General features: G+C 34.2%; 9 protein-coding genes and 2 pseudogenes across 21 annotated transcripts; 5 read left to right on the top strand and 6 right to left on the bottom strand.

Moving 5' to 3' along the window:
• Positions 1-743, top strand: part of LOC110634021 (uncharacterized) — a 2,242-nt pseudogene extending 1,499 nt beyond the window's left edge.
• Positions 387-4,042, bottom strand: LOC110634019 (uncharacterized). 10 transcript variants are annotated; one of them, XM_058132580.1, is made up of 10 exons: positions 3,787-4,040; positions 3,436-3,461; positions 3,172-3,256; positions 2,884-3,093; positions 2,611-2,733; positions 2,472-2,529; positions 2,246-2,319; positions 1,706-1,794; positions 1,550-1,626; positions 387-522 (listed from the first exon to the last, which is right to left on the bottom strand). In XM_058132580.1, exons 1-9 carry the CDS (start codon positions 3,856-3,858, stop codon positions 1,557-1,559), a joined length of 807 nt encoding a protein of 268 aa, XP_057988563.1. In that variant the 5' UTR covers positions 3,859-4,040; the 3' UTR covers positions 387-522; positions 1,550-1,556. The 10 variants fall into 10 exon arrangements, with proteins under 10 accessions (XP_057988563.1, XP_057988564.1, XP_021638589.1 ...); XM_021782897.2 differs by lacking the exon at positions 387-522 and adding an exon at positions 786-1,297; XM_021782898.2 differs by lacking the exon at positions 387-522 and adding an exon at positions 786-1,287.
• A 41,295-nt stretch (positions 4,043-45,337) lies between these two features.
• On the top strand, positions 45,338-65,405 carry LOC110634022 (uncharacterized). Of its 2 annotated transcripts, none has more exons than XM_058132577.1 (20): positions 45,338-45,614; positions 45,994-46,080; positions 46,194-46,262; positions 46,357-46,489; positions 46,584-46,630; positions 46,778-46,864; positions 47,652-47,713; positions 48,852-48,894; positions 49,003-49,083; positions 49,960-50,076; positions 50,751-50,856; positions 61,804-61,867; positions 62,286-62,328; positions 62,658-62,921; positions 63,004-63,165; positions 63,357-63,503; positions 64,013-64,165; positions 64,444-64,530; positions 64,869-64,937; positions 65,051-65,405. In XM_058132577.1, the coding sequence occupies exons 1-20, from the start codon at positions 45,483-45,485 to the stop codon at positions 65,135-65,137; spliced, it is 2,040 nt and encodes a 679-aa protein (XP_057988560.1). In that variant the 5' UTR covers positions 45,338-45,482; the 3' UTR covers positions 65,138-65,405. The 2 variants fall into 2 exon arrangements, with proteins under 2 accessions (XP_057988560.1, XP_057988561.1); XM_058132578.1 differs by having other exon boundaries at positions 45,547-45,614; positions 45,994-46,075.
• A 2,641-nt stretch (positions 65,406-68,046) lies between these two features.
• On the top strand, positions 68,047-70,012 carry LOC110634042 (adenine/guanine permease AZG2). The gene has a single exon (XM_021782923.2). It carries the CDS (start codon positions 68,209-68,211, stop codon positions 69,823-69,825), a length of 1,617 nt encoding a protein of 538 aa, XP_021638615.1. The 5' UTR covers positions 68,047-68,208; the 3' UTR covers positions 69,826-70,012.
• Positions 70,013-72,851: 2,839 nt separating this feature from the next.
• On the top strand, positions 72,852-75,106 carry LOC110634006 (E3 ubiquitin-protein ligase AIRP2). Of its 2 annotated transcripts, none has more exons than XM_021782870.2 (5): positions 72,852-73,221; positions 73,818-73,980; positions 74,099-74,165; positions 74,391-74,625; positions 74,714-75,106. In XM_021782870.2, the coding sequence occupies exons 1-5, from the start codon at positions 73,133-73,135 to the stop codon at positions 74,922-74,924; spliced, it is 765 nt and encodes a 254-aa protein (XP_021638562.1). In that variant the 5' UTR covers positions 72,852-73,132; the 3' UTR covers positions 74,925-75,106. The 2 variants fall into 2 exon arrangements, with proteins under 2 accessions (XP_021638562.1, XP_021638563.1); XM_021782871.2 differs by having other exon boundaries at positions 72,855-73,221; positions 74,397-74,625.
• A 1,797-nt stretch (positions 75,107-76,903) lies between these two features.
• LOC110634005 (GDSL esterase/lipase At3g48460) lies at positions 76,904-78,411 on the bottom strand. Its single transcript, XM_021782869.2, has 2 exons — positions 77,636-78,411; positions 76,904-77,553 (listed from the first exon to the last, which is right to left on the bottom strand). Exons 1-2 carry the CDS (start codon positions 78,284-78,286, stop codon positions 77,047-77,049), a joined length of 1,158 nt encoding a protein of 385 aa, XP_021638561.1. The 5' UTR covers positions 78,287-78,411; the 3' UTR covers positions 76,904-77,046.
• Positions 78,412-79,476: 1,065 nt separating this feature from the next.
• LOC110634030 (GDSL esterase/lipase At3g48460-like) lies at positions 79,477-80,749 on the bottom strand (annotated as a pseudogene).
• Positions 80,750-82,557: 1,808 nt separating this feature from the next.
• Positions 82,558-116,491, bottom strand: LOC110634026 (callose synthase 10). 2 transcript variants are annotated; one of them, XM_021782904.2, is made up of 51 exons: positions 116,022-116,491; positions 115,239-115,336; positions 114,892-115,058; positions 114,174-114,297; positions 113,273-113,368; positions 112,921-113,046; positions 111,819-111,908; positions 110,630-110,727; positions 110,398-110,515; positions 108,457-108,585; positions 105,729-105,805; positions 105,574-105,643; positions 104,532-104,624; positions 104,329-104,431; positions 104,095-104,218; positions 103,814-104,000; positions 103,639-103,691; positions 102,766-102,826; positions 102,553-102,634; positions 101,594-101,643; positions 101,251-101,337; positions 101,000-101,085; positions 99,771-99,798; positions 98,881-98,978; positions 98,703-98,784; positions 98,448-98,608; positions 98,203-98,323; positions 96,513-96,613; positions 96,329-96,419; positions 96,076-96,236; positions 95,838-95,947; positions 95,074-95,208; positions 94,857-94,925; positions 94,363-94,534; positions 92,441-92,558; positions 91,715-91,834; positions 90,376-90,494; positions 90,203-90,286; positions 89,674-89,786; positions 88,714-88,766; positions 88,455-88,631; positions 88,306-88,353; positions 86,070-86,228; positions 85,701-85,814; positions 85,465-85,553; positions 85,125-85,283; positions 84,858-84,960; positions 84,335-84,454; positions 83,913-83,963; positions 83,622-83,825; positions 82,558-83,024 (listed from the first exon to the last, which is right to left on the bottom strand). In XM_021782904.2, the coding sequence occupies exons 1-51, from the start codon at positions 116,227-116,229 to the stop codon at positions 82,788-82,790; spliced, it is 5,724 nt and encodes a 1,907-aa protein (XP_021638596.2). In that variant the 5' UTR covers positions 116,230-116,491; the 3' UTR covers positions 82,558-82,787. The 2 variants fall into 2 exon arrangements, with proteins under 2 accessions (XP_021638596.2, XP_021638598.2); XM_021782906.2 differs by having other exon boundaries at positions 94,363-94,495.
• Positions 116,492-118,692: 2,201 nt separating this feature from the next.
• On the top strand, positions 118,693-120,868 carry LOC110634039 (protein NOI4). Its single transcript, XM_021782921.2, has 3 exons — positions 118,693-118,995; positions 119,840-120,031; positions 120,524-120,868. The coding sequence occupies exons 1-3, from the start codon at positions 118,987-118,989 to the stop codon at positions 120,545-120,547; spliced, it is 225 nt and encodes a 74-aa protein (XP_021638613.1). The 5' UTR covers positions 118,693-118,986; the 3' UTR covers positions 120,548-120,868.
• Positions 120,869-121,759: 891 nt separating this feature from the next.
• LOC110634027 (zinc finger CCCH domain-containing protein 43) lies at positions 121,760-126,571 on the bottom strand. Its single transcript, XM_021782907.2, has 6 exons — positions 125,954-126,571; positions 125,376-125,441; positions 124,565-124,705; positions 124,176-124,448; positions 122,525-122,791; positions 121,760-122,136 (listed from the first exon to the last, which is right to left on the bottom strand). Exons 1-6 carry the CDS (start codon positions 126,482-126,484, stop codon positions 121,978-121,980), a joined length of 1,437 nt encoding a protein of 478 aa, XP_021638599.1. The 5' UTR covers positions 126,485-126,571; the 3' UTR covers positions 121,760-121,977.
• A 1,063-nt stretch (positions 126,572-127,634) lies between these two features.
• Positions 127,635-136,832, bottom strand: LOC110634048 (lysine-specific demethylase REF6). The gene is made up of 7 exons (XM_058132576.1): positions 135,664-136,832; positions 135,051-135,129; positions 134,591-134,658; positions 134,320-134,470; positions 133,107-133,783; positions 131,411-132,157; positions 127,635-130,627 (listed from the first exon to the last, which is right to left on the bottom strand). Exons 1-7 carry the CDS (start codon positions 136,523-136,525, stop codon positions 127,863-127,865), a joined length of 5,349 nt encoding a protein of 1,782 aa, XP_057988559.1. The 5' UTR covers positions 136,526-136,832; the 3' UTR covers positions 127,635-127,862.
• Between the last annotated feature and the right edge of the window lie 7,347 nt (positions 136,833-144,179).

The following is a 144,179-nucleotide window of genomic DNA, read 5'->3' as shown; positions in this document are numbered from 1 at the left end:
TTGCATTTGGGGCCATAGCTCCCTAGAACTGCAATCCTCCTGGAACCCGGGAGTCATTAAAAGCGTGGATCTGGCGGATGATCTTAGCTGCTGAAAAGCATCTCTGAACATGATTTGCTCCATTATTTATTCCAACAAGGTGACCTTATCTTAGCAAGTAAGAAAAGCAGTTTGGTTTATGAACAGAGTCAGAACGAAGTGCGTTGCATTGAACTTCAGGGCACACTACGGCCTAAGCAATGGGAGTTGGACAAGATGCAACACCATGGTCGATAGAAGCAAACTTTGATGAAGTTTGCTGGAGAATGAAGAATTAGACCACCAAGTTTATTGACAAACTGGTTATTTGTGCTAAAGACGCAATCGAGTAAAAATGGAAAATTTTGGTTTGAGGGAATCGGCTGGATGCCTGGGCCTGAGAGTTGATGCATCTGTAGAATTGAATTGCCCAGGAGAATTGAATCAATAGCAATAAGTCCTGTTTGTTAAGAGGCTCATAAACAGAACGTCTCAAAATAATACCTGGAGCGGGGGATTCAATTAGTCAAGATTCAAAAGCTGAAAGCATTTAAATGCATGATATGCATGAAACTAACCAAGTTTTGAGAGAGCAAGTTAAGTTCGGCTTTAGATCACGCTACTTTGTTCTAAGTTGATTTGTGAAATGTTTTTGTATTATAACATTTAAGAACAATAGATCCACCCAAGGTATTAAACAGAGAGCTTACCATAATATATACATATACTGCTGAGTTGAAAATTAACAATCGATGCATGCATCAAGATAATTGCAAAAAATGTGAAATTTCACCAGTTAGTACATGAATTTGGAATGACATTGTATGGGCATACATGTTTTGAAAAATGAATCACAATCAAGCATACATCTGAAAAATGTTTAAACAATAACCACTAAAATTGTTACAAAAATGGATTCGAGCATGTTAAGATTTCCATATCAAAAGGATTAAGGACGTAAAGAGGATGTGGATGCCATCCCACAGGTAAGAACATTATGCCAATTCAAGCTTGGTAACAAATCATCTCTTGGTCAACTTGGCTAAGGATGATCTGTCAACCTGTAACCTTCAACTGAGTCCTCTTTACATTTACAAGACGTGATAGTCCGGAGGAGGAGGACATGTAAGAATGCCTGTAAGAAGCCTTAACTAGCTCAATTTCCATTACGTGCCTCGCACAAATCTACTTCACTTGGTAGAGGCATTAGTCAATAAAAACATGAAATGCATGCTATACTCTCTTATTTCAATGGATGCAAGTAAAAGCCTGCATTAATCTAAAACATATACATCAGCAAAGATTGAAATAACAAGTTTCCTAGAAAGTAGAAGACTGCAGTGCGTTTGAACCACTATGACAAAATTTATTAACCAATACTCACTGCTCTGACCAAAACTTCATAATCTAAACATTTAAGTCCAAGTTCAAGTCCATAACTTGAGTCCAGTTCAAGTTCAAGTCCATAAATATATTTTCAACCTGGAGATTTGATCAGGGAGTTTTTCAATCAGAAGACATAAAAATTTACCAGTTAACTATGATGGCTTTGTCTTTTGTCCGACTCGAGTGATTCGTCTCAGATTTTGTGTTCCCTGCCTCATTTCTCTGCATAAGGACAAAAATTTTTTATGAAAATAATTCTAAACCTCTGTTAATTTGGAATTTTCAAAAACTAGAAATGTACCTTTGATACAAATAAACAATAAGATAAAAAAGAGGCAGCAGCATCAAAGTCAGTATTGACAAAGCAAGGTAGATAACACTTGTTTGCTTCTGTATGAAAAAAAAAAGAAGAGAAAGAAAAATGTGAGACAGAGCATCTAAATCAAGAATAATATAAGCAACAGACTATACGATTATTTTAATGGTCTAGTAGATCAAATAAAGAAAGCAAAAGATGGAGAATTGTAAATTTTCAAGCATTCAAAGAAATTTACATATTATTGTTAAGTGAGTTCCCTTAACCTAGTAACACTCTTGGAGTTCTTTGGACTACTCAAAAGAAACAATCAATGATAAAAGTCATGAAAATTTTAGAATATTTCTATATTTTTTTCCTTTTCTTTTAAGAACTTTGTGGCTGGCAAATCAAGTACAACCTAATATGGGCATGAAAATTATGCAAACTGGATGCTAGGAATTCTGATAATCACAGAATTAGTGTTGAGGCTCGGCTGCAAATTTGACCTCTCATGCAACCGCTGTACACAGAGTAAAATCTTACCTTGCGACCTTTAGGAAAATGCTTTTTTTTCCCTGAACAAGTGTGAGCATCACAGAATTGGTGCAAAAACAATTCTACAAGTAAGAACATAAGCAATAGAAATTAGTGAATACAACAAATGCTTTTTAAACTAATGATTTAGCTAGTATAATAGCATCAGGCTGCCACAAAAAACTAAAGAAGAAAAAAAAGTAGTTTATCTTGCTGATTTACAAAACAAAAGTACCATGCAGGTGGCTTGCTGAACGACCTTGATTAAGAGGAAAACAGGTATCTGCAAGACTCTGCACAGGGTAGTATAAATGTTAATGCAAGACATTGGAGTCAACAGCACATGAAGATGAAGTATGGCAGTCAGTAACAACCTCACAAAGATGGCGATTTTTCGCAACAGCTGCAGGATTGCATTTTGTCTTTGGTGATTTGGAATTCATCACAAAATCACAATGCAATGCACCACATAAATCAGCCAAGCACTTGCCCTCGCTCTGAAATCATTAAAAATTTTTGCCATGTGACTATTAACTCAAAGTCTCATATCAGTTTCCTCCCCCCCCCCCCCCCCCCCCCCAAAAAAAAAAAAAAAAAAGTTTATGCATTAACGTGCACACACCCAAAGGGGACCAGAATCCACATACAACATTCAGAAGATTGTAGTGCCTGCTGTCAAAATGCTGATCAATATATTTTTCAGCGCGGAAGCTCTTCTTACAATATCCACACTTCCATTCATTTATGTCCACGTGAATTTTATGCTGCTCTTGATCCCTGAAGAGATCATTGTCAGGATGAAGTCTACATTTACTAGAAATCTGGTAATTTTCCCGTTCAACAAATGGCATCAAATACTGTACAAATACACAAAAACAATATTGTCACAGTTTGTCCACAAATAATTTTCTTGACAAATAGCAATTTCTATTTACCTCCTCTACAATGTTCCATGCAGCCCTACTTCTTTCTCTAGAACAATGTACTTCATGTGCGTGCTGTTTTTCTTGCTTAACAGTTCTAAACAAAATTATGAGAAACATTAAAAGGGTAACCTTCAAAACAAAATTAAATAACACCAGTTACCAAATACAAAAAAAAAAAAAAAAAAAAAAAAAAGACATCAATTTCGATTATGAGCCATCAAATCTAATTTAAGTAAATATTTGCTGATTTGAACTTTGCAGTGGAATCCTAACCTTTCAGCTGCATCTTCTCCAATTTCCTGGAACAAATCAATAAATCCTAACATAAGCCAATTCCTTCTTGATGCTATAATCAATAAAAAAATTTAAAAAAAAAAAAAAAAACTGAGCTCGTAGAGAATCAAATATAATTAGCTTAAAAATGAAGCAATTTATGAGCCAAAAGGATGTAGCTAGAAACCCTAACTTATAAATGAATAATAAATATGCCTTTCGAAAGATGAAATCGCTTTTATCAAGAAACCCAATATCACATTTCAATTAACTGATGTTGATTTTGGATCAAAATCTTATAGAAACGCAAGGAGAAATTGTGAACGTATGAACAGTTAGTGATTTTAATACCTTGGATAGCGTTTGTTGTAGGAAAAATGAAATCAAGAGAAGAATTAGAGTTGTTGCCGTGGTTTTCTCCATCTGTTTCTCGAGTTAGGAGAATCAGCGAATTCTGCAAATATTTTCCAGGAAAATGCTTCAGCCTGTTTGGCTAGTAGTGGATTCGTATTCTAGTTGATGATAGACATTTTTCCCATTCGAACAAAGGATGTCAGGAAGGTTATAGCCACAATGAGGGATTTGCAAGGGTTAGGTTTTTGCATGTATTAAATAGTATAGGTTTAAATAGTAATCGTTTGTATTATACTTAATTAAATATAAAATATATATTTAATAATAATGTTCATAATATTAATATATTTATTTAAAATAAAATTTAAATAATTATTAAATTATTAAATTTTTAAAATATAAATTATTTGTAACATCCCTAATTTTTAAATAATTATTTTATATATATATATATATATTTTTTTTTTTTTTTATTCTAACCCTAGTATTGTGGACTTCGTGTATGTATTTTCATTTCGTAAAAATTTGATCGTCGCCTGATCTGCAATTTCAGGCCGAGCAGATAAGCTGCTAGAACCATTTTAAAACCAAGTCAAGATTATAGACTATTCCACTGTTTTTAGACGTTCTGGACGCGTTCCAGTTGTCAGATTTGACATAGGTAAACTTAAACTTTACATTACTCAATTTTTGCCTTGTACTGGATCATAATAAAATTTATAAAATATTCGTGAATGATAAGAAAATTACGATTCCTATTGCATTAGACTTATAATATTGTTAAGGACTACAGGGCAAGTTTATAGAATTTTTAAAGTTAGTTTGGATAGTTTTTTAAAAATATTAGTTTTGAAGTCTTATAATTGAGTTATCTGATATTGTGATTATTGCTTAGTTTGGAGGGGCCCTATAATGATGATAAGATATGGGTTGAGTTTAGAAGTGTTATTTGAACCATTTTGCAGGTTGGGTAGGTCATAGGTATAAGAGAGACTCTACCGGATTTTCAGCACAACTTATGGTGTCTTTGGTATTTTCTAAACTTGTATAGAGTCAAATATATTAAACAATTACAATGAAATTGTCAGGTGAGCCGGGACAGCCTTCCTCCTCCGCCCAGCCATCGCAATGATCTCTGTTCAAGTTTGTGAGTAAAATATTAATTTTAATTATAATTTCGATGTTATTACATGTTCAAGTATGCCCATACATCACTTATAAATATGTATCTATGTAGTTAAAACCTAAGTACGTTTTTTATTGCATTAATAATTGTTGAAATGTCATGGATGTTGTTTGTGGTAATTTGGAGCAATGTGTGTGCGTGGCGTGCATATGGTATGGTATTGGGTAAACACGGCTTGAGAGACACTCGCTGGGACCCCGCATTTTGTTTATTAAGCGAAAGTCCGGCTTGAGAGATACTCGCTGGCAGAGGTTGGATTAAGAGGGCTGTATAAGGGATCAGCTCCCATATATGTATTGCTTGACAGTGTTGGGTGTGTGAGCCCTCCAAATTGCCTTTTTGCTGTTATGATATGAAAATTATGACGATGTTGCATTTCACTCTATATGGTGTATTAGCTTTAGATAGTTATAGAGATTATGATTAAAATTGATATTTTACTCTCTGAGTTGAACGCTCACTCCTGTTCATCTATTTTCTAGGTTATAGGAGGATTATTTATTGTGGCTAACCTGCTCTTCTTCTTCGCAGGTCCATTAATAGTATTTAATGTATTTTGTACAATTGAGTTAAATTTTAGACTCCGCATATGTTAAAAGCACTTATTTTTATTTTAGGCCTGTATTATAAAAGTTATGTTGGACCTGTAAAATTATTAACTGTATGCATGATGGGATTAGATGAGGGAGCTGAGCTCCTATTTGAGTTATGACATTTTGATTATGTGGAGGGTGAGCTGAGCTCCCCAATTTACCATATATTGTGTTTACAGGTCGGGCAAGTCAAAAACTCCCCGTTGAATGGTCAATTTTATGGTCGGACTCTGTGTGGTTGAATTCTTGAAATTAGGCCCAAATGGGCCTTAGAGTTAGATTGAGGAATAGTTAGGCTTACTACAGGCCTCGGGGCTTTAGGCTGGCCCAGGTCCTAATGCAGGTCCGGCCCATAGGTTGGGTCATGACAAAAGTGGTATCAGAGCTTAGGCTTTAGATTCATGGGAAAGTGTGCACCTAGAGTTGTCACATGCGGAATATAGGATTCTATTTCGTCTTTTTTCTGTAATTATTCGTTTCTATATTCTGCGTTATTCCTCGGTTAATATAAGAGTACTTCAGTTTAGCACCTCAGTTTTGTGAAGTACATAGAAGTGTGAAATAGAGTTAGCAGACATGTTAAGGTCTACCATGGAAATACGTTCTCCAAGAAACACTATATTTCTATCAGTATGGGTCTAAGTGTTGTGCCTATCTGGTGCTAGGCACGAGTACATAAAGGTGAGTTTTGATAGTATAATTGCACGAGATAAGGGTGAGGATACCAATGCTGGCAGTCGTCAGTGGATGACCCAGTCAGAGTAAGTTTATGATAATAGTAGATTTAAGAGAGATAAGAGATTAGGAGACCTAGTCTGTCAGGAAGTATCGTAGTAATTATGCAATATTCTCGATGTTTGCTCTGTAAGCTGTAGATTACAGTACCGACATGAGATTATTGTGTAGAGCTGCATGCATCCCTGTGGTGCTCCATAATAAGGGTGTTTGCAGATGGCCTCTGTTTTGGTACAATTTTGCCAGAACAGAGTTCTATATCTGCAGAGGAGTTGGGAACTCCTGGTTAGAGATCTAGAGCTAAAATATCGAAAGGTCACAGTTGGGTGGTAACTAGAGTCAGTAACTCGATTACCCTAGCATGAGCTCGAGTTACATCAAGAGTTGCCATCAGACCAGAGGTTGCGGATTAGTTGCAAAGTAAAGGTGATATCTATAGAGTGAGACCATCTAGTCTTCGGTATGGAATTTTGGATGGTTTTTGCAGTAAGACAAACGTCTTGCTTAGAGCTTAGTGAGAATAGTATACCTTGTGTGTATCTCCAGGTATAAAGTACAATCCTACTACCTAGGGAAGGTCGAAACTATGAATTAATGATTTACAGAGCTATGATATGATAAAAGAGTCATTAATTTGACATGGTTTTGGCAAGGTGGTAAATGTAGTACCTTTGTTGCAGTAAGTTAGGGTATAGTCCTATCTTTTCAGAAGGGATCAAAGGTTATTACTAACAATGATGACTTATGGAGTAGTGTCCCAGATGGGATTGTAGCGTGAAATAGAGAGTTGTTAGCTCAGGTGTTCTGGAGAGGTACAAGTTCCATGTAGGAATTATAAGATGTACGATCAAGATGTATGTAAGCCCTTAAATTGAATGACGGGTTTAGATACCTAGTATTTTTAAGTTTCAGCTAATTAAATGGATATAAAAAATTAGAGTTGCTACAGATCCCCTCCCTAAGGTAGTAGGGGGTAGTATATAGTCTAAAAGGGTAAGAATAGAAATTACGCAGGAGAAGTATGACTGTTATTCCCTAAGTTCATCCTTAGCTTCTTAATGCTTAAGACTAAAGTATACTCCAAATAAAGTAAAAGAAAAATGATAAAAGTTAGCATCGATAAATCATAGAATATGTATATATAGATGGAGTGCAGTTCAAATGCAGTAGGAGAGATAGTCTGAATGCCAGTGGAAGTCTAGCTAGGGTAGTTAGAGGATCAATTCTGAGTAACATTGAGGTATAGATGATGTGGTAGGGATAGTGGAAAGGTATAAGTTTCTGATATGACAATCAAGTTCAAAAAGAAAATAGAGCTAAAGGATGGAAGAGTGAAAGTTCGGATTTGGGTAAGATAAAAAGAGTTAGCTAAAGAACAAACTGGAAAAACATATTAGGATAAGATTAAGAAGAATAGAGCCAAAATACCGAGGAGGTGAATGTGGTTCTAGAAAGGGTAAACGAAATAAACAAAAAAAAAAATAATAAGGATGGAGAGCATAGAAAAGGATGGCATTAGGAAGAACATTGTTAAGTTATGGAACCCAGAAGTACAGGACTTAGAGCAGGTCATAATTGATGTAGTGTTAGGAGCCTGAGCCTAGAGCTTAGAGTTACAGGATCTGGATTAGACCTTATTTGTTTTCTACCCCAAAGGTAGGATAATGGGGCAATGACATAAGAACCATTTTGGTTGTTAACAGTATAATGGAAATTAGGTGAGGTGTGCGACCAAAGTAAGTTGTAACTATTGAGCGTGCTGTGGTAACTTGAATTGTATTGTCAGATAAAGAAGCAAGATCAGTAAGTTGGATAAAAGTCAGCATAAGGGATATAAATATGCAAGATGAGGGATAATGTCACAGAGGCTTGATATTAAAATTTAGAGTGGTGAGACTTAGAGTCAAAAATTAGAGTTAGACGTATATTTTCAGTGTGATCGATAGAATAATTATGTAAAAAAAAAGAGTAATAATAAATAAATAAATAATAGTATGATAATATGTAGCAGAACGCTAATAACGGTCAGAATAGGACAAGATAAGTATAGGTGTACTTATAAGATATTGAGAAGTATATGGATTAGAGTAGTGATTGTTGGTAAGATTGGAGTAGATCTGAAAGAATCTATGAGTGCTTTTATCTTCTAGAATATAACTAAGTATAAGGAGCACTGGACAAATAATTATAAGTATGGAAGATAAATTGAGAGTAAAAAGAAAATAGTAAATTCTAAGATGATATGTCAGGCAGGACAACAGTATAACAAATGGTAGATACAACTGATATCTTGTAATAACGCACAATAATTACAAAAAAATAATGAAACTAAAAAGGAAGACTAAGGGATATGATCTAAATCTTGTTTATCAAACAATGGTATACCATAAATGGTGGGAGAACATTTCTCCTTCTTTTCAAATTGGGTTGTATTTCTATTCTACGAGATTATGTTAAGAAGAGAGGTCGTGTCAAAGTGACCCAATTAATTGAAAATTTGATGGGCGTTAGTACATATCCAATCTTTTGAGGCGAAAATGACGATAATGGTGTACCTAATGTTAAGTATGAAAAATGATCAGAGAGGTGACAGGAGTTAAAATGAGCTAGTTATTAGGGCTTAAACCCTTTTGAACTATAAGTTGGAGGAAGTGCTATTTTCTAATGAGTTACAGCGAATGAAATTGTTGCTAATGGGAAAAGTTGAGGCTGAAGTTTGGAAAGCTATGGGCAGTATATGTGATTATATTAAGAAGAATGAACACGTGAAGTATCTTGTTCAGAATAAAGGCATGGCACATATTTCTCACAGCCGTGTTAGTTCAAATGAAACTTATAATTTATGGGGCTCCTATCCATCCAGGATGAGCAATTTCCTATTAAGGCTGGAAGGGAATGATAATGTTCTGATAGGTAAGTTGGGAAAGGGGATACAAAAAGAATTTTCTATGGTTAATTACAAGTGTTACGTAATATGAAGAATGTGCTGGTAGGAGTCAAACGTAAAGTTAGAATTCTCAAAGTAATGGAACTAGTAATCAAGATAAGACTAAGAAAAAAAAAAGTTAAAGTTGATGATGGGATAGACATCCTTAAAGGAAAATTTGTAAGGGTGAGATAGGACTAAGATTAAGGAATAAGTACAGCATGTTGAAAAGATATCAATGATAGCAGAAATAGGAAAAGAAAGTGGATAAGATCCAAAGGACAGGAAGAAAGCTCGGTGGTGCTAGTTATAATGATGAGGATAAGAAGAAATAGGTATGCTAGGAACACACTAAGAGATGTTTAAAACAAGTTAGTATGAGATGATAGATTAAATGAGTAGTAGAGCCTCGATCTAAGTGCCAATGTATCAGAAGTAGGCCACATACTAAGAAGCTTTAGAAAGAAGTCTAGATATTTCCATTCTAGAGAAGGAGTGGGAAACGATAAAGTTGCATTAACTGGGTTGTCGAGGAATACAAATACATTTATCCTATAAGAGAAGAGACCCAGTTCACTTTCCAATATTGATAAGTGGTGTAGGGTACGCTTAACACTTGGATGGAGCTCTACATAACTAGTTACATAAGATGGACAGGAGCTGGTCTAAGGACCTTAGTATTGACACAAAAGAGATTGAAAATTTGAAGTATCATGGGAGTGAGAAGATTTATAGGTATTGACCATTGAGGTCATAGGACAAGTAAAGGTTTCTAACGAGAAGTATACGATAGGTGCTACAGGAAAGAATTTCATAGGATACTATGGGGTAAGGAACATAAGTCATGTTTTTGGGGAACAGAATTATTGAAACAAAGGAATGAGGGATGAAGTCACTAAGAGACCCGTTAGGGCGTAATAAAAATGAGGTAAGCGCCAAAGTTGATTAAAGTTATCAGATATCAAGTGGAGAGTAGTGGAGTTATAATGAGTACTAGAGATGACTAAAAAAAAAGGGGTAAACGAGTAGTCAGATGTGATGGTTTAGACTCAGAAGGAGGATGGTAACTGGCATACTATGACAGGGGCAGATAGACATAAAAATTTTTAACCATCCATACAGATCCAAGGCGGAAAGATGTAAAATTTGCAATGGTTGACCATGTTATTGAAGGTTTATCCTATGAAAAGGGTTATGAGATTTGGAAAGAAAAGACAAATTGGCACTCCGTTATCTCGGACCTTTTAAGATTATGGACAGAGTGGGAGCAATTGCCTATCAGTTAGAGTTGCCACCAAACCTTTCTCATGTCCACCCAGTATTCCACATTTTCATGCTTAGAAAGTATGTTCCCGATCCTTCTCATGTGCTGCGACCAGAGATAGTGGAGTTAAATGAGAATTTGATATTTGAGGAGCAACTAGTAGCCATAGTAGACTATCAGATGAGACAACTTTGGTCAAGGCAAATCCCTATGGTTAGTCCTGTGGAGGAGTTAATCTATGGAGGAATGCACTTGGAAGTTAGAGCTGGATATGCGCAGCAAGTACTCATAAGTTTGATATGCAACTATGTGTCATTGTTCTGCCTTGTATAAAATTCAAGGATGAATTTTCTATAAGGAGGGAAGAATATAACATCTCTAATTTTCAAATTATTATTATTATTATTATTATTATTATTATTATTATTATTATTATTATTATTATTATTATTATTATTATTATTATTATTATTTATTTATTCTAACCCTGGTATTGTGGACTTCGCGTATGTACTTTCATTTCGTGGAAATTCGATCGTCGCCCGGATCTGTAATTTCGGGCCGAGCAGATGAGTTGCTGGAAACATTTCAGAACCGGGTCAAGATTATAGACTACCCCACCATTTTCAAACGTTCTGGACTCGTTCCAGCTGTCAAATTTGGCATAGGTAAACTTGAACTCTATATTACTCAATTTTTGCCTTGTACTGGGTTAGAATAAAATTTATAAAATATTCGTGAATGATAAGAAAATTACGATTCCTATTGCAATAGCTTTATAATATTGTTAAGGATCGCGGGACAGGTTTATAGAATTTTTAAAGTTAGTTTGGATAGTTTTTGAAAAATATTAGTTTTGAAGTCTTATAATTGAGTTGTCTGATATTGTGATTATTGCTTGGTTTAGAGGGCCCAGGAGGGGCCATATAATGATGATGAGATATGGGTTGAGTTTAGAAGTGTTATTTGAATCATTTTATAGGTTGGGTAGGACATAGGTATAGGGGAGACTCCACCAGATTTTCAGCACAACTTAGGGTATCTTTGGTCTTTTCTAAACTTATATTGAGTCAAATTTATTAAATAATTGCAATGAAATTGTCAGGTGAGTCGGGACAGCCTTCCTCCTCCACCCAGCCACCGTAGTGACCTAGGTTCAAGTTTATGAGTAAAATATTAATTTTAATTGTAATTTCGATATTATTATATGTTCAAGCATACACATGCATCACTTATAAATATGTATCTATGTAGTTAAACACTAGGCACGTTTTATATTGCATTCATAATTGTTGAAGTGCCATGGATATTGTTTGTGGTAATTTGGAGCAGTGTGTGTGCGTGGCGTGCATGTGGTATGGTATTGGATATGGACAGGACGGGTAGACACGGCTTGAGAGACACTCGCTGGGACCCGATTCTTCGGGGTAGACACGGCTTGAGAGACACTCGCTGGAACCTCGCATTTGGTTTATTAAGCAAAAGTCCTGCTTAAGAGACACTCGCTAGCAGAGGTTGGATTAAGAGGGCTGTATAGGGGATCAACTTCCATATATGTATTGCTTAACAGTGTTGGGTGTGTGAGTACTCCAAATTGCCTTTTTGCTGTTATGATATGAAAATTATGACGATGTTGCATTTCACTCCACAGGGTGCATTAGTTTATATAGTTATAGAGATTATGATTAAAATTGGTATTTTACTCTCTAAGTTGAACACTCATTCCTGTTCATCTATTTTTCCAGGCTATGGGAGAATTATTTATTGTGGCTAACCTGCTCTTCTTCTTCGTAGGTCCATTAATAGTATTTAATATATTTTATACAATTGAGTTAAATTTTAAACTCCGCATGTGTTAGAAACACTTATTTTTATTTTGGGCCTGTATTATAAAAGTTATGTTGGACTAACAAAATTATTAGCTGTATGCATGATGGGATTGGATGAGTAAGCTGAGCTCCTATTTGAGTTATGACATTTTGATTATGTGGAGGGTAAGCTAAGTTCCCCAATTTATTATATATTGTGTTTAGAGGTCGGCCGAGTCAAAAACTCCCCGTTGAATGGTCCATTTTATGGTCGGACTCTGTCCGGTTGAATTCTTGAAATTGGGCCCAAATGGGCCTTAGTGTTGGATTGAGAAATAGTTAGGCTTATTACGGGCCTTGGGGGCTTTAGGCTGGCCTAGGTCCTAGTGCCGGTCCGACCCATAGGTTGGGTCGTGACATTATTAATACAAAATTAATTTTTATGTGTATTATTAATTAAAATTTATAAAATTAAATGAATTCATATATTTTCAAATAATAATAATTAAGTTTTAGACGAGTCTTAGTTCAAAATAAATTTAATTAAGTTTGAGATATGTTTAAATTTTAAGAATATTAATTGAGTTCGATTTCAATTATAGTGTTTTTTATAGATACTTTATCAATTACCAATCTCTAACTAGAAATGGCAATGCTCTATTGAATTGAATTGAGTTTGTCTGATATATAATCTAAGTTTGAGATTAATTTGAGTTTAATAAATAATATTCATATTAGGTTTAAATTTTACGTATTAGAGATTTATTATCCGAATATGTTTATATAAATAATTAATTAGTTATATATTTTATATAACAATATTTTTATAATTTTTATATATTTATTTTAAATAAATAATATTTAAATAATTTATATAATTATTAAAATTTAAATAGTAAATTATATATATTATTAATTAAAATATATAAAAACTAAACAAAATTTCAATTGTTATTCAAATCATAATACTCTGAATTGTGATGAATTCTTATAGTTTATAACAAATTTTAATCAAATTTTGAATGAATTTGAATATTAAACTTAACTCAATTCAACTAAGTCTTTATCCCAAGAATTTGGGGTTAGTTATGTGGATTCTTTTTCTCCATTCTAAACGATCTTAGATTAAATCCTCGGAAATGTGTAATGCTTCTGGGTCATGTTGTACTACTCTCCTCCAAGTCAGTTTAGGTCTACCCCTTCTTTTCTTTCTATCCTCTAACCTAATGTGCTCTACTTGTCTAACTGGAGCCTCCGTATGTCTACGCTTCACATGACCAAACCACCTCAATCTCTCTTCTCTCAACTGATCCTCAATTGGCACCACTCCTACCTTTTCTCTAATACTCTCATTACGGACTTTATCTAGTCTAGTATGACCACTCATCCACCTTAACATTCTCATCTTTGTAACTCTTATCTTAGACACATATGACTCCTTCAGTGCTCAACACTCACTACCATATAACATGGCCGATCGTATGGTTGTATGGTTAAATTTTCCTTTCAACTTATTAGGAATCTTGCGATCACATAAAACTCTTGTGGTACTTATCCACTTCAACCATTTGGCTTTAATCCAATGACTAGCATCCTCCTCACATCCCCCATCTACTTAAAGGATTGAGCTAAGATATTTAAAGTAATTACTTTGGGGCAGTACCACTCCATCCAAATGAACTCCTTCCCTATCACCAGTTCGGCCTTCACTGAACTTGCAATGCATGTATTCTGTCTTCGTTCTACTTAACTTAAAACCCTTTGACTCTATAGTACTTCTCCAAAACTCTAGCTTTCTATTGACTCCTTCTCGCGTCTTATCTATCAGAACTATATCATCTGCAAACATCATGCATCAAGGGATACTCTCTTGTATATATTTCGTCAATTCATATAAAACTAATGTAAAAAATTAAGAGCTTACAGCTAAACCTTGGTGTAATCCAATTGAGATAGGAAAATCTCTTATGTCCCCTCCCATTGTGTGAACAATAGTAGTTGCTCCTTCATACATATCTTTCAACACTTGTATGTACTTAATAGATACCCTCTTTTGTTCTAACACTCTCAATAAGACATCTCTTAGTATACTATCATAAGCCTTCTCCAAATAGATAAAAATCATGTGTAGATCTTTCTTCACATCTCTATATTTCTCCATCAAGCTTCTAATGAGAAAGATCGCTTCCATATTTGAATGACTGGGTATGAAGCTAAATTGATTGGGAGAGATAGAAGTGTCATGACATAATCGATGTTCCACAACTCTCTCCCACAACTTCATAGTATGGCTCATGAGTTTAATTCCCTTATAGTTTGAGCAACTTTGTATGTCTCCCTTATTTTTAAAAATAGGTACGAAAATACTCCTCCTCCATTCATCAGGTATTTTCTTTAAGTTTAGAATCTTATTAAATAATTTAGTTAATCATGCTACTCCCATATCTCCCAAACACTTTCACACTTCAATTGGTATTCTATCGGGTCCATTTTACTCACTTTCATTCTCTTAAGTGCTTCCTTTACTTCTAAAGATCTAATCCTTCTAGTATAATTTACATTCTTTTCTATTACTCTGCAGTCTATATTCACGCTATTACCACTTTGACTATTGTTAAGAGATCATCAAAATAATTTCTCCATCTCTTTTTAATGTTCTCATCTTACACCAACACTTTTCCTTCTTTATCCTTAATGCAAATAACTTGATTGAGATCTTAACATTTCTTTTCTCGCCTCCTTGCTAATCTATAAATATCTTTCTCCCCTTCTTTAGTTCTAAGTTTCTCATATAACTTTTCAAAGGTCTACGCTATTGCTTGACTAACTGCCTTTTTTGCCTCTTTCTTTGCTATCTTATACTGTTCATATGCCTCATTATTATCACACTTGGGTAATTTCTTATACCATTCTCTTTTTCTCTTCACTGCCTTTTATACTTCCTCATTCCACCACCATCTCCCTTTTAAGGGTAGTCTATGTCCTCTAGACTCTCCAAGTACTTTTCTAGCTACTTCTCTAATCTTTGATGTCATCTGTACTCACATATCATTTGTCACACTTTACCCCTCTGTAAGGCATAACATGATCCCATAGTATACCTAATGAATTACCGAACTTCACCTACCGATAACCCATTAAATACACACAAGGAATTTTAAAATAATTTTTTTACTTTTTGAAGGTGGTGAGCATTTATAGCAGATATTAAAAACATTTAATTGAAGTTTAAAAGTTAGATAATTTTTTACCATTTTTATTTTTCTACAAATTTTGTAAAAATTTCCGTAGAGTGCCGGCTGTAATTGAGAAAAACCATAATTTTTAACTTGTAAAAAGTACTTCCAAAATGAATTTCAATCACAATCCCCAATCTCTAATATATCAACACAACTCAAATATTCACAATTCACAATATTTCAAAACAATTAAATTAACTCATCACATTTGCATTTAAAATATTTACCTTACATCCACAAATTTAATTTACAACATAAAATTCAAAAATAATACTATTACAATTTACGGTACAATTGCTCAATACCAATTACAAAACATACATACAGTCATATACATTAAAATAAATATGTACAAAAGGATAAAATTCAATACCCAACAAAATCCAAAATATATAACTGAGGTCCTTAGCAGCTTACTCGGTTGGTTTACCAATCTCTCTACCAGCGATAGCAACGAAAAGCTATCACTGAGTATAATTACTCAGTGGTGCACAACATATCAAAAATACTAATTTATGCATATATTAAATCACAATTATTCTAAATACAATACTGAAATTATTTAACAGATACAAAACATAATTTGCAACTTTAGTCAAAAAAATTTTCACTTCAGAAGTCACAAAATAATTTTTATAAAAATACACAGTCATATCATGCCATCAATATATTTTTCATCTCAATAGCCAAAGGCTTATGAGGAATACCAAGGCTAGCTAACTCAAACTATAGGTACCCATTCAAATTTCTTCCTCTACTGGCACACACTTCAACACTTCAGCCAGAGAGAGAATTCAAAACTATTTCCTCCCACTAGTCATGCTAGTGAGGCATTCAAATATATGGTCATGACACTGTGGTTTCAAAACTATCTTAATAATTTTCTAAACATTACTTTGCAATTCAAACACATACAAATTATTTTTCCAACAGTTTAGATCAAAAGCATATTGTTCCTTTCAATAATAATTTCAATACAAATAAGTCACAATTTAATATCACAATTTATTCAAAATAATTTGCAGAAGAAAATTTATAAAAATTTCTATATTGTGCACAAACCTCGTGTGAGTCGCCTTTAGGCCTTGACTCGATGTTTCCTTTCCTTTCTCCATATTCTTCTCAACTGAAACACACAATTTACAGTATTTCAGTATCACAACTTATAATAAATCTAATAAATAAATTCATGTCTACTTAATTCTAATCTTAATATGCTTAAAATCATATTCTTAAAAATTTGCATTTCGGGGTTACTATTCATGGCACTATTCAAGTCAAAATGTTAACTTTCTCATGCTTAATAGGTATATAAATTCCAATTACACCCACATACTACATTTTGAGTGTCAAATTTATTGGTATTGGTTGCCATTTCAATTTTTAGGTCTCCTAATGACAATTTCAAATTTTCAGTTTTTATGCCTTGTCTTGCACTGTTCTATTGGTCTGGTTACTATGAAAATTTAGCTAAGTATCCTTCGTCAAAGTTGTTCCTTATTGTCTTATCTTTAATTCTCTTTTTGAATCACTCTATTTGGAATTTTGTAGGCCAAAATATGATCATTTGAATAAGGCTGGCTAGATTGACGTTACTTAGAATTTCTGGGCACCTAATTGGTTATGGCAGTTTTGGACCACTAACTTTGGGTGACAATTTCACTTGGTTATGGGCAGAATTTGGGTTGGTGTTCTTTATAAAAATTGTAGTGCTATGTCATACCTTTCCAATTCCACAAAAATTAGGTCATTTGGACATGTCTAGCCCAAGTTATGGCTAAATGAACAAACACTGTTTATTTAGTCATTTTGGTACAGTGCCAGTGCACAGTATCTGGGTTTGACCTAATTGTTCACTATCTAAATGTCATTTTCTGGGCATGGTTTCTAAATGAAAAAATGTGTCATTATGTGTCTATTTTCATTCTCAATTGGTATCACACCAATTGGGTTGGTAAAATTTTAGTTTTTGTCTCTTAAAGGGACCTAGGTCAAACTACCAGATTGGGACCCCTAACCAATCCAAATTGCTTTTCAATTCTACCAATTCCAACATATCACAAATGGTCCCAATTGACCATTTCTAACTTCAATTAAGGTCATATACATCAATTGACTGTTTCCTCCAATTTTTTTTTTCCAATTTCAACACTCAAGAGCCCTAAATTTTTGAAATCAATCAATTTACTTTAAATTCAATGTATAATTCGCTTAATCCACCTCGAGTAAGCTTAATTTTATGTCCAATTTAACTTAAGCATACTAAACCCTAATCCTATAGAGTTGATCGAAATTTGCACTTCTTCAAATCCTCTATAATTACTTTCAATTCTTACTTATTTGATTACATCTACACTAGTTTTACAAGGCATACATACACAATAAGGTGTAATAGTTACTAACCTTTCTTTGATTTTCACCTCTTCAATTTCCTCTCTTTTCCTTTCTTTTCTTTCTCAATCTCGTTGCCTAGTGTAGATTGGAAGCTTTTTAGGGTTTAGAGTTGGAATTTATGGGACAAAACCAAGTTATTGAAGCTTAAAAAGCTTGTTAATGGAGGAAATTATGGAGAGAGAGGGAAGCTTGGGTTTGGCCGGTTGGATAGGGAAGAGTGCCACACCCTACTTCTCCGTAAGATGTAACATGATCCCGTAGTACACCTAATGAATTACCGTACTTCGCCTACCGGTAACCCATTAAATATACTACAAGGGATTTTAAATCAATTTTCGTGAAATTTAAATCATCGATTAAAATCTGGTGTTATAAAAAATTTTCAAAATTTCGGCAGAGTGCCGGCTGTATTTTGAGAAAATGGTTCTTCAAAACCTGCAAAGAAACACACTCCCAATATGTTTTCTCAAATACAACTCTAATAACTTCATTTCAACTCACAATTCAAATCTCAATAATCAAATCAATTCATTTTCAAACCAATCTCATCACAAAAGAAACATTTCATTGATTACAATACTCAAAATTTATATTACAAAACTATTTAGGTAAATAAAATCTCAAATTTATATTTACAATAATTTACATTTAATTACATACCAAAATATTTTACAAGAGTTTTTATACAACTGCTCAAATAATTTACACACATATTATTACATGCATACATCAAAACCTGTGTACATGGGTAAACCTGGAGCTGATCTGAATGTCTCTTCAAAGAAGCTTACTCAATTGCTCTATGCTCTTTTCACCTGCGACAGCATACAAAGCTATCGCTGAGTGGTGAACTCAGTGGTGCACAACTATAATTTAAAACACAATACAATATACTTTAACAAAATTACAACAAATAATTTGGAAATCTGAATACTCATCAAATTCCAAAACTCAAAATATTCATTGCCAATAATATAAATCATTTGTATAAAATAACTTTGATCACAAAATTCAATTTATCAAATCATAACTAACCATTTAAGGTAATTCCAACAAAATCAATTATACATAAATCATAATTGAAATCACAATTTTTTATCTCAAAAACCATTCTTTATCTCAAAAGCCATTCTTTATCTCAAAAATCATTCTTTATCTCACTAACTATGCAAGACTAATCCGAAAGGGCCATCTTCAGGGTGATTCTAACTCCCTATGGTCGGGGAGGTCGAATCAGATTCTAACTCTCTATGATCGGGGAGGTCGAATCATCATGCACAGTACACATCACAATAATGAATCTTCCGAAAGGGCCATAACATAAAAATTAGATCTAACCTCTAATAAGAGGAGAATTTAAGCCTGTACACGTACCATGGAGAGACGGGTAATAACCTAGTCAAGCATCTCTAGTGAGATATAAAACAATATCACAATCCTTTTAGTGAGCATAAATCACAATACAATTCGATTCAAAGTCAATTCCAATATCCAATAATTTTTATGCTCATCACAATTCAAATCATACATTTGTATTTTTCCATGCAAATTTCCCATCACAATTCAAAACATGTTCTATCACAATTTTCCAAAAACATAATTTATTCAATTCACAACAATACTTAATACTTGTGGAAATACCATTTCACAAAGTTAAATTCATACATACTATAACAATTTCAATAATCATTGAATTAAATCCAATGCTTGTTAAACATAATACATAAGAAAAATATATCATTTAAACATATGAAATATTCAGAACAAAATCAGTTAAAAACTAGTTGTGCACAAACCTCTAATAACTGTCTCTTGGCCCTGATTCAGTGTTTCCTTCCCTTTCCCTGAGTCTTTACTAACTGAGAAATACAATTTGAAGTGTTTCAGTACTCATTTAAACCGTTTCTAACAATAAGGCTTAATACTTAATTTATTTAATTCTATTATTTCCTTTAGTCAATCTAAAATGTTGACCCTTGATGCACTCTAGGTGAATTAGGTTTTAATGTTACCAAAATGTCACATTTTATGGCCTTTTAGTGTTGGTACATGTTACCCAATTCATTTTCATGTAGAGTGCATTTTATTGCAATTTGTCAGATTTCGGTATACTAATTTGACCTAACCGGATGACCTAGTTTCCTTGATTTTCGAGTTTCGGTCCAAACTACAAACTTGTAGGTAGATCAAGTTATGATCAATCTACCAATGCTGGACAGAGTGTACCAAAATGGTAACTTTAGGTTATTTTTTAAGTCACTTTTGGTTTGGCCAGTTTTTGGACCTGAAGTTGTGCAAGCTATTTGGTTTAGTTCTGGCCATTTCTGGGCTTTGGTGTCTTCATAAGAATTGTAGATATATGTCTCAACTATTCATGGTAAAAATTTCAAGTCAGTTGGACCTATTTTGAGCGAGTTATGGCCAAGAAACTAACTACTACCCAAATGGTCAATTTTCAAGCTTTTAATTCACTAATCCGGATTTGGTCATTTTTCAAGTCACCTTCCAAGCAGAATTTTGGTAAGCTTCCTTCATGAAAGTTGGCACATTTTGTGCCTAGTTTCACCTCCAATCGGTCTCATACTAATTGGAGTCATACACTTAAGGTTTCTAGCCAAAACATATACTGCCCTATACACACTCTTCATCACATACCAAAGGACACATTCAACACTTACCAAGTTATTTCCTTCATGCCATTTCTATTTTGTACCATAATGTAAACACATTTAGCAACTCATTTTTTATCATTTTGGCAGCTTATAACCACACTCAATATGCACATTATAGTCCAGAATTTTCTAAGTCCAATTACAAACAATTTAACCACATAACATAGCTCATTTACATGTCCATACTCAAACCTTTATACACATATACAGGCTGCCATAACAAGCACCATAATTCAACAATATAATTCTATAAACCAAACCATGAAACAACATATTTTGGTCTACACTTCAAGTTTGTCGAATTGTACATTTCCTTCCATTAGTTTCCAAGCTTCCAAAATCAAGTGTACTATCACATACATCTAGTATACATTATCCAATTTATTCCGACACACATAAATACTTACATCAACACTTTAATCTACCATTTACATGCAAGGATAAACTACTCTCATTAAAGTTCCATGGCTGCCAAAAATGTACCTCTCCCTTAACTAATCAAACTTCAAAAATCCTTCCACAATTCAACTACCATAAAATCCATGCAAGGTTTAATGAAACAAGCATCAAAAATACATACTTACTACTTTTGAAATTCTTCAAAACCTCACCAAAACTTGATTTTCTTGCTGCCTATCTGCTACCCAAGTTGTGTAGAATAATTTTAGTGAAGGAAGTATTGAAGGATCATGGCTTGATCATGAGAAATGGAAGCTCAAAGGTGGAACGGCCATGGAGGAATTCCTTTCTTGGTTTCGGCTGGTTTTTGGGAGATTGAAGAAGATAAGTTTCTGTCCAAAATGTGTTGATTACATGTCCACTTAAGTGGAGTTAGTGGACCACTAAGTGAAGATTTAATGTTTGTTTATTCTTAAATTTCCAAATTCCACATTTATCCTCCTAACTTTTGCTTTTTAGATTATGTACCACTATTTTAGTTTTTCTTGACATTTTCCAAGTGTAATATCATTTATTTTTAATGAACATTTAGGTCAAAAGACAACTCGGGGTGTCAAATGACCACAATGCCCCTGTTTGGGTTGCATTCCCGATTTTTCGGTAACACCGAGTTTTGTTATTTTCTCAATTTCTCGTCTTTCTTTGTACTAATTAATTAATTTTTCTTTGATATTTCTAATGACATTTATACTTCAATAGATGTTCATTTAAGTCTTAAAAATATTTTCTAGGGTTCCCCACGATCCAGGGCTAGTCAACGATCCACGCCGCAACTTCCCAATGCGGTCACCCATCACTAGGGTTCTCGGCTCATTTAACTTGGTTACATTTCATTGCTATTATTTTTATTTTATTTTTCTTGCATTTTCTTTTCTTGTATTTCATTATTTTATGTCTCCTCATCAATATTTAAGTGTAGTTCTAGGCATTCTAGCTGTCCGGACAGACACTGGTCATCGGAACAGTAGAACGCACTACCGAACATAGGGGTGTTACAAAGAGAGAATGAGTGTTTTTCTTTTTAATTTTGTTGTATTTTTATGTTTAATTTAGTTTATTTGACTTGGTCAAAAATTAAAGAAATCAAAAATTTATTTTGACATCATATGTGATGTCATCAAGGTGATGCAATAATTCACTTTTCATTTCTTTTTCTATTTCCTTTAATTTCCCAATCTTCTTTAATTTAATTTTCCATTCTGAAATTTTCATTTCTCTGATTTTATTGGACAATTAGGTCAGAAGTCACCTCTATGGGTGAATTGACCAAATTGCCCCTTGTCGGTTTGACCCGATTTGTAAATAATTCGATATTCCTTTCGGAGTCCTGACCTAATTATTGGACCTACTTATCAACTCTTTTTTATGATTTTCTCTTTTCCACTAGGTTCGCAATAGTCCTTAAGACCGTGGCGTCACAATTTCCGGTTCAAAAGTAGGGTTCGGACTGACCTCGCAGTCACTTCCTGGTAAGGTCACCCATCGCTGTGACCCTCGGCTCATTTAACCTTTTAGGCTCTGTTTTTCTTATTTATACTTAACTATCTGCCACTCACTATTTATTTTCATTCAGGGTTTTTCTAAGTGTCTTAAATATGGTTCTAATCCCTTTAATTGTCCGGCCCGACACCGGTCACCGAAACAATAAAATATACCAAGCTATGCATATAGGGGTGTAACAATTCTCCCCCCCTTAAAATAAATTTCGTCTTGAAATTTTACTTGATATTAGTCTCTGAACAGCTGTGGGTGCTGTCTCCTCATATTCTCTTCACGCTCCCAAATAACCTCCAGGCCTGAATGATGGTTTCACAGCACTTTAATTAACGATATCTGCTTGTTCCATTGCTGCTTCACCTCATATGCCAGAATTTCTATGGATTCTTCCTCGTATGCGAGGTTTGGATTTACCTCAATCTCTTCTACTGGTAGTACATGAGATGTGTTAGATCTATACCTCATCAACATGGACACATTGAAAACATTATGTATCTTCTCTAACTCTGGAGGTAGTGCCAAACGATATGCCAAAGGACCCACTCTTTCAAGAACCTCATATGGTCTGATAAAACAAGGACTTAGTTTGCCCTTTCTGCCAAATCTCATAATTTTCTTCCAAGGGAAAACCTTGAGGAATACTTTCTCACCCACTGCATACTCAATGTCTCGCATCTTCAGATCAATATAGGACTTCCGACGATCTGATGCAGCCTTGAGTTGATCTCTGATCAATCTGATTTTCTCCTCTGTTTGCTGAACAATTTCTGACCCAATCATCTTTATTTTGCCTACTTCATCCCAGCATAGGGGAGTTATGCACTTTCTTCCATACAAAGCTTCATATGGAGGTATCCCAATGCTTGATTGGTAGCTATTGTTGTAAGCAAACTCAATTAGAGGCAAGTGTGTGTCCCAACTACCCTCAAACTCAATCACACAAGTGAAGGAGCGGAAGCATGAAAAACATAAGTTTAGATCATTGAATTCAAAAATTTTTTTATCTAGGGTCACATGCATCATGCAAGATTCATTTTTATTTATTTGATTTCAATGATAAACAGCATATTAAAACTCTTTTTAATATATTTTTGGATCTACATTTGCCATTTAAGATTTTAGAATTAACAGATTAATTCATTAGAACCCTAGATTAGATCAAGAACAAGTGCACTAACCTTTTTGATGCACTGTAGTGTGTTTGGCACCTTTGGAATGTGCCTAGGATACCAGATGTTGTCCCTCTAGCTTGTTCACACTAAGATCACCAATGACAGCCCCTTGAACAGCTTCTAAAGCTTTTCTAATTAATTAGAAAATCAGGTTTTGCCTTTTGAGATATTACAGATGTAAATAGGACACTAAATCAATTTATAATATTTTTAATTCAAGAGATTGTTGGCAAATCTCTTTGAATTGATGAGAGATGAAGAAGAAGAGAAGGGAGAGGTCTCCAATGTGGAGGCACAAAAAGAAAACTAGCAGCTTGTGTTTTTATTGTTTCATCCTTACACTTATATAGCTAGGTCACCACTTAAAAGCCTTGCCACATGTCACATTCTGAATGGCTCTAGGTTTAATTGACCCAATCACATTGTGTCAAGTGTCAAACCTATATTTAATCTTAACTTTGATCATCTTACATGATTAAAAGACATATGGCAAGCTTATGTGTAATGCCATATGTCACCATCTCATGGTGCCACATGTCACTCTATGAAATGACCAAAATACCTCTGTGTCTTAATTTTGAGTTCTCAACCCAAAATAATTATTTCTCTTCTTCTAATCAATTTATATCAAATATAAATTAATTAATTAATCTCTATTAATTAATTTCTCATAATTAAATTCATATTTAAACACTTTAAATATAAATTTAACTTACACTATACATCCAATAACCTAGATTTGGTTTCAAGCCATGATAAGGACTTTGCAATCTAATTGTAAACCAAACCTATTTAATTAATCAATTAAACTCTTTAATTAATTAATTAAATCATATTTAATTTGATGATTACTTGTGTTTGTTTGTGACTTACTAGGCTCATCACTAATTAGCAATGAGACATGATATCAACTCTTAATATCATCATAACTCTTTCTTACCATAAATGATTTCTCTAAATCATTTTATGTAGCTCATGGACTATGGTTAACACCTAACATAGCATGCCATAGCCACCCAACCAGTAATAAAGCTTATCTTAAATGAACCTATAATCATATGTTACCATGCACTAGAATCTCTCTGTTACAAAATCCCAATTCGAGTTGGAGTCATAGTTTATGTCAAACCCCATTTGCTATGAATATTATGTTCTCTTTTAATTCCAATTCTTGATTAAAAGATTTTCTCATCAGAAACTCCTTTCTGATTAAATTTATCTGTCTTGGCCAGGAACTTGAAACATCAAGAACAATTAAATGAACATAGGATTTTATCCCTATTTACTTAAGGTAACAGATTCCATCTTGATCAACACCTACCTCCATATATAACTAGTAGGAGCCAACAGATGCCTATATATCCATACACAGTACAAGTATGAAAGTAGTATCAAACTCAAACCACCTATATACAAGATAACTGTACTATCTCAGGTATAAAGATTATATGCACTAATATGATTTATGACAATGCATTGATAAGAGTAAACTCTATGTGCTTGTCATAAATGTCACTGGTTCAACCTACTTATCATGTATAAGTGTCTATCATGTTTGTTATATGGCATGAGACTCACCATTCCATCTTATTTACATCTCATATAAATAACTTGGGAATAAACATGATTACAATCTTTCTGGATAAGTCATGTCCTTATTGTGAAGTATCCTCGATTGTAAACCTATTTATGATACTTTGTGCTAGAAATACTGTCACTCATATTCTTAACAACTTAAGAATAAAATTTCTAATAAAATATCAATGGACCTTTTCTATTACACATAAATATATTATGTAAACGGAAAAGTGAAAATGCCTTTTATTAATAAAACATGTACAAGATACATACTAAATGATATGCTCTAGGGCATACTACTAACAATCTCCCACTAGCACTAGAGCCATTCATTACAATACCTTAGACTCATCTTCTCAAGATGTCGATCTAATTGTGCTTGTGACAAAGGCTTAGTGAATGGATCAGCTGGATTTTAAGCTGATGCTATTTTCTGCATAGCTACATTGCCTTGCCTAATTATTTCTCTGATAATGTGGTAGCGCCTTTCTATGTGTTTGGATTTCTGGTGAGACCGGAGTTCCATATATCTAAACAGCTTCTTTTGCAGCATCTGATGCAACAATATACTCGGCCTTTGTAGTGGAATCTATAGTCGTACTCTGTTTGGAACTTGTCCAACTGACTGTACCTCCATTACAAATGAACACATACGCATAAGTAGACTTTCTATCATCGATATCTAATTGAAAATCAGAATTAGTATAACCATCCAATTGCAAGTCAACACCTCCATAAATCAAGAATAAATCCTTAGTTCTTCTCAAGTACTCAAGGATGTTCTTGATAGCTATCCAGTGTTCCAAACCTGGATTGGATTGAAACCTACTAGTCAAACTAACAGCATATGCAATATTCGGCCTAGTACATAATATTGCATACATCAAACTTCCAATAGCCGAAGCATATGGAATCCTGGCCATTTTATCTCTTTCTTCAGGTGTCTTTGGAGACATCTTCTTTAGAAAGGTGGATACCATGTCTCACTGGTAACAATCCTCTCTTGGAATCAAGCACGTTAAACCTTTTTAACACCTTTTCCAAGTATAGACTTTGACATAAACCAATTATTCTTTTCGCTCTATCTCTATAGATGCGAATCCCAAGAATATAGATTGTCTCTCCTAAGTCCTTCATAGAGAATGTATTTAACAACCATACCTTTACAGTTGTCAACATACCTATGTCATTACCCATCAATAAAATATCATCCACATATAAGACAAAGAAAGTGATAGCACTATCACTAACCTTCTTATATACACATGGCTCATCCTTATTTTTGCTAAAACCAAATGACTTAATGGCTTCATCAAAACGGATGTTCTAACTCCTTGAAGTTTGTTTTAACCCATAAATGGATCGCTTTAGCTTGCGCACTCTGGAACCATCTAACCCCTAGGTTGTTCCATGAAAATATTTTCTTCATTGAGAAAAGTTGTTTTGACATCCATTTCCCAAATCTCATAATCATAGTATGTAGCTATTGCTAATATAATCCTAATTGATTTAAGCATGGCAATAGGCGAGGAAGTCTCCTCATAGTCGATTCCTTGCCTTTGGCAAAACCTTACATTACTAGCCTTGCTTTATAGGTCTCTATCTTTTCATCAAAACTAATTTTCTTCTTGAAAATCCATTTGTTCCCTATAGGTACAACACCTTCAGGTGGGTCAACAAGATCCCAAACTTGATTCTTATACATGAAATCAATCTCGGATTTCATAGCATCAATCTAATTTTGAAGAGTCTATATTTGATATAGCTTCTTCATTGGTAAGTGGATCATCTTTATGATCTACTTCTTCATGAAGGAAATCATATCTCACTGGTGGGTGAGATACCCTGGTTGTTCTACGAGGAACAACTGTAGATATTTTATCAATAGGTGTAGGTTGACTAGATGGATCTATATCCATCTGATCTGTTGGTTGGTCAGAATTCTCCAATTCCAACTCTCTTTGCCTTCCTTTGCCTCCTTCTTGAATAAATTGTTGTTCAATAAATGTGGCATCTCTACTTATCACAACCTTTTGTGATGTACATAAATAAAAATAATATCCAAAACTATCTTTTGGATATCTAACAAATCGATCCTTTTCTGATCTGGTTTCAATTTATCAGTGTTCAGCTTTTCCTAGACAACCCCAAATCTTAACATGCTTAAGACTTGGTTTTCTTCCATGCCATATCTCATAAGGTGTGGAAGATACTGATTTTGATGGAATTCTATTCAGAATATACAAAGCTAATTTTAATGCAAATCCCTAAAAGAATATTGGCATATCAGTATAGCTTATCATACTACGTACCATATCTAATAGGGTACGATTTCTTCTTTCAGATACACCATTCATTTGTGGTGTTCCTGGAGGAGTCAGCTGGAAACAATGCCATACTCTCTCAAGTATTCATCAAATTCAGTACTCAAGTATTCACCTCCACGATTTGATCGAAGAGCTCTAATACTTTTTTCCTGTTTGATTTTCTACTTCAGATTTAAATTCTTTGAACATTTCAAAGGATTCATGTTTGTATTTCATCAAATACAAATACCCAAACCTTGATTTGTCATCAGTAAAGGTAATAAAATAATGAAAACCGCCTCTATCCATTTCTTTAAATGGACCACATACATCACTATGTATTATTTCCAAAATATTTTCAGCTCTTAGTCCTTGTCCAACAAAGGGTGATCCAGTCATTTTGCCCTGAAGACAGGATTCACAAGTTGGAATAGGCTAAGAGCCCAATGAAGATAAAATCCCCATTTTCTCAAATTTTGCAATCCTATCTTCTACAACATGACCTAATCTTAAGTACCAAATATATTTTAAACTTGAGTTGATTTTCATCATGGCTTTGCATTCTTTTTAGATTGCTATACTCTGGGCAGTTCCCTTTCAGTGCCCATCCTGCTGGCAGTGGAAACACTTTCATTTGCCTCCATCAGCTTTAGTTTTCCCTTTCTGTTTAGTTTTTTTTTAGAAGGACCAGGAATCTGAGGTTTCTTTTTCTTATTGCCCTTCTTTTTCTTGGACTTTCTAGCAGAAGAAGATGCAGTCAAAGCTACCTCTTTTCCTTTATTGCCCGGCATATTCTTTTGGGCAATAATTAGCATGTTGAGTAAACCAGCCAAGGTGCATTCCTGTTTAGTCATATGAAAATTTGTCACAAAATTCCCAAAAGACTTAGGAAGGGACTGAAGGATCAAATCCGTCTGCAGTTGGAAATCCATGTTAAAGTCAAGATGTTCTAGCTGCTCAATCAGCCGAATCATTTTGTGGACATGATCCCCAACATTCTGTCCCTCAGACATTCTCATGCGGAACAACTGTCTAGATATCTCATACCTAGCATTCCTGTTGTGCTGACCATACAACTCTTGTAGGTGAAGGAGGATCTCACTCGCACTTTGTATGTTCTCATGCTGCTTTTGTAACTCATTACTCATAGAAGCAAGCATGTAACACTTGACTCTCATATCATGCTCCTTCCACTTGTCCAAAGTTTAATATTCCTCTTGAGTGGCCTCTGGAGTTAAGGGACCAGGAACATTTGAGTCTAGAACATATCCTATATGTTCAAGGTTCAGGACAAGTTTCAAATTTCTTAGCAAATCAGATAGATTAGGTCCTATCAACCTATTGCGATCAAGTATGCTTGCAAGAATATTAGATGGTGGTGGTTGTTCTGTGCTTATTATTATCAGAAAATTAACTGCAGAAAATAATCAGATTAATTAGTAAATGTATTATGTAATTAATAAAAATGATTATGGTCTTTTAATCAAATTGGTCCTCCCACTAACTTAGCAAATCCTACACTTCCAAAGTAGAAAATGGAAATCCTAGTTGGATAGATTTCTAGTGGGTGATTGAATTCTTATAATCCTATTGATCATCCTCAGGCACATCCATTATTGGAATTACAATAAACTATAAGTGAGCAACTCCTTACCCATCACATCTCATATGAGGTTCAATCCTTTACCTAGCCCCTAATGCTCAAAATCTCAGGCACATCCATTATTGACTTATCTTACATTAGTTAAGTTGATCCCATTGAGCCAGTAAACATGCAAATAATTTCATTGTCCTCAGGCACATCCATTATTGGCCACCAAACCATTTACATATTTACAATATCTCATGCTTAATAATTATTCTTAAGAAAATCTCTTAAATTAATTGCATCATATGCAAGTATTTAAAATTTCTTAAAATAATTGCCTCAATAGAGGGCCCATGTTATAATTATTTTAATTATACCATATCCAACTTAATCATTTGTTTTGAAGATTTTGTTGTCGTCCTAATTACTATTATGGTCTCACTTTGCACATTATCCAATAAGCATGCATATATCATATACTTGCATACATTCCCATACATCTCATGCATTCATGGATAATAAATAAATATGATATGATCATGGACTTTCTAAGGGATTCAATTCTGAGCCACTAAGAATTGAATCAGGGCATTCCTAGGTGCATTTCATTCATTCATATTACAAGAGTTGCTGAAGGAGTACATAATCAACACTTGATCTTGAATTTCTCCCACTGGTCTCACCAATGCTCTTGACCTCCTTGATCTTCTTGTAATCCAATTACATAGTAATTCTTGGCATACCAAGTCGAATTTACAAGAACTAAATAAATGAAATTACAACCCAAAAATATTACAACCTTTATAATACATGCCCAAAATAAATTAAAATAAATTAATTAATTTACAACCCAAAGAAAAAATAAAAGAAATAAATTTAATCACATTGGTCTTTTATAGTCCATGATCATCCATTATGTATATCATTATTTAACAATTAAATAAAATATACATACTTAAATTAAATTGAATATCTCATATTCAACTTAAAAATCCAGATGTGAATATGATTCAAACAAATTTAAAAATTCAGATTTGAATCTTATTCAAAACAAATTTAAAAATTTGAATCTCATTCAACCAAATTAAAAAAATTAGATTTGAATCTCATTCAAATAAATTTAAAAATTCATATTTGAATCTCATTCAAAAAAATTTAAAAATTTCATATTTGAATAACATTCAAACAAATTTAAAAATTCAGATTTAAATCACATTCAAACAATTTTAAAAATTCAGATTTGAATCACATTCAAATAATTTTAAAAATTAAGATTTGAATCATAATTTAATTGTGTGATTATATTTCTAATTAAACAATTTAATTAGACATAAAATAGACCTTAGATCATACAACAATAGCACATTTAAAATACATCAAAACTTGCGCACCACAATGGTGCCAAAACCATGTGCACCATGGTGGAACCAAGCATGTCGCCATCTTTTGCTTTGCAACCAGCAATGAATCAACCATCTCATGATCAAATCACACAATTAAATCATATAATCAACAATCTAAATGACAAATATAGTGGCTCTGATACCAATTGAAGGAGCGAAAGCATGCAAAATATAAGTTTAGATCATTGAATTCAAAAATTTTTCATCTAGGGTCACATGCATCACGCAAGATTCATTTTTATCTATTTGATTTCAATGATAAACAGCATATTAAAACTCTTTTTAATATGTTTTTGGATCTACATTTGTCATTTAAGATTTTAGAATTAACAAATTAATTCATTAGAACCCTAGATTAGATCAAGAACAAGTGCACTAACCTTTTTGATGCACTGCAGTGTGTTTAACACTTTTGGGATGCGCTTAGGACACCAGATGTTATCCCTCTAGCTTGTCCACACCAAGATCACCAATGGCAACCCCTTGAACAACTTCTAAAGCTTTTCCAATTAATTAGAAAATTAGGTTTTGCCTTTTGAGATATTACAGATGTAAACAGGACACTAGAAACAATTTATAGTATTTTTAATTCAAGAGATTATTGGCAAATCTCTTTGAATTGATGAGATATGAAGAAGAAGAGAAAGGAGAGGTCTCCAATGTGGCGGCACAAAAAGAAAACTAGCAGCTTGTGTTTTTGTTGTTTCATCCTTATACTTATATAGCTAGGTCACCACTTAAAACTCTTGCCACATGTCACATTCTGATTGGCTCTAGGTTTAATTGACCCAATCACATTGTGCCAAGTGTCAAACTTATATTTAATCTTAACTTTGATCATCTTTCATGATTAAAAGACATATGGCAAGCTTAAGTGTAATGCCATGTGTCACCATCTCATGGTGCCACATGTCACCCTGTGAAATGACCAAAATATTCCTGTGTCTTAATTTTGAGTTCTTAACCCAAAATAATTATTTCTCTTCTTATAATCAATTTATATCAAATATAAATTAATTAATTAATCTCTATTAATTAATTTCTCATAATTAAATTCATATTTAAACACTTTAAATATAAATTTAACTTACACTATATATCCAATAACCTAGATTTGGTTTCAAGCCATGCTAGGAACTTTGCAATCTAATTGCAAACCAAACCTATTTAATTAATTAATTAAACTCTTTAATTAATTAATTAATTAAATCATATTTAATTTGGTGATTACTTGTGTATGTGTGTGACTTACTAGACTCATCACTAATTGGCAATGAAACATGATATCAACTCTTAATATCATCAAAACTCTTTCTTACCATAAATGATTTCTCTACATCATTTTATGCAACTCATAGACTATGGTTAACACCTAGCATAGCATGCCATAGCCACCTAATCAGTAATAAGGTTTACCTTAAATGAACCTATAATCATATGTTACCATGCACTAGAATCTCTCTATTACAAAATTCCAATTCGAGTTGGAGTCATAATTTATGTCAAACCCCATTTGCTATGAATATTATGTTCTCTTTTAATTCTAGTTCTTGATTAAAAGATTTTCTCATCAGAAACTCTTTTCTGATTAAATCTATCTGTCCTGGCCAGGAACTTGAAATATCAAGAACAATTAAATGAATATAGGATTTTATCCCTATTTACTTAGGGTAACATATCCCATCTTGATCAACACCTACCTCCATATATAACTAGTAGGAGCCAACAGATGGCTATATACCCATACACAGTACAAGTATGAAAGCAGTATCAAACTCAAACCACCTATATACAAGATAACTGTGCTATCTCAGGTTTAAAGATTATATGCATTGATATGATTTATGACAATGCATTGACAAGAATAAACTCTATATGCTTGTCATAAATGTCACTGGTTCGACCTACTTATCATGTATAAGTGCCTATCATGTTTGTTATATGGCATGAGACTCACCATTTCATCTTATTTACATCTCATATAAATAACTTGGGAACAAACATGATTACAATCTTTCTGGATAAGTTATGTCCTTATTGTGAAGTATCTTCGATTGTGAACCTATTTTTGATACTTTGTACTAGAAATACTATTACTCATATTCTTAAGAACTTAAGAATAGAATTTCTAACAAAATATCAATGGACCTTTTCTATTACACATAAATATATTATGTAAATGGAAAAGTGAAAATGCCTTTTTATTAATAAAACATGTACAAGATACATACTAAATGATATACTCTAGGGCATATTACTAACAACAAGCCCTGAGCATATCCTCAAATATCTGTATTACCTTCTTAGACTGGCCATCTGTCTGTGGGTGGAATGTCGTACTGAAGTTTAATCTAGTTCCTAGGGCTCTCTGAAGACTACCCCAGAATCTAGAAGTGAACCGAGGATCTCTATCTGACACAATCGATACTGGCACTCCATGCAATCTCACTATCTCATCAATGTACAGTTTAGCCAATCTCTCTAGACTGTAGTCTATCCGAACTGGCAGTAGACCATCATCTCTCACAGAGAATTTGATTTTCTTACCCAGCCGGACTTCTTCCAGTAGTTTCTGATATCTTTCATCATTCTAAGCAGTCATTCTGATCTAATCAATGAACACTGGCTGTACATGCTATGCAACTACTGTCTGCTCCTCATCATTAATCTCTAAGCTGGCATGCAATGCTCTCAACTCATGTATCATAGACAAAGGAGAAACTCTCGGACTTACCATAGTCTTGCAACTTAAGGCGTCAGCCACCACATTTGCTTTCCCTGGCTGATAGTCTATCAGACAATCATAGTCTTTAATCAGTTCTAACCATCTCCTCTATCTCAAATTCAACTCTTTCTGGGTACCCAGATACTTTAAACTCTTATGATCTGTGTAGATGTAACACTTCGTCCAATATAAGTAGTGTCTCCAAATCTTAAGAGCGAATACAATAGCTGCTAGCTCCAAGTCATGTGTCAGGTAGTTCCTCTCATGCGGTTTCAGCTGGCGTGATGCATAACCAATGAAATTCTGATCTTGCATTAGTACACAGCCTAACCCATTGTGAGAAGCATCACTTTAAACTGTGTATTATTTACCCGAGGTAGGTAAAGTCAGGACTGGAGCTTCTATCAAACATCTCTTTAACTCATCAAAACTCTGTTGGCATTTATCCGTCCACTGAACTTTTATATCTTTACGAGGTAGTTTTGTCAATCGAGAAGCCAACATAGAGAAACCCTTCACAAATCGGTAGTATCCAGCTAAACCCAAAAAACTGCAAATTTCTGTGACATTCCTGGGTGGCTTCCAATTAAGGATAGCTTCATCTTGCTAGGATCTACCTTAATGCCTTCTGCTGATACTATATGCCCCAAAAAGGATATTTCCTTCAGCCAAAATTCACACTTGGACAATTTAGCGTATAGCTGTTTCTTCCTTAAGGTCTGCAGTACAATCCGCAGATGTCTATCATGCTCCTCTGCACTCCTCGAGTAGACCAATATATCATCAATAAATACCACCACAAACTGATCGAGGTATGGTCTGAAGATAGTGTTCATCAGATCCATAAATGCAGCTGGAGCATTAGTTAACTCGAATGGCATGACCAGGAACTCATAATGGCCATATCGAGTTCTAAAGGCAGTTTTTAGGATACTCTGCTCTTGTACTTTCAGCTGATAATAACCTGATCTCAGGTCAATTTTGGAGAACACAGCTACACCCTTCAACTGATTAAACAAGTCATCAATGCGGGGCAATGGATATCTATTCTTTTTTGTTACTTTATTTATCTGCCGATAGTCAATACATAAGCAGAGAGTGCCATCTTTCTTCTTAACAAACAACACTAGCGCTCCCCAAGGTGACACACTAGGGTGAATAAAGCCCTTATCAAGCAACTCTTATAACTGTACTTTTAACTCTTTCAATTTTGCTGGTGCCATTCTGTATGGTGTTATGGAGATTGGGTCCACACCAGGCATTACATCAATCTCAAACTGCATCTCTCTTTCCAGAGGTAATCCTGACAACTCATCAGGGAACACATCCGAAAAGTCACATACTATAGGAATGTCCCTCAATGCTGGGCTCCCCACTTGGGTGTCTATCACATGTGCCAAGTATGCTTCACAACCTTTTTTGATCATTTTTCTGGCTAGTGCAGCCGAAATAATGTTTGATGGCAATAGCTACCTCTCCCCATGTATCACCACATTACCGTAATGAGGGAGACTAAAAATGACTGTCTTCAGTCTACAGTTAATCATGGCATGATGCCTGGCTAACCAATCTATGCCTAAGATGATATCATAATCTCTGAAGGGCATTTCAATCAAATCTGATAGAAAAATATGTCCTTGGATCATCAAAGGACAATCTCTATACATTCCGTTTGTAACACCCTAAATTTTTAAATTTATTATTTTGTGAGTAATATTAATATTTTATTTTATTTAAATTTTAGGAAATTATTTGAAATTTTTCGGGTTTTGGAAATCGGGTTCGATTTTTCGAAAATATAAAACTTTGATGATTTTTAAAAATTAATTTAAAGACCACGTGGCAAAACTAAAAATATATTTAGAGTCTACGAATTTTTTTGAGTTTTCTAGAATTTTTTTTAGAATTTTTGGATATCGTTTTCGATCCTAAGACAGAGTAAAAATTCAATTTCAGGTACCCTGAATTGAACCGGCCAAATCAAACCGGACCAGATCGGACCGACCGAATCGGGCCAGCTCCTTCTTCTTCTTCTTTTTCTTCCCGCGCGCGTTTTCCTCTCTTCCTCTCTCTCTCGTTTTCTCTCTCCTCTCACCTCCCCTCGCCGGCCAGTGGCCACCCCAGCCTCTCCACCTTGCCGGCGCACCGCCCTGACTCCTCCCCACAGCCGGTCGGCCTTCCAAGTGGCCGGAAATGACGCGCGAAGCTCCTTTTCCGCGTGCGCGCCATTTCGGCTTCCCGGCTGAAATCCGGCCACCGATTGGGCCAAGTCTTGTGTCAAACACCATCTACACCTCAAGAGCTTTCCATAGACATCAAGAACACCAAAATTCATTGAGCAGTTTGTCCAATTTTTGTCCGAAAAGTTTTAGCCCATTTTGATTTTTGGGCTAAATTTCTCGAAAACCGTGAACCCCACGAGAAAACCGCGAGTATTAGAGTACTCCACTCGTCGAAAGCTTCGCGGCAGTATAAATTTTAAAATTTTTAGACACCATTTTTCGGTGGGTCCCACGAAGCTTCGCAGTATTTTTTCGAGCATTAAATGAGCTTAGAAAATTCCGTAAAAATTTTATACTAACCCCCATGTTGTGGGCTTCGTGTAGGTACCTTCAATTCGCGAAAATTCGATAGTTGTCTGGGTCTGTGAATTTCTGGCCAGACAGACCGGCTACCGAAAAAGTCTTGGAATTGGATCAAGATTTTAGTTACCCCACCATTGTCAGATGTTCTGAGTGCGTTTCCGAAGTCAGAATCGGCATAGATAAACCTGAACCTTGCTTTTTCATAATTTTCTAGTGCTTAAATGGGATTAAAAATCCATAAAATATTCGTGGTAGCTCAGAAAATTATGATTCTTTTTGCATTAGCCTAGTAATATTGCTAAGGACCGCGGGACAAAGTTTTAGAATTTTTAGAGTTTATTGGATAGTTTTTGCAAAAAGAGTCAATTATAAGAACTAAACTGTAATTTTACATATTGTGATTGATGACTGTTTGGATGGGCCCAGGAGGGGCTGTGTGATATGATTGAGTTATGAGTATATGGTTTGTGGATATAGAAGTGCGTTTTAAGCCCTTTTGCAGGTTAGGTAGGTTCTAAGTATAGGGGAGACTCTGCCAGATTTTTGGCATGACTTAGGATGTATTTGGTATTTTCTTAGTTTGTATTGAGTCAATTGTATTAAATAATTATAATAAAATTGTCAGGTGAGCCAGGAGAGCCTTCTTCCTTCGCCCAGCTGCCACAGTGACTGCTGTCAAATCTGTGAGTAAAATATTAATTTTAATTGTAATTTCGATATTATTATATATTCAAGTATGCCTATACATCACTTATGTGTATGTATTTATGTAGTTAAACTCTAGGAACCTTTTATGTTGCATTCACAACTGTTAAAGTGCCATGGATGTTGTTGTGGTAATTTGGAGCAATGTGTGTGAGTTGGCGTGCGTGTGGTGTGGTGTTGGCTATGGACAGAACGGGTAGACACGGCTTGAGATCTTCATTGGGACTCGGTCCTTCGGGGTAGACACGGCTTGAGTTCTTCGCTGGGACCCCGATTTGGTTTATTAAGTGGAAGTTCGAGCTTGAGTTCTTCGCTAGCACAATTTGGATTAAGAGAACTGTATAGGGGATCAGCTCCCATATATGTATTGTTTGAGATTATCGAGTGTGTGAGTACTCCAAATTACCTTTTTGCTGTTATGATGTGAAAATATTACCGATGTTGCATTTCACTCTACAGGGTGCATTAGCTTTAGATAGTTATAGAGATTATGGTTAAAATTGATATTTTACTCTCTGAGTCGAACGCTCACTCCTGTTCATTATTTTTCAGGCTACAGAAGGATTTTTATTGTAGTTAACCTGCTTTTCTCCTTTGCAGGTTGTTTATTAATGTTTGTGAAATTCTATTAGCTCTTAGAATTTCCGTACGTGTTAGAAATATTTATTTGTTTTGGGGACTGTAATATAATTGTCATGTTGGGCCTGTAAACTTATTATTATATGCATGTTTGTTGGACTAGATGAGGGAGCTGAGCTTCCATTTATTTTTATGACATTTGAGTATGTTGAGGGTGAGTTGAGCTCCCCAATTGATTATATATTGTGTTTACAGGTCGGGTGAGTCAAAAACTCTCCGTTGAAAGGTCTACTTTATGGCCGGACTCTGTCCGGTTGAATTCTTGAAATTGGGCCCAAATGGGCCTTGGAGTTGGGTTAAGGAATAGTTAGGCTTACTACGGGCCTCGGGGGCTTTAGGCTGGCCTAGTTCCTAGTGCCGGTCCGGCCTATAGGTTGGGTCGTGACACTATTGACCCTAACCTCTTGTCTTAACGGACTAGTTACTAGCACTTCAAAACCCATTTTAACACACGGAACAGCAAGGGAACTAACGATGCTAGCAGTGACATATGAATGAGTAGAGCTCGGATCAAATAGTACAAATACATCTTGATCAGAGATAGAGAATGTACCAGCCACAATGTCAAAAGTTTTAGCTTCTTTTTGCTGTCTCATAGTGTAGACTCTAGCTGAAGCACTACCTTGTTACACTGGTTTCTTTGTACCACTGTTGCTGAAGTCGCCCAGCCTCTGCCTCTACCTCTGCTAACTGATTGTGAACCTCTAGTAGTAGAACTTTGAATAGACCCTTCTGCAGTAGTAGGAGGTGGCCCAAATATACGGGCACTGGTACAATCTTTAGCTAGATACCCCATACCCCTGCAGTTAAAACAGGCTCCTGTAGCCCAGTAACATATCCCACCATGGGTCTTGCCACATGTCTCACAAGGGCAGGGAGGGTGAGAACTCCTTGTTGTCTGTCAATCAAACTAAGGGGGTCTCTGCCCGAAAAAATATACCCCTACCAGATCTTCCACCTCTGCTTGATCCCCCAAAATTTTTTTTTTCTAGTATTGCCACTGCAACTTTGATCTACTGACTTTCCACTTTTCTCTTTTTTTGATTTCTCTGTCTTCTCTGTTTTCTCTTTCACTGGTGTCGCTTCTGACTCAATTCTTTCTAACTCAAGTGTTTGAGAAATAAGTTCAGAGAAGTTATTATGTCCGGATCCAACCACTTGCAACCTCAAACTAGGCTTCAAACCAGTTTCAAACCTCTTACATCTTCCTCTGCTGGTAGAAAGTAGACTCTCTGCATAGTGGCTTAGGCGGGAGAACTCCCTTTCATATTCTGCCGCTGATCTACTTCCTTGTTTTAGGCTTAAAAATTCCTGCAACTTTTAGTCCACATAAGCATCTGGGACATATTTTTGTCTAAACTCTCTGAGGAAGTCGTCCCAGGTCAGCACTGGAGGTTCCAACAAGCTATGGGGGATGATTTTCCACCAATCATACGCATCCCCTTACAACAGTGACACTGAATACTCAATTTTCAATTCATCCGTGCAGTGCAGTTTCTTGAACACTCTGTCCATTCTCTCCAACCACTGCCCTGCCTCTAAAGGGTCCACTGTACCCTTAAACTCTGTAGCCCCATACTTAAGTAGCTTGTCATACTGCCTGGCTGGAGGCAGAGGTTGCACCACAGGTGTCTGAAGTGGGACTTGAGTAGGCATGCTTCCAGCCATTTATTAAAACATCGCAGCCATTTGCTGGGCAAATTGTGCAGGAAACTGTGGCATTGGTGGGGCTGGTGCCACTAATCTACTCACATTTTGAAGAGCTGGGGCTTCCCCTTGTACCTCAACCTCTACTGATTGTTCTACCAAGCGGTCCCCTTCTTCCATTTTAATTCAAGGGTATTATATCTCCAGAACAAATAACACAAGGAGATTTCCCTCCATTAGTTCATATTTATAATATAATGCACTGTATGTATCAAATAAGGACATTGAGCAGTTGTACTTATCAACGAAGCTATACAAATTCACAAGTCAAAACATACTATAAAAATTTACTCTGATACCATTAAAACATGTCACACCTTACCCCTCTGTAAGGCATAACATGATCCCGTAGTATACCTAATGAATTATCGAACTTCACCTACTAATAACCCATTAAATACATTACAAGGGATTTTAAAATAATTTTCTTACTTTTTGAAGGTGGTGAGCATTTCTAGCAGGTATTAAAAATGTTTAATTGAAGTTTAAAAGTTAGGTAAAATTTTTGACTATTTTTATTTTTCAGCAAATTTTGCAAAAATTTGTGCAGAATGCCAGCTGTAATTGAGAAAAATCATAATTTTTAACTTGTAAAAAGCACTTCCAAAATGAATTTTAATCACAATCCTCAACCTCCAATATATCAACACAACTCAAATTTTCACAATTCATAATATTTCAAAACAATTGAATCAACTCATCACATTTGCATTTAAAATATTTACCTTACATTCGCAAATTTAATTTTCAACATAAAATTCAAAAATAATACTATTATAATTTACTGTATAACTGCTCAAGACTAAGTAGAAAACATACATACAGTCATATACATTAAAATAAATATGTACAAAAGGGTAAAATTCAATACCCGACAAAATCTAAAATATAGAACTGAGGTCCTTAGCAGCTTACTCGGCTGCTTTACCAATCTCTCTACCTGCGAGAGTAACAAAAAGCTATTGCTGAGTACAATTACTCAGTGGTGCACTACATAACAAAAATACTAATTTATGCATATATTAAATCACAATTATTCTAAATACAATACTGAAATTATTTAACAGATACAAAACACAATTTGCAATTTTAGTCAAAAAAATTTTCACTTTAGAAGTCACAAAATAATTTTTATAAAAACACACAGTCATATCATGCCATCAATATATTTTTCATCTCAATAGCCAAAGGCTTATGAGGAATACCAATACTAGCTAGTTCAAACTATGGGTACCCATTCAAATTTCTCACTTTAGAAGTCACAAAATAATTTTTATAAAAACACACAGTCATATCATGCCATCAATATATTTTTCATCTCAATAGCCAAAGGCTTATGAGGAATACCAATGCTTTACCATACTTCAACACTTCAGCCAGAGACGGAATTCAAAACTATTTTCTCCCACTAGTCATGCTAGTGAGGCATTCAAATATATGATTATGACACTGTGGTTTCAAAACTATCTTAACAATTTTCTAAACATTACTTTGCAATTCAAACACACATAATTTATTTTTCCAACAGTTTAGATCAAAAGCATATTGTTCCTTTTAATAATAATTTCAATACAAATAATTCACAATTTAATATCATAATTCATTCAAAACAATTTGCAGAAGAAAATTTACAGAAATTTCTATGTTATGCACAAACCTCGTGCGAGTCGCCTCTAGGCCTTGACTCGAAGTTTCCTTTCTTTTCTCCGTAATCTTCTCAACTGAAACACATAATTTACAGTGTTTCAGTATCATAACTTATAATAAATCCAATAAATAAATTCATGTCTAATTAATTCTAATCTTAATATGCTTAAAATCATGTTCTTAAAAATTTGCATTTCGAGGTTACTATTCATGATACTATTGAAGTCAAAATGTTGACTTTCTCATGCTTAATAGGTATGTGAATTTGCAGTGTTTCCTTTCTCCGTATTTTTCTCAACTGAAACATACAATTTGCAGTGTTTCAGTATTATAACTTATAATAAATCCAATAAATAAATTTATGTCTAATTAATTCTAATCTTAATATGCTTAAAATCATATTCTTAAAAATTTGCATTTCGGAGTTACTATTCATGATACTATTCAAGTCAAAATGTTGACTTTCTCATGCTTAATAGGTATGTGAATTCCAATTACACCCACATACCACATTTTAAGTGTCAAATTTGTCGGTCTTGATTGCCATTTCAATTTTTAGGTCTCCTAGTAATAATTTCAAATTTTCAGTTTTTGTGTCCTGTATTGCACTATTCTATTGGTCTGGTTACCGTGAGAATTTGGCTAAGTGTACTCCATCAAAGTTGTTCCTTATTGTCTTATCTTTAATTCTCTTTTTGAATCACTCCATTTGGAGTTTTGTAGGCCAAGATATGGCCATTTGAATAAGGCTGGCTGGATTGGTATTACCCAGAATTTCGGAGCACCTAATTGGTTCTGGCAGTTTTAGACCACTAATTTTGGGTGACAATTTCACTTTGTTATGGGCAGAATTTGAGTTGGTGTTCTTCATAAAAGTTGTAGTGCTATATTATACCTTTCCAATGACACAAAAATCAGGTCATTTGGACATGTCTAGCCCAAGTTATGGCCAAATGAACAAATACTGTTTATTTGGTCATTTTGGTACAGTGGCAGTGCACAATATCCGGATTTGACCTAATTGTTCACTATCTAAATGTCATTTTATGGGCATGGTTTCTAAATGAAAAATATGTCATTATGTGTCTATTTTGATTCCCAATTGGTCTCACACCAATTGGGTTGGTAAAATTTCAATTTTGGTCCCTCAAATGGACCTAGGTCAAACTACCAGATTGGGACGGGACCCCTAACCAATCTGAATTGCTTTTCAATTCTACCAATTCCAACATATCACAAATGGTCCCAATTGACCATTTCTAACCTCAATTAAGGTCATATACATCAAATGACTATTTCTTCCAATTTTTTTTTTTCCAATTTCAACACTCAAGAACCCTAAATTTTTGAAATCAATCAATTTACTTTAAATTCAATGTACAATTCGCTTAATCCACCTCGATAAGCTTAATTTCATGTCCAATTTAACTTAAGCATACTAAACCCTAATCCTATAGAGTTGATTGAAACTTGCACTTCTTCAAATCCTCTATAATTACTTTCAATTCTTACTTATTTGATTACATCTATACTAGTTTACAAGGCATACATAAACAATAAGGTGTAATAGTTACTAACCTTTTTTTGATTTTCACCTCTTCAATTTCCTCTCTTTTTTTCCTTTCTTTTCTTTCTCAATCTCGTTGCCTAGTGTAGATTGGAAGCTTTTTAGGGTTTAGGGTTGGAATTTATGGGACAAATCCAAGTTATTCAAGCTTAAAAAGATTGTTAATTGAGGAAAGTATGGAGAGAGAGGGAAGCTTGGGTTTGGCCGGCTGGATAAGGAAGAGAGAATGAGTGTTTTTCTTTTTAATTTTGTTGCATTTTTATGTTTAATTTAGTTTATTTGACTTGGTCAAAAATTAAAGAAATCAAATATTTATTTTGACATCATATGTGATGTCATCAAGGTGATGCAATAATTCACTTTTCATTTCTTTTTCTATTTCCTTTTATTTCCCAATCTTCTTTTATTTAATTTTCCATTCTGAAATTTTCATTTCTCTGATTTTATTGGACAGTTAGGTCAGGAGTCACCTCTAGGGGTGAATTGACCAAATTGCCCCTCGTCGGTTTGACCCGGTTTGTAAATAATTCCATATTCCTTCCGAAGTTATGACCTAATTATTTAACTTAATTATCAACTCTTTTCCACTAGGTTCGCAATAGTCCTTAGGACCGCGGCGTCACAATTTCCGGTTCAAAAGTAGGGTTAGGACTAACCTCGCAGTCACTTCCCGGTAAGGTTACCCATCGCTGTGACCCTCGGCTTATTTAACCTTTTATGCTATGTTTTTCTTATTTATACTTAAATATCTGGCAATCACTATTTATTTTTATTCAGGGTTTGTCTAAGTGTCTTAAATGTGGTTCTAATCCCCTTAATTATCCGGACCGACACCGGTCACTGGAATAGTAAAATATACCAGGCTATGCATATAGGGTGTTACATCATTGGCCTCCACATCTAGCTTCCATGCTTCGGACTCGAGAAGCTCATTTTTGAACTTCACTTGCTTTACTCCTTTCAACTCCCACCACTTTGTTTGAGCTACACTATTTCTTCTAACCTTACTTGAATTGTTCCTAAACTTGACATCCAAGACCACTAACCGATGTTAACTTGTTAAAGCGTCTCCTGGAATGACCTTGCAATCCTTGCATAGAGCTCTATTTGTCTTCCTGGTTAAGAGGAAGTCAATTTGGCTTCTATGTTGCGTACTTTTAAAAGTCACTAAATGTGACTCTCTAGTATTTGGTTGTATGCCATAGCAAAATCCAAGATGCTTTTTCCCTCCTCATTTCGGCTGCCAAAACCAAAACCTCCATGAAATTCTCATAACCTTGCCTATCACTTCCTACATGTCCATTCAAATCTCCACCGATGAAAACATTCTTTTCATTCGGTATGCTTTGCATTAGATCATCCATATCTTCCCAAAACCTTTATTTACTCTCACTATCTAATCATATTTTTGGGGCATAAGCACTAACTATATTTATTGTTTCTCCTTCTAGTACTAACTTTACTAGTATAATTCTATCTTCTACTCTTTTCACAGCTATTACAATATCTTTCAATATCCTGTCTATGATTATACCCACTCTGTTCTTGTTCCTCTCCTTTCCGGTAAATCACAGTTTGTACCCTGAATTACCCACTTCCTTGCTTTTTTCTCCTACCCATTTAGTCTCCTGAATGCAAGCAATATTCACCCTACTTCTTTCCAAGGTATCCACAAGCTCTATTAATTTTCCTGTAAGTGATCCAGCATTCCAAGTACTAACCCTGATTCTCCTCCTATCATGTTTCTTCATAATTGATTTCCTTCTATGATATCTTCTATTGTTCTCTATGCCTATCTTGTGTTCGGTTCTACTATCTGTTATATTATCTGTCCTATGAACTAACTTCTTTACTCACACTCGTCCATGATGTCGGAACCCTTGCTCATTTAACACCACACCTGAGCGCTAGCATGGCGCGTCACTTTTGGTGAATGCTCTACACTCTTGCATATTTCTCACTACACCCGGGCTCTGATGTAGCACGTCGTAAGTAGAGGACGTCCCAATGTTTATATCATTTGAATCCATATCATGAGGTGTGATGAAATTTTTACACTGGTTATAACCTACTGCAACTCTCCTCCTTTATTCGGGCTTGGGACCGACTAAGTATAAATTACTTAGGTGGAGTTTGAATTTGAATATTAAAGATATTAATTAAATTGAGTTTGAGTATGATGATTTTTTAAACATTTTACTCATTGTCATTCTATTACGACAATCCAAATTACTTAAAAATATTTTAGCAAAAATATTTAAAATCTGAATTTCTTTAAACTCTCCTTTACCATTAGACATTTTACCCAATAATCAATTATTTACACTTTTCATCATGGAAAATGTTGCAATCGTTATCTAACGTTAGCTTAACAATTGCTACCAAAGATAACCAACTCTAAACAACCAGTTGGATATAAATTAAAGAAGCCTTACCTCTATAAGGCATTTCATTGGAGGATTTGAAGATGGTAAGACTTGCAAGGAAAGCTGTGCATTGATGATTGTGCAAGATCTCAATGTTTTGGTAGGCTGGCTTTGGAAGATGTCTTTCAATGCTTTCCTTGTCTTGTTTTTGATTTTGTTGGTTCTCCACCCCAATTCATTTCTTGTCGTGTTTTATAATGGATTCTTGGTTTTTTGTTGCATTGCTGCACCACATCTCCTGCCCAGTATTTTCCTAAAAACTTACTTGTGATTACATGCGGGTTTTTGTACTCATTGTTTGTGGTAGTAAGCGTTTTTAAATACTTATTAAATTTACCTTTTCTAATTAAGGCTTTGTTTGTTTCGAAAAAATAATTTATATATAAAAATTATTTTATAAAATTTTATAAAATAATTTTTATATATAAATTATTTTTTCGAAACAAACAAAGCCTCAATTAAAAAAGGTAAATTTATATATATATATATTAATAAAAATAGAGAAAATTATTTTTATTTTTTTTATAAAAATTATATATATATATATTTATAAATATCATTTTTTTATTAAAAGTTAATACTAATTGTAAATAAAAAAAAAGAAATATGAACTTGCGAAAAAAAAAATAAAGGCCACTTGGGTTGGACTTGGAGCTGGCCGGCCCTAGTCTGGAAACCAAGAAAACAAAGCAAGGGAAGGATTAGCGTTTCATGAAACGACATCGTTGCAGTAGAAATACAATCGTATAAAAATGCCTCCGCCCAGTGGGGGTTCGATTTCTTCGTTCTGCCGCACCACGGTGACACAGTGCACCTGAAGGTAGGCTTGACTGCTTGAGCTGAGTTTAGAGAGAGAGAGAGAGAAGAGAGAAATGGGAAAGAAAACAAAGAAACCGGGAAAAGGCAAAGAGAAAACAGAGAGGAAAACGGCGAAAGCTGAGGAGAAGAGAACTCGAAGAGAGACGAAGAAACTCTCTCCTGAAGATGACATTGACGCCATTTTGGTAACTAATTAATTCCTTCTTTTTTTTTTCACTGCTTAATTTTTCCATTTAATTGAGTGTTTTATATGCGATGAAATGATTTTCATCACCTAGTTTAGTTTCTATAGCTAAATATTGGATTATCTAGTTTAGTGAAGAATTTCCCATCTTCCATGTGTATCAAGATTAAATCATTATGGATTATCAGCTTGTTGACATTTTTAAGTGAAAATAGTGTTTATGAGTTTCTAAGTGATGTAATTATCAAATTGAGCTTTTTTCGTGTGAAATTAATGGCCCTTTTCAAGTGATAATTGAAGCAATTTTAGTTAGCAAAGCAAAAGTTAAGTGCTTTATTTATTTATTATTATTTTTTTTTTTTCATATTTTGCTTCCACAGTTGAGCATTCAAAAGGAGGAAGCCAAGAAGAAGGAAGTCCATGTAGATGAAAATGTCCCTGCACCATCCCCACGATCCAATTGTACAGTAATGACCTTCTCTAATTGTGGCAATTTAGTAGAGCAGTTAGTCTTTGAAACGTGCTTTTACTCATGTAGGATGAAAGGCTTCTTAAATGATAATGTTTATTGATTGTGTAGCTAAACGTTAATCCATTGAAAGACACTGAGTTAATCCTTTATGGAGGTGAATTCTACAATGGTAACAAGGTTTGTTCTCAGGAACTTCTACTGTTCTTGTATGACTTTTTTTCTTCCTTGTCACTTTCATGTGATCAAATTATGCTAATGTGGATCAATGCAGACATTTGTATATGGTGACCTTTACCGTTATGATGTGGAAAAGCAAGAATGGAAGAGGATTTCAAGCCCCAATAGCCCTCCTCCTCGCAGTGCTCATCAGGCAGTTGCCTGGAAGAATTATCTTTATATATTTGGTAGATTAATAAAGCCTTTTATTCAATATCTAAAAACGAGCTAGTCCATAATATTTTTTTGCACTGTATTTTAACTTCATTTGTCTCTTAATAGGTGGTGAATTCACATCTCCAAATCAGGAGCGCTTCCATCACTACAAGGTCAAACCTGCGTTATCAATCTTCTTCTGCAAATACTTTTAAGGAAGAAATAATTTTTTCTACATCAGGGTTTTAAATAGCTTACCATATTTTTGCAACATTTAGACTTAAAATGGGATTTTTTTTTCCTCTTTTTTCACATTGCAGGACTTATGGGTCTTGGACCTGAAAACGAATCAATGGGAACAATTAAACTTGAAAGGATGTCCTAGTCCACGTTCAGGTCATCGAATGGTTAGTTGATGTCTTTTTTAAATTGATATTCTCATTACTTTTGTAGAATTGATGTCACCTTCGTGCATCTCCTCTTTCTTTCTTTCTTCTTTTTATTGAGCATTTAAAGTACTCCGTGGGTTTTTAACTTACATGTCTGCATGTTTAGTAGTGGAGGGGTAGGCTTGTTGGAATAGTTTGTAAGTTGAAATATTTACCCATGAAAAGGCTAATGGTTCTAGCATTGCATTGCTTTATGGTAATGCTTATTGAGCAAGAAATTAATGGAAGCGGATCTTATAAAGGAAAAAAAAATGCAAACACAGTGTTCAATGGGAAAAAAGAGACAAAATCAACAGAGGTTGAGATACCTTTACATACTGTTGATCCTGGGATCTGTCACATTGTGCCTATTTCTGGATTGAATTAATAACATCTGCTAAAGAAAGCCACACTGTGTTCTCTAACCACTTAGTAGGCAGGTCATTTAGGAGAAAAAGGAAAGGGAATTTAGAACCAATAGCATTGTTGGATAGTAAATACAATATTACTTTTAAGTAACGCTAGCAGTACCAATCAAACAAATTAACCAGTTATGATCTTAGATGATGTAATAGTTATCTATGCCAAAGATCATAAAATGGTTAAATATATGTGTTAGAAATCCCAAGATGTTGCTACATCTATATTGTTATTCAGTTTATTTTAATGGATTGCCAATTGCTGTTTGCTCATGTTCATTGTCATGTTTAGTTTAGTCTACAACTCATGTAAGCTTTTTTTCCTGGCTTTTGGGGTTCTTTTGCAGGTTTTATACAAGCACAAAATTATTCTTTTCGGTGGTTTCTATGACACTCTTAGAGAAGTGAGGTTGTTGATGGGTCTTCATACAAAATTGCATAAGAATTTATAACCAATAAATCATTAGCTCATGTTATTTATTTTATCTATCCATTTGAATTAACATGTAACTTGTCCAAAACCATTTTGAGGAATTCAATTGCAAGTTTATTGTGGTGCACCTCTGTTCTTCGAGACTTATTCAGCCTCCTATTTGTTCTTCTAGGTTTCAACAAGTGCATAGACTTTCTGGCCCGTGTGTTTGTTTTGTCTCTTTGCAATTAGTGATTATTGAAGCATGTTTCTTATAAGTGAAATAAGTGTATTTGAGATTAACTGTAGAAAGAATGGACAACCCTCAATCTACAAGCTTTAGATATAGTTATTTTAAAGGGTATGATAAGTTACCAAGTGAGTTTTATATTACAATACTGGTTTAGCTGGTGCTGGAGAGAAATAAGCTGGTATCAGTTCAAGATAGGGTTCTAATAAATAATTTTGAAATGCTGAAGTGAAAATTTTCTTCTTTTTTCTTTCACTGCAACCTTTGAGGTTTCATCTTTTTGTGAAGAGACTAATTCTTACTTTCTTATTTAGATAGCTAAGTCATGAGTATCTGTGGATTTTTTAATTTGTAAATAAAATTTTCCTTTTGAAAGCCCACTGTTTGGAACTGTAATTTGTATTTTATCATAATAGAAGATTCAATAATGGGAACAGGATATATGCTTCCTAATTGATAACTTGGAAAAACAAGTTGGTTACTTTCAACTTTCAGATCTCAACAAGTAAAATATTCCCTACTTGCATAAAATTGATTATAGCATGGTTTATCTTATTGATTAGAGCACTGAATTTTAATTATGAAAATTCCAACTTTTTGCGGCCTCATAGCAATTTTGACTTAAGACTAGGATTCTAAAGGCATTTCAATCAGGATTTAAAACCTCTTTGCGCTATCAGTTTTAATTCTCATAGTTTGATAGTTGTTTTCAATGTGATTTGCCAATTATTTTTTATGACAACTCTTCAACTTTATCTTCCTTGCTTGAGTTTGTTGGGCATTTAAAATGCAGTGAAGTTTTTTTTTTTTTCTTTTTGAAATCTTTCCAATGATAAGCCATAATTTGAAGATTGATGGAACTTTTTTTTTTTTGGGCTTGTGCAGATATTATAATGATTTATATATCTTTGACCTAGATCAGTTCAAGGTGAATACATTTGGCTTATAATTTTTTGGTTAACTATTGTGCTGTTGTCTTTAAGATTTTGTCCAATGTCCATTGTTATTTCTTACAGTAATTTTATGTTCATGGTAGTGGCAAGAAATAAAGCCAAAGCTCGGAGCAATGTGGCCAAGTGCACGGAGTGGTTTTCAATTTTTTGTTTATCAAGATGAAGTAAGTTCAAATGCTGATGGTGTTGTTTTCTTTGTTCAGTAATCTTCTAGATTCTGCTCAAGGTGTGCTGTAATATTTAGGGAATCTAACCAACAATTAGATTGTCGAATTTTATTTGAGCTGCGGGTGAACTTATCATATTGAGCTTTTTGGACATTTCACATTTTGTGGTGCCCTTTTTTATGTTTGGGTGATTATAAAGTTAATTATCAGTTGTAAAAGCTCTGTCATGATGATTTATTACATTGGTCTCGTTTTTTCCATGATTCATAGATCTTGGAGAGGGAACTTGATTCCAGTTTTTGGTGACTTGGGTTTTTACTGGTGATTTATGTGATTTAAAAGCTGTTAGAAAAATGTAAATGTGAGTATTTGGGCTTTATTTGCACATACATGCTCTTTTATTGCCTCAGTAGTGACAGTTTATCAATAGATGCCAAGATGGTTGTTGATCCCAATTTTGCATGCATAAGGATTCACCTCCTAGTTGTACAAGATATATGCATTCCTTCAACCTTCATCTGCACTGAATGATGTAATAGCCATCACACTCTTCATGCTTTTTACATTGTTTATTAATATCAAACATGAATTAAAAGATCAAAACTCAGTTGATTAGGGCTAATTTTATTATCCTTATGTTGATTTTGACTGTTGATGTGTGCAAATAAATAAAGATGAAGTAATTTGTAATAACTTCTGCTCATAATTTCTCTTAGTTTTTACTGAACAGATATTATAATAACTTCTGCCCATGACTGCTTTTTCTTCAGACATCCTTCAATGTTGCATCATAGTTATTTACCCCTCCTCCTCCTTAATATACATATCCGCTTGTTTTGATGGTGATATTATTCTTGGTATTTAACATTCTAGATTTTTTTATATGGTGGCTATTCAAAAGAGGTTGCATCTGATAAGAATAGCTCTGAGAGAGGAATTGTTCACTCAGACATGTGGTCCCTTGATCCTAGGACTTGGGAATGGAATAAGGTTTGTTTGTCTTCCTTTTCAATTGAAACTTATTTTTCTTATGAAAATTCTGCCATTTAATGTCGCTGCACTGGTGGTGAGTTGATCATGTTGTCTTATTCATACTATCATTGTTTAAGGTGGTCTAAATTCTAAAGTTGCATTGTCATGGAATTAGAGCATTTCTTTTGATAAGTATAATGAGATACCTTCTAAAGATTTAAGATTCTTAGGGCCTGTTTGGCATTGCTATTGAAATTGCTGTTGAGAAAATCACTTTTTTAAATATACTAGTTAGAGAGTTTTAAAAAATAATTTAAAATTAAATTTGATAAGTTTTAATCATAAGAATAATAAAATATCAAAACAGTTTTTTTCAAACTGTTTTTTTTCAACAACATCTAAAGTGGTGTTTTTGTTCAGAAAAACAATTTGAACTCTCCAAACTCAATGCCAAACAGGCACTTATACACCTATATGTTCTAGTTTTATTTTTTATTTTTACTCGGTTGTTTGTAAATTAATTATTAGTTTTTGTCAAACAAATTTTTTGCTGCTTTATTATTTCATGCAAGAGAACATCACTTTCTTCCATGGGCCCCCCACTTTTTTGTTTCTCTTATTTTTTTCCTTTCTTTTCCAATTGCATGTGGTCAATGAGTTTTGCAGCACTAATATTTTTTTCCTTGTGATAGGTAAAGAAAAGTGGGATGCCTCCTGGGCCTCGTGCTGGGTTCTCGATGTGTGTTCATAAGAAGCGTGCTTTGTTATTTGGGGGAGTTGTGGACATGGAAAGGGAAGGTTTGTTTATTCTTTCTTTTTCCTTTTGTGTGTGTACATATGCATGCTGCTTCTTTTTATTAGAGTTTGTTTAACCATTATATCAAGTTTATTTGGATGTGCTTTTTGAGTGTCTCATATCCTTCAGGATTTTGTCATGGCTAACATGTACCTGTGCATGTTTGAATTCATGTACACTTGTGCAACTTGTGTAAAATTAGAAGTAAAAACAAAATGAAACAAATGTAACATATGCCAGTATTATGTTTCTTTCAAGGGAAATAAGGCCCATTATATTGAGTCCTTTGCATAGGTATAGAATATCATGTCATAGGCAAAGTAGTTGAGTTTTTGTGCCTGCACCTCTGTGTCAAGATCAGAAGAATAAGCATTTCAGAATTTTGGTCATATTGATGACTTTCACCTTCTATTTGTTGGGCCTGATGAAGGTTAGCTTTTAGAATGCATTATAAAGATTTATTATAACCATAAAGTTTTGTTGGTACTCCAAATTGATTGAGTTGATTATTTCTCTAATCATGTGATCCTAGGCCAGAAAGTTTCTATAATTTTTTGGGTTGAAATTAATTGATATTTGAAAGCATTACAAGGCCTGTCGACACCATATTTTGGCCGATCCCGGAAATCAATAGACTTTGAAATCGATCCCCAACACCAAGTCTCCATGTCGCTCAATTCATTACCGATCTCTCTTCAAAGAGATCAAACCAATGTCAAGTCTCCATATCGTTTGACCTCAGTTCTGATCTCTCAAACCAATTATCAAGTCTCCTTGCCAGTCAATCATATTTCCGATCTCTCATCAAAGGAAATCAAACCAGCATTAGGTCTTCGTGCCATCCAGTCTTATTTCCGATCTCCCTTTTATAAATATTGTGGATAATCGTTTAATAAAGTTAAGGTTTCAGTCCGGCTTAATGGTGCTTCCAATCTTAAGTGTTCAAATCAGGTTTCCAATTTTAATAATCTTAAGTTCCTTTCGATGTTTGTTCTCGGCTTAGGCCGATCTCATGCTTACAATGTTTTTCCGACCTCTCATACATAGATTGATAATCGCTTTCAAGTTTGATGTTCTAACATGTTCAAACAATCAGACGCTTGTACAACTTAGATACTTTCTGATCTCATCAAGTCATTGAACAAAAGAGAGAGTTTCATTTCATTTCAAAGTAAAAAAATACAAGTCATTCGGTTGGAGGATCACCCCCAGCCTGTTCTACATTTCGCTTACCCTCTCTATCTCCCTCAGCTTCCTCCTCGCTCTCCTCTTCATCTTGAGGAGCCAGGTCCACCATCCAGGAGAAGTCCTCCTCAGGATAATGCCTCCTGAGCTTGGCCAAAAGGTCGCCGTGGGCGTTCACGTAAGCACCGGCCTCCCTCGTCACTGCCTCTTCTTCTTTCGCTCTAAGTTCTTCAGTGAGGCGAGCGACGTCAGCGCCCGAGCTTCTTCGAGTTCATGAGCCTGCTCGGCCAATTTATCCTCATAGGATTTCATCCGACCCTCGATTTCAGCTATATAATCCTGGGCGGATGAAAGTTGAGCTCGGGCGGAAGCTGCATTCTGGACCGCCTTCAGGATCTCCTGCCTCAGAAGATGAGCCTTTTCCCTAATTATATGTTGGTTTACCAAGCTTTCCACGCTCAAGCTCATCGTCTGGGGCAGAAGATCGTCGATGCTGCCTTTGGTCAGCCTGTGCCGATCCTCCTGGAGGCATATGGAAGCTTCCAGAACCTTTGCCAAACCCGGATTCTCCCGAACAGATCGGTTCTTCTCCAGAGAGTGAATGAGGACCTGGGCGCCGCGGGAAAGGGTCCTCGTAGTAGGTTGGGAAGTTCCCCCTTCCGCAATTGCGGGAACTGGTGGAGGCGGTGGCTCTTCCTATCGAGGAGGAGACTGAGCTATTTCTATTTCAGGGACCGGCTGTTCGAGGGTCGGGACGAGCCTCCCGGCACCTCTCTTGGGTCATGCCTTGGCGTCTACGAGGCCTCGGCGCGCTTCATTTCCCGCACTTTCTTGGAGACCTCCCTCTTACGCTTTCGGCTTTCTTTGGAAGCCTCGCTGCCCGCCATACCTGCACAAAGAAAAGTCAGTGAGTTCGCTAAGGCCCAGAGATCAGAGATATAGAAAGTACCAGGGCCGAGGTCAGAGAGTTGAAGCCCGTATTCTTCGCCGGTAACCAGTCACATCATCCAATGGTGCAGTTCGGCCATCACCGCATCTAAGCAAGAGAACTTCTGAGTGGCCGCCTGATCCTTTAGCTCCATTACCATGGCGCCCTCATCCCTACTCAGGGCGACATGCTTCGGAAGTGGCGGGACCAGATATTGACAGCTTCGGGGGAAACCTTCGAAACCGTTCGGAATCTTGCTCCTCAACATGAAGAAGCAATTTTTCCAATTCTTCAGTGAGGAGGGTAGATCGGTAAAGAGCCCACAGTGCGGTTTTGCTTGAAAGAACCAGTACTCATTATCCTTTCGACGAGTGAGCCTATGCAGCTCAGCAAACACCTTCGTTGTAGGATCGAGTCCCTTAGCTCGGTAGAGGCCCCTGAAGGCCACCAGGATTCGCCATGACTTCGGATGTACTTGGGCCATCGAGACATGGTGAAATTTCAGGACGTCCTTGAAGAATTCGTCAAGGGGAAACTGAAGCCCGGCTTTTAATTACTCTTCGTACACCATGATCGCATCATTTTCCTCGAAAGAGTGATCGGCTCTGAGATCGCCATGGCATCTGATAAGCTCGAAGGAGTCTGTTCGAAGGTTTTATTCTTGACTAATGGATTGCAGATCGATCTCCTGAAGAACCGACGACAACTAGTCCACCGGGAGATTCTCTCTACCCGAGGAAGATGTCTGTCTTGATTGAGTTGCTCGACCACTAACTAAAGCGGAAGTCGTAGGAGGCTCAGATCGCCCACTTGGTCCGATCACTTCAACTTCATCCGATGACCAGGAGACATGGACGGAAGGGAGGCTCGCCGCTCTCTGACTCTCGGTGCCGCTCATTTTCAAAGAAATGGAAGAAGTTTAACTAAGAGAAAGATCAAAACTCTTACCGGAATGTGATCGGCGTCAGAAGAACTTGAAGAAACGAGAGAATTTTGGAATCGCTCGCGGAGTGTTGAAAATAACATAAAGGAGCAACTGACTAACCCTTTCCCTATTTATACCCGTCTGAGCATTCAATGCTCACAGTGTCCCAAGCGGCGCATCGGTTAGCGGAATTTGCCCGCTTTTCTGACACGTCGCAGGAACATTCCAGAAACTCCATAAATAAATAAGAGGAAATCGGCTGGTTAAAGATCGGCGGATTAAGGCAGATGTTCGGAGTTATAGATCAGCTATGGGTGATCGGATATGCACATTAGAGATCGGAAAATAACCAATGCAATAATTAAATGACAACTGTCAAATAAAATTTCATTTCATTTCCAAAAGGTCAGATTGCATCATTTGGGTGATCTCAAGAGATCGGATTACATCATTAAGAACCTTTAAAGGTCAGATTACATCATTTGGGCGATCTCTAGAGATCGGCAGTACATTCTATCTAGCAAGGACCTATGTCAAAGCCTAGTCTTGTGGCTGAATCAAAAGATGTGTTTGATCAGAAAGCCAGCCATGGGCATCGGATAGATGTACAACTCAGATGGAGTGACTATGACTCTCATGATAATGAGAGGAGTCATCGTCGATGTCATCGACCAGAACCGAGCCGCAGTCGGGACGCCCGATGTGGTGAGGAGCCAAATGAACTTCAAAGGGCGGTCACCGATGTTAAGAGGGAAATTAGCAGTCTTCTTGCCTGAAATCAGTTTACCGATTATATCGGAAGACCGACTTGAGATCGGTACGATCGATATTCTCGATCTTGATCGGTAAATTAGTCCGGTCCTCTCACTGTCATCAGATGTGGTTATCATGATTTTCTAATCACCGGGATTGTAAATTTTCAGTCGGGGAGCTAAAAGAATAGTCGGAAGAAGATGAAAAGCAGTCACCATGGTCAGAATGTTACCGGAGAAACTGGAACAGAAGAAGAGCGAAATGGAAGGAGGAGAAATGGAATGTGGGAGAAATTCCCCGCTGAGGCATATATATATAGGGGGTTTGGGCATTTATTACTAACGAAAATCGAAGCGGATGCATTGGTAACCGAAGGATTAAATGCTTTGACTGAGGCAGATCGGATAGAAGGAGAGGTTTTAGAATGGGAGAGATCGGGAGAGAGGCCCGATATGAGAGATCGGAAAAGGAGTCATAATAGAGAGATTGAAAGGAATGGGAGATCGGAGAGCAAAAAGACTTCCAATAATTGTTGTCATAATCAGAGTCGAGGTAGTTAAAGCGTTGCAGGCAAGATCAAATCTCCACCGCACGCCTCATTTGCAGAATCGCCCACATTGCTGACAGGCGCCAGGACATGTCATGGCAGTCTTGTACATCTCGATCTCCACCGTTGATCTTACTTGTAAGGACAAACCCGGAGTCCTTGGATCAAAAAGAAGACGACAGGACCGGCGCCTTTTATTCCCAGCCTTCGGATCTGCCTTGACAAGAAGATCTTGAGCTGTTGGATTGGAAAAGAGAAAGGACAAATATTCTGAATGGGATCTTAGCCGTCCATTCTGATTCTCTTCAATTCTCAGGCATAAGATCATGTCCTTTTAAATCCAAACCTTCCATCTCCCCAATGGAGATCCTGACCCTTCATTAGGAGCACCCGTTCCCTATAAATACCTGCATGCAATACTGTTGAAGGGGACGGACGGACGAAAAAAAAAGGGCGGTAACTATAGTGGAGAAGCTCTGAAACTTGATTCAGTCATGCTACTTTGCTATTTTAAGCTTTTGAGATAGAGAAACTTCAGAAACCAGTTTTCTTAAGTATCTCCATTGAAGGAGTGTTGGACCCTGAAACTCTTTATTTTCAGTTTGTTCACTACTCTGCGATACCATTTCTCAGTTCAGTTTCGTCTTTATCACCTTAATATCAACATTTTATTCTCCAAGCTTAATCTCATTCTAACCTGGTTACTGTTACTTCAGTTCAACTACATTCTAACTTGGTACTTGTTATTTCAAAGTAAGCGTTAGTCTCCAGACTATTAGCTCGCAGCTCTACGATATTTGTGACTCCACAGTTAGTTCAATAGATTCAATCCCCCACAGGTAAGCGTCTAGACCGTTGCTTTATCAAGTGCTCGCTTTTTATTTTCTTTGTTTTCATGCTCATAATTTTCGTCAAGTTTATGTTATGTTAAAGAGCCCCACGTAGATAGTTATTCTCTTGACTTTACCTTTTGTTCATCAGTTCATGTTATTTGTTTGCTTTTAGCCTTTATTACCTTCAAATATAGGTGTTCTGGTTACGGGTAACGTATAGGTAGTTTAATAAAATATTGGTAGCTGTATCTTAACACGAGAGTTTCTTTAAAATAATAAAAGTTTGGATAATAAATTAGAGGAAAAGTTATGAAGTCAAACCACTAAACAAGCTCAGGAGATAACCTGGTATAGTGGGGATTGAGGTAAGATCGGATCCCAGACTAGTAAACGAAAGAGATCGAACATTGCCTGCCAAAGAGTACTTGTAAGGCGGTCACAAAGGAGATCAGCGGTCACAAAGGAGATCGGTAAAAATTCAGTCTGGTATCCCCTCCCTAGTCATAAGGTATCAATGGGTTAAGAGAAGCCTCGTTCGGGTTCCCGGCGTCGTCGGATGTCAGAACCCTTAGTTTAAGGTTCTTACGATATACGATCATAATTAGATTTTAAGAGGTCGGAGAAGAGTTCTTACCTGATCCTCATTCAAACAAAAAACAGGAGATCGAAGGGGAGCTCTTATCCGAGATCCTTCATTAAAACTCTAAATTACCTATTTAAAGAGGTCGGAGGAGAGTTCTTATTCGATTCTCAATCAAAAACTTTATTAAATATGTGGAGATCGGAGGAGAGTTCTTATCCGAGATTCCCCTTTAGGATCTTAAATCGAATACTTTAAGAGGTCGGGGGAGAGTTCTTACCCGATCCTTATTCAAATAAAGACACGGAGATCGGAGGAGAGTTCTTATCCGAGATCCTTCATTAAAAACCTTAAACCACATACTTTAAGAGGTCAAGAGAGAGTTCTTACCCGATCCTCATTCAAATAAGAAGACGGAGATCGGAGGAGAGTTCTTATCCGAGATCCTTCACCAAACTTTAAGACCAACACCCTAAGAGATCGGGGGAGAGTTTTTACCTGATTCTCGCCTAATTTAAAACAGGGAGATCGGAGGAGAGTGCTTATCCGAAACCTTCCACTTAAAACTCTAAAAAACATACCTAGAGATCGGTAGAAAGCTTCTTATCTGAGCTCTCTTAACAAGATCCAAATTAAAACAAAACAGCCCCAATACATTAAATAACCTTACTCGGCACCTAATCACTAAAGGGTCATTTCATGAACTTGTGTTCTTGGGACAATCTGAACCAGTGAAACATCAAATATTCCTTTTTATCTGTCCAAAGGATTAACATTGTCACTATCCCAACCCCCCTAATTACCCTTTTAATTTATAAGAGAGTATAATATTAAATCTGTTTACCTTCATTGAGGGACGAGGCGGGGTGCCTAATACCTTCCTCACCCGTATATGTACCCCGAACCTAGAATCTCTGTTTTCGAAGTGGTTTCATTTAATTTATTTTCACAAATGGTTTTCTTTAATTTCCCTCAAAATTAAAGTGGTGACTCCTCACTCTTTCACACTTCGGTGAGTGTTCGTCCAGGCGACCGCAAAACATCTTGCGACAAGGCCATTCATACGGTTCTAAGTGATCCTACTCCTGTGTGTGAGGAGTTGAGCTATAATACAGAGCTAAGAACTTTGAACACTAAAACATAATTGGGAAGCCCATAACAACATAAGTGATGCTCAAGCTAATTTTCAACAAAACTAGAAATTACAAGAGTATTTTAAGACTATAATGCTTAAAAAATTGGATTAACTAGAAAAATATTCTGCATATTTCTGAATAGGAACAACAAAAAGCAATCTGTGCCTTCAAATTTGCCTCTCCTTAAGCTTCTTATTGTAGGCTCGGGTATACAGATTACAGAGATTGTGAGAGCTAGAGTTGTATTATCGTGTAGGTTGTAAACATTAAAACTCAACTCAACTCAACTCAACTAAGCCTTTATCCCAAAAATTTGGGGTCGGCTATATGGATTCGCTTTTTCCACTCTGAACGATTTTGGGTTAAATCCTCAGAAATATGTAATGCTTCTAGGTCATGTTGTACTACTCTTGTTCAAGTCAATTTAGGTCTACCCTTTTTTTTTCTTTCTATCCTCTAACCTAATATGCTCTACTTGTCTAACTGGAGCCTCCGTATGTCTACGCTTCACATGACCCAACCACCTCAATCTCCCGTCTCTCAATTTATCTTCAATTGGCACCACTCCTACCTTTTCTCTAATACTCTCATTACGGACTTTATCTAGTCTAGTATGGCCACTCATCCACCTTAACATTCTTATCTCTGCAACTCTTATCTTAGATGCATACGACTCTTTCAATGCCCAACACTTACTACCATATAACATTGCCGGTCGTATGGCTGTACGGTAAAATTTTCTTTTCAATTTATTGGGAATCTTATGATCACATAAAACTCCCGTGGCACGTCTCCACTTCAACTATCCGGCTTTAATCCTATGACTAACATCCTCCTCACATCCCCCATCTACTTGAAGGACTAAGCCTAGATATTTAAAATGATTACTTTGGGACAGTACCACTCCATTCAAACTAACTCCTTCCCTATCACCAATTTGGCCTTCACTGAACTTGCAATGCATGTATTCTGTTTTCGTTCTACTTAACTTAAAACCCTTTGACTTTAGAGTACTTCACCAAAGTTCTAGCTTTCTATTGACTCCTTCTCGTGTCTCATCTATTAGAACAATATCATTCGCAAACATCATGCACCAAAGAATACTCTCTTGTATATGTTTCGTCAGTTTATCTAAAACTAATGTAAAAAGGTAAGAGCTTATGGCTGATCCTTGGTGTAATCCAATTGAGATTGGAAAATCTCTTGTGTCCCCTCCCACTGTGCGCACAATAGTAGTTACTCCTTCATACATATCTTTCAATACTTGTATGTACCTAATAGATACCCTCTTTTGTTCTAACACATTCCATATGACCTCTCTTGGAACACTATCATAAGCCTTTTCCAAATTAATAAAAATCATGTGTAGATCTTTCTTCACATCTCTATATTTCTTCATCAGGCTTCTAATGAGAAAGATCGCTTCCATAGTTGAACGACCGGGCATGAAACCAAATTGATTGAGAGAGATAGAAGTATCATGACGTAGTCGATGCTCCACAACTCTCTCTCACAATTACATAGTATGGCTCATGAGTTTAATTTCCATATAGTTTGAGCAATTCTGTATATCTCCCTTATTTTTAAAAATAGGTACTAAAATACTCTTCCTCCATTCATCAGTCATTTTCTTTGAGTTTAGAATCTTATTAAATAATTTAGTTAACCATGCCACTCCCATATCTCCCAAATACTTCCACCCTTCAATTGGTATTTCATCGGATCCACAGACTTTACCCACTTTCATTCTCTTAAGTGCTTCCTTTACTTCTAAAGATCTAATCTTTCTAGTATAATTCACATTCTTTTCTATTATTCTATAATCTATATTCACGCTATTACCATTTTGACTATTATTAAAGAGATCATTAAAATAATTTCTCCATCTTTCTTTAATGTCCTCATCTTTCACCAACACTTTTCCTTCTTTATCCTTAATGCTCCTAACTTGATTGAGATCTTGACATTTCCTTTCTCTCCTCCTTGCTAATTTATAAATATCTTTCTCCCCTTCTTTAGTTCCAAGTTTCTTATATAACTTTTCAAAGGCCTGTGCTCTTGCTTGACTAACTGCCTTTTTTGCCTCTTTCTTTGCTATCTTGTAATGTTCATATGCCTCATTATTATCACATTTAGGTAATTTTTTATACCATTCCTTTTTTCTCTTCACTGCCTTTTGTACTTCCTTATTCCATTACCATCTCTCTTTTGAGGGTGGTCCATGTCCTTTAGACTCTCCAAGCACTTTTTTAGCTACTTCTCTAATCTTTGATGTCATCTGTATCCACATATCATTGGCTTCCATATCCAGCTTCCATACTTCGGACTCGAGAAGCTCATTTTTGAACTTCACTTGCTTTACTCCTTTGAACTCCCACCACTTTGTTCGAGCTACACTATTTCTTCTGACCTTACTTGAATTGTTCCTAAACTTGACATCCAAGACCACCAGCCGATGTTGACTTGTTAAAGTCTCTCCTGGAATGACCTTGCAATCCTTGCATAGAGCTCTATTTGTCTTCCTGGTTAAGAGGAAGTCGATTTGGCTTCTATGTTGCCCACTTTTGAAAGTCACTAAATGTGACTCTTTTTATATAGTAGGTATTTGCTAGTATTAGGTCGTATGCCATAGCAAAATCCAGGATGCTTTTTCCCTCCTCATTTCGACTGCCAAAACCAAAACCTCCATGAACATTCTCATAACCTTGTCTATCACTTCCTATATGTCCATTTAAATCTCCACCAATGAAAACATTCTCTTCATTCGGTATGCTTTGCATTAAATCATCCATATCTTCCCAAAACCTTTGTTTACTCTCACTGTCTAGTCCTATTTATGGGGCATAAGCACTAACTATATTTATTGTTTCTCCTTCTAGTACTAGCTTTACTAGTATAATTCTATCTCCTACTCTTTTCATAGCTATTACTGCGTCTTTCAATGTCTTATCTATGATTATGCCCACTCCGTTCTTATTTCTCTCCTTTCCAGTAAACCACAGTTTGTACCCTGAATTACCTACTTCCTTACTTTTCTCTCCTACCCATTTAGTCTCCTGAATGCAAGCAATATTCACCCTTCTCCTTTCCAAGGTATTCACAAGCTCCATTAATTTTCCTGTAAGTGATCCAACATTTCAAGTACCAACCCTGATCCTCCTCCTATCCTGCTCCTTCCTAACTGGTCTTCTTCTATAATATCTTCTATTGTTTTCTATGTCTATCTTGTGTTTTGTTTCACTATTTATTCTACTATCTGTCCTATGGACTAACTTCTTTACCTACACCTGTCCATGATGTGGGAACCCTTGTTCACTTAACACCACACCCGGGCGCCGGCATGGCTCGTCGCTTTCGGTGAACGCCCTATACCCTTGCATATTTTTCACTACACCCGGGCTCCGATGTAGCGCGTTATTAGTAGAGGACGCCCCAACGTTTATATCATTTGAATCCATATCATAGGGTGTGACGAAATTTTTACGCTGGTTGTCACCTACCGCAACCCTTCTCCTTTATCCGGGCTTGGGACCGGCTAAGCGCAAACTACTTAGGCGGAGTTGTAGGTTGTAAACATTGACGTAAAGATTTTGAATATGGAAAATATTCACTTGGCATGATTTGCTTGGGAATAACAAATCACTTGAGGCCTTTGAGTATAATTTTTGCCATGTAGAGTTGGATTTTGTGTAGTTTGTGGTAATGGACTTAGGTTTCCATTTTCTTCTTTGATATAAGTTATCAGGTGAACAAAAGAAGTGCTTGTCCTTTGGCACGCCAGGCACTTTTCTTGCTCACATCATCTGATGGATTTGATCTTCCTTTGTCCTTTTCATCATCTTTCATTGTCTGTTCTGAAGCTCAGCTGAATTGGTGTGTCCTGAATCAATTATTTCACTGCTTCTTGTTAAACTCACAAGTTATATAAAATCTGCTTGTTTGTGTCAGTTATTGACCTGTTTTGTCGCATTAAAATTAATTTGTACTTTTAGTTCCTTCTGTTTTAAAAAAAAAAAATTTCCCCAAGCTCATTACTCTTATTGTATTTTTTTATTGGCACAGGAGATGTCATGATGAGCTTGTTCTTGAATGAACTTTATGGCTTCCAATTAGACAACTATCGCTGGTAATCCCACTCATGTCTCATTGTCACTTTCTACATTTGTTGGTCAATGCCTCAAGCAGGCATTTTCGCCCTTTATTACAGTTGCAAGAGAGAGGATTGCCTATGTGCAAATAATTCAGAACAGAGCATGAGTTATATGTTTACAGCACAGCTACCACAATGATATGGCACACCATTGCAAGATTCTTACCCATCCCATATCTGTTTTTTCTCTCCCTATTATTATTCTGCAATATAATAAATGCTTTTTAATTTTGTTTATGGAAACTTATACTTTGTGTAGTGTAATACATTTTGTCTCTTGTGGAAAACTTATACTTTATGTAGTTTAATACATTATGTCTTTCTCTTTATGGAATAGTTGCAAATGCATTATAGTACTTATGAATACCTTTTATCTTTTTCCTTTTTGGTGTAGGTATCCCTTGGAGCTGCGGAAGGAAAAGTCAACAAAAGATAAGGTACATTCATGAATAAACCTGCAATTGGATGTTTTCTGTTTCCTAAACCATTGGATCAGGTTGGGGCTTTGTAATTCTTTTTTTTTTTTTTTTGGTGGGATATGGTACCCCCTGCAATGTAGGCCAAATTGTTGGATATAAAAGAAAAGGATAGTTCCTGGTTTCAAGTGTTGTGGCCCTTACACTTACCAGAAATTAAGCCATTTCCTCTTCCTGTAGACTTTTAATTTGCTTTCTGTACTATCTATGGGTATTTTAGATCCTGTTTCCTTTTCTCTGTAGCTTTTGTTTTGATGGGGAATAAGTGGTTTTCAATTGATGCTTTGCAGTTAAAAAAAAGCTCTGAACAAAGGTCTAATGGATCTGATATAGACAAGATAAATGCAATGGAAATGGAGTGTGCCACAAATGATGATGAGAATCAAGATTACCTTGAAGATGCAGCTGATCCTGAAAGCACCATTGGTGAAATATCCCAGCATATGAAAACAAACATGTCTGTAGTTGATGATGGTTCTTTGGGTGCCAAATTTGATGGAAAGCCTGATGCATCTAAAGCTAAACTGGTTCAGCAAAATTCTGTTTCACCAGAGGTTTGTTATAGACTTACAATTTATAAATTCGTTCATTTAGTATATTGGATTGTTGATTTATTGATCTGATCTGAACTTGTAGATAATGAAGCCCTGTGGACGTATAAATTCTTGCATGGTTGTTGGCAAAGATACATTGTACATATATGGGGGGATGATGGAGAGTAAAGACCAAGAAATTACACTTGACGATTTATGTTCTCTAAATCTCAGCAAACTTGATGAGTGGAAGTGTATTATTCCGGTTTGTTTCATTCTATCTTTACTTCCATTACCTTGTTGATTTGTGGTGTCAGATATTGCAAGGTTCCTTATTTATATACCCTAATTGGATGCCCATTAACTTCGTTTCCTCTTTGAAGCTTAATTTGATTGCAAAGATTAACTAAAGAAATGTGGTCCTTGTGTTGACTGTACTTTTCTTTCTTAAACTAGGCATCTGAATCTGAGTGGGTTGAAGCCTCAGAGGATGAAGACGATGATGAGGATGAAGATGAAAGTGAAGATGGGTGCAGCAGTGATGGCAGCAGTGATGAGAATGATGATGACGATGATGGTGATGGTGATGATGGCGATGCAGAGGTGCTTCTTCTTACATTTCCCATTTTAGCAAAATCAAATACATAAATGCTTTTCCTTCCCACCTGCTTTCCATCTTTTCAGGGTTGGTAGGAGGACTACACTTTCTTCACCTCTTGCTTAAAATTTACTTATTTTTCTCTTTTCTATCTCTGTTACTTCTCCTTTCTTTTCATATTCTCTCTTCCTCCTTTGCCCTGTGTGAATTAGTAAGATGCAGAATTGCATATTGAATTTAGCATTGGTATGTCACAGAATATAAAAAGAAGACTTGCATCCTTAACTTTTAATTCTCAATTACTTCTTTTTTTTGTGTCCGAAGTCATCCAAATAAGCATAGTTGAACATTGCAGCATATTATACACCAGGGTTGAATGCGTGTGGGTGTTTTGTGCAGGAAATTTGTTCTATGATGTGTCAGAAAGAGAGTCAGTTGATGTAGATCTTTGTTAGCTTCCTTTAATGTTGGTGCTAACTTATTGACTTTTGTCATCACTTTTCTTTGGATTTAGGCTAGGAACAATGATTCTGCATCACTTAAAGTGGGAGATGCTGTTGCTATAATAAAAGGTGAGAAAAAGAATCTTCGAAGGAAAGAGAAACGAGCCAGGATAGAGCAGATTAGAGCCAAGCTTGGCCTTTCAGATTCACAAAGAACCCCAGTGGTACTTTTACTTTCTATTGCTTTTTGGACTTCTATCCTGGATGAGAAGAACTTGATTTTCTAATTTCTAAATCTCAAGTAAGCAAAACAAAAGGTCCTATCATAATTGGGGATTGAGTTTTGAATGCACATGCCAATTATCAACTTCCATATATACACACATATACACGCACACGCACACACGCACGCATGGTGGCAGCCTTAGTCTCCCTTTTGAGTTTCTTTGTTTAGCCCTGCCACTTTATTTACTGATTGTTTTTTACGTCTTTTGTTGCAAAGCCTGGAGAATCCTTGAGGGATTTCTATAGGCGGACAAATTTGTACTGGCAAATGGCAGCCCATGAACATACGCAACACACTGGAAAGGTTTGTTCCCACTTAACTTTCTGTCAAGTGGATTTTATGTTTACTTTCCTAGTAATCAACTACATGCTTCTTATGGTTCTTTATGGTCCATCTGTTAATTTATTAATAATTCATGTGTACTGCTTTCTGGCTGTGTTCTAACATAAGCTCAGCTTGCTCATCAAAGGCTTGAGTCTCAGTTATGAAGACATTTTAATAAATATATTATACTAATTAAGTTGATTAGTTATAAATATTGTCATCGCTAATGTGGGCATATGCACAATGTGAAATAACCGAAGCCTTTTATTAATCTCTTTCACTGTGTGACAAATATGGCAATGGCATTGGCATTGCAGGAGCTTCGCAAGGATGGTTTTGATCTTGCTGAAGCTCGTTATAGGGAACTTAAACCAATTCTTGATGAGGTAATTTTTCACTTCCTAATAGTTTAGGGAGGACTTCTGCTGAAAGATTTAGATCTAGCCACAATTTTCGTTTGTGTTATGTTCTGATGGATTTCGCTTGTGTCATGTTGCAGTTGGCTATACTAGAGGCGGAGCAAAAGGCTGAAGAACAAGAGGCTGAACCTAGTTCAAGAAAAAGAGGCAAGAAGAAGAACAAGTAATATGTTGCCCCAATAACTCAAGCTATCAAATAATGTAGAAAAATGTTGTTCATTTTAGTTATTTTGTTTACTCATGGCATTATATTGAATTTTGTTTCGATTATTGTGAGCAGTATTTATGTATCTCGCATAACTATTCGAACATTTTTTTAGGGCTTGAATCTGTCATCATTTAGAAGTTAGGAAGGAGGTATGTTAAGAATATTACTTCCGCATGATACGTTTTTTAGTAGTTTTTACGGATCTGCAAGAATATGACTTTGATTTATGCAATTTCATCATATAAAAAATTTAGTTTGGATCATTCATTTGCAAAGAGAGGCATTGAACTTTGGATTGGGGGAGAACATGTGACGTACGGCTAAGAGCAAAGGACGTAACAAGCTGTCAATGGCTTCCCCAATTTTGACAGCGGACTCCATTGGCAGAAAGTAGTCCAGGAAGCATATGCTAAGTACATTTTGGAACTGGAAAGGATAAATTTTCGCTTGTCGCAGATATTTCGAACCTGATGATTCTTTGGAGGAAGCCTTCATGTTATCTATCTATCAATCATTAGCCAAGCAATACATGCAAGGAGAAGATTGAGTATAGATCTTTTTCTTTTTCTTACTATGACTTAAAGAATATGTTGGCTGAATAATATGTATAACACAATAGGATAAGAAATGAATTTAATAATAATAATAATAATAATTCTTCACTATCAGGTAGTCTGCCGTATATATTTGAAGGAATCAGTTGATTATGTCCATGTTATTTATAACAGAAAGTTTATTGGGAAAACATAGTTCTTGGTACAAAGTTGAAATCATATCATTTTTAAGGGTTATCTCAAAAAATATGTTTAAAATGGGAACATAAAAAATAAGAAACTGCTATTTTTCATTTCCATTGCTTTTCAAAATCAGCTAAAATATCACGGTATTCTTTGTTCACTGAATAAACCATCCTGGTCTTCAATTGGTGCCTAAAGATGATCCAGACGGCCTCGCCGGTTGCAACATGCAAGACCACAAACAATCTCACAGGGGCAATGGGTGAAATGATGGATAAAACACAAAATCAGAACCCTTAAAAGAAGAGTCTACTAGCTATTGTCTATTGCTAGTCTCTCCTGTTTATGTGAACCATTTTTACTCCCTTTAAAGTAAAGCCAAAATCAAACGCCAAAACTCAGTTTCTTTTCCCCTTTATTTTAACCCTTCCTTTTCTCTTACCTGGTCCCTCAAAAGAAGAACCGGCTGCATCTTGCATTTCCAACCCTCGTTACAGAAATATGTTTCTTCATTTCTTCACGCATGCAACGTTAAAAACGCAACGCCCACAGGGTTTTAAAAGTTGCCCATCTGAAAAATATTGTCCTCAAAGGCTCAAACTCACCTACCCAGTGGACACTGGTCTCTATTGAGTTATATTCTATAAGAAAAGAAACAACTGAAAGTTTAAAAGTAGAACCTTTTATCTACTAAATTAAGGTTTCTGTCACAGAAACGCCCCAGAAAAGGCAGCAGGCCGGCCACCTTACGTATATATTATTCTATTACAAAGTACCCACAGGCATGCGTGGCTCCATTCATAGCTAATTCCTTCTTTTATTTATATAAGAAAGAAATGAAAAAAAAAGAAAAGTCTTTTCTTTGAATTTGATGGAATCTTGCAGGTAACGAGAAGAATGAAAGCTTTTGATTATATCGATATGCATGCGCTTATATTTTAATATATGCTATAAATATATTGCTCACAAGGCAAAGTGTGTCAATATTTTCTTTTAAATTGTGCCTAAAATACAATTTTAGAGCTGGACATTGGACAACCAGCTTGCTAGTTGGATTATTTTTTTTGCCTTAGAATGCAAGAATAAGAAAGACTGGAAATCAATGGTGAAGAAGAGAGTTTTGTATAATAATGGTTGGTAATGATAGTGAATAGATTACTCATTCTAACTCCATTAATATGAGCTCGAAATTTTCTTCGTAACTACTATAACATTTTTTTTTTTTTAATAATGTCTTTGTTTAGTGTCTCGTTTCATAAGACAATATAGATGAAACCCTTCTCCTTGCATCAAAAATTTCACCATCTTATATGAGATTTAAAATCTCTAGTAATTGTCCACTAGGAATTACCAATAATTTTGATGCCTCAAATAAGACTAAAATTGAGGTCCATGAAATTGTATAGATTCTTTGAAAGTATATCTTCTGGATATAAAAATGATATAAATTAGATCATTCAAAGATATTGATTTTGGAGCTTTCGAGCTACTAAAAAAAAAAGGAAGAAATTTCCTAGCAACTTAGGAGTACAGGAAGTATAATCTAGTTTCATAATTAAGTATTAGTTGGCAAGCATATGCTAATCCATATTTATTAATTGAATATTCAGAGACTAAAATCCATATCAGCAGTTTGGTATGTATTTATATATATACATATATCCAAGGCTCCCACAAATTTTGGATATTGATGGGATAACAACTCATCCAATTTGAGAATATATATTTTTCCTTTATTTATTGGTGTTTGGACCTACATGTTCAAGATGACTAGATGTTTTTAATTAATTATTGTAAATTCCATTACGGATACTAATCAAGGTTATCAATCAACGTTTATGATTTCAAAATTATATTAAACTCAATTAATTATTTAAAATTTCATTGGACGTGTAGAAATCATATTATTAAATTAACTAAATCTTATGTAGAATTATTGCTTAACAAATTTAATTTCGATTAAAGTTTGAATTCGAAATCTTACAGGATAGACCCAATACCGGCTCAGCTCATTTAGTCCTCCAAACATGTAGTCGTGCTACTCCATATATATATATATATAATCATGTATTTATGTATGGCAAGCTGCCGATATATGCAAAAAATAGAGGCAAGCCCCACTCATAAAAAGCTTCCCTAAAAAAAAGTAAAAACAGCCCATTTTCCTATAGCAAAAGACATGCTTATTGTAATAACGCATATCCCTCAAATCCAGTATTCATGCCCTCATGAGCCACACTTGTCCTATAAAATCTAACAAAGATTCCCAAAACGCAGAGAGCAAAAGAGAAAAATGGGAGCTCATCAGCTATGTCCAAAACTATCATCTTCTTGGATGAAAATGGAGACAAGCTTAAATGACTCTGTTTCTAAGAGCAAGATTGGCAGATTCTTTAAGCTTGAAGCAAGAAAGAGCTCTTTCACCAAAGAGTTTCGTGCTGCTACTGCAACTTTTCTTACCATGGCTTATATCATCACTGTTAACGCCACTATACTCTCCGACTCTGGCGTCACTTGCTCCGTCGCCGACTGCTCGCCTCCGGTTAACCAAACAATGCCTAGTCCTGACTGCGTGCTTAAGCCCAACGATGGCTACCAAAGCTGCCTTGACAGAGCCAAGAGCGACCTCATTGTTGCAACCATATTGTCATCTATGATTGGGTCATTTGCTATGGGAATTCTGGCCAACTTGCCTTTGGGTTTGGCCCCAGGTATGGGTCCCAATGCTTACTTGGCTTATAATTTGGTGGGCTTTCATGGAACTGGACCCATCTCATACAAGACTGCAATGGCTGTGGTCTTGGTTGAGGGCTGTGCCTTTCTTGCAATATCTGCTTTTGGGCTTAGAGCAAAGCTTGCGAGGCTTATACCCCATCCAGTTCGCCTCGCTTGTGCAGCGGGTATTGGGCTTTTCATTGCATTTGTGGGCTTGCAGGTCCACCAGGGAGTGGGCCTCGTTGGACCTGATCCATCGACTTTGGTGACCGTCACAGCCTGCTCGAGTACAAATCCGGCGACTGGAGAGTGCATGGCCGGAAAAATGCACAGCCCAACATTTTGGCTCAGCTCAGTTGGGTTCCTAATCACATGTTATGGGCTAGTGAAAGGAGTTAAAGGCAGCATGATATATGGTATTCTTTTTGTGACATTTATTTCATGGATTAGAGGCACTGCAGTCACATATTTCCCTTACACTCCAGTTGGTGAATCAAATTTCAAGTACTTCAAGAAAGTGGTAGATTTCCATAAAATCCAAACCACAGCTGGGGCAATTAGTTTCAGCAACTTCAATACAGGTGATGTTTGGGTGGCTCTAGCAACTCTATTGTATGTTGATGTGCTAGCTACCACAGGCACATTGTACTCCATGGCAGAAATTGGAGGGTTTGTGAATGATAAAGGGAGATTTGAAGGGGAATACATGGCATTCATGGTAGATGCAGGGTCTACAATTGTGGGGTCTGCCTTAGGAGTATCACCAATAGCAACATATATAGAATCATCAGCTGGGATTAGAGAAGGGGGTAGAACAGGATTAACTGCAGTAATAATTGGTTTTTATTTTCTACTTTCATTGTTTTTTACCCCTCTATTGACTAGTGTACCTCCATGGGCTATAGGGCCTTCACTAGTGATAGTTGGGATATTGATGATGAAGGTGGTCAAGGACATAAATTGGGAGGATATGAAGGAGGCGGTGCCTGCTTTTATGACCATGCTGCTTATGCCCTTAACTTATTCAATAGCAAATGGGATTATTGGAGGCATTGGGCTATATATTGCTCTGAACTTGTATGATTATGCGGTGAAGTTAGTGAGATGGTTAATGAAAATGAGAAGAATGGTGGTAAAAGAACAAAATCAAGTCTCTGCTACAGCTGCTGTAGATCCTTCAATTGAAATAATTTAAGTGGTTTTAGAACTCCATTTTTGTTAAATAGTGGATCTTATAAGCTAGTAGTGGCAGTAGGTGTTATGTTATGAGGAGGGATAGAAGAAAGATCAACAGGCATGCTATATACTGTTGCAGCATTTCATGGCTGTTTATACTTTCTCATCTCTTAGTCTGAAATTCTTAATAGATCAGATTCTATTAATATGCCAGTGTAATGCATGCTATAATTTTATTTAAAATATTTAAATTTGGTAGAAAAAAAAAATGTTTGCTATAGCTAGTGTTGATCCTTAAGCTTGATTCGGGAACTGAGAAGTATCGTTGCTGAAAATTGCTACATAAAATGCTTTTTATTCGAAGCTACATGTGATGCATCATCACAAAATTTCGCTGGTAAAATGGACTTGCCTTTGTCAATGAAGTAATTAGTAACATTAGGATCCATGCCAAAGGCACAGGAGACGCAGAGCTTCTGCTTGAATTAAGAAACCACTTATGCCTGGTTCGTTGGCTCCTAAGTTGACTCTTAATTTCGTTCCTGGAAATAGTGTTTCAGTATAACTAAAATTACATTTGCAGAAGCCTGTGCAAGGTTCTGAACCGAACATTGAACTGCTTGGTTAGATGTGTTGGGATGTGGATGGTTTCCTACACCTCTAAAGAATAAGAAGTTTGGGCCATATGAAGTCTAAGTCTCTAAGACAATAAGACGCCATTTTGGTAGTGTATCAAGTTTAAATCCATATGAGTCATATAGACCATGCAATTATAGCTGTGGGCCCATTTTGTACTCAAACCTGGAATCAGAGCATTTATCTTTTTAAAGCAGTGAGGCTCAACAGCCATAAATCTAGGATTTATTAAGTATATAATGGGCCGAGTCTGAAGAAGTTAGACTCGTAAGCTAAGCAAGGAAGCTAGACCTAGGTAAATTCATCCACTAATCCAAGATGCGCAGGCAATGAGGACATAGCTAAAAAAATATTAAATTCAGGTCATGGGCAAAGCCGAAATATGTTGCTCCAAAGGAAATGGACCACCCTATGTAATTTCAAATGACAACTGGGCTGAACCTAGCAGAGCTAGAAGATGTTAGTGCTATGTGAGCCCAGTTATACTTGAATTCTATATATAGTTTATCAAGGAGAAAAGCTTGATTTAATAAAAAGAAATGCAAAAGTTGTAAAAATCAAGTAGCAAAACTCGATTAAATATCATCCAGTTCTAATATATTATCAATAACCACAGGCTCTATAATTTTTCAGATAAGACAATGCCATATAATGCAGAAAACTTGAAGGGATGCTACCTATCTGATTTCCAAACAATAATATATCCTCAGTTGTGCTCTCAACTCCGAGGATACATTCATCTCCACGTTGAATGCTGTAGGGGCGCTTTGCAAAATGCTTCCCATCCGCACATCAAAAGATTACATTTAGATGTTTCACAGGAATTCCATGTTTAGCAATAGTTTTTAAAATAATATTTAACGTTTTGAAAATATTATTTCTTTATGATATAATATTTATATTAGTATTTAAAGATTAAGAGAATAATTCATGAAAAATTAATCACTATTTTTATTAAATTTTCTGTTCACTATATAAATAATTAATCACTAAAAATAATTAATATTCTAATAATTACTTAAACAATTAATAACTACTAAAACAGTTAATATTACATTAAAATACAGATAGTTTCAGACCATAAATATTGAATTCACTTTGGATTGTAAATAATATATCTTTACTCCTTCCAAGAAAAAAAAAATCTTTCCTCCTTGGGTTAAGATTATTTAAAGAGAGTATGAATATTGAATTGATAATACACCTCTATAATTAATTATAAATACATATCATTGAATTAATCCAGCAGATAAAAGTAACATTACTCCATGATTTAACTGGCACGGCCTACAGCCTTTAATTTCCATTTGCCAAATGCCAAAACTTGTGTTACACAACTCCCAGTGTACCATCCTCCCATAATTAAGTTCTTCTTTAAATAATAGTATATCTCCATTGTTGACTATTTCAAGGTCTTTCCTACACCGTCCTGGTTTTAGAGATTTGACTTGCTAACCTTTCCTTACTCAACAATTCTCATAATTCAATCATTATGTGGTTGGAAATAACAAATACTAAGAGATAATAGTTAGGGATTTTTTTCCTATATAAGAAAAGGAAAAGGGATTTTTTTTTTTCCAATTATTCCTTTCCCAAATTAAAAGGAAAAAAAAAATGATCTAGTGCTAGTTGCCAATGATGTTATTTAAAGTGGGCCTCTTTAACCCAGCCCATTAAGGCCCAATATCAATATTAAATTTGGATTGATTAAGAGATGAAGGAGTAAAGATGCTGTATCTTTCCCAAATCCTTTAACCCAAAAGGATGGATTTTGATTTGAAGAAGTAAGGACCTACTTTGCAGTTGCATAGTAAATTTAATTAATGAAATGAGTCCAATCACAGAGTCAAAAAGTCAAAATTTGAATCCTAACTGTTAACATTCAACTAAAAAAAGTAAAATTCAAAACCCATATTATAATGGGGGGTGTGCAATTATTGGTTATAATAAATAAGGCAATTTTAATTATTTTAATAAAGATGAATTTGATTTCATTTATTCAATTTTTAATTAATAATTTTAAAAATTTTTAATTATTAATTTAATTACATTTAAAATATAAATAATTAAATTTCTATTAATTAATATATTACTTATAATTTTATTAATATTATTAAATATATATTATTATTTTTATAATTTTAAATAATATTTATTTTATTATTATTATTATTCTACTAATACTAAATCATATTTATTATTTTCCATATATAAAAAATTATTATAAATATATTTGTTATAATTAATTAATTAATATATGAAATATATTTTATATTCTTTTATTAATTCGGTTATAAATTTCGATTAATTTTTAATTTTTTCAATTTTAATTTAATTGCGTCAATATTTTAAAATCCATTAATTGAAAATTCTATTTGGTTCAGTAATGGCCACCCCTGGATTATATCTCAACTCTCTCCTAATTTTTTTAACCAGCGGGCTAATCATCATGACCAAGTTAGCCTCCTACACAAGCACGCCCTGTCCAGAAGCCAAAGAACTTTCCTTCTTTAGTCTTGCATTTTTGTTCAACAATCAAGAAACTCTGAGGGTGGAGTCCACCAACTCTTTCCAAATTCAGCCATTCTTTCTTTTTCTTTTCTCTCTTTGACCATTTCTTCCTATTTTTCTTTTTCTGTACAAAACATTAGTTTAAATAAGCTTAGACCACATTTTGCAAGGGGAGAGAGATGATGGATTACTATGAGCTTGCAGCCAGGTCTTCTTACCAAGAGTCTCTTAAGGTTCTCGAGGCTGATATCCACCACGCTAATGTGTTGTGAGTTTTACTCTCTCTCTGTCGATTTTGCTGTTTATGATCGTTCATATCGAACTGGGTCTATTTGAATTTGGATGCTCTGCTGCTGTTGAAATTGTGAACCTTTTGGGAATTTGGGTTGGACTACGTTTTGTAAACCTTTAGTTTTGTGATGCTATGGGTTACTAACCAGAGAAATTTACCTCGCTAATTGGGGTTTTGAGGAAGTATGCTCTCTTGATATATTGTCATTTTTTTAGAATTTTATTTTTGAATCTTGCTTAAGGATTTTCTTTTACTACACTATTCATTGCATCTGATCAACTGTAGAATATGTGTATCTGTGATTTTTCTATAATAATGCATGTTAATTATGCCTGATGAATTCCAGAAATTTTCCTTTTTTTTTTTTGAAAATATATCATGTTTATCTGGTAATAACCCTGCATACGAGAAATAATACAATTTCCTCTCTTCATTCCTATTTTGATTTTCTCTTCCTTACGTTGCATAGTTATCCTTTCTTTTGCTACAACTTAGTTTCTTAGGAGCTGTGTAAAGCAAACCATGCTACGAGTTTGTTACGCTAGATTGTTGAATTTGAATTACATTTGCAGGGCGGCTTCTATACCAAGAGGCAAGAGTGGTTCTTGTCTGCAAATGAAACTGGTTTACAATCACTTGGCACCCATTTGTTTGCTGTTACTCCAGTGGATGGATTGTTCGTGTACATGTCTACCTTCAAGTTATTTAAATCTTTTCCACATAGTTTTATATCAGGTTGGTCATTACTTACCTACTTGTGGGTTACTCGTATAAATTGGACGGTTTTGTTTTTGTCTCCGATGAGGCTAGAGTCTTAAAGCTTGTTATGTTGAATAACTCCATTTATCTTTAGGTATGCTCTGATGGGAGGCCAAAGATTTCTTCATGCAGAAGGAAAGCAACCATTAGGGAATTCTATGGTGTGTAAATTATCTGTTCTTTTTTGTATCTGATGTCTGTTAATTGGATTGGTACATGAAACATGGTTGGAAAGATGGAAATGATTAATTCATTGTTTAATGTAACATTTAAAAATTATTCTATTTAGTAGACATATGGGAAATTTTGAGTAGGACATATAATACTGCCTGAATCTTCTTGTTTTGCAAATAATTTTATTTGTTCGTGCTCTGACTGATTTAAAGTTGCAGCTGTTATATTACCATCACTTCAATATCTTCATGGTGATTCAATGGAGTTGGACACGACTCAGGAAGAAGGTTGTATGGAGGTAGTTAAAAAGAGACTAGAGGAAAGGAGGAAACTTTCAGATACAGATTTAGAGAGGGAGGATGAATGTGGGATCTGCTTGGAGCCTTGCACAAAAATGGTTGTACCAAGCTGCTGCCACACAATGTGCATCAACTGCTACCATGACTGGTATGAGACATCACTTTTCCTTCTTTCCCTAATTTGATCAGCTATTAATTAACGCTTGAGCTCATTCTTTCCTCTTCAAATGTTACAGGAACACAAGATCAGAATCTTGCCCATTTTGCCGGGGAAGTCTGAAAAGAGTGAATTCAGGTGACTTGTGGGTTCTCACATGCAATAAGGATGTGGTTGACACTGAAACTGTGTTAAGAGAGGATATGTTGCGATTCTATCTTTACATAAACAGCCTGCCTAAGGATGTCCCTGATGCTTTGTTCTTGATGTATTATGAGTACCTAATCTAACCTTGCATACTTAAAGATTGATGTACAGAGGAAAAATGCTGACTGTCACATGTAAAAAGGTCTGGTGAGGTTTTCATGTTGAAAATTTCATTTCTACTTGATAATTGTTCAGAATAATGTATATTCTCTGTGTAATAGACCCCATTATTTAATATTATCTTGCACATTTTTATAACAAACAATTTTCTTGAAATGAATGCACAAGACTGGACCATAGGGAAACTTTGCACTGTGATATTTCTTCCTACATTGTAGTGAGAAGCTAATCGATATTGGTGAACTGTAGTGTCACAAGTTGAATGCTTACAACTTGTTGAATGAGTTTTGAGTATGGAATGATTTCATTGATTCATAAGTTGGAACAATTAACCAAAGTCACAAGGGTTCATTGAAAATATCATTCCCAACGATAATCGGGATGTTTTAATATTAAGACGTACTGCCTCTGGTTAACAAATACCATATATCATATTTGTTAACCAGCCTGTTTAGTGTGAAGGTGAATAGTCTGTTTACTCATGAAACACTGTTCCATGAAAATGATTTTATAGTTCCCTAATTTTAAGCAGATTTTGGAATACAGTTTCTCTAGTTTCCCAAATTTTCAACTCTGGGAAACAGTTATTTAGTTTCAGCATGTAAGCATGCATTCAGCATTTTTCATTAAAAAAATTGGAATTAGGGATTAAAAAAAATGAATTATATTTTTCTCAAAGTAATTGTACCTGCAGTGAGAGTTCATGCTTGTTTACATGTTACTTATCCTCCTGAATTGAAAAAAGTGTAGAGGGTGGAAACCACTGTTCAGTTGGCAATTGAATGAGATTATACATGGACTAGAAATAGATATGCTTTATTTATATGTTTTTAGAGGATTCAGTTTATGTATAGAGATATTTCAATGTTAAGATTGTGACACTTCTTTTCATGAGATCTATTAGAGGTTCCCGTGCAAATCTATTAGGGTTTGGAATGGGATTTACCGAAAAGGGGTGAGCTAATTCAATACAACACAATAACAACTAAGCATTAATCTCAAAATAGCCGAAATGGTCATTCAACTCTGTTAATCCTACTGTGTGAATATTAAAAGGAAAATTCTTTTGTGAGGCTCTTCTTGAAAAGATAGCTTTGTTATATATAGAAATGGGAAAGCTGTTTGAACACATTGTTGAAATTTTGAACACATACATTTTCTAGAAGGTAAGAATGTGAAGACTGGTTGATCTACTATGTGGTGGAGCATTAATGATCAGTACATGTGGCATGTCTTCACCTTTTGTATCTGAAATGTGGTGGTGATCTATCTTAATTTATAGTTTATATCAACCAGCCGTGCAAGTCGTTGGGAAGTTTTATTTCACTAAATTAAATTGCTGCCAATTCCTTCCTCTGGCTAGAGAGGCGGTGCTAATTTATGATAGGTGAAGAAAATTTATGACAGGGCTGCCAAGCCAATATGGTCGACAGCATGTTTCTCATTGTTGAGGATTGCCTTGATAATATTGAATAATAATGTAATTCATTAACCATGTGTTTTGATATTGTCAATCAATTTGGCATAAAATCTCTCCGGTTGGATTAAAGACTTACCACACCGTAATGAATTTGACTCTGAAGATAAAATTATAAAATTTTATAGAAAATTTTAATATATTAGTGCTATTTTAATTGTTTTAATATTTTTTTTATGATTAATGAATAATTTGTCATATACATTTAATAAGTTGGTAAAAATAATTTTATGTTTATAATTTTTATTATATATAATTTATCATATTGAATTTTTTTAAAAATATAATCTCTTTTTTTTATGTGAAAAAAATTATTTTTTTATTAAATTAATAAACTTTTCATAATTCATAATTTTAGATGAGTCGTGAAATCATGTTAATTTTTTTTTACAACAAATTAATTTTACTGGAGCTTTGTCTTAAACTAAAGAAAAATAGGAAATCCGAAGGATTCTAGTAATGATCTTACATAGAAAATATATTTATTTATTTATTTATTTTCAGTGTGATTTCAAGTTTTAAACAACTAATTCAATCACAAGCAGATCTCATTGACAAATGACAATCAATATTATCATAAATCAAAGTTGATCCCAACGGCAAAAGATTCATCCTTCACGCTGTTTCCTGTCCAACAAGTACCCAAATGGAGGGTGACTGTAAGTTCCATGGAGAAACATACCAGTAAGCACCTTATACATGGCTTCTGTGAGGTGAACTCCATCCCAGTTTATGTACTTAGCAGGATTTGGACAAGCACTGGCAGAAGACGTGCCACATACAGCAAACGGATTAAAGTTGTAAGGCGGGTCTCCTGATCCACAGCAGGCCTTCAAGGGCTCCTTGAACCCATAACCATTTGGATTCTTTATAACTGTGCAGTAGGCGTTCCAGTAGTCAAGATAGGCAATTGTAGCATTGGGAAATTTCCTCCTGAGATCTTGTAATTTCGTCAAGTAAACGGCGTTGTGGGTGCTGGCTTGATCGTTTACACTCTTCACACAGCCCATGTCATCCCTGTCGTCTTCAGGGGCTAGTGACAAGGCCAGTGGCAAGCATCCTGTGGGAGGCAGACCTTGGACAACAACGTGTTTCACACCTTTGCTCAACAATGCCTGCAAAATTTTATAAAATAAAGCGAGCTCCAGATAATTGGAAAGCAAGAGAAACATGTAGATTTTGAAATTGTTTTAGCACCTGCAGAAAGGTAGTGACACTACTGATTGCAAGTTTGCGAATGGTGTCACCAGATACAGACGATCCAGTGATATATGCATAGTCGTTAACTCCAATTTCACCAACCCAGATCAACGCACCTTCTAATGCTGCTTTGCACTCAGGGCCTGACGAAACTGACCCTTGGCATCCCTGCTTTTCCAAGAACTCATTGAACCAAATTATCTGAGTTTGGATAGAGTCAGGAGTAATATCAAGTGTAAGATTGTTCTTAACAAAGAATGCATGATTTATCGCTGTAGAGCCAGCAACAGCAAAGTTCACCCCATGATTTGCTTTGCCTTTGAGGTAACGGTACGGTGGCAAGAATGGTAAGGACAACGCTTCAGCTACAAAATCAATCATGAGCCGGCCATCGGAGTATCGGTTCGTGGAATGGTGAAAGAAGGTGCTGCCATATGGAGGGCTAGAGACATGGCCAAAACCGCTAGGACCTGACACAGACCTAGTGTTTCCAGTGTCGGTGAATGAATCACCAAAAGCATAGATCTTCTCGAAGGGACGTGAAATATTCCTAGTTGGACTAGCACTAGAAGCAAATATTGAAGAGGAGAGGATAAGTATAGCAGCAATGACGGTGATTTGGGCACAGAAATATGAAAAAGCAGCCATTGGAGAAGGCTTTCTATTTTTGCAGCTTCTCTTCTTCTCTTCTGCACACTGAAATGCAGCTCTTATACTTCTCAGCTCTCACCTGTAATGGCAGATTTGTAGTTTCCCTTCAAATATTGGTCGTCGAAAAATGCACTTAAAACAACAATATTTATGAACTTCAATTGAACTTATTCTATCAGCTGAAACCCATTTTCCTTTTATTGAAATATTTTTAAAAAGAAAAAAATTAATTACTATGTAGAATTAGTAAAGTACACCACCTGACAAGACATATAATTGTTGGAAATTAATTATTTAAATAAAAAGGATTAAAACTGATGGTGATTGTTCCGACACTAATTAGAGTATCTTTAGGGTTCAGACAATTGATGGATGGGGTTCCAGATCACAAAAATACGTGGAACTTCGTAAAATAGATATATAAAATCAAACCGTCTCATAAATGAGAAGTGAATTTGCAATTGTGAAGATAATTAAAGATGGGCCGAGTAGGTGGCCGCAAGATTTGTTGGAGCCGTAAATGAGCGAGGCAATGATGGTCTCTTACCTCAAGATTTCTTGGCTATTTTTCTATACGATGGCAGACCCAGGACGCACTGCTCAATTAAATGAAATAAGAGATGTGGGTCTTGAGAGAATTTCATTCAGTTCGGCAAATATTAACGGTATGGTATTCTCTGCCACCCCAATTACGAACATAATGTCAAATGTCATGAAAAATTTACTAAGAAAACTGTGACTCACGTAAATTAGTAAAATTTAAATATTTTTATATTAAATTCAGAAAATTTTCATATTTAAATTTAATTTATTATAAATTTTTTATATAAAATATATGATGAGATTCATTTATTAATAAATAACTATTCACATTTTGATTTCGGTCTTGTTTATATTTATCTATTTTTATTCTTTTTATTTGTTTTTTATTTTATTTTTTTTTATGTGGGATCTACGCTGTACTGCAACAAAATGAAAAATTAAAATTGAGTTCTTGATTTTATGAATTGTGAGATATATATTCAATTGCTAAAGCAGTTAGAGATTGGCGTAGAGGTGTTTTAATTAAATAAAAATTGAGCCAATATGTTTCCTTATTTTTTCTATATATTTTAGTGACTTGCATGTTTACATTCGTCAAACATGATCATCCAATGACAAAGCTTTAATTAACACTTCCTGCCAATTTATTTGCCACCCAACAAGTACCAAAAAGTTGGTTGACTGTAAGTTCCATTGAGAAACATGCCAGTGAGCACCTTATACATGGCTTCAGTGAGATGAACACCGTCGCAAGTTATGCATTCAGCAGGGTTTGGACAAGCTTTTGCAGAACTTGTGCCACATGTATAACTCAATGTGATAATATAAGGCGGACCTCCTGATCCACAGCATGCCTGAAAAGCCTCCTTCAATCCATAAGCCACTGGATTCTTCATAATAGTGTGCTAGGCATTCCAATAATCAAGATATGCAATGGTAGCAGCAGGAAACTGCTTCATTAGATGTTGCAATTTGGCTTGACAAACTGCATTATGGGTGCTACTTTGATCGTTTACACTCTTGACGCATCCTATATCATCTTTGTCATTGTTCGTACCCATTGACAAGGCTAGTGGCAAGCATCCTGTAGGAGGCAGACCTGGGACAACAACATATTTCATAACTTTTTGCAGCAATGCCTGCAATTTTATAATCTCAAGCGACTACCAGATAATTGGAAAGAAAGGGTAATCAATAGCAAATATTTCAAGTTTGAGTCATCCCTCCCCTCTTTTAATTTGTTAAAAAAAAAAAGAAGAATTGAGTTACATACCACCTGCATAGATGCAATGGCACTGCTGATTGCAAGCTTCCGTACGGTATCGTCAGACACAGAAGATTTAACCATACAAGCATATGCGTAATCGTTGGCTCCAAGTTCACCAACCCAGATCAATGCATCTTCAAGCAATGCTTTGCACTGGGGGCTTGATGACAGTGGACCTTTACACCCTTGCTTCTCTAAGAACTTATTGAACCAAATGATCTGATTTTGGATTGACTGAAAAGGAAAGCCAACTCTAATATTGTTCTTAACAAAGAATTTACTATATATGGCTGTAGATCCAGCGACCGCAAAATTCACCCCATGATCTGATGATTTGCCCTTGAGACGACGAAATGGTGGCAAATATGGTAAGGACAAGGCTTCAGCTACAAAATCAATCACAAGCCGCCCATCATAGTATCGGTTGGTGGAATGCTGAAAGAAGGTGCTGCCATTATGGAGGGTTAGAGACATGTGCAAAACCACCAGCAATCCAGTGTCGATGAAGGAATCACCGAAAGCATAAATCTTCTTGAAGGGATGTGAATTGTGTTAGTTGAAGCAGCATTAGAACCAAATATTGAAGAGGAGAAGATGAGTGTAACAATGAGCATGATTTGGAAAGAGAAATAGGTAAAAGAAGCGGCCATTTTAGAAAAGGTTTTGTAGCTTAATTAGCAGCTTCTTAATTTGTCCGCTACTGCATGCGCAAAGTTGCAGTCTCGTCATTTTAATAGTAGCAGGTTTAATTATTCTTTCATTCTTCGCCAAATGCAGTGAAAAAAGAATGGTGAAAACTGTGCGATTGTTATGAGATTTGATTTGATATTAGCATCTCTTTAGCATAGCTTTTAAACGGCTTCGCTGATCGACTACATTCCAAATCACGCAACCGCCACGTACATGCCAATTCCCACCCTTTCTCTTGCTTCGGTTGCTAGCAGTGTGCCATGGAAAAATTGATTACTTTTATCAAACAGTTTGTTTGCCTTTCTAATTTAAGCAAATATGCACTAAATTAACATCTTTAACGTCCTCATCCATCCTTCTACAATTTTTGTTTTAATTATTACGCGGGTGAATATGTTTGGTAATCCGTATTTTTCTTTAAACAAAATTATAAATAAATATTAAATTCAATATGGCACCGTTTGGTCATTGCCCTATGATGGAAGAATGAAGTGCGATCGTCAATACGGCAAGTTTGCTCTGAGAGCCAAGTGTGATGTTGAATAAGACACCGTTTTATTCATTTGGATTCAGTTTGGAGGATCAAGAGACCAGCGAGATAAAGAAAATGTCTAATCAAACGGAGGGAGGGCAACAGAGAAGCGTGATGGACAATTCGGGGGGTTTTTTTTTTTTTTAACTGAGGATTCCTTTCATTTTTTTTTTATTTTGATATGATAACTTTTGAGTTTTAAATTAAAAATTATGTTTGTAAATTTTCAAAAAGAAATTATGTTTGTGAAATCTGGACAAACTCACTCAGTTTAATCGGAAAAACTAGAAATTAATCTCTTAATCAATTCGATTAATCCCCAAAGAAAACACTTACATTAAATAAACATGCTAAAAACATTTTGAGTTTGACGAATAACGAGTCACCCCGCAACGAGAGAAATTTTTAAGTAATACATCATTAATATTTGAAATGGCAAACAAATCATAAAGAGCTCATTTAAAATAAATCATTTATATGAAAAAAATTTTCATATAATTATGTATAAATTTTATTTTTTTTAAAATAAATTATTTTTAAATTAAAAAAATTAAGTTTTTTCTGAAAATTAATAAAAAATTTTAATAAAATTAAATTCTCATGGGAAAAATAACATTTCATTAAAAAAAAAATTATATTAAAAAAAAATAGCTATTACTGCCACTTGAAAATAACTGAATTTTATGAACTTTACTTTTGTATACATACATACACCACCGACTTGTTATTTCATGTGAAATCACTGCACCTCCGCATCTCCCACGTCCTGACCACAAATTACTTACTTGGGAGTGTGCTTATTTATTTTTTCAATTATTTAAACCAAATAATTGGAATTCTATTTCTGCGTCAACATAGAAAAATATTAGTAACGTCTTTTAGTTTTTTTTTTTTTTTTTTTTTAATTTAGTCACATATAATCAGCCATATTGTAGAATAATAAAATTACAATTCGTTTATTTTTTTTATTAAACTGCCCTGTGATATGAGGGAACAAAAAAAGAGTTTAGTGCTTAAATTTAAGAGACCAATTTATAAAAGTACATAGAGAGAGTAAATTCAAAATAAACGAGAGGCCATTCATTGAAATGAATCCGCCCATGACCACCAGCAAGTACATGGATGAATAATTAGACGGTGGCGCGTGGCACATATGCCAGCCAATAGAAATTGAAGGAAGATTGAAACATTCTTTGAAACCCATGAAAATAAAGCGATCAAATAAAAACACCACTCTAATCGCAAACGTTCACTCGACTCGAATACATGTCACACCTTCAAGGCTTCAAGCCTTAAAAAAGGGGAGAAAGTAATAGTTTTCTCGTAAAGCTACATTTTTACAAATATGATACACAGCTACCTGGAATTCTATTGAGAAGGAATACATGATCAGTACCATACAAATGCTATTTCATCTAAAATCTGTAACCCTTAAAGGTAGACCAGCCAAGTAGGAAGGTATTGAATCAGACATCAACATTTGCCTTGTTTCCAGCAAGGATGAGAGAGATCTCAAGTCCACGGCTAAATGCTTGGTTAAAGAGAAGGCGAGACTGGAACGTAGAGACGAATGGAAACCATGATAAGAATGAAATTGGAGCAAAAATAATCATACCCATCCCAGCATCATACATTCTAGCAAATTCCCGTACTGAATCCCACAAGCCTAGACTCCAAACAATCCTTTTCCAAGTGACAGCCAACTGTTTCAGCAGAATCAAAAATCATATATGCTAGTCAGAATATAATAATTGAAACATATGCAGGTCACAACTGGATAAAAAGCAGCACCTAGGCCCGTAAAGTAGGTTCTTATCCAAATGCAATCAGAGAGTAGGTCTCTGTGTGCAGCATGTCCACACTTCTCATAGGAGCCAAAGTGTTAATTTAAAAGGGCTCTTCCTATATTAGTAAACTAAGGAGGCTTCTCAATGAAATCATCCAACCTTTTTTTTTAATCACCCTGCCTTTTTCTCCATTTTTTCTCCTCGTATAAGAGGATGTGTCCATTTAAATTAAATTCTTTCCCACCCACAAACCCCGAAATAATATGAAAGTAAGAAAGTGGGAAATAGCCAATGATTCAGCCGCAAAAGCCAGCACATGGATCAGAGGATTGGAGGCATAAGGATACATGTTCTCTCCAGCTCACTCTTAAACAGGTAAGAACGTGTTGCTTAATAAAACTACTGAATAAAAAAACCTTCATTTTCATCAAATTAAGTAAAAGAATTCAACATGTGCAATTTACTTTTTGCACATTACAGTATCTAAAATTGGAAAGAACCATGCCAACTTACACATAAGATTGCCCATCCAGTAGGAATAAATGCCAGTATACTTGCAAAAAGGTCAGCGATTGTTAGATTTGTGAAGGCAATAACAAGACAAAGGGCCGCAACAAGTCCTAACGATGTAACCCCTTGCATGAATCGCATGAATAGCTTGAAGTTGATGCATTTCTCAAATATGTTGTTGGATTTTTTAGGGCTATAGGTAAAGATCTACAAGGAAATGCAGCATAGAACATGAGTATCACAACAAATATAAGAATGTTGAGAGAGGAAATGCAGCATAAAACCAATGCAAACCTTAAATATCATGAAGATGAAAATCAATACGATCCAGGAGAAGCCATAAATCTAAGAAAAGTAAAAAAGAAATTGTCAAGACAAGCAAAAAGCCATACTGTCAAAATCTAAATTACTTTTGGTTCATATTCCATTTAAGTAAAAAAGTGATGTCTGCAACCAAACCCACCAGCACATGAAACAGTAAAATTAATTTATTAGTACAGTCATCTTTTAATTTTTAGTTATTATACAGAAAAGAAAAGAAAGATTGGCTTTCCAGTCATTAAGTTCCAAAGCATAATAAGAATATCATTATGAAGTTGCAAAAAAATGACAAATTCCCATTGTTACCTTGGCAGTTGTGTAAAATTGTCTCTGGAAATGCCAAAATCAATGAATAAACAAAAACAGCAAAACAGAACAAAGGATGAGGAGATTACCGTAAGAGATGTGTCCTTTCCTGTTAGATGGAGTTTGTATACAATGCCATATTGAAACATGAAGAACCGCAAGCTCAATATTGTTTCTAATATACGACCTCTCAATGTTTGGATGTGCATCTGAAAAGAGAACAGGTTTAGCTGGCGCAAAAAGGACCAGAAAAGGAATGAAGCAAGGTAGTAGAAAGACACAGCTCCAACACAAGACAACCTTTTTCAGAAGACAACCTCCTATCTTTTAGCATAATGAATAATGTGCAGAAAAATACAATAATTTCAGACTCAAGCAAAAAAATTTGGACATATAGTAGCAGGACAAATTCTTATCCATTTTAAAATGACAATCAAAGATTGAGCTCAAGTGATATGTGGACTTCTTTATCACATAAAAAGTAAGACTGATGAGCCAAGAAAAAGTACAATTCTGGGCAAATTATTTTGGCATTAATAAAATCATCAGCTTTGATTTTTGCAAAAAGAAAGGGGGGAAAACCCCATTATAAAAATAGAATAGAAAAAACACCTGCTCTTCGTTCCACCATGATTCCCAGCTATCATCTCCTTTCACCCCTACACCACCTTTATACAAAAGCCAGCTGGTCCAATCATCAAAATCTTCAACCGTCCTATTTATTTAACCATGGTAATATCAGAATTTGAAGAAAGTTTAGTTCTTAAGGAAAAAGAAAAAAGAAAAAAAAAAAGAGAAGCAGCTTAGGAAGGCATGCACAACTCGACCGCTTCAAGTCACAAGCTTAAAAAACAAACAATGATAGAAAAAGCTGCTTACTTTTGCCATTCAAAACCTGAGGGATTGAATATGTAAGGAGCAAAGAGCCATGAGATGACAAGAAACCAACTGCTAAGAGTCAACAAAACAAAGGATGTGGCACCCCCTTCTGTGTACCCATATGCAATGTAAACTATGAGAAGCAGTGCCACTTCAAGCCTGAGAGGAAACAATTTGGAAGAATTCTTAGTAAATTGATTTGTCATGTTGAGACTTTTGATATGAATAAAGTTAATCCCTTCTTTTAAAAAACCATCAATAAGATGAGAAATAAGGCAGGTTAGCGACTGATATTGGCAAAACAAAATTAATGATAACTCATCATGTAGACATGACTTACGCTTTAACAAAATGACTTCTTGAGTAAAGCCTGTAATTTTCAGCAAATTTGATATGACGGACTACAAAGCCTCTACCAGTTGCTCTATACTGTTGGTAAAAAATTCAGACATATATCATTTTCTGAAACAAATGATGCATAAGGTTTTCAAAAGGATGAGCAAGCATGTGTGTGTGTGTGTGTGTGTGTGAGAGAGAGAGAGAGAGAGAGAAAGAGAGAGAGACAGAGAGACGTACCTTTGCTCCTCCATGGAGGATAGTACGTCCAAAATAATGAGTTCTAGTTCCCAAAGAAAATGTGAAGAAGACTGAACACAACTGAAGTTGCATTGTAATAAAGCTAAAAACAGCCTGCAATTATGCAGAAATTGTCACAATGGAGAAGTACATCAAATAAATAAATGCGCTCCTCGCCAACAAATCATAAAACGTAATTATGGAGAAAGATAAAATGGTACATAGCCTCACATTTAGGAAACGTATACACCCTAGCACAAAATACAAGAAATTTAAGGCAAATGAAATTGCAATTTTTAGTATGGTGCATTAAGGGCATTAATCTGCAAAACGCTAATAATTAAAAAAAAAAAAAAAAAAGAGACTAACCTTCAGCAATCCCAGTTCAAGTATAAAACCCATTATCATGGGGACAGCTGTGAAAACTCCAATCTGTACCAAGAATTGCGCGTTCAAAACAGCCTCAAAAGCAGTGTTACCTAGCAGCTTTTCTTCCTTTGAAATTGCACTATCAAGTCCAGAGAAAGCCTGGAAGTGTTGGAAACATTAATAAGATTTCCTCATCTATATGGAATAAAAGGCTCGGAAAATGATCTTTGATTAAAAAAAAAATACATGAATGCATTCAAACAAAGTCTAAGAATAACTTTAAGGCTTTTGATTTGTTAACACATAACAGGAGCCAAAAGGATGCCTAAAACAAACAACTACACTTTAAGGGCTTATTTTCCCAAAGAGATATTGATCTAGACAATGTAGCTTCATTTTAGACACAACTCTGACTGAATATACTGGCATTGCACAAGCCTCGGTAAGTCTGCAATAAGACAACACTTGAGAAAGAAACAAAGTAATAATTTCCAGAGAATTTAAAAAGATGTCCTACAGTCTAGTCCTGGTTGCAAATTTAAGTGCTAAACAAATCTGTGAGTTGGTCGCAAAAGTGACACAAATTGAACTCCATCCTCCATTTTGCTAAATTACAAATTCGGTGAAGAGTTGCGAAGGGTGGTAACACAGAACCCGGATTAATTTGGAGCCACATTAATATTAAAAAAAAAAATCCAAGAAATATATTTAGTGAGATTCTTCTTTTCTGTTTCAATTTAATGAACATAGTTAAAAAGAATTCTCCAAATTATGAAAATTCTAGAAATAATATGGGGCTTTGTGAACATCTACATTCACATGATCACATCAACTTTTAATATTAACTGCAATATTAAGGATATCAAACATCCCAGCAATACATTATAACATCAAATTATGACCTTACATGTTCCAAGGCTTTCAGATATGTATTTAAAAATAAAAAATCTAATCTAGTTACAAAGCCAAAAAAAAAGTCATGCATTGTCGTTGTAATATAACTAGCAATTATTAATTACAAGCACACCTATGAGATAAATCTTTCTGCATAAATACAATTCCTATTATAGGCCCTTTGTCTTAGGACTAAAAATTTTGAAAGAAAATCCCTTAGCCTGTGAAATTTTATTTTCAAACTGTCCCAATTTCTTAATTTACTGTCATGATCAACAGAAATCAGAATGTGGACACAAGTCATGTTTGACAAAAAATTAAAGAACTTGAATGGCAATAATTTAAATCAAAGTTCTTTGATGCCAATGTCAACCAAGCAATTCCAGTTAAGGACGGTCCTGAGATTATCGCTCATATTCATAGAGACTTAATTAAAAGGTGTTAGAATAAGAATGTACAAGTTGGGATATTTGCCATGATCCTAGCCTTAGTATTTGTTATGATTGTATTGTAATTAGGATGCAATTAGCCTAGAATCTGTATTCTTCCTTTTAGTATATCTTCCTATATTGGAAGACTTGTAACTGTATATAAATACCCATTGAGCGTGAGGGAATAATCAAGCCATTATTCCACAAAATTCTCCTCCTTTTTCCTATTTTCATATGGCATCAGAGCCTAGGGTTTGAAGTCCCAGCTCAGTGTTTTTTTCTTTCTCCAATTATTTCTGTTTCACAGTACATCTCAGACCAGAGAAATTTCTTCTCCTTATCACCCTTGGCATCGAGCTCCACATCTCACCGCCCTCTCCAAAAGGTGTGCCAAATGCTGGTGAGCCTCGCCCTAGAAGACCCAATGCCGGAGTAGTAGGCGTGTCTCCCCATGTACAGTTTTTATTCCTCTGCCCTAAGCTCACAAGCCAACACGTGACACCATCCCAGGCCACCCTTCTCGCTGGCATCTCTTCTACCAGGGATAATTGCAATCTCAAGTTTCTCCTATTCTACATGTAAAAGGAAAACTCTAGCATATATCAGAACTTGTATCCTATTCCTTCCTAGGGACAAACTGCAAGAAGCTTCATGGGCATAGGCACAATGCCAAACTACATAAAATTTCTTGTGTCTATTTTATTTTCTCCTCTCTTTCTGCATTTTAATTCAATCCAACTGTGCATTATGTGGTTTATTTTCAATGGAGGGTGTTTCTACCAAGTTCACATAAAAATACTACAAACCCACTACAAAATAAAGAATCAATGTAAAGAGTATAAATTCAAAATCAAAGGGAAAAAAAAAACAAGGTGATCAACCTAAGTGGGAAATAAGGATTGTTGAATTACCAGGTAAACCCTCCCATACAGGAATATGTATACCGTCAGAACTGTCATCTGAATTAGATCCAAACTTGTCAACATTTGAGAGGAGAGCTACCAAAAAGCCATCAAAATCATTTGAAAAGAGAAAGAAAAGGTCCCTGAAGCAACCATACCATTGTGCAAACATAATATCCAACAGTTGTGAAGTAGAAAGAGAGCATTCTGAAGAAATCAAATAGTTGTCCAAGCCTATACACATCCCTGCTTAGGACTTGCTCTCCATTTCCTCCAGCGACTTTCCCTTCGAAAAGGGCAATCTGGTTCAATCCAACATCTCTGCCCTTTCCAACCTACATGAAGCAGGCTGTAAAAAAACTGGGGAATATGATTTCACAAAGATAAAGAAAGAATAATATGACCTAGCATACCAACCTGAATGTATTCATGGTGAGTAATATTCCCTTGCCTTAATGTGGAGTTAAACCCTATAGCATTTCATTCAGTATATTAAAAATCAGGAAACAAACATTAACTCAAGTAAGCACATTGAAACCTCCACACAACCCACCCCCCAAAAAAAAAAAAAGCAAAAAAGAAAAAAGAAAAAAAAGAAAACAACTGCCACTACCAGCAGGAAAAAAAAAAGATGAAATTATGCATAACTACAAAATGATTACTTTGAAAAATCTCACAAAACGCATGAGCTCTTATTATTAAATATTAATAGATAATAATGTGCAATGAGGCTTCTCCTAATTGATTCACTAAACAACAAAAAAAAGCAACACACCAAGAAGAAATGGATAAAAAGAATGTGAAAAAAAGGGAATAAAAAAATCAGCAAGCAAAAGACTAAAAAAATGAAAAGCAGTTTGGCATGTCATTGAAGTGCAATAATGAAGGGCAACCATTCAGGAACCTTTGATGTATGTCTAAAAGGCAAGGAAACACAGTGATTGGTTAGATATTGAAAAGCAGAACTATAGATTCTACGAAAAGCAATAGTCCATAAGTGAATTCATACACTTACTATATCTTATTATTTACACTTCCCCATAAAAAGAAAATCTACAGAAATTACTTTTTAGAAAGCAAAAAGCAATAAGAATAAAACTTGACATAGAGGGCGCCTAATATCAAATACATTGCCATTACCAATGCAAGAACATTCTCAAATACAATAGATTCTTCAAAGGCAATACTGGCATTGAGATGTCACTTCATGAACACAATGCCACAATCAATAAATTTCCAAATACTTCACATGCAAAATACCGAAAAAGGTGTCCCCAGATTCAATATCATTAGCTTTCGATGAACAAGCTATATATAAGGAGGGAAGAAGGAGAGGAAGGGGGTGAACAAATATAAACTGTCATCCTTAATGTTTACCAGCAAATATATCTTCACTGATATTAATTACTCGTGACGCCTTGCTAATGCCACCTCGAGTTATATGAAACATCCGATCAAAAACATCAGGATGGCCATAGTGCATGCGGACTCTGCAATTTTTTTTTTCAATGGAACACAACCTTCATCAGCATTTATTTAAACTAAAAAAATTATATTAAAGATCTTTTGATAATAATGTTATAACTTACGAGATAGACACGAGATAGACTATACAAAAGCACACATATAGGACATATTGCAGAAATTACTGAAAGGCATGTGTGCAGACAGTAACACTGAAGACAATGTTGTCTCATTTGCAATTCACAATTTATGACTAAAACGTTTTACGGGGTAGATTTCAGTGGATAAATAAGTACAGATCATATGCATTTTTCAAAAAGACTAATAAAGAATATTAGTTGTGAGGCATAGCACCACCACTTAAGACAACAGAACCTCATAAAATCACCATATAATTAAATTTTATTTCAATGGGAAATAAAACAGGTTCTGAACTACTTACTTGAGAGGGTTTGCCAACACACGTTGAGCCAAGGTTACAAAGCTAGTCTCTTGATTGGACATAAACCAGGCCAACGAAGAGACACTGAATAAACAAATTCAAAAACAGTAAGTAGGAAGATCATTAAAGCAACAACACGAGATAGCCAATTGTATGAGAGAGTGCATGCCAACCTTCCTGTAAAAACATGTTCTCTTACACCGAGAATGGTGGGAGGTCGAATGCCATGTTTTTTGGCTTGAAATTCCTGAAGAAGATTTCTCATTTTCATTGCCTCCTCAAGGTAGTTGTCCTATACGAAGGAATATGCATTAGATAGCATAATGTCATTCATAGCAAAAAAATGAGATTCTAAACATGATTCCAAACCCTTCTTTGGAAATTAAAAATTAAGGAAGTCAAGCAAAGCATATCATTAAATAAGCAACCTCCAGCAACTAACAGGAAAGGAAATTAATATAAGTGGTAAGCCATGAATACTCTGGCATCACAACACATTTGCTAAGAAGCCTTTGAAAAGCACAACTATCAAATTTTTAACTGAGATTCAAAATTTCAAATCCCACAATACCCAACAGACAACCATCAGGCATCAGCTCACACATACAATGATAGAAAAACTTTGACATTTTAGCATCATATCTGCATTTACTATACTATTTATGAGATATAATCATGATAAAAATTGTAAATATATTCACTCATTTTTTTTAATAAAACAGGCCATAGAAGTTGACCAAGGTTTCATTGCTATGTCCCCATTCATGCATCAAATCACCAGAAGCACTGCAAATCTATCCTGTTATAGTTATACTATCAAACTTCTTTCCCTTAGATCAATTATCTTGTGCAATCCATAGAAATGTGATATTGTTAAAATCACAACCAAATAAAAAAGAGAGTACAGAAAAACAAAAAGCTTCCCAAAAAAAAAAAAATAACTGAAGCCTATGCCAAGTAGAAGATATATAGAAGTAAATCCTAGTTGACCTTGACTTCTAATCCCTCAATATAACAGGGAGTGCAGAAGACCAACAATGACCATCTACACAAACAGCACACATAATATCCTGCATAACAAAACCTCCCTCGTCCCTGAAGAGCCATATGAAGGTCAATACTTCCCAATCTTAACACAAGATCCTAGGTAATCCTACTAAAGTAAACATCAATAACCTAGACAGCTAGACTTCGAACTCTCTTTGCATAATATGGATTAGACGAATGTTTGTAATCCATATTATCCGAGTAATTGCTCTTGCTAATTTGAATTGATGGAGCTGCACTAAAGAATAGAAAAGAGGCATCAACAACACTGCGCATGCTTCACTTGTGTCGGAGGGATACCACAGGAAAATCCTTCTTTTTCCACCCTCCATAAATTGTTTGGATAAATTTCTCCAGCATTCATCAGCAATAAAGAGCATTCATCAGTTCTTCAAGACATAACATTGCATGTCAAGCATAAAAAACTTTGTTTATTCCAATACATAGATGAAGCATATATATAACCTGATTCATGTCAATAGTTTGAATAGCTTCCCCACGAGTAAAAACTATAGCATGGTTTTGGTTCTCAGGCTTCCCTTCTCCAAGCTTTGGATCTCCAGGTAGTTTAATTGAATATATTTCCTAAATATAAAAATAAAAAGGACACAAAACACCAAATCTATAAAGCAATGCCAAGAGAAGAAAATATTCATAAAAGCTACTTAATGGCAAAGCAACAAGACAAAAGAAACATCGAGAGAAATAATTTAAAAGCAAATGCTATTAGGAAAAAAATGTCCATGACAAGGAAACCTCTATTATAATGCTTCAAATATCATAGTCATGCAAGATATTATTGATTAAATAGCTTGTGAAATTAAAAACAGTGGGGCCGCACAAGCAGCCACAAACAGGACATGAAAACAAATAACAAACCATAACCACCCAACACTGTGATGAAAAAGTTGCCATGCATTTTAAAAATTTTGATCCCCTAAATACATGCCAAGCTTCAAGAGCCCCTATATATATATATATATATATATATATATATATATATATATATATTGCAACTTAAAGCACATTATTGTTCACTCCATCAGCAGCAATCCAATTAACTTGCCGTGACATTGCTTTTGGGGGGAAAAACTCTGAAGCAAGTGAAATGGTGAATAATCAAAAACATTTTTTTGTGCAGGAAATTACAACTCTGGACAAAACATCAGTTCTATAAAAGCAATTGCTTACCTGATCTTTTCCATGTACATCAGCTTTAACAAGCTTCGAGTAAAAGTCCTTGGAAGCCATTCCATCAGCAGTGGCACTTTCCTCCACATGTATGAATGCAACTCGAAGCGCCTCATTCCTAAAAGCAGAAACTAGAGTAAATAACCAAACCCTCAGAACCTTAAACAAAAATTACTAAATCACATATCCTTATAATACACAATTCAGCATTAGGATTTATAGGCATGAATCTACAGTAAAAAGTCTTATTGAGTCAGTTTTAATCAAGAATTCCCTAATTTTATCCCAAAACCTTTCAAAGTACAAAAGAGAGAAAAATAAGCGAATTTGACCAGAGTACTGTATTAATCTTATGCATTCTCTATCACAGATTTGTCTCACCATGATCTCTCAGATCTTCAATGGATCACTAATTTTTCAATCGCTGTATTTCTTCCCCAAATATTTACCAACTCCCTTGTTAACTTTTTCCAATATGGACAAATTTTAATCCTGATTTAACACACATTTGCAAGTGGTTCACTCTAGCTAGCACAAGTAAAAAGGTGCCAACCGCCAAAGAAACACAATTGACTAAAACAGCAGTTTAAGGGAGGAAAAAAGAACATAAAACAAATATGAGGCATTAATTATGCTTTGAACGTAGCTCCCCCACCTTCTCCACCCCCCACCCCCCTCTTCCATCATGTCTACGTTACATGGACACCTCTGGTAACTGCAAGAAGTATATGGGAACATGATATTGACATTCTGCCTCATATTTAGAAAAAATAGTGTACAGTTCAAACTTTAGGCATTTTAGGCAAGTGGGTTTTTTCACGATGAGGTGTACAAGTAAGGGAAGCAAGGCGCGACGTTGTAGATGATACTCAGAGAAGATATGATACAGCTTTGTTATCCCAAGCTGTATTTTCACTATTGGGGGTATTTTGGTAATTTAGGTTTTCGCTAGTTATCCCATACAAGGAAGTCCTAAACTTTGCATTACATGTTCATATTGACAAACACACAAAGCTCCATGGATATAGAAACCTTGTGGAACCCCATAAAATTCCTCAAGTCCTGATTCTTTTTCTCCCTTTTTTGCACTTAATCTCACATGTGCATGCCTGCTGTGCAAGATTATATTAACATAACGTATGAACTCAATATGGTACAAATACTTAATTGACAAGCAACAAACGGTTTGTCCAAACAAGGTCCAATGAGAAATAGTTTTCGTGACAATTGCATAACCACTAAAAGCTTCCTTGCCATCATATATACAGTTTCTCTCTTTTTTTTCTCCCACTGACATCAATTTTGAATCTAAAAAAAATTATGATTTCAAAATACAGCTTGTTATCCTAATACAACATATTTTTGGCAGATATAAAGGTTCATGCAATGATCCCAAAAGGTAATAAAAAGTTTACTAACACATCAAAGCCTGACATGATTCCATGAACAGCTAAAGCTAATGCTCCATTTTGCGAGGAATCGTATATGCATTACCCTGGACAAAACCAGATGGCTATTAAGGAGTGAGGACTCATGTATCAAAGAATTGCTTCTCTCTTCCCAGTCCTCATGACTGGTTAGACAGCGTTGAAGAGCATAGGGGGCCATCCAAGCATGAAGAATAAGCAACTCCATTCATAGCATGGCTTAGAAATTCAGAAATACCTCTTCAGCTCATCATAACTAAATACTCTAAATTCCTGCTCATGCCAGCAACACATTTTATTGACAATTGAGACATGCAAAAGGATGCACCTCACAGCCTTCCTTGCACCCACATGAAATGGTGAAAATGTTTGAAATAATTGTTTTAATAAAGACACCATTCCATTTCCATATAAAAACACACGACAGTCAGTAAGGAAGCAGTAACCCAGAACAATCAATTCTAGAAAGCAAAGAATCATAAGAAAAATTTTTACCTCTGCAACAAAAGAGCAATATCTGCAGCCTCTTTGTCCTTCCGTTGCTTTTGTTGCCCATAAATTTGGCAAGAAACCACGTAAGTGAATTTTAAGTCAGCTTGTGCCCTTGATTCACGTGATAATTCAAAACCTTCAGTGGCAAAGAAGCCTGTTTGAGAATGATCATCCACTACAAATACGACATGAACCACGTGAATATATTGATAAGTTGCCCCAAATAGGATAGAATATTTTCAGGGCCTGTTTGACATGACTGTTGAAACTGCTGCTGAGAAAATCACCTTTTTAGATGTACTATTTAGAGAGTATTAAAAAATAATTTAAAATTAAATTTGATAAGTTTTAGTTATAGTAACACTAAAATAACAAAATAACTTTTTTATTAATTGTTTTTTTCAACAGCATCTAAAATAATGCTTTTATTTTAAAAAACAGTTTTAGCAGTCCAAACGCAATGCCAAACAGGCACTTAGGGTGGCCAAAGTAAGTACCTCCTAATGATCTCCTTTCCAAATAACTCTGCAACATTAAAGCCCTTCTATAATACATCATTCCTCGTACTGCATCCCGATGGTAAACAAAATTATTAGCAAACAATTAACTAGAGATAGTATATCCTATGAGCATTGTGACATAATAAGCTGAAATTACAGGATAATGCAGTCAAAATAAAATGATCATCTGACAATTATATCAACGAAAACTAACCAGTCCGAGCAAGAGTCTGCCCTCGATAGGATGCCCAAAAACGAAGCTCCAAAGTATCACTAGAGTTTTTTTGAAAATCAACGTCCTCAGAAGACTCTCCTCTACCAATCCGTTCCAGAAAATTCTCCCATTCATCTAGAACAGAAAATTGATTCACATCCATGAGCCACAAAGACATTGATGAGCAATCAATAAAAAAGAACATGAACATTTTGTATATTACAGTAAAGAACCCCCTCCACAAAGTGGAGACTCTAACATATACAAATTTATAGTGAAACCCAAATTACATATAAAGACAAAGACATGATTGCAACTAAGGGAAAAAGAAACAAACAAGAGAATGTCAACCTTTTATATGATCTCCAATTGTTTTAGATCATCTCTGCTTAAGATTTACCTAGAACCACTCAAATGAGGGCAAGAACTGCTTAAATATGTAAAACTCCCACCATGGCTAATGGAAAAATAACTTTTTTGGAGAAAGGACCCAAAAATGGCTTGGCACATATTAATTTGCCCTCAGATATGTTGTTTGGCACTACCACTTTACCAATAGATGGGTAAGTCAACTGCTTTTCATGACAAACACTCACTAAAATCTCCAAAAAGCTTAGATGAGTGGAGAGGTGCTATCTATTCTCTTCTTGGGCACATCATTCTTGTTAAAGCTTCCAGATGCATAATCCTCTATCATTTGTCCTTTGTCAAGATTCCCACAGGATTCACTACCAACATTTCACAGAAAGAAATAAGAGAGATACCTGGGAAAATTTTCTGAAGATAGAAAAGGATTGATATCCCATCCTCATTTTCATCTCGTAACTCAGAGTAACTATAAAGTACAGTCTCGCTGTAGTATGGAGTGAAGACACTATTCACCAAAAGAAGAAAATAAATGAATAAATAAATAAATACAAATGCAAATACACAAATAAATAAATAAATACATTAAACACCAATAAGGAAAAGTTGCATATTAGTGTGCTAAATCATATGTACCAAAAAGGTATAATTTCAGAAACAGGTTTTGCTGAAGGCATGTCCATAAATAGTGAATTTGAGAAAAACTGTAATCTTCTTCTGGCTTCAAGATTCTTTGGAACATTGGCAGCAGTGTCCTTTACAGTAAGAAGAAGGTGCAACCGCTTCACCTGCTCTTTCTGTGCAAATGGAGAGAGAAAAAATGCCAATGTAAATGCCAATAGCACAAAAAAATAAATACCAACAAAAGAGATGCATAAAAAATCATTACAATTTCTGGATCCCTTGGCCATTCTATAGTAGAAAACAGGCGCCCTTCATTTCTTGCTCTAGCTAAAATGTTCCATGTATCAAGCTGCTCTCTGTATCATTAAGTTCAAGGGGAACTATAATTCTGACAAACTAAATTATACTTCAAACACAAGTTTCAAGCAATAGTGCGACACCAATCATACCTTAAATCAGATGACAGCAGATCATGTGTTACAACCTCATAAAGCTGATACAAAGCATTTGCAGCACCTTTGGCCAGTTCAGGTTGGTGACGGTCCCGTGTCTGTCAAAAGTCATTTGTCATTATTTAATACCATAATAAGCTAGCGAAACAGAATCTCAATGCAACAATAAAAAACTGTACTATCAAATACCCAAAGCATATTTGACATGCCCACTAAGCTGAGAGTAGGTTTGACTAAGTGATATTACCAACTAGGTTTGACTTAATAGAAAACCTGGAGTTTACTCCGAGCAAGGTCCTTCGATAACCAGACATCCCAAAAACAGAAATGATTAAAAAAAGGAGAAGAAAAAGGAAAGAAATCACTCAGATGTTTATTAAGAACTTTTATCACAAATACTAAACGCTGAAAACAGAAGTAAAACATAACTTTTATCACTCAGATGTTTATTAAGAACTTCTGCAGGACTTAACATCTGCAAGCAGTCCAACAATGAGACAAGGGTTGGCTCTAATTCCATGTAGAGAAAATGGACCGCACCTAACTCAACCCCAAAGCTAGCTCGAGGGGGAGGATAGCCCAAACCTTTATATTAAGCACTCTTGCCTTATACCAGGTCGATGTGGGACAACAGTCAACACACACAAGTAATTAATATCAATTGCATAGTCACTGTTTAGAAATGTTGAGAATTACAAGCCCACGAGTGTCCATCAAATTGGCAGAGCTACACGCTGAATTGGACTTAAAATTGAGCTCCCTATCACCAAAATTGCCTAAGTCATTTTGGTTTGATTTGCCAACACTAATATGCCCTTTAATTCATTTTGTACACTGCCAATGTGGGACTTGTTCCCACAACTCATTCCAACAGGAATGTTTGTAAAAAAAATTTCCACATTTTATATATCATGCGTGTAATGGCCTGTGCTGAAATATTCACCACAAAAACGAACAAATGGAAAACAAATAAGATGGTCAAAATGGCACATGGGACTAGATAAAAAACAACACTATACAAAATAATTAACACCACAAGAAAATTTAACTAGTGAACCTAAAATTTTCATACTTTGAGAGAAATACATAAAAAAATATATAATTATGTTCTTCCCGATCAAAAATACATTTTAATGATAATCAACACCCATGTCTTGTGTAAACAAAAGAATTATGTTATTCGGTACAAAATCATATACAATTTACCACGGCGCCGACTTTGGAATAGGAGGTAATTTTTTGAACACCCTATTCTTGTGTTCTGTTTCATGTAAAATTTACCATCTCCTTGTGTTAAATAATCTTATGCCCCAGTTAAAATGCCACTGCCACCAATTATACACAGGAAATGATTTACCATATTCAACACGAAACACATGTTACAGCATAAATCAAAAGGTACCCTGTTTTATATATTCCTCTCCAAAATAAAGAAAAGAGATAATAAGTCAGTAATAATCTTCAATTAGCAAGAAACATTATTTAACAAACCCCAAAAACAATGTGTAGTAATAACAAACACTAAAGAAGGAAGTAGAAATAGAAGAAGAAGGGCAACTGCAAGGGTCCAATACTCCAACTCATTAGAGCAAGCAGCTATTGAACCCTTTTTGAAACTTCAATGAAAGGAAATTCAAGCAATGCTAATTCTGATAATGCATTACTTTAAAAATAGACATGCACATACCAGGAGTCCAGTTAGTGCAGTAAATTTTTGCACCACAAGAGGGAGCTTCTTAAGCGATAAAGTTACAAGAAGTGAGTCCTCCGATATACTGTTGTTGATTTCACGAAAGATCCTTTCAACCCTATCATAGAGGAGAATCATAAAGCAAAAAATAAATAAGCATCTGTAGCCTGCCAAAAAAAATGTACACAAGATTTAATTGAAAATGTACTAATTCACAAGAGAAGGAAAATAAAATTTCTAACCAAAGTCTCCCTTCACCATCAACTAGAGAGTGCAAAATTTTTTCAACACTATAGTAGCACTCCTGAACTGCATATGCCATGTACTCATCCCTACATATTCTGTTCCAAAGATCTTCCTGAGTATCTTTGCAGTCCAAAGCCAGATCAACCGCTAACAAGATCTGGACAAGTTACCAAAAAAAATATATATATACATATATATCTACTTGGGTCCATTATTGAAAAGCGTTCTTGCTGAACAGTAATTAGTTGCACCTTACTACTCAGAAGAAACAAAGGCCATTGAACTAATCTTAGACTTCCTGTATTGCTAGGACTAGAAAGCAAGTCCATCTCCCTGAAAGCATAAAAAAAAAAACCAAAGCCATGAATACAGAACAGAAGAAATGAAGATATTGACAGCAACACGATGAAGTATACGTCTCTGATCTACCTATTACTAATATAATCTTCCTCACGCAAGCTTTTGATTATCTCATTCCAGAAAGGAGCAAACATTGCTGCATAATCTTTGTTCGTATCTTGAGATTCCTGGACAAACCAGACACATTAATTTAACAAAGAATTAGAATATGCATGACAGAAAATTAAGAAATAAATAAAGGATAACTTTACGCGGGAATGAAAAAATAATTCCACATTGAAAATTTCTCAGAAGATAAACAGAGACAAAAACTCCTCACACACAAAAACTGGATGATTCACACATTCAAACATTTATTTGTTCAAGAACATAAGGCATCATAAATATTGCAGAGCTAAATCAACAGAAGCTTACTTTAGTTCCCAATTAGGATTTGATTTTCATGACGCATTAGCCTAAACTACTCCAAAAGAAAACCAATTTTTAAAACCAGTGGACACTGCATCATCTACTCATGAATGCAGTACACTGATGCAGATCATTCATCAAATTAGCAAGTGCATGCAAATCTGCTGTTAACAAAATTTGCGACTTATGTCCAACAAAAGCCAGGTATATTAATTCCTAGTGCAATTAGTCACTATAAATGTGAAAAAAATCACTAATACTTCATTATTTGATCCACCCACATTATAAGAGTAGAAAATTTCCTGTGTTAGAAATGTCTACGGCTGTTTTAAAACATCAGCTCTAAGTCATAATCATTTCACAGAATATTTATCACGTTGTAACAATAATCTCTCTGCCATCACATGTAAAAGAGTGTATCTTTCCAAAGGACCAAGAGCTTCCAAGGTACAAATAGTTGCAAAATTGAAAGACCTAGAACTCATTATATGAGAGAATTTCACAAAACAATAAACTGATCAGAAGGAGAAAAAATGAAATAAATTACTCACCTGAGATGCTTGTCTGTTGAATGGCATCCTGTAAAAGTACATCAACTTAGAAGTTACCAAAGAGAGATAACAAAAAAAATGGTACAAATTCAATTCATAGCCATCTGATATCATACACATTGATCCATAGAACATCCTAGAAGATAACAATTTGCGAAGTGAACTGTCAAGCATTAAAGGTACCAAAATATTTAGAATGGGAGCTAATACAAAAGATAAAGAAAACATCCCAAAAAAAAAAAAAGACCATTGAGCAATAGACCGCATAACCCATAGAATGTTTTTATGATAGCAGAACATCCCTGCAGAGCATGTCATCCACGTGGTTGCTAAACTAATGGTTAAAAACTTATGCAGACCTTCCAAAACTGACTGTCATTGATGCTAGACCAGCAGAAAACTAACAAATCCATGCTGAAATTACTGAAAGCCAGCAAAGCTAATTCAATTTAGTTGCTAAGTGATCAAATGAGATGTTGAATATACATAATAAAGTTGGATTGATATTCTAATCAATACATTCTAGCGCAAAATTTCCCTAAGGATCAACATTTCCCTGAGTACTACCAGCCCTTGAATTTGGAAGGCAATAAAATTGACAAAGATCTAAGCCCATAGTTATTAAACGCTCAAGGCGCACTAAGGAGCTAAGGGGTCCTGGAGTCTAGGCGCAAGGCGCAAAGCACAGGCGCAGGCCTAAGTGAGGTAAGGCACAAAAGTAAAAAAAAAAAATTAAAATCCATAAAAGTCAAATAAATGTGATGCTTTTTCTTTTCTTTTAGCATATATCTTAAAATAGGTGTTAATGTAACATTTTTAAAAAAATAATAATAATAGAGTGCTAGTGTTGAAAATGGAAATATGGGAGGTTTGCGATTTTGGGTTTGCTGATTTGATGAGATTTTGATGACTAGTTATCACCAGCGATACTAATTCCAAAAACTTCCTAGTATGTCATTATAGGATTCTTATAGATCGACAAATATCAAGTTTAAGTGATAGTCCTTTTTGCCAATGAAAATGCTCACTAAATATGAAAATAAAGAAGGCATGCCTTTCCAGAATCGTGCTCCTAGAACAAAAGCACACACCTAGCCGCATAAGGTGCTAGGGTTCGAGCCTGGTGAGCCTCGAGCCTGAGGCGTACCTAAGGCGCGCCTTTAATAACTAAGCCTGTAAAACTCAATGCTACATATTGCCCACTAGTAAACAGGAAAATAAACAAGCACCTTTTTGCTTGAGGAGAGACAAGATTCTTGACAAATGCCTCTGGGAAGCTCTCAAAACGTTTATGAACCATTTCAAGTGAGCGTATCTGCATGAGCATTGAGCAATTGCCACAATCAGCAATCAAGATGAAAAAGGAATGTGAATGTGAAGCCACACATCAATAGAAGCATTCAGCATGCATGAGAAAAGGCAAAACAGAATATCTATCAGTTAGAAAGATAGCTATCAAAATTACAGAAACATTTGATACCTCGCCTAAACGAGCTCGTGCACCCATTATGCCACCCACAATTGCTGATAAGACAGTGTACCATATATGAATGTCCATGAGATAAATCTGGAAGAAAGTAAATAGCCAGCAGAAAACGGTGAAATTACCAAGTCAGTATGCTTAAAAATCAGTATTCATCATGCTGGCACAAGGTTACAGTGCCTTGCACCAAGAAGAGATTCAAACCAACATGCTTTATTTACAGTAATTTTCTGGAACCAGATTCCAAATTCTAATGCATGGCTTGCATCATTTGCATTAAGAAACCTAGTGCCAAGTTCCTCTCAAAGTGCATGAACTAAAGAAGAAAATAAGAACTCACAGCAACAACAGGAGCCCATAAGCTAGCAACAGTTAAGGCATGATTATTATCTGCAAAATTGATAAGCAGAATAAGTAACTAATAGCAAGTATTTAAGTAAATCACAACCGAATAAAGAAAAAATTTTATCAGGAAAGTAAGTCCCTACAACGCAAGGGCAGAAATTGCTACAGAAGTCATATTACAATAACAATTTCAGACATCATTAATATTTACCATTCACTAAAATGTCACCACTACGAAATTATCCTAGAACAGCAGAACTTTGACAAGCTAATCAAATACTGTCAGTTACCCGAGTTCTAATCAAAGTAAGCTATAACACTTCTATTAGAGATATAAAACTATTATTGTGACCCTCACCTACAAGCTTGAGCCATTAGGTTAAGTGGTTTCTTAACATGGTGTTAGAGTCTCTCTCAAAGCAAAAGGTCCATAGTTTGAATGCTAGCAGCCCCCATTTATTAATTAAATATTTTAGCACAAGATAAAATGAGCCTACACTTGTTTACACTTGAAGCCCCATGGACATATGCATGAAGGTGTACGAGAGGTATAAAACTATTCTTGTCGCCATCACTTACAAGCTTATGCTTTCAAATTGAGTGTTTTCTAACAACTTCAAAGATACAAAGCAGCTTCACTATAATAAAACAGTAAGGGAAAAAATAATTCCAGTCCTTTTAAGATCCCAATCAAAGAATGCACCCTTGAAGATGCAAATCTCTACCAAATTTCATCACAAGGAGAATTTTGATGTCTTCCTTATACACAAGACTCTAAGTAGGATTTCAACTCAATTTAGCCTTTACTTGGATCCCCTCCATCTAATTTCATCTTCACTATTCATATTCATAAACCATTTTGTACAAACAAGTTTGCTAAGGTCTCCACTTCCCAATCGTGAGCATTCCTCACAGAAGGCCTATGTAAAGATGTAAAGATGACAAATAACTCACTCTTTGAAATCAAATCATGCCATGAGTAGTCCACAGTTCGAAGCTTTACGATGGTTTGAGTGGGTTGAACAAGTGGTCTAATCTGCACAGAGTAAGGATTATATGTTAAACAATATTTGTGGTATGTTGACTTTGTCTCGTGCCAAGACAAAGAACACGCTAATCTCACACTTAAGCAATTAAATTGAAAAACTAATATCCAAAAAATCTTGCCTGGAGAAAGTAAGCAAATGTGAATTTGCAGGCAAGAATCACCAACCAAAAGAGGACATACCTGCAGTGGTTAAGAATAGATTTTGGATAATATTACCACAAGGTCATAATAATATGAAGTATACCACATCAAAAAATTCTAATGAATTTGCTATCTACAGAGGAACATAAATCTTTTTGAAGTCACTCATGAGTTAACAAAGGTAGTTACAACACATGCTTAACACCAATCTGTACAGATTATATTTTATATGACTATCGTCATTCTGAATAAAATGCATGGAATGAACTTTCCTGAACTCTCAGTCAAAGCAAAAAAAATTAGAAGCATATAACAACCTTTTCTTTACAGAAGCCAGATAAGTATGGAGAACAATAAGGAAAATACAGCGTAAAGATCCATCTGATCATTTACAAAGAAGAAACAAGAAAAATATCAAAGTAATGAAGAAGCACTCTCCAATGACATGCATTATCACTTAGAGACACCAATTTAGAAGTCTCAGCAGTGTACAAACTACAAACGCTATCAACCCTTATCTTTCAGAGCTCAGAAAAACATTAATACACAATCTAACTAGCATCTCCCACTAAACATTCACAAATATTGACCAATTGGACAAAACAGCTCCAATAAAAAATAAAAATAAAAAGATAGTCAAAGCAATTGACTAAGGCATAAAGAATAATTGCATTTACTGTATGCTCAGAAAACAACATCACGAATTAGGTGCTTCAGAAGGTAAACACAGAATGGCTAATGAAACAGTAGAGAAAACAAAACATGAAACTCTTCATGTTTATGGCAAAAACAAGGAGGACCGTGAAAATATCTCATTATCAAAAAAAATACAGCATATTATTAAGACAAACCTGCAATAATCACTTATTTTTTCAAAGAGACCACGGCCAACAAAATATCGTTCCTGAAATAAACAATTTATTTCAAAGTAAAAAAATTTGTCATCCCAATATATAATATCTGCAATCCCCATTTACAAAAATATTAGGTAATTATTATTGGCAAAGCAGACTGAACACAACTTACCTGATAAATCCATTTGAAAAATTGAAAGAAAGATTGGTCAGAAATATCTGACAACGTATGGCAGGCTGGAAATTTAAGTAACAGTGCAAGAAATAGGCGTAGAGCTGCATAAACACCCAACACAAGTATATATATCCGAAAATAGGACGAATTTGAGCCTTGTTGATGTCTCTCCTCCAGAACCTTACTGGAATAGTTTAATACAGTTAAAAAACACACACATCAATTAAAAAGAAAAAGGATAAAGTCAGCATACTGACAAATGTGATGCCAATACATACATGTAGACATATGTTACAAACACTGAGCTCAAGCCCCACCAGAAAAACCTAATAACAAGCCTTGACATAGCCATGCCTCTTGCTGTAGTGTAAGCCCCAAACATAAGCAGGACGTCTAAACTGCCTGGGTAACCAACAATTGACAAAATGAACAAAAGAAGGCAACAAGTTCTATGTGACATTAGATACTTCATCCAAAGTACAAATTCCAAAACAGTGTGGAGAAAAAAGTACTCTCTATGAAGTTCATGATAGCAAATGAAGGCCCAGTGCTAAGTACAACTTTAAAGGTATCCAAATTGATATTCCCATGGTGGAAGGCTATGATAGTCAAAGCCTGCAACAAAAAATGAACAAAAAAATTAACTTTAGAAATGACGAGCTTACGTTCCCGCAAACAAAAACAAAAAAATTCAATTTAAAAGCAAAATTTTGACCTGGAACATCAAAGCCAAAAAGATCCAGAGTCGGTGGAAACTTCGATATAAGTGGAAAAATGTACGATGCTCAACAAAAGTGCTTTTACCGGCCTGTCAATTTACGAAATAAAAATAAAAGATACAAACGGTTAGCTAAAGCAGCAGAAAGTCCATAAGATACAATCATTTGTCACAGAACAAAACAAATAGGATAGCAGGCACACCAACACCTCCTTTCATGCGGAGTCACCAATTGCTATGATCACATCAACAATACAATAATAACAGAAGTTGAAATTTATCACATTTAAATAGCTTAAACAAAATCACTTCGTGTAAAAATAAAAAGAAATGCAGCATTACGTCCGGTTTATTTATTAGAAATGTCATGACAGCTGCAACTAAAGATGATTCAAAAACTTTATTATTGTTGCATGCCCCTGATATTACAGTAAAAAAAATAAACCATTATGCATAGCTTAAACTCAAGGTTTGGTTAAAAGCAATCCCCTTAGTATACAAGCATCAAAACCATTCAGCCACCCATGTTCAAAGGAAATGCTTCAACTTCTCCTGCCACTATGAAGGTATAAAATGTAATTACAGAACCAGACCAAGCCATAGACTCCGATATCAGGAAAAGATGCAAGTAAGTCATCAATTGTAAATACAAGAGTTAACATCAGAACCATTAAAAGTAAAGGGAGGAATACTAAGTTCAGAAGAAAAAAAGACAAAATAAATAAATAAAAACACAATAAAGCATAAATGATAATGACAATGATATGATGATGATGATAATGATGATTTGCAGTAATGCTATCTTCTGATGATTCATTGAAATATATATGCAGTTAATTTGAATTGTGGTTACCAAGGGCACATCAGTCAATACATGGCCGCTCAAAGTACAAACTTTCATATTAATACCCACATTTAATATTTCAAGAACAAAATCCAAGTATTGCCGCATCTCTCAAACTCTAGTTTCAGAAATAAAATATAACAAAGAGATCAAAATTCATCAAATTATAGAAACAAAAAAATTACAATATCCCACCCTTTTCTTTTTATGAAAAAACGATGACTCTGTACTCATAGGCCAGTTCAAATCAAAGCAAGCAGGTGACCTACATAACATATTGCAAAGAAAAATAAATGACAATCCAATGTCTGATGAATCTGAACAGAAATGAAACCCTATAAAAAACAAACCAAAAGTATTCATTGAAGTCGTCATAATTCCTCCATGATGAATGTGCAGCTTTTCCATTATTGTTCCTTGCCGCTTCCTGCATGCTTATCAACAACACTAGATTGATTAACCTATCAGTGCTGAAGATGCAGAACCACTATAGCAACAATAAAAGTTCACTCAACAAATTCACATGGATAGCATTTCAAGAATCAAGCACATTGAAATGCAGCCTTATGGATAAAGCACTTGTAGATAGAATATATTGAAGTTAGAAAGATTTTCACAGTGAAAAAGCCAAAAAACAGAAGTCACAATTCAAGAAGTCCTAATAGGGAGAGGGACCAAATCATTAAAACGGAAAGTAAACTCCATATCATCCAAAGGCCACTCAACTGGCTAAAACTTCTTTCCATCCATATCACTCAATTTTTTTAGCCATCTAGTCAACTGTCTGAATCCCTAAAACCCAGTTTGGGAAACATTCAAAACACACTTAATCAACTTAATATAAAGATCAAAGCTCTATTGTGACAGGACTGCAAAATGAACAACAGCATTTAATTCACCATTTTCTTCTGCAAAAATCAAACTAATTCATAACATCAATAACAACCTGATAGCTCCTAATCAATTTATGATTACTACCCAAAATAACACCGTCCAAGTAAAGAATGCTACCTTCAAATCTTTAAGTACCTTACAGTATTAGAGTTATTATTATAACACCAACAATTCATTGACTTTTCACAAATCTAAGCACATTCAATCACCAAAGAAGATCAAGAATGTAACCCTAGAAACATCAAATCCTGTATATCACACCTAGATATTGTATGGACTGGAGATAGCAAACTGGACCAGCATAAGAAGCTAGCTCAATAGTCCATTTAAAAAAAGCATATGAGAAAAAGTTTTCACCTCCCCACAATTAGCAAGAAGCAACAAATTTCATCACATCACAAAGAAATACTCGTCACAACCCATACTACTACCCTTCCACACCACAGTGCAACACCATGCACCTTCTACCATAAATAGCAATAGCCCCATCCTGTGCAATATTTCACCTCACATCCAATTCCAGAAGCCATTATTTTAAGCTAAAAACACCAGCACTTCAAGCACTCTTATAAGCATCGAACTTTCTAATCCAGGCAACCCAATCAACCCAGTGGCAATTCAATTTGTTCGCCAAACTTTATTATAGAAAAGTACAAAGTTTAAGTAGAGAGATTAGAAAGTTTACATTAGAGCAGAGAAAGTTTGACCCATTCAACAAATATGATTCTCCCATCCTCAGTGTAGTCAAAAGGGCAAAAAGCAATTGCTAATGCGCATAAGCGCAGCGACAAATGTGAAAGTGCTTTTACATATGCTAAGCGAAGCGCATTTAGTGAAGCAAGGGCTTTTTGCGCTTAAAGCACAAAGAGCCTCGACATCAAGGCCAACATTGGAATATGTTAGATTGATTTAGATGAAAATTTTGATGCAAATAGATCTTATTTTGGTGATGGGAATGAAAGTGTTGAGAACTTTGATGGGAAATCTAGTGAAAATCTCTAGGCTATGACTATGAATTTGAATGCTAAAAACTTTTGGATTTTTGATGATTTCTTAAGGGTTTAAATTTCATACGGAGGATTTATTTTCTTCGCATATTATATTATTAGTTAATTTTTTAATAATTTTGTGCTTCCTTCAACAAATCAAGCACTTTTTTTGCACTTTGCACTTTAAGTGATGGGATGATACATCGTTTTGAGTGTGCTTTAAGCTTTCAACTACCTTGCCCATCATTTAAATCAATTTTAGGTGTGCCATAACTTAATCTGCTCCAGCCTCAACAATCACCTAGAAGCAACCCATGCTACAACCCATAGATGCTCCAAGTTCATGTACTACTCAACTATGCCAATCGAAACTATCTTACTTCTTCAATTCCCAGAGCACATAGAAACAAAGACACTGCAACAAATCCTACCCGTTCTCACCTTGAGAACTTCTAAGTACCCACAAAATCAATCACGTAACTTAAAGAAAACAAGGAAAAAAAACTATTCAAATTCTTATCAACATAACCACTATAATTTTCATAAATATGAAATTTTCATTGAATGCCTCACCAAATCTGTTATTCTAAAACTTATATTGTTCCTTTCTTGAGAATAAGTGACCAGCACTGCTCAGTGAAAGCGATTCCTGAAGATGATATAAGAATATGCCAACCTCAATGTATTGTATGAAGTTATAAAAAATGACAGTCCAAAACTTTTATTGCTCATTTCTGAAGCATGAGCAGCCAGCACCTCTTAGTTTGTGAAAACCATTCCTTGAGATGATATAAGCATATGCTAAATTGCTAATCTAAATCCACCATATGAAGTTCAAACAAAGGGGTCTCCCTCACGTATGTATTATGATGAACTTTTTCCATTCAATGTTGATTTATTTTGATTATGTGGAAAGTTTAGTTCTGTCAAATGTCATGCACAACCCAAAAGGCTGTTGCTGCTACTCATATTCCTCTCTGCTAGAATTTTACATTTCTAGAAACACAACTAAGAGCCCAATGCCAAAATCAAAATCAATTTGAAGGGCAACCATATCCCAGCTTTTATGGGCACACTTCATAGATCTGTTTAGCAAAACATCTGAAAACACCAAAAACATCTCATGCTCATGTATGCTAAAATATGAGGTGCAATGAAATCCACAAACAGGAGATCAAAATAAGGTTCCACTGACCGCTGCCATCGCATCATATATGGGAGAAATAATTTTCACAAGGAAGGAGACGGGACCATTATCAATTTTGCAACTTGCAGCATGATAAGCTTCTCCATGATCCAGTATTGCATCCAACTCCTTTGCCATCTGAAAGTCACGATGAAAAATGTTAGCATTAATGACTATAAATAGTTAATATGTATGTCAATAAAATATTGCTAGGGTGAAAACGACATCAAACTGTACTGCATTAAAAAAGCATCCTCGTACTTGAACTTTGATAGGACATAAAAATTCCCTGAATCTATTTTGTTAATTATTATGTGGAAAATAGGTCCTATCCTATTAACATTTGTAATTTTACAAATATGCACCCATATTTTTCAATCATTTAATTATTAAACTCATAACTTCAATAATGATACGACTTAAAACAATGAAATACACAACCTCTTTCTTATGAGTTTTAAAGCTTTTCTTATTTTACTTGTGCAAACAGCATACATGAAATATGCAATAGAGTGACTTCTTTAACTGACCAAAAAATAACATGTAGACTCTAAAGTTGAGTATTAAATTTATTGATTTTTAAAATAAAATATGAAACTATCATTTCAAGTTGTTTAATATTTCTAGTGGTGAAGACCAAACATATGTTATTTAACTGCAGCAGTAGAATATTAACAAAGAAAAGACATTACATATTCAGACATTTAAAATTATATATTATAATGTAATTTGCAATAGATGACTCAAATGTCAGTATTATTTTTTTCTAGTACATGAACGGTAAAGTTATTCCACTTCTAATATGGAGGCCACAGGTTCAAGCCACAGAAAAAGCATCTTTACAAAGCAGGTTTAAGGCTGCACACATCAACCCTCCCCAAACCCACAAGTGTGAATGCTTCAGGCACTGGATCACCCTTTTTTTAAGATTGTAAATATAAAGTCATAATTTAGCATAGAAAGGAACAAACTATTAACAAGATTGAATAAGCAGAGATTACTTTGACATAAATATCCACATGTTAAATACACTGTCAATTGCAACATGTGTAAAAGACTAGCTTCTTATAAATGTTATTATGATTACCTGCTTGAGTGCTGAATAAAATTACTAACACAATTTTTGTAAATTCATATAATAACACATATTTCAACAATTAATTTTCATGTGTGTTTGATAGTAATGTTGCTGCTACCAACTAGTTCAAGCGTATTTGTAAATTTTAACTTATTCAACACAATATCAAAAAACTCAACTAAATACATTTAAAAAATAATGTCTCAAATTAACTAAAGAAGAACAAAGCAAAAAAAAAATCTGAGGAAAGCAATTCATTCTCATCAAAATCAATTGAAAACCCCCTTTCTTCATTGCAATACAACTAGAGAACTGTCATCAGGATTCTGCTACTAACATCACCTCATTTGCCATCACCACTACCATCGGTTGCCATGAACAACAGCACTGGTGTATTATCTTGAACATTCCAAACAATTCAATGTTCGGTTCTTATCAAACAATATATTAAATTCAAGACTTGTTTCACAATTCTAAAATTTAAATCCTTGCTAAGAACTGATAATTATAACATTTTAGCTCTTTAATATTTAGAACTGCAATTATCTAGCTCTACTAAATCAATCACTAAACTTTCAGTTTTACCAAACAAAGTTGAAGGTTCAGCCATTACAGTGATCACCCAGAGTGTTAGATGCACAAGAAGTTGAATAGTCATCAGGTATAATCTACACCAAATATGTCAACCAATGATTCAGTACAGTAACCAGCAACTAAGTAACCTCTCGCCAATGGGCAGAACACAATTAACAATCAAGCACGAAAGGAAAAATAACAGCAAGCAGGGTAGGGGATGCTCCTTTAAAGGTTAACAGTACAAAGTTAGCAGAACAAATAGTTAATGAGACCTATTAAAGAAGTAGCAGGCTTACACGGTGAAATATATAGCAAATGCATTCAGGGAGAAAACGGACATTAGCAGCTTCACCCCATATGAGAAAGTATAGTGAAACCAGAAAAAGTTTCCTCTCCCTATTAATTGCTTCAATACTGAAAAGATTTCAAACTTCAAGTAAGTGCCAAGAAGGTAAAAGGAAAATAGAAGAAGGGGTAACAAGCAAAACATAAGTGAGTTTCAAGACAACAGAAGGTTGCAGAAGTGACCTATTCCATGCAAGTCGTATACGCAAATATCTGCACCATTTGGTGTAGTTATCCAGCACCTTGAAAAAAACTTCATTGATTGCTTTCTCATCAATTTTCTGTATATGGAAAAAAGGGAAAAATAAAGAGTTCATTGGCTAACTCAAAAAATCTTGCTAACTACAAGAATAATAAACCTCCAACAACAAATGGACCACATAATGCAACTTATGACATCCAAAATAAGTAATAGCCACAAAGAAAAAAGAATCAAAAGTGACAACGACATCACAAGTCCATCACAATCAATTAGTTCATACTTCTTGTTGTTAAGTGGCTCAATTGTAGCTTCCTGGAAAAAGGAACCTTGTAACACACTAAACCAAAAGAACCATAGACAAATACGTAGAATTTTGTTGGAGGACAAAATTATTTCCAAAACCATTAACCTGCCAATCACAATGTAAAATTTAAGCATCATGCAAACTATGTAACTTTTTTTTTTCTGCAAGGAGGGCATGGTTTGCAAATGATTTACTAAAATTGCAAATTCAACCTTCCTACTAACCTTCAAAATTTTCCACCAAAACTCTATTTCATATCCCACTAATCATAGTTAAAAAAAAATGAAATACACAAATTTAGTGTTCATCAACAATTAACAGTGCCAATACACACACCACAAAACCACCCAAAACATGTCTTTTGTTGACGATACAAGTTCCTGTCCTTTATGGCATTTGGATAACCCTATATACTAGCCTTAAACACCATGTGACAGGCACATAGCTTTCCTACATCAAAAGTTAGCTAAGATGATCTAGCTTTGTCTAATGTGAATCAACGGAGATATTGAAGCAGAAAACTAAGTGGATTCAGAGAGAAAGATGGAAGAAAAGGACAGGCCCAGCATATATAACATGGACGAAAAGGGCCAAAAAAAAATTATTTAATACCATGACAGCTTATAGAAGGCCCAGTCATAAATAAAGCTAAATAGGCATTCCCAACTAGTTTGGGACTAAGTTTTAGTTGAGGAAAGTATAGTTGAATTTAACATCCGGGGATAACAGCACCTATTTAAAATGATAAATCAAGCTGAGAAGGCAAAACAATCAAAGTACATCCTTCTAAAATATGTTAGTTACGAGCACACTAACTTAAACCGAACAAGATTTAAACAAATGAGTTTGATCATTCAAGCACTCACTGGATCAGCTTGAACAGGTATGCCAAGTCGAGACTGTGCATTTGCTATGGTAAGAATAACATTTTCACGCTGATTCCTTATGTTGTCTTTCTGCAAGAGGAAAAAAAGGGGGGGAAGGCCACTTATCAGAACACTACCCATCCAAAAAAAGAAATTAAATTCAAGTACCATATCAAGATTTGTTCACAGAACAAGTAATAGTCAACTATCCATTTAATTGCAACCAAAAGGTTAGGTTATTACATTCATTAAGTGCACTCAAAGTCTCAAACTTCATAAGAAAATTAAATATATTGCTCACAACAAAATTAAATATATTGCTCCTAATATACCTTTCATATTTCCAGACACCATGTAGTGAAGCTGATTTAGAAAAATAACTGCAGTTTTATTTTCTGATACCTTCCATCAGAAACAAATCCACATGCACACAAGCAAATGCACATATAACTATTATTACTTTCATAAAAATAAACACATATATTTTCGTTGTTATTATATTGCAATTTTCTAAATTAATTGTAAAGCGTAATGAAAGAACTACAAATTTATGAGGAATTCTGGTTGAAAATTGAAAAATGTTGGGAAAATATTTATTTATTTAGAATATTTTATCTTATAAATTACACACACACACACACACACATCAGTTCATTAACCATCAATTCTGTTAAATGAAAGCTGTATACTAAACCAATTGGTTTATTTAATCAATTTTTTAGTTCAGTCTTTCTGATTCTGATTGATGGTCCAACTTTTGGTTTTTTTTTTTCCTTATAGGTAAATTTGAAGCCCTTTTTAGGCATCCCACCAGATAGAGGTTCAATTTTGTGACATCAAACAACAAATAATGTTTGTATAATAATCATTAATAAGCAGAAATCCTTTTTTAGAATTCATAGCGAACAGGAAAATTTATGAGAGTGCAGAGAGGTGAAATAAGGAAGGAAAGAAATCACTAGAAAGTAAAAGAAAATAAAATACAAAAGAAATCCATTTGAGATGCAAAACAAAATTCAAAATTCACAATTGTCACCAACAATAAACTGCATCATCAATATCTTGTCTGAGAGCAGATGAACACAAAAGCATCCATACAAACCTGAAAGCCAAATACATATTCCAGAAGATCAAACATGTCTGCATCCCGTTCTCCAGAAATCATAAAATCAGCAGGAAGTCTGGGGAAATGCTCAGTGTACTTAATGGCAGATATGGCACCTCTAACCTGGAAAACCCACCCAATCCCAATACAGAAAATATGAGATTTTCCTTAGAAAAATAACAATGAATGCACTTGATACATCTATAAAATATGCAAAAGTAAAAATTTTTAGATTGTCAATCTGAAGACAGATATGATATAAAGTAGAGGTGAATATCAGCAGGAGGTATGTAATCACTGCTAAAAGAAATCAGAAACAAAGAATGCAATATATTAAAGGCCAACTTACTTCAGGGAAGACTCCAATAACATTGGTTAATGATGGTCCTTCTAAAGGGACAATATTATATGGTATGAGTTCCCCAACTTTTTTAATTCTTCGCAACTGAGAATCACAGACCAAAAGTTATGTCAATCAGTACTAAAACCTTAAAACTATTAAACAGTACTAGAACCTTCAATTTATTCAGCAACAACAGTCATTTTATTCATGTTTGCTTTTTTTGTTTTTAGCTGGAGAAAAAACTGCAATGTAATCAATAAAAAGATAAAATAAATAGTTCTGTAAAGAGAAGATTTTTTCACTGCAAATGATCAGCTCAGAACTTATATCAAATAAGTACAATATGATCATAAGACATGGTAACAATTTCATTTTGCATATAGCAAGAACGTGGCCAACCAATATCTAGTTACACAAATCCTATATCACCACCACTTGCGGACTTACAGCAGGATCAATCGCCCTCGCTGGCCACAGCCCCACTTTTCTTTCACAAAAACTATAATAAATTACTTAATTTTAAGGAATTGCTCCTGCTGTCCATATAAAATTTTCATGCATAGTTTTTATTTCTATAAAATTGCCCCATTAAATTTTAAGCATATTTCCCTTTAAATTAAATAATAGTAATTATTTGGTTTATCAATAAATATGTGTATTGCCCCCACTAAGTTTTAAATATATTTCCATTTAAATCAAATAATTACAATTTTTTTAAGAACATAAATTTATATGTACGTGCATTGCCCCAACTGACAAATTTTTTTGGATCAACCAGTGTATATCACTAGCGATAGATGTACAAATATAAAGGAAAGAATCCTAGTCTCCTATCTAACATGTTCAAAGATGTGAAAACTACTTTAAAATTTAAAATTTCACATGTAAGGCAGGTATAGATAACAACCTCCTCTATAATAAGTCTTCCAACACCATCAGGATCTGCATCTGTGCTAAGTGCCTCCATTACCTCGACTAAGGCCCTCAAAGTAGCCAACACCTTTTTAATCTTCCGAGATCTTTGTTCCAACCTAAAACAAAAATAGTTGAAGTATATTACAAAGGCGATGCATGCATATATTGATATTTACTACTAACTAAATAAAACTACTTTACTTCCGGCTTAGTATGAGATAGAAGACGTATTAATTAATGAAGCAGCATTCAGATGAGGATCGCCACTAAGCATCCATGGCTGAATGGTTAAATCAACCACTCATAATCGGCAAATTCATAGGTTCAATTCCCACTGGTATATGCACCAATGGAACCTCCAATAAGTATATTGCAATTGGTTCTATATCAAATCATCCATGCATAACAAATTAGTGTAGTATATTCATATCATCACATATGAACAGTCTCACGTACAAAAATGCTTAATTCACCAATTGTTGTCATTAGCACATAGAAACTATGAGACCAAACGATTTTCATCACATACATCATTATAAGGCACACATGCTTAGCCAAAACACTTATGATCATTTGTTTCAAATGCAATAGGTTTGCCACAGGTAGAAACAATATTCAGGAATACACACGCGCGCGCGCGCGCGCACGGCTGGTATGAATAAACCAATTAAATGAAAAGGAAACTCAAAGCAAAGAAAATTTAGCCATACTCTCCAAGATTAGCAGAGGTAAAAGCTCCAGATTCCCGCCAATTTTGCTCCTCTCTTTGGATATCATCCACTCTATGCCTTCTCTTATAACGTTGGTAAAATTCCCACAAGTGTTCAATGTCATGACTGCGATCTATTTGGGCACCATCCCTTTTGGCAAGTTTTTGCTGTAGGAAACAATGATGTCAACAAAACTCCAATCAAGACATTGAAAATGAAAAAAGAATAAATTAAAATTTGCATGAACCATCCGATTGTAAGTCTCACATTACTGCATTTAAATTGGCAATAATAATGAAGTACTGCCTATTTATATGCACTAATAAAGATCCAAAGCTTAGGTATACCTTAATTACAGACATCAAACCAGTCTTAAATTGGAGAACACCACGACCCTCGCTGTTTGGGTCCAAGTTTTGTGCCATGGAATATGCCTGCTCACACACTGAAATTGGAAACAGTAAGAATTTTATGAAATAATACACCAGACTTCAATTTAGAAAGGAAGTACTAGAATCTTTAAACCATACGTTCCAGAAAAAAAAAAACAAATGCATATCCTCAACTACACATTGACCTTCACAGAATGTTAGCAAACATGCTATAATGCCATATGTAATAAGTTAAATAAAGACGCCCAAAACAAAACTAAAAAGACAAACTCAGGCAAAAAGATAAAATTCAATTCATATAAACAACTCCATATCAGATGGTCATGTTCTGAGATCAGTACATTTAAATGAAGTAAAAATGTCTATTTACAGATAGACGGATATTTTGCCAAAGGTTCTGAAGAGATGGAACAAGCCCAGCAGTAACTATGTAGCTTCAGTCTTTTGGTGATTTTGTTCATAAAATGAATTGTAAGTGAAAAAATTTATGAGTGTTTTCACATACCCCTTGTAAAACCTGACAGTACATTAACGAGGAGAGTGGAAAAAATTAAAAAAAAAAATCTCTTATCTCCAATAATTCGAGCTAAATTAGCTTCAATTAACACCACACCATAATACCAACTCGTACATAATTGATCATCAAGACGCCAAAATGAAGCACTCAAATTTTTAAAATAAAATTTAAACAACAAAAAAAATATCCAAGCACCAAAAAAAACATTAATCAAGACTCACGTATTCTAGCGACGATGGCGTCCTCCTCCTGAATCTCATCAGCAGCCTGTAAGATGGCATCAATGTTGGTTGTACGGACGAGAGAAGGTGGGACAGCGCCGGCAATGCCGCTTGGAGTTCTCTCATGGCCTTGGCCAGCAGTTCTTAGTTGCTCCCTGTTCAAGGTGGCACGCACCAACCTCTCCCAGTTATCATAAACCCTAGCCATTATTCCCACAACAAATCAGAGCAATCCAAACCCTAGATTTACCATTCAACAGTAAATGTGCGGGCTATAACTCAACCCGAGTTGGATATTTTCGGCTTTGTAATAGTAAGCTAGATCTGTAATTCGGTTGACAGAGAAAACGAAACGGAGGTTTTCATAATGAGGTTTAACGAAGAAAATACTACTGAGTATAAGAAACGCGGTGATCGCGGGAAAAGGGCATGGGGAAGGGAAAAAGAGAGGATGACGAGCTGAATTACGTTTGTACCCTTATAATAGGGGTAACTTTTTGTATGGGATGTGAATGTTAAGGTGATTAGTACAAGTTATTATTACTTATATATTTGTCTAATTAGGAATTAATATGTTATTAAAATAATATATATTTTTATTTATTGTTTAATAAATTATTTTATACAGGAGAATTTTCCGATCATGACCGTCCGATTTGAGCTTCCTGGTGATTTGATGGCTTTTATGTAATCGCTTGTTTTCTAATCTGGATTTGTTGATCGACGACTCTGAGGTCCGGCCGCGTAAGAGCTTTCGGTCTGGGTGGCCTCTTCGTACTAGTCGACGCCGTCTTTTTAATACTTACACCGTAAGAAAAAGGCTCTTTGTATGAAGTGGCAACTGGCAACGTTTTTGAACTTTCAAAGTTCTGCTTGGTTGGTTGGACAAGATCGCGTTGCCTGAGTATGCCGTTGTCCAATTCTTACATGTGTATTGAGTTTCGCTTAACCGTGTTGTAAAACACTTTTTTTGAAGGATAACATTGATATCAAGTATATTAAAAATAAAATTGAAATTATGTGATTTCATTAAAATACATTTTAATGATAAATTAAGTGATTAATAAATTATCCACCCAATAATAACATAATTAAAATATCAATAGATTAGATATTTATAAATATTTAATTTGATAAAATTTTAATATAATAAATTTAAATAATATATAATTAAATTTGTACTGAATATAAATTTAAAAAATAATATTTATATTGAAATTTAAATTTTACATATCAGATACATATTAAACATATTTATATAAAAAATAATTAAATATAAAATATATATTTTTATAATAATATTTATAAATTTTACATATTTAAATATTTTATATAATTATTAATTTTTAAAAATATAAATTATTAATTAAACTTTTCTATATTATTAATTAAAATATAAAATTAATTAGATTTATATATTTTTATTATAATAATAATCAAATTTAGAATAAATTTAAATATATAATGGAAGTCTCTATACTTATTAACCTTTTAATTACGTGTAAAATAATAAAAAGAAAATTTAGTCTAAATATCTATAAAAAAAAAACAATAATAAAATTAAATATGTGAAACCTCAAACATATTTTCAATACATTGTTTAGATATATACCGCTTATATTAAATAATATTGCAAATTTTCAACATAGCTGAAGGGCATCCACAGTATTCAATAGATCTGATTAGATATCAGCTTAAAACTAAAATTAAAATTGAATTAATTTAATTTAAAATTATTCAGAATCAATATTGAATGGAATTAAAGTTAAATTAATTAATTTAAATCAGATATTTTACCCTTTAGTTAAAAAAAATTAGCCATTAAGACTTCTTTTATTTTATATAAAATATTATTTTAAAAAATATTTTTTATATTTTCTTATATTTAGGATAATGAAAAATATTTTCTTAACCATAAAAACTAAATCAAAGAAAATGATTTTCTTTTTTTTAAAAGATGAAATCATTTTTTATTTTTTAAATTTTAATAATTTTATTAAAATGTGAACATAGTTATATATGTATGAAATAAATATATATCATTAATTTAATATTATAATTAAATAATAAAAAATATTTTTATAAAAAATATTTTTTTATTTTTTTAAACAATACAAATCCCAGAATTTGCCATTAGCCACCTCTAATAGGGAGTGTCAATGTTTCATATATCGTTCAACAGCACAACCTTTCCTAAACGTATTATTTTAGCCATATTTGTCATTTAATTTCATGGTAAACAAAAAAACTTTTTTCTAAAATTATTATTTAAAATACTTTTTAAAATATTTTAAAAATTTTATTATTTTAATCAAAAATATATGTTTAATTTTAAATTAATTTTAATATCTTTATTAAATATATTTAAAAGTATTTTCATAACAACAATTTTAATAATAATATCAAATACCGTCAACCATTAATCATTGATAATGTAGCGGCACTTTTTTAATTATTATTACAAAATTAGTGGTAAAGGTGGGCAAAATTGTTTTAAATTTAATAAAATGAGTCAAAAATAAAATTCAAATAAATAAATTAAATTATATATATATGTATATTAAAATTAATAGTGACAAAATACTAATCAAATTAGTAATTTTGATGATTTTTTGTTTTTTTTAATTGAAATTTGATGATGTTGCCAACGTTAAAAAACACGGTATAAATAAATTTTTTTTGGCGACAAAGAGGCGATCCATCGGGAAGGAAACTAGGCAGTGGATTGGGGCGTGTCAATGACGGGCGATCCTGAAATGCGTTACCATAACTAACAAAACAGAAATGGAAAACGGAGCAACCCTCTCTCTCGTTGCCTAAAAATCCGCTCAGCTCCTCTTCCCTTTCTCTATAAAAGTTTCTCTCTCTAATTTCCTGAATCTCCACTAGCCTCCCCCATTCTCCCTCTCACACACACACCAAACATCCGATCCTTGGAAGTGGAAGCTCCTGTAATCTTCCTTTCATGGCGTCGGTATATGATTCTTCCCTTTCTTTTCTTCGTATCAATTCTTTTTTAATTTTTAATGGAATGTATGCATCAAGTGTTTTTTTTTTTTTTTAATACCGATATAAAAGGTTAGATAAAAGTTCTCTTTAGCCTTCAAAAGGTGATAGGATTTGTGTTGAATCATATAAATGGTGAGATATGTGTGATGAGATTCTAACATTTCTTACTGATTTTGGTTCAGATATGAGTTGATAGAAATTTCTTGCATGCTAATTTTGTTTGTTATTGTCAAATATTCGGCCTTCAGGACCGAAATTTTAATGCTTTTGCGTTCGTGTATTGTTCATGGATGCAGCCGAAAGCTCACTTTGTACATGAGAATGAGAATGAGCTTAACATCTGTTAAATTAAATCTCTGCATACAGATTTGTTCACTTATGATATATATTTTAATTAATTTTGAATAAATTTCAATATAAATATTTGATTTAATGTACAAGCTCATTCTTGTATAAGATTGCATTTATATTAAATGCACCGTTGATAAAATAAGCAGGTGGGAGAGTTGGAGCTGGCATTGTTTGGTGTGTTTTATGGGTAATGGATTTAGATTCAGATCATCTTTTGATGAAATTTACCCTTTTATGGCGTTTAGTAATTAGCATATAGAAGGATAAAACGATGAAAAAGCAAATGAATTGATGCAATTTAATTTTCTTCCCTAAATGTATGATCATGTACCAATCTTCATAATTAAATTGAATGGCTTTTATTCAATCATTGGAATGTCATAATGAGATTGACTGATTTCTTAACAATTTTATAATGAGATTGACTGATTTCTTAACAATTTTTTCCTTTTTGACAGGATAAAGGCAGGCCCTTGCCCAAGTTTGGTGAGTGGGATGTAAACAACCCTGCCTCAGCTGAAGGATTTACTGTCATATTTAACAAGGCAAGAGATGAGAAGAAGACCAAAAATGCCACTGCAAAAATCACGTCCCCAAAAAGAAATGATGCTGTGCAAAACAACAATGATTCTTATCAGAATCCTCCTAAGGTACGTGTTTTGAACTAGCACTCCTGAAATCTTCCTGTTATCATATTCCTTTTATTTTCATCTTTTTGGTCAAATGATTAAAAAATCCCTAACCTTTATGGGGCATGATTAATTTTGGCCAATTCTTTCAGTTTTAGCAAAGATAGATTTGGGAAAATTTTTACAATTTTAGCTAGTTGACTGAAATTGATAAATTGAATCAGTAAGATATAGTTACCAATAGCCTTTTTGTTTTTGAAAACATGACAATATTGATTTTTATTTTTTATTTGATACAACAACTTCTCTCCCTTTTTTTCTCCAATTTTAGTTTACTTGCTAAAATTATTACAATATTTCTTATTTTCTAACCTTCTCCAGCTTTTCAACCAGGAGCCAAATCATTAAATTTGGTAAAAATAAAATGATTGTTTAAAATTATGAATGCACTTTTTTTTTTTTTAAATCTTGCCCCTCTATGATCTCTTAGAGCTTTAATTATTCTCGGTGCAGTGGAAATGGCTTTGCTGTGGTTGAATCATATTGTAATTGGAAGCTAGAGCCTAGAAGTGACCTATGAAGTAATTTCATGTGGGGATTTGGGTTCCCCCACATGAATGTGCCGGGCGTACTAGTGGAGCAATTGTAGCCTTCCTCCCTCATATCGCTTGGGCTTTTAAGTTATTTTTTGTTTTAAATATTTCTTATTCTTTTGATATATAATGATGAAAGAGAGAGAAATGGACATAAAAATTGTATAATATTGTTTGTTACGTAGAGATTACCAGTGTCCTCTCTTGTTGGTTCTCATAGAGAGAACATCTTTTTATTATATTCATCAAAGAGATCATTTTAGTATGCTATATTCCTTATCCAGCATTTAATTTCTTAGCTTGAATACAGCAGTTATCTTCTAATTCCGATAGCGAGTGGCTGTCCTGGCTTGTTAGGGCGAACCTCCTTGAAATGCATACCTCAAATGCCCAACGTCGCCTGATTTTGATGCGATGGGAATTTTGAAGATGAGATTTGAAGAAAATCCATGCCTTTTTTATCAGTCCTTTATAAGTATCAAAGAATGTTAAAATCATCAAGGGAAGTGAAGAACTAAAAAATTGCTGAGATTTTTTTCTCCCTATATTTTTGCCACTGCCCATCACATAAACAGGAATTCAAGTAAAACAATCAATCATAATTTGAACCGACTAAACAAGATTTTCACAATTTTCAATACTTTACATTGTAATCTATTGACAATGTTTGATTTTTATCAGGAAAAAAACAGTTTCAATGGTTTCCTTGACTCATCAAAACAGAAACTGCATTATAGATAGTTTCTTTTTCTTTTTTGTTACCACGACACCCGGGTCACCGATTGATATCTTGCCACCTCTTCTCATTACACTCCTAAGCAGAGATAATATGTAGCCATCACACTGATGCAAAGAGTCAAATTGAGGTGGAACAAAACCATCTCCCAAATTAATCACTAACTTGATGGTACCATAAATAGTTAAGTGTATATATCCATCGAATTAGTAATTAACACATCATAGCAAACTCCACTATAGAATATAGTGATTTCATTGTAAAACATGGTTCTTGAATTTTGATTGGTGTTAATTAAGTGTATAAAATAATTCATACACTAACATAAGTAAAATTATTTTAATGAGTAATTCAAGCCGCATGTGTATTATTTGGCAAATGCAAAGTTAAATTATTAAATAAATAAACAAAGCCAGTAAAGAACATTAAATGGAGAATTTACATATCCCGATTTCATTTGGGTTGTAGCAACACAACACATGATAAATGAAAAACGCCACAGTTTCAAAATCTTGCGGCAGATGAACCAGAGAGAAGGTAAAATAAAAGATCCACTATCATGGAGAAAATTTAAAATCCCCTGTATCATGGACCCTAAAAGGCTAGTTTGATTGACGAAAAATTATTTTACAATTCTGCTAAATTGCAGTATCACTTTCATTTCCAGTTTCAGACGTTCTAGTCTGATCTTCAGCATACCCTGTCATTAAAGCTGGTTGTGTTGGATGGTCAAACTTACAAGCAGGTCCAAACTTGCAAATACCATACCGGCTATAGTATGAACATACATGCTGACCCTAGATTTGAGAGACAAAAACTTAGTCAAGAAAATAGAATCATGAACACTTAAAATCCAGATAGTGCTTATGGCTAAAGAAGTAAAACCACTAGGAGTATCTCAATTGCATGCATTGTTGTAGTGTACTAAGACAGGTATAGCAACGCGTGAAGCTAAAGTTAGAAATGATATAAGCACTTGAATTGGAGCAGACATTACGGTTGCATCCAATAAATGAGTTAAAAATAAATAGAAAAATATCTTCTTGGTCATTTTGGAAAACCTTGGACTACTAATTGATAGACTGTTGATTCCATTTTGGTCCATAAATGACAAGAGTTTCAAAATTATTTCTGAAGGCGATTTCTCCTTCATAAGAAACAGCCCATGATGAAGAATAAACTTACAGGTCTCAACGGCAGGCCCTTGTCACTAAGAGCACATGGAGATGACTTTGGGATCTGATTCTTTGGATGATGATATTTGCAGTTAGACTTGAATTTACAGTCTCCGGTTTTCATATAATAATTGCACTCTGGTTGACCTGGTCGTTCTGGAAATTCATCCACTAGTGTATGCTGCTGATGTGCATAGACATTGTTATCTGTAGCCGGATTGCTTATGACATAAGCTGGAGCCAGATGTATACTCCTTTCTGGTGAATATATAGGAGCCTTGACAAGCCAAAAAGAATTATAATTGGTGGGGAAATAAGTTTGGTAATAAATTTTTGAGAGTGATTAATAAAATAAGCTCTAAAAAAAAAGATCTAGAATTAAATTGCAAAAGATCTAGAAATTCACAATCCAACTTCTATTGGCATCAAAATTAGTTTTAAGTAATCAACTGCATCAGAAGGGAAAAGCAGAAGGATCAAAAGAAAATAAGGCATCCATAGAGAAGGAGAAAGTGAAAACACTAAGCAATGGATCAACTAACAATGAAAAAGCAGGCCACTTTTTTTTCCGTTAACCATTAAGATGATTTACTTATCAATTAATATTAGCAATTACACTTCATACAAGGTTAACAAAATAATGTTGCTGTAACTCTTAAGTGCTAATTCTGTTTCAGTGTTCTCCATGCACAAGCAACTCAGGACAGGGTTGAAAGCCACTAAAAATATAGTGCGACTCAGCCCAAAGAATGAGGCTCCTTGTCTCTGCGTTTTTACAAGGACAAGTATAAGCCTTTGTAATCAATACGTCTATTTCATCAATCATAGTGAATAAACTATAAAGGACTTGTATTGAATTATTAATAAAAATAATACTAAGTAATTAACTTTTTATTTTTAAAAATATAAAAATAATTATATACTACTGTGTGTTAAATAATAATATATATTATATTTTATTAAAATTGGGGAAAGGCAATGCCTCAATTTGATGCAGTGGAAGAGTTTAAGACAATTATATCTCAAAAAATACGGCTAAAATAGGGTTGATTGTGGTTGAAACAAAGAAAAGATAGTTAGGATTTATAGAAAACCTCTTGATGAAATCCCGAATGCCAAAAAAAAAAAAAGCACTCTTGATATGTCTATGGTCTGCCAGCAACCTTATGCTATCTATGATAAATCTTACTCAAAGATTGAAAACTAATAGTAATTAATCAACAATTAATAGACAAGAATCCTAATTAAAGAACAAGAAAACTAAAACTAAATAAAATCAAGAACTGAATAGAAAACCAAATAAAATCCAATACTGAAAAGGACTTCGGTTGCTCCTGCATCAGGATTCCTGCTGGGTTAAGTTCAGTGCGAGGCTGGTTGAAATTGCCATCTTGTATATCACCTCTTTTAAGTTCAATTTTAAAGAAAAGAAAAGAAAAAAAGAACAAAAAAAAAAAACCACCCCACTTTAACTTTAGACAGCTTCTTTTACTTATTGAAATATGCCAATATATCAGGAAAGTCATCTTGTACATCTTAAACACCAATTACAAAAATAAATCAAGATTCAGCAAAATACATAAATGGGGACCATTTAGTATTTTAATAATTTTAGGCAACAAAATCAAGGAAATACTACCATACAAAGGAATATGTAGTACCTGATAACCATTCCATTCTGGATTTTGTGAAGTAACCCCTTGAGTTGCTGAAAACATAATTGGCACAAAGGGGGCATTCTCATTTAGTCCTCTTGGCGAAGACCAAGTTGCTACACTTGATTGTGAAGAACTCTGTAAAGCAGCAGACCCACCATTATTGAATGCTGAAGGAGGGTCACTTCCCACAGTTGTAGGATCAGGATGATTAAACCGGCAGTTAGCTCCATATTTGCAGGAGCCATTACGCATATAATACGGACACTCTTTCTCTCCCTATGATGAATGAAATATGTTAAAATTTCCAGTATGCATTATTAAAACAAAGATAAGTCCTTGCAAGAATTTGCAAAGAGATGCCAAATATTTCTGTATATGCATAGAAGCGATACCGGTCGGATTGGCAGACCAAGAAAGTTAAAGTCGTAAACAGGGGACACTGTTGTTTTTGCAGGAAGCATTGGAGGTTTTTCTCTTGAGTGATTGTATCTACAAGCTTTTCCATACTTACAGCCCCCTGTCCTCAAGTAATACTGCAGCGAAATCAAGAAAGAATTACAGCCCGACAGAAGCGGTTATTCACTAGCCATGCATATTACTTAGAGCTAACAGAAGAACATGAATACTTCTAAAACCAGCTTATTAGATGTTTATTCTTCGAAGGACAAAAGATAATGCACTCCCGAAAACAACTTGATTAAGTTAATAAATGAGTCACAGAAAATTTTATCACATCAAGAAATCCCAATTCCTATAATGCAAATTAAGTTCAAGGCAGTCCTCATCAAAACCACAGCTTAAACTAGGCCTTAATGCCTTAAAGTAAGGAATATAAACCAAACTCAGGAGTTAAAAAATGCATGAACATGGTGAAACTAAACAAGAAAGAACATTGAGAAGACTCAACATGGTATAAATGGAAATTTTTCCACACAAGTAATGCTGTCTGTATAACATGCTTTGAGCATGATTGCATTATGAAATTGTAATGAAAAACAGTGATTAATGATTCATCTTAGAACAACCAATCACCATGGAACAAATGAGAGTTTACTTCATGGCATAACAAAATGGAATGCAGAAGAGATCAAACTTCTACAAAACAGCAAAAAGAACACAAAGAAGGGAGTAAAATTAATTTGAATTTTTAAATCACAATATTTGTAAATGCAGCTCATTAGTACAAAAATTATATCAGATAACCTTGCATTCCGTCTGGCCTGGACTCTCTGTTGGTTCTTCACTTTCCTTCACCTTCTCCCTGGTAGCCTTAATGAAGCAAAATTGCAAGATGCAAAATTAAAAGTTAGGGCAACATATGGAATAATATGATTCCAACAATGGATCTTAGAATGATAGAAGATCCAAAATGGCCAAATGCTTAATAAAGCAACAAAAATCAATTTCCTTCACTTGATACACTGCCAATTGCCATGCCAATATAAAACCTATAGCCCATTAATACTTTCATCAAGACAAGCAACTGCATCTGATAATAGCAGCTCAAGCCACTTTTAACATTCTGAAACCCCTCTATTTTATAATTATATTCCTCCAAACCCAGTAACTCCCCTCTCAAGATCGTAATAACAACTCCCGTTACAGGGAAAAATCCTCTCATCTACCTAAATAAGATCCAATAAGCACACACAACAAAAAAAGACAGCTTTTCATTCAAAGTACCGTGTTTAACACTAAGGCCATAATATATACACAAACACAGACCGTGTTTGACACTAAGGCCATAACATATACACAAACACAGAATGACCATACAGTACCTGGTTTTTCCTTCTTACAGGGTGATTGAACTTGCAATTGAATCCAAATTTGCAAGTCCCAGTTTTCATATAGTAGGAACAATCTTCAGCTTCAGGTCTCACAGGATACTGATGCCTTGTGTCTCCATTACTTCTCTCATCCTCCTCCTCCACTCCATCATTATCATTATCATTATCCTCTTTGTTAATCCTGTTGTGTTCTTCTTCTCGACCACTGCTCTCCACACTCTTAAAGTCTTCATTTTGGTTCAATTCAATCAAATGTTTGTCATCCTCATACTCTTTCAAATGGAGCTGCTTCCCTAGTTCTTCATGTACTTCCTCCACCTCCACGGTAACAGGTGCAACCTCCTCATCCTCTCGCCCGCCCTCTTTCAAATAAAGCTGCTTCTTCTCCAGCTTTTTGGGTAGTTCTAAGGTCAGATCAGAATCTATATCCGCATTGGAAGAGGGTAGAGACAATTGAAACTCTAATTTAGGGTTTGTATCAGCCGTACTTGTGAGAAAATTAGATGCTTCCGAGTATTCCATTAGGACAAAACATTTCAATTTGGAAAAACCCTAATTGCAGATGTAGCTGAGAGGGATATAATGGTAAAGGACAAAATAATTTCGTCAAATCAAAATAAAAAGGTTGAAGAATAAAGAGAAGAACAAGGTCCAAAACGTCGGAAAATTATTTTTCAATGCATATATTTTAATAAAATTAATTATTAATATTTATTTTTTTATTTTATAAAATATATTATTTAATGCTTTTATTTTTTTTACTCTTTTTTTTATTAAGCTAGTTAATAAAATAAAGAATAATTATATTATTTAAATTATAAAAATTAAATAATTAATATATTTAAAATTATGAAAATTAAATAATTATATTATTTAAATTATCAGAATAAGAACGAAATAATTGAATTAAAAAAATTTTATTTAAAATAATGAAAATAATTAAATTTAAATAATTAATTTTATTAAAATATAAAGATTAAATATTTTTTTAATATATTAATGTGTATTTAACTATTTGTACCAAGATGCTTATAATCGGTTTAACATTTTTGTTTGAATTCAGATGTAAAAAATATATATATACATATATATTTTAATTACATTAGATAAAAATTATTAAAATTTATTTTTATATTAAATTTAATATATTTTAATTAAAAGATTTTAAATAGCAACAACATCTAAATAAATATTTTTTTTATAAATTTAAATTCAATATCAAACAAACTCTTTTACATTTTCTACAAAATGTTGACTTTTTGTATTAATTTATTAAACATTATTTGAAATATTTTTTTTTTTATCTTTAAAATAAACAAGGAAAAATAAAGAATAAATTTTAATAACGAATCATAATTTTAAGTAAAATTTTTTTTGCTGTAAATAAATTATACAATTAGTTATCAAATCCCAATTTAATGATTCCAAAGTTGGAGGGCGGTGCTCAAGGGGTGGGATTGTGGTAGGTGCAAGAACTCATCTAACGAATTTTGGAAATAGGAGGTGGGAACTGTTTGAATGCATTGGTGATGAGCGATTACACGCAGTGGGTTTGGCGGGAAGGTAGAAGGTTGAGAAAATGAGAGTGAATAAGGTTGATTTGCTATTGAACAAGTCTGCCACATGTTATACTGGCTGCAGAAGGCAGTTAGAAATGCTCTCAACTCCCAACTGGAAACAAGACTTTTACTATTGACATTCACTGGAGTCTGGAGATTAATCTCCTTTAAGATCCAAGAAATTGGTCAGATTGCAGTGAATAAATGAGAAGAGAATTAATGTTAATCTGAATGACAATTACAGGGAAAACCGAAACCTATCATCTTTTTAAACCTAGCCCTACACTGCCAATTGAACAACACTTCCATTAGCAATTAAATTACATTTCTCTTGAATTAAATTAACCCCTGCTTTTCTTCACTGAATGACCAGTCTTCCGCTTGTGACGACTGAAGTCTGACACGAATCTGAATGTCTGCCCACAACCTTCTTCAGCACAAACATAAGGACGAGCACCCGTGTGAACCCTAATGTGTTCAGTCCGTGCCCATGCCCATTTGAACGTCATCTTGCATCCTTTCCAGGGGCACTTAAGGGGGCGGTCATCCAGGTGGACTCGACGGTGCTGCACCAGATATTTGTGCGAGAAGAATGTCTTTCCACACCCTTTGACAGGACAAATATTTCTTTTGTGCAATGCTAGCTCATGTTTTGAGCCAAAGCTCATGGCGCACCCCTCTATGTCACACTGATATTCTGCATCCTCATCCTTATTTTTCACACTCTTCTGGCCATTTGGAGGCTTCCCAGCTGAAGAACTCTTCACTTTCTTCCTATTGCTTTGCAGCTTCTCTTTTAGCTTTGTTTCTGACTCTTTTGAAGGCTTTGAGGGCCTTTTCCTAAGGCGTGTACTGGGTCCACCTTCTAGCTCTTCTTCAACACGTGATTCGAACTGTCTTGTATTACGCTCACCTTTAGCATTCCAAAGCCGAGGAGTTTCTTGCTTCATTTGCTTATCTTGTTTGATTGATTGGAGATTCTCTCTCCTTTTTAGCCTAGAGGTCCCTTGTTTCACATGCTGAACAGCCCCTCGCTTCATTTTGCGAAGCGTCGCTGGTTTCCTCTGCTTACTTCTAAGAATCCTCCGGTGCTTCTTAATAGAATAATGCTCCAACAAATCGTCTGAAACTGCATCTTCCCTCTCAATAAGTTTGGCTTGCTTGCCTCTAGGAATCTTCCTTGGCTGCCAATGAGTATCATCCTCATGCAGATCATCTGAAACATCTTCCCTTTCAATAAACTTGGCTTGCTTGCATCTATGAGTCTTTTTTGGCTGCCAATGAGGGTTGCCCTCCTCTAGATCATCTGAAACATCTTCCCTTTCTATAGATGCAGCTTGCCTGCGTCGAGAGGTCTTCCGTGACTGCCAATGAGTAACGTCCTGCAGATCATCTGATCCATCCTCACTCTCAATAAATTTGGCCGGCTTGCCTCTAGGAGTCTTCCTTGACTGCCATTGACCATCATCCTCCTGCAGATCATCTGAACCATCTTCTCTCTCTATTAATTTGGCCTTCCTGCTTCTGGGTATCCGCCTGTGCTTCAGATGAGTATCATCCTCCAGCAAATCATCTGAAACTGCATCTTCTCTCTTAACAAATTTGGTCCTTTTGCTTCTAGGAATCACTTGCCGTTGCTGCTGAATTGCATCCTCCAATGAATCATCTGAAGCTTCATTTTGCCTCTCCACAAATTTGGCTTGCTGGGTTCTGAATATCCTCATGCGCTGCTGACAAGTACTGTCCTCCAGTAGGTCGTCAGAAACTGCACCCTCCTTGTCAATAAACTTTGATTCCCTGTTCCGAGAAGATCCTCTGTGCTGCTGGTAAGTACTTCCTTCTAGCATATCATCTGAAACTTCATCATGCCTCTCAATAAATTTGGCTTGGCTGCCTCCAGAAATCCTCCTATTCCGCTGCAGAGAACTATTCTCCAGCGAATCATCTGAGATTGCATCTTCCTTTTCAAAATATGCGGCCTGTTTGCTTCTGTGAACCCTCCTTAGCGGTCGATGAGAACTCTCCTCTAGTGAATCAACTGAAACTGCATCTTCCCTCCTAAACTTGGCTTGTGTACTCCTAGGAACCCTTCCATGCCAGTCATGAATATCACCTTCCAGTGAATCATCTGAAAATTCACTTTTACTCTCAACATATTTGGCTTGATTACTTCTTGTCCTAGGAATTCTGCTATGTTGCTTTCGAGAACTGTTGTCCACTAAAGCATAAGAAACATCATTTTCACTCTCAATAGATTTGGCCTGTTTGCTTCTAAGAGTTCTTCTATGCTGCTGAGTGTTACATCTCAAGGGATCATCTGAATTTGCATCTTCTCTCTCAACAGATTTAGCCTGCTTGATTCTGTGAGTTCTTCCATATTGCTGATGAGAATAATCCTCCAAGGAATCATATGAAACTTCTCTCTCAATTCGTTTAATTTGCATCCTACTGTAAACTCTTGTATGCTGCTTACAAGAAACATCCTCTTGAGAATCCTCTGAAGCTGCATCTTCTGTATTGAAGCATTTGACTTCCTTACCTGGTCCACTTGCTACAGACATTTTCCTCTTCCTCCCAGATTTTCTGGTGGCTAAGGTGGTTTCAGTCCTATAGATAATTTCTGGTTTTCTCTCAAGCTTCTCATCTGGCTTTGTCCAACCACGGAAGCTTCTTTCTTGTTCTTGATCTTGATCCTCAGAATCCCGTTTTGTTAGGAAGGGATGGACTTGATTTGACATCCAAACTTTCCCGCACCATCTCCCAGCCACCACTTTTTTCTGCTTGCTAGGCTTCCTTCCATAAACATTAAACTTTGTGGGGGAGCTAGCTGGGGAACTACGACCAAAAGCATTGTATATAACAGAATTGTATGGCATCTGCTTACTGTAAAGAGAAGATCGGCTAAGATTGGCACTGTAAAAAAGATTGATGCCCAACTTTACAGCCCAGTCCCCATTCCCTGGTATGGCTTCCTCACTATCCAAAGCTGACTGGATATTCTCCTCATCCTCTTTGGTGGCATCCCTGAAATTAATATCATTCCAGAGACACTCAATTCCCAGTTCTTCCGACACTGACCTTGCCACGGCTTCTATCCTGGGATACTCTGCAATCATTTTCATAGAAATTACAAGGAAGCAGATAAAATGAGAATTTACATATGCATGCCAGAAGACAAGAATGAATATCTGGCAGAAAAGTATTTGATTGGAATTTATCAGAGTTAACAGACTGATTATCAAACATCAACTATGGTTTACATATAACAGACTTTCTCCAGCAAATTAAAGGGACATTTTACCGCAAAAGAGCCAGATCATGGAGATCTTTTCGTACAATGAAAAGGAGCACAACCTCAAATTTTCTTGTCATGACTGATGAGAAATAAACATTAATATTAAGAAGCAAATCCTTTTCCTCTACAGTATACTGGCCCTTTTCTTAAAATCTCCATTATGCACCAATTTTCCCTTCGATGAAATCACAAATTTAAATGCAAACAAAATGTGAAGCCAGGTAACAGAGAGTGGAAATTATATTCCTCTAGTACAATTCAAGACATTTCTTCCCGATCCGTAATACGCAAGTCACCAAATGGATTCACTTGACAATATAAAATAAGACAAGTACAGATATCCCTACATAAGCAGGTTACTTAATCCACTTGAATCAACATATAGTGTGAACTGTCATTGAACACACTCAATCATCTACTTAAATCAACATATTATTAAGGTCATACTCCATTATCAATGCTACATAAATTCTGGATAAAACTTTATTTTGATTATTAAAGAGCATTGGAAAAGAGAACATGGAAAAAATAGGGAAAGGCAGTGTCAACACCACAAATCAAGAATCAATGGGGGTCAATTGTTTCACAACACACCTGGATGACAGAGAAGCAATATATGCACTCCCCCAATTGGGCGAAATTGCTGTTCCATTTCTACAGCATGCTCAAGACAGAAGACATGCATGCAAGAAGAATCTTCATCAGATCTTTGGGCAAATGATGTGTCCATATTCTCTCTTGGTACAACAACTCTATTAAACTTTGCTTTCCCAGTATCATGGACAACTGGGGAACAACTTGAAGCTATGCGTGACGTTGACATTGGACCTCTAAATGTATGCTCCAAACCATTTGATTCCATAGAAGCAAGATTATCAGTTTCAAACTCAACAGAACAGTTAAGAGCTCGATCACTTTCATCCTTGAAAGTGGCTGGTTTATTCCCATGTCCATGTTCTGCATGGCAATCAATACTTTGAAGAGTGACTTCATCTCCACAATCAGGCCTTGCTGAAGATAGAGTACGACTGTCAGCTTCATCCTGATGGCACTCTTGCTTGAGAGAAGGCAAAGCAGAGATTCGATGCTGATATTTACTTTCGGATGAACAGTTTAACATGTTAATTTCATCAGCATGGTGCAAAACATCTGGCTCAACCTGGTCTTCCTCAGAGTCTGATGAATTTCCATAATTCAAAGCTAGTAAGCTAAGAGAAGAAGTGCCTTTCTGTGTTTCAGTATTTGAAGCAACTTTATTTTGATCTATCATCTGAATTTGGCAATTGGCAGACTGAACAGGGACATCATACAAACCATCCACAGTATTCTTCTCCATCCACTCTGTATTTTTAGAGAAAAAGAATGTGTTCAAAACTGGCAACCAGAATAAGGAAACAAGCAAATAAACAGAGAAGCTACAGAATAAAAAGATAAAAAGAAAAATAATAACAGGCCTTTGGCCTTCTTGAGCACCACACTATGTGCAGGTTAATTGAAAATTTAGCTGCTCAAAGAGCCATGTTGATTAAAGAATGCATTTATATTGCACAATGAATGGTTTAACTCAAAACAGGATCCATGCATCATCATGGTACCATAATGTTAGAATAAACAAATAAATAATTGACACAGAATAACAGCCCTGGCAACATTATTATGACATAGAAAAAAGCATTTCTTATCCATTTATCATCCATGAAAGATTTTAGATCATCAATTTCTCATTGTCCATATCAAGTTGGAAAGAATCGTTTTCACTTCAAAGCACTATAATTCTTCTGCATTATCCCCATGTCTTCTCATTATTGGTTTTGCAACCATAACAAATATACTCTTGTCAACTAAACCCTATACTAATCAAAATGAATATAACAAAGTATTACTGTGCCAACACTAGCCATTCAGTTTTGACCTACTACTTTATAATGCCTGGTCAGGAAAAAACATTAAAAAAAAATGTAATCTTAAATGCAGCACATTGTTTTACAAAGGGGTGAGAACATAAAACAAACCAACCCTCACTCCCAACCCAACATTCTAGATCATTTCTTAACTGGCAGAGTTCAACATTAGCACACTGCTTCTAAGGGCCTGTATCAGTCAATCCCAGAAATGCAATAACATCCAATGATCCAATCAGACACATGCACATGATCAAATTCAGTACGTATGGTCAAGCTCGATATGTTATTGCCATAATATAAACTAAAAAACTAAATGACTTTGAACTATATGTAATATCATGTAATAAAGGCTAGCCAACATCATAAGAAGACCATTTAAAACGTACTAGTGGAGGAATTCTGCTCAGAAGTATGGGTGTCTCGATGGGCAATGGTGAACCCATCATTAGTTACTCCAGAACCAACAATCCAATCATTAAAGAAGTTACAATCAGCAGACATGAGGTATCTAGCAGCTGCTTCTCTTGGTTGAATGATGGCAATGCAATCAAAGCTCAAAATTCCACAAGTAACACATGAAAACAGTCTCTGATCAGACAACTTATCGCCATGAACAGTACCCCCGTTTTCAGTGCCTGTGTCCATATTATGCATACTGTCATTTCCATTCATTGAGGAAAACCTATTTCTTTCACACAAAGAAGCAAACTTTTCTTTCATTGAAAAGAGGCCTTTTACTTGATTGATTCTGTTGTTCATTTCTGGCATGACTTCATCAGGAACAGAATCCTTTGAGGATTTCATGGTACCCTTGCTACTGCATAATCCAAGGGAGGAGCTCACCCTTAACTGAGATCCAACACGTAAATTTGAACAAACAGACATGTCTGAAGAACTTCGAGGAAGAAGTACAATTGAAGATCCTTTTCCAAGAACATGAAGCAGGCCATTATTGTGAATTACATTGTTTACAAATAGTTCTTTAACCAACCTTTCTCCTTCACCCTTTTGCTTATCCTTCAGTCTGGAACTACGCGGTTTAGCACTGATGCTCACGGGCATTCTGGAAAAAGAAAACATAAGGAATATGAGGTGGCTCATAATTAAAAAAGCAATTCTATGTGGACTATATCATACTCATACCATCCTAACATAGATATCCAGCAGCATAGTTTACATGCGAGAGGAATTTTTCAAGGTAGTTCAAGTTTTCAGGTTACACATAAAAATATAGAATTAACTGGAAGAATAACTAGAAAGATAACAGCATATAGGGTAGACAACAAGGAAACAGGATGGTGACAATTATCTATCTACTAACACAAAATTTGCTGTAAATGTAGAATTTATCAGATGTCCTGTGAAAGTCTTCCCAGAAGCATGTGATCGGCCACTTTAAACTCAATTAAATTTCACAAATATTAGATATATAATCAACAAATCATGTATAGCAGAGTTTTTCATCTTGTAATTTATCATCTGAAATAATCCAATTTGAAAATGAAGAATCCCTTGGAAGCTAACTAGGAAACTACTGAAGAGAATAAGGTTGCTAGTTCAGCAGCTAAAAGGAAAGTTGTGACAGTTTATAAAGAAAACCTTGTACATAGTTCCAGGGCAAGATCATAAAGTAACTGGAAATGAGACACCATCGGTGGATAATTAATTGAAGCTCTTCGAATAGCAGCATCTTTAGCAATCCTCAACCATTCAGGAGTTGCTATATTAGCTGCCTCCCCACAATTAAATCCTAGATATCAAAAATCATGAACAGCATCCCCATTAGTCAAAAGCAATAATGATAAAAAAGAGGAAGAAGCAATCAATTCCCAATTCGAGAGCACTAAACTGAAATTCAAAGGTGTCTTACCATGACTGAACCCTGAATGATAGGCTCTTGGGAAAGTGACAACAAACTCCCCAGCATTTTGCACTAACCTGATTCAAAGCAACTAAAAAAGTTCAGAAATACAAAGATGCAGTCAAGGCAGACTGAAAAAGCATTTGCTTATACAAGTTATGAGTTATGACTACTCTAAGTCTCTCAGTTTATTCCCAAAGTATCTATTAGTGCAACAAAAGGGACAAGGTGTGATGATATTCTTAGAAAAGTCCCTTTGAGTGACTAATTCTCTCAGTCCATTGTCGCACTTCTATCATTAATCAAGTTCAATAAAAATGACATCAATGCAGTTTCTAAGCAAATGGCTTCATAAACCCCAAAGGTCATCTCATAAACAAGTTCCCAATAAAGTAAAATATCAGCAAGATAGTATACAGCAAATTGAGAACATCGAGGAGCAGAATAGGACAGAAGTGAAAGGAGGCACCTGCAGCAAGGTACACCAGCACTAATAAATACTTCAGGTGACATAACTGTGGTCTTCTCACCAAGAATTGCAAATGTAACTGATAGAAGGCAAATGAAAGTTACAATTAGTTTATTCAGATGTATCTATAAACATGAAGTCAACTGATAATTCTCTTACTTTCCAAAATTAAGTGTGTTTTTTTTTTTTTTTTTCCAGTTAAAGCAGAACATCACTCTATAAAACATCTATTGACAATGTTTCCAGAAAAAGGGCAGCTCAGAACGACAATCAAACACCAGTAGCACAGCAATAGTTTCAACAAGTAATCGCCAACCACACAATAGTGCCTTCTCGTAAAAAAGTGAATCCCAGCTCTTCACTGTTATTTAGTTACATTGTTCAATAGCCCATCTCACTAAGTTATACAGGTTACTCAAAACATTATCAAATCTCACCGTTTTCAGAATCTTACCATCATCCCATCCACCATATTTATCAAGTAATTCTCCTAACTGCTGCTTTTGACAATGTCCGTCCATATAATTAAATTCTATTGAACATAACATGAATATACCTAAGAAGAGCGGAGCATGTTAGTCCTCTCGTTTAATGTAGTAAAGTAAAAACTCACCAAGAGGATTTATCTCTCCTCCATACCCATGAACCCGGACCACCTCCTCAAAAGCAACTGCAGCCTCTCTTGGCACGCCATACCAAGTCTTTCCTGCCCCCATATGCAAGTAATTCAAGCTATGCAAGTCATGATCCTCCACATGCCAAGCGAACCAACTAAACAGCATAGCTACGTACACCATCGGTGAAGTGACCCCCGGTATCTCCTCCTTCATAAACCTCAACAATGACCCTTTTGCCCTTGACACTACTCTCATGTTCCACTCCGTTTCCCCTACAGTTACCCCCTCTCCCACCTCCTTACCTCCAGTCTTCTTCGGCGAGAAAGCAGAGCCCGGCATGTCATTAGCATACTCAACAGAGAAAGGCTTATCGACAGTAGCTTTCCAGTATAGGGTTTCGATCTCTAGAGGAGAAAGAGCTCCCTTCTTCGAGCACTTCTTGGGATAGTTTCTCTCAAAGGATTTAGCTTTAGTTTCGAATTCTTGAAAAGTGTAGTTCTCTCCGCTCTGCCACACGGGCTTTTGCACTGGGCGGGGCTTCCGCGGGCAGAACCCGATCTGCTGCTGGCGGGTAGTGAATGTGGGTGGGGATTTCGAAGTGGATGAGTCAGCACGGGCGGCGAGGGAGCGGTTGAGGTTAGCAATTGCAGCTTTCTTGGGAGCCGCAAGGACAGGGGGCACGATTTTGCAGATACCATACTTGGCAGCTTCCTTCTCGATTTTGAAAATGTAGGCAATTGGATCTTGGAATTCAGCTGGAGTAGGATGGTACTCTGGTGCTAATGGTAGGTTTTTGAGCCATTGAAAAACCTCTTGCTGCGATGTTGGCTCAGAGACCAACCCACCAGAAGCTGCCATGAAAAAACAGAAAGAATATGAGAAATTATGGAGATGGGCAGTTTTGGATTTGTGGGTCTGCTTCTCATACAAAGTCCATTGTGGACTTAAAAGAGAGAGAAACAGAGGAAAAGAGAGAAGAAGAAGAAGAAGAAGAGAAGCTGATCAGATTCTTTGTTTCATTTTCTCTTTCTGTGCTTTTTTTATGGTATAAATGTTAAATGAGTTAGGGGCTTTTTGTCTTTGTTGTTGGGGTTGTTTTTTTTAATATGCTCTGTTTATTACAGAGTGGTGAAAATGGTGAGGCAGAGTATGAGGTGACTGCTGCGAAGTGTGGAAGCAGACACCAGAGCCAGACAGAGTACTCATACTACCCAATCCAACTTATTACGTATCCAGTGAGTGAGTGGGGTTTTACTCTGGGTTTGGCTTTCTTTAAGTAGATAACCCTATTTTTGTTCTTATTTACAGTTCCTGCCATTTTTGGTTTGTCTCTCTATATTATGAATAAATTTATAATAAAAATATAAAAGGTAAATTTAATGAATTTCAGAATATGAAAAGAAAATAACTAAATAAAAAGAAGCATTTCGCATTTGTGCCCCTCATCTTTGCTTGGCTTAATATTTTTACCCCATGTTTTCTTGTTTTCACAATTTTTTCCTACCTTGAATTTGACTTGACCAAGGTCAAATGGAGTCCGCTACAATACCCAATGAGAGCTTGACATGTATAACAACGACAAATTAATGTGTCCTGATGCTGTAGTGTGATGATAGTTGAGCACCATGCAACAAATGGGCAAAACTGCGTCGTACAAAGCACAGCGTTCGTTTGCTACTCAGCTCTAATAGCAATAGAGATTATGATCTTCTTTTGCATGCCCGTACAGGTCTTCAGATGTCGACTCTTTTTGAGAACTATAATTGAAATGCCTTTTACAAATCATTGTTTCTGGCCTCTAGCCACTATGCCCATGGAAATGAAATCTAAGGGTCTTCACTATTTGATTAATTCAACTGTGTTATTTAAATTTTTTTATATTAATTAATTTAAATTTTATTTATAACACTTATTAATTATTACAAAAAAATTATAGATCCCATCTCTTTGACATTATTCTCCCCACACCCCTTCATTTGCTATTAATTAAATTTTATACCACTAGCAAAATTAGCAAAGTATCAAAATAACTTTTACTAGAGTAATTGTTATTATTTTTTCATTCAAAAATTATTATAATTCTTCAAGAAAAAGAAATTATTATAATTATTTTATTATATTGCATGCACGTGACATACGTTAAATTGTTTATTAAAGCAACGCATGCAAAAGCAACAAATCTTGAAAGGAATTCTTAAAAAAAAAAAAAAAAAAAAAAAAAAAATCTTGAAAGGAGATTTTATAATATTGAGATTCCATCACAAGAACACTCCCCCAATCATGAGCTAGTACCCTTCCTTTTTTTCCCAGTGTCAACGTGGTTGTTCTCCACCATATATATATATATATATCAACTTGGTTTGTCCATGAGACCACCAAAGTAAATAAAGATTCAATGTTTGCATGTGGGACATTAGTAATACAAAATTTCTTGAAATATAACTTCATACATCTAGGAAAAAATCATTAGTAAGTTAGCTCTCGTTGGAATCAGAACTAGCTGGTGAAAGCTCAAGAGTTATTGGACAGTGGTGCTTCCACCGAAACCTCCCGAGAATCCCAGATCAATTAAGAAAGCTAAACTTCTATGCAGTAATAAATGAGTATTCACAAACTATGGATATCTTTTTTTTTTTTTTTAAGCTTTCTTGCATTTGAATGTAGGAATTATTCATTTAAATAACATTTACTGCAATGCGAATATGTGACTTCTATGAAGAGCTTTTAGCAGAGGATGATAATTATGAAGGAGTTGATGGAGTGAAGACTAGAACAATGCAATTCTAAATTTGTTGGATGTTGAACAATGGTGTGCAGATGGTTGAACCATTTCAATCAGCAAGAACAATTAACATGAACTCCCACAAATTCCAAATGTGCATATAACAAACTCATTTGCAAGCCTCAAAAGATGGAAACCCTTGAAAGATGATCCTTTAATTTCAAGCGCTTAAGATCAGGAAATTAATAGAAACATCTCAGCCACAGGTCATTTACAAAGTTTAAGAAAACGGGGGCGTATATGTAAGACTCCCCATCTGAGACAGCCATGGCAAGTCTTGCAGTGATTAGCACTACAGTTTTCTGTTTTCAACTCTTTAAATGGACTTTTTCTTGTGGCCAGAGAGAGTAGTGTAAGGTCAAAACGGGTTCCTCCGCCTCATCGGTCCAATTCATTAAATGGATGATTAAAGGATTTCCTAACCTGTATTCAAAAAGCTCCAAACTTCATTAACAGGAAAAAGTAGGAGATAACAAAAAAAATCAAAATCTTCAATTCTGAACAGCAAAATGAATCTGCAAGGCAAGGAGGTCAAGAGTACAGGACTGGGAGGAGGTTAGGAGACAAGGAGATAGATAAATGGACCAAACCTTTAGAGCTGTGACAAGTGATTGTGTTGGGGCTTTTGTGTTGGGCTCTGGGGTTTGGTCCATGGTTGAGGAATTCTAGCTAGAGAGGCTAAAGCTTTGGGCTTAAGAGAGTCATTGACTTGGTTAGTGGCTTGGAGCAGCAGCATTATAGAAATTTTTTACTTTCTCTTTGTTTTTCAGAATTACAATATATATAAACTACCATAATACCCATGCACAACATGGCTAATTTATAATTTTTATTTTTTAATTTAATTTTTTAATTATATTTTAAATAAAATAAATTATTATTATTAAATTAATTTTAATTTAATTTTTTTCTCTTATTTAATTTAATTTGAATAAATTTTTACTTAATATAATAATAAAATTTTAATTAATTTATGTTATAAATAATTAAAATATATATTTAATTCTTTTTATATATTTATGAAGAATAATTTTTATAATTATTTTGTTTAAAATGTAATTAAAGTACTTTATTTAAAAAATAATTTAAATTTCATAAAATTTTTATATTTTATCATAATTTATGTAAATCGATATTTATTTTTTATAAATTATGAAAAATATATCAAATTAATGAGAAAATAATATAATTTTAAAAATATATAAATATAATATTTTTTATTATTAATATAATAAAAAATTATCAAATTGTTAATGATGAATTGAATTATTTAATTTTAGTAATAATGAAAATATATAATAATATTATTAATTAAAAATAATATTTTATTATATTATTTTTAAAATTACTACATCTAAATGTAAATTTTTTTTATAAAATAATTATTTGGCAAAAAAAGTTATCACTTTACATAAATTTGTAAAATAAAATAAATACATTTCATAAAAGTTATAATTTTAAAATGTCATAATTTTCTATTATTAAAATAAATACTATAAATATATACTATTTTTTAAAAGGCAAATTTCATGATTATAATATTGTAACTTTAATTGTTCTTAATTATCTTTATTTATAGCTAAATTTTCAATATTATTATATTTACAATTTATCTTTAAAACTCTACTTCTATATAAAAATATAGTTAAGAGATAATTTATATACCAATATATAGATATTTAATTAAATTTTAAAAATAATTTTGATGAAAATTAATTATAATAAAATATAAATAATCAAAATATTAATTATAATTTTATTTGATATATAATTATAATGAAATAAAATATTCAAAGTTTAATAAATATTAAATAAGAAAATTAAAAAATTTAATAACTAAATAAATATAAATTATATGTATTTAAATAAATAAATTTTGAGAATGATAACTAATAACTTTAAAATAAATAATAAAATATAAAAAATAATTGAGCACATTTAGGTTAAATAAAAATACTTGATAAAAGAAAAGTGCTCGATTTGTATTCATATAATATTATATATTAACAAACAAATGAAAATCATTTAAATAAAAAATAATTTATAACTAAATATTATGAAATTGAAAAATGATAACAAAAACATTTAAATTCAAATTTTTAAAAGTAAAATATTTTTTATTTACTTGGCCATTTCAATTAAATGGTCATAAGTTGGCCATAATGATGATGATGATGATAATAATAATAATAATATTAAATTATTAACATAAAAAATAATATATACTAATTATAAATAAGTCAAATCTTTATATTTTATTTTTATAATTTTTTATTTAAACTACACTTTTTCTCTCAAAATCTTTAAGAAATATTTTATAATAAAAAATATAGCAATGTAATAAAAGTAATTTAATATTGAATTATATGATAATTGATCATTAGATCACAAATTAATGATTAATTTTTTTAACTAATGGTCATCAATGATTTATTATTATTATTATTATTATTATTATTATTATTATTATTATTGGTAACATTTAGTAAATAATGTTTTTGTAAAAATGAATTTATAAAAAAATAATATAAATAATTTTTAAATATTATATTGAATTATAAAATATCTTAATTTTTTAAAATTAAAATAAAAAATAATAATTTAAATCATAAATATTAAAATAATATTATAAATAATAATAATAATTATAAAAGAAATAAAAAAATAATAATCAGTATTTATAAAATAATATAAATAATTTACAAATATTACATTTAATTACTTAAATATTTTAATTTTTTAAAAATAGTAATTTGAATAATAAATGTTAAGATAATATTATAAATAATAATGATAATTAAAAAAGAAATAAAAAAATTAAATAATAATTAATATAAATGAGAGTATTTATAATTAATTATAAAATAATAAATTAATAATCAATATTCTTAAATTAATGATCATCAATTACCTTTTATTATTATTATTATTATTAGTACTACAAAACGTAACATGTGATAAATAATATTTTATATAAATGAATTTATAAAAAAATAATATAAATAATTTTTAAGTATTATATTTAGTCATAAAAAGTTTTAATTTTTTAAAAATCAGATTTTAAAAAAAATAAAATTTTAACTAATAAATGTTAAAGTAGTATTATAAATAATAATAATAATTAAAAATTAAAAAATTAAATAATAATTAGTATTTATAAAATAATATAAATAATTTATAAATATTATATTTAATTATAAAATATATTTAATTTTTAAAAAAATAATAATTTAAATTATAAATTTTAATATAGTATTTTAAATAATAATGATAATTAAAAGATAAATAAAAAAATTAAATAGTAATTAGTATAAAAGAGAATATTTATAGAAAGTGACACGTGACAAATTTTTTAAGAAAAAGTGTTACATGTCATTTTCCTATGAATACATTATTACTTTATATATATATATAAAAGTATTGTATCTAAAAAATTAAATTATATAATAATTATATAATATAACTTTTAGAAAATATATAAAAATAGTCATCAATAAATTTAATTAAAAATTATCAATTGGTATAAATATGATAGATTTAAAATCTTCCCTTTATCAGAAAGTGAAAATGCAATATATATAAAATTAGTATATATTTTTATTAGGTAAAATTAATAAATTAGGTCAATTAATTCTTAATTTTGTATTTCTCTAATTAAATTAAACATTTCAAGTATTTATAATAATAATAATAATAACAACAATAATAATAGCAGTTATTCATTATAGTATTAAAGTGTAATAATTAAATAATTTATAATTTATATATGTCATAATTTAAAAAAAAATTATATAATTATTTAATAAAAAATAAAACTTCAAGTGGGGAGGTATGCATATATATATATATATATATATATATATATATATATATAATTTTTTTAAATAATAATAAAATAATATAATATAATTAATATTAATATTAATTATTTATTAATTATACTGTAAAGAATATAAAAAAATAATAAAAATTAAATATTAACATAAATTTCTTATTTTTCATTATTATCAACATAATTCATTTTATATATATAACATTTAATATATAATTAAAAATATATTTTTATTAAATATGTGTTAAAGTAAAATAAAATTAAGATAAATTAAAATTTATTAAATATATAAAAAAGAAAGAAAATAAATTATTTAACTCTATGTGATAGGAAGATAAAATATTTAAATCAATATGATAATTTTTATAGTATAATTCTAAATTATTTTATTAATTTTAAGATGTATAATTCTTAAATTTTTATAATTAAATAAAATAATAAAAAATTAAAAATCTTTAAATGAGAAATTTATAAATTTTTGAAATATATATGCTATTTTTAATTAGTTAGCCATAAAAATTATGGTAATAGTAAAAATATTTAAAAGAAAATTATAATTAAATGAAAATATAATTAAATACTTAATACAAGAGACAATAATTACTTGCATTTATTATTATAATTGTTAAATATAATAATTTTTATATAGTAAGTGCCACATGACAGTACTAAAATTTAGAGTGCCACGTGATAACAGTAAGATAACATCTCTCCGTTTTATATATATGTGTGATAAGGCAATAAATTCAATTTAATATTGTCATTTGGTATATTACAAATTCAGAAAATATAGAAAAGTAGTCATCAATAAATGTAATTAAAAATTACTAATTGGTATAAATATGATAGATTTAAAATACCACTTTTTTATAGAAAATAAAAATGCAACATAATTATAATATTAAAGTGTAATAATTAAATAATTTGTAACTTATATATACATACATATATATATATAATTTTTCTAAATAATAAAAAATATAAAAAATAATGAAAATTGAATATTAATATAAATTTTTTATTACTATGAAAATAAAATTTTATTTTATTTTTTCATAATTTATTTTATATATATAACATTTAATATATAATTAAAAGAGAGAGATGACAAGTTATTTAAATTTATGTGATAAGAGGATAAAATATTTAACTTTATGTGATAATTTTTATAGTATAATTCTAAATTATTTTATTTAACTTTAAGATGTATAATTCTTAAATTTTTATAATTAAATGAAATAATAAAAATTTTAAAAATTCTTAAATGAAAAAATTTATTAATTTTTGAAATATATCTGCTATTTTTAATTAGTTACCTATAAAAATTATGATAATAATGGAAATAGTAAAGATATTTAAAAGAAAATTAGAATTAAATAAAAAATAAAATTAAATACTTAATATAAAAAATAATAATTATTTACATTAATTATTATAATTGTAAAATATAATAATTTTTATATCATAAATAACACATGGCAGCAGTAAAATTTAGAGTGACACGTGCTAATAGTAAGAGAAAATTTACTTGCTTTATATATATATAGAGATATAAATATATAGTAATATAATGAGTATATACGACAATGTAATAAATTCAATTTAATATTATCATTTGGCATAAATGTTACCACGTAGCATAAGTATAAAGGTTTTAAAATTTTATGTGACAGTATCAGAAAAAAATCTGTCTGCTTGGATAGAAAGAAAATCTATCTAGTTAGACAAATAGAACTCATTAGATTAGAGGATAGAAAGAAAAAAATTTAACTTAGATGAGAGTAGTACAATATGACCTAAAAGCATTACACATCTATGAGAATTTAACCCAAAATCGTGTTTAAAGTGGAGAAAGCGAATCTATATAATTGACTCCAAATTTTTAGAATAAAAATTTA

The sequence above is a fragment of the Hevea brasiliensis genome, chromosome 13 (genome assembly GCF_030052815.1).
Source record: "Hevea brasiliensis isolate MT/VB/25A 57/8 chromosome 13, ASM3005281v1, whole genome shotgun sequence".
Taxonomy (NCBI): Eukaryota; Viridiplantae; Streptophyta; class Magnoliopsida; order Malpighiales; family Euphorbiaceae; genus Hevea; species Hevea brasiliensis.
The sequence above is the reverse complement of the archived record's forward strand: the minus strand, read 5'-3'. Positions and strand labels throughout refer to the sequence as shown.

Coding starts and splice junctions, on each gene's coding strand:
- LOC110634026 (XM_021782904.2), bottom strand. CDS start 116,229: ATGGCTAGGGTTTATGATAACTGGGAGAGGTTGGTGCGTGCCACCTTG. Junction 111,909..112,920: donor AATATGTATTTGGCTTTCAG/GTTTGTATGGAT, acceptor TTCCTCTTGCAG/AAAGACAACATAAGGAATCA. Junction 91,835..92,440: donor ATGTACATGGAAAAGATCAG/GTAAGCAATTGC, acceptor TTTTATATTTAG/GAAATATATTCAATTAAACT.
- LOC110634039 (XM_021782921.2), top strand. Junction 120,032..120,523: donor CTTATCAGAATCCTCCTAAG/GTACGTGTTTTG, acceptor TTCTCGGTGCAG/TGGAAATGGCTTTGCTGTGG.
- LOC110634048 (XM_058132576.1), bottom strand. CDS start 136,525: ATGGCAGCTTCTGGTGGGTTGGTCTCTGAGCCAACATCGCAGCAAGAG. Junction 133,784..134,319: donor GCCCTGGAACTATGTACAAG/GTTTTCTTTATA, acceptor TTCTTTTTCCAG/AATGCCCGTGAGCATCAGTG. Junction 132,158..133,106: donor TGAGCAGAATTCCTCCACTA/GTACGTTTTAAA, acceptor CTAAAAATACAG/AGTGGATGGAGAAGAATACT.
- LOC110634019 (XM_021782894.2), bottom strand. CDS start 3,858: ATGGAGAAAACCACGGCAACAACTCTAATTCTTCTCTTGATTTCATTT. Junction 3,257..3,435: donor GGAGAAGATGCAGCTGAAAG/GTTAGGATTCCA, acceptor AATTTTGTTTAG/AACTGTTAAGCAAGAAAAAC. Junction 2,734..2,883: donor ACTACAATCTTCTGAATGTT/GTATGTGGATTC, acceptor TAATGATTTCAG/AGCGAGGGCAAGTGCTTGGC.
- LOC110634042 (XM_021782923.2), top strand. CDS start 68,209: ATGGGAGCTCATCAGCTATGTCCAAAACTATCATCTTCTTGGATGAAA.
- LOC110634022 (XM_058132577.1), top strand. CDS start 45,483: ATGGGAAAGAAAACAAAGAAACCGGGAAAAGGCAAAGAGAAAACAGAG. Junction 46,490..46,583: donor GAATTATCTTTATATATTTG/GTAGATTAATAA, acceptor GTCTCTTAATAG/GTGGTGAATTCACATCTCCA. Junction 64,531..64,868: donor ATACGCAACACACTGGAAAG/GTTTGTTCCCAC, acceptor TTGGCATTGCAG/GAGCTTCGCAAGGATGGTTT.
- LOC110634027 (XM_021782907.2), bottom strand. CDS start 126,484: ATGGAATACTCGGAAGCATCTAATTTTCTCACAAGTACGGCTGATACA. Junction 122,792..124,175: donor CAGAATGGAATGGTTATCAG/GTACTACATATT, acceptor TGGCTTGTCAAG/GCTCCTATATATTCACCAGA. Junction 122,137..122,524: donor AGGGCCTGCCGTTGAGACCT/GTAAGTTTATTC, acceptor TCTCAAATCTAG/GGTCAGCATGTATGTTCATA.
- LOC110634006 (XM_021782870.2), top strand. CDS start 73,133: ATGATGGATTACTATGAGCTTGCAGCCAGGTCTTCTTACCAAGAGTCT. Junction 74,166..74,390: donor AACCATTAGGGAATTCTATG/GTGTGTAAATTA, acceptor ACTGATTTAAAG/TTGCAGCTGTTATATTACCA. Junction 74,626..74,713: donor ATCAACTGCTACCATGACTG/GTATGAGACATC, acceptor CAAATGTTACAG/GAACACAAGATCAGAATCTT.
- LOC110634005 (XM_021782869.2), bottom strand. CDS start 78,286: ATGGCTGCTTTTTCATATTTCTGTGCCCAAATCACCGTCATTGCTGCT. Junction 77,554..77,635: donor GTGTCACTACCTTTCTGCAG/GTGCTAAAACAA, acceptor AAAATTTTGCAG/GCATTGTTGAGCAAAGGTGT.